The sequence below is a fragment of the Lacerta agilis genome, chromosome 9 (genome assembly GCF_009819535.1).
Source record: "Lacerta agilis isolate rLacAgi1 chromosome 9, rLacAgi1.pri, whole genome shotgun sequence".
Taxonomy (NCBI): domain Eukaryota; kingdom Metazoa; phylum Chordata; class Lepidosauria; order Squamata; family Lacertidae; genus Lacerta; species Lacerta agilis.
Genome location: NC_046320.1, coordinates 54,252,430 through 54,385,991, shown reverse-complemented (window position 1 = coordinate 54,385,991; position 133,562 = coordinate 54,252,430). Strand labels below are relative to the sequence as shown.

Here is a 133,562-nt window from a genome sequence, read left to right as displayed (position 1 = left end):
CTGGGTCATGCGGGTCTGTCTGCTACTGCTCTCAATTCATCCTCACAGCAGCCAGGTACGTGGGGGTGGGGGCTAGATAGCAATGCCTTCCCAGGGACAGATGGTCCAACTGCTGCACCACTTGATGTCTCCATCTGAGCAGAATTTCCAGGCCTCGAGTTGCTGCTTCTCTGGCTACGCCTCTGCGGCATTGCTGTTGTATGCAGGGTAAACAGTCATTTGTACTAGCTGTGTGTTTGTGAAATAAATATAAATGGAATGGACTGTAATAGCATGTGAGAGGTCAAATAGTTGAGATTCAGAAGGAGCTCTGAGTGATGGAAGTTTGGTTTGCAGTGACATCATTCACTACTTGAGACACCCTGAACAGTGGTTGAGATGAATATTGGAGTTTTTAGGCCAGACAAAAGAAAGTACTTCTTCACACAGTTCATAATTAAACTATGGAGTTGGCTCCCACAAGATGGAAGGACAGCTGCCACCTTGGATGGCTTTAAAAGAGGATTAGATCGATTCATGGAGGGTAAGACTATCAATATCCTGGCTCCCACCACTAGACAAACAACTCAGACTCTTGGCGTGGGAAACCCTAAACGTTTTATTAAGGAAATCGGTAACACAATATTTGCATCAGTTCAGAATAAAGGTTGCAAGGTTCAGCAGGTACAATGGCAGAGCCTAGGATACATGGCTATGCATAAGCAAAGACATTCCAACACCTGACATGTAGATGTTAAGCACCATAGAGGATACAATCAAACCCTGAGGAACCCCATACTGAAGACTCCACAGGACCAAAGATCACCCCCCAAGCACTCTTTGGAAACAACCATTCAAGTAGGACTGGAAACACCGCAAAGCAGTGCCACCCATTCCTAACTCGGACAGTCACTCAAGAAGGATTTCATGGTCGATGGTATGAAAAGCTGCTGAGAGGTCAAGGAGAATGAACAAGGACACATTTCCTGTGTCTCTTTTCCAACAGGTCATCATACAGGGTGACCAGAGCAGTTTGTGCTAAAACTAGGCCTAAACTCTAATTGAAATGTATCTAGAAAATCAGTTGCCTGGATCTAGTCACACACACCAGGCACATTGGACAGTTACTCATTTGAGCCAGTTGGTGATATATCATTCCATTGACCCTTGATGTTTATTTACTGCCCAGGTTCAGTCAGTGCACTATTGCAGTAGCATGATGTAGGAGTCCACCTCTTAGATAGCCTGCAGTGTGAACTGGGATCCTCTGCAAAGCATGAGATGATGCTGATGCCAGTTAACATTGCAGGTTCTCTGCATGGTGGGGTGGGATGGCTTGTGCTGCTGCTCTGCCACATGATTTCATAGCCACCCTCTCCTGAAAATACATAGCAAGATTCAAAATACTGTATCCACATTCACTCTGAACCAGGAATCAAGATACACGTATAGAAGGCACAGAGTCCCCTGCTGGTTTGGGAACTGCAAGCACAGATTGGGTGCAGATATGTAACAGCATTAAGATGTGAGGCATCCCAATGCAGGTCCTGTTTATGCTACATGCTATGAATCTGGAAGCAAGTTCCATAATGCTTCAGTGCAGATGGACATTGAACATACCCAGTTGCTAATGTTAGTCTAATGAAAATTTGACTCTGGGATGTGGGTATATTTGGTTTCCCTTCTCTGCTATGCACACACAAATCCGCATTGTACATTTGTGCATACCATGAAAATGCACACTTTTTGCCCAAAGTAGCACACAGGTATTCATCGTTCTGCACCAGTCCTTGGCTACACTCCAGCAATTTTTAATGGGATGAAATGTGCATATTAATCTATATTTATGCTGTTGATCTGCCAGCTTGAGACACTGGATTTAAGCAGCAGCCAGGATTTGCACTGCTTTAATGTTCTTTGCCATATTAGCAACAATCCGTGACACCTGCTTTTGGTGATACTGTATTAACTGAAGCTCATGCACTGCAAATTTCTTCTTTGGCTTGCCTTGTGGGGCAAAGAAGTACTTTCTATCACATGGTGATGGAAAGGCAGATCAAGCAGCTCTCAAAGCAAAGCCTCCATGAAACTGCATTTGCTATATATAGATGAGTGCAATAAACACCATTGTGAATTGTTTTCCAGTCTGCTGTTTGAGATTATTTGCGTGAGTGTGTGTGTTTATACATATATACCTACACACTGAGATACAATTAGATCTCTGTCATACACATGACCAAATTTAATATCATTTAGGCTTCAATCCTAACCTCACTTACCTGGGAGTCTGCCCCACTGAAATTGATAGGACTTAATTTGAGTCAAATGTGGTTAGGAATGTGGTGTTAGTAAATTAGTCAATACAAATTATAGTGAGAGAGGTAGTGCTTGGAGTCTTAACACTACAGCTGCTGTAAAAAAAAATCAGTAAGTCAAAAGGTGCAATCTTGTTTATTTATTTATTTATTGTCTAATAGCAGTAATAATTACCATCCATGATACAAAACTAAATGTAATAATTAATAAACATTTAAAAACATCACAGCAACTCAAAATAGTTTTTGTAAATTAACTGAAGGCTAAAATGTATCAGGAATGAGAGCACGTATACCTTAATGAGCTTCTGAACAGAATTCAGAATTGAATTTCCATCTAGTTGTAAAACACACTGTAAAGGTCAGGATCAAGAGCAGATCGTGCCAAATCTCTAATGACTTGACATTTTTACGAGACTGAAAAACGATATTGTGGCAGAATATAGGTAGATAGCACCAAAGCATGGGCTGGGTACTTCATGTGCTTCATAACTTTCACTTTTTAAATGAGTATTGTACAGGAGAAGTGCATTCAACTCCAATGCACATGAAAACAGCCTGGTACTGTATTTTGAAACATTTGCTTGTATTTGTAACTGAACTCAGGGTACTGCAGCGTGCCGTTGCCTAATCACAGGAAATCCCACTGAACAAAGCTAGTTAACATGGAGCCTGACCCACGAAATTCAGAACATTCTGAATTTCACAAGGCCATTGACTGCAACCTGCCACATTCCCCACCCCCCAAGCACACACAGGGGTGACTCACACATTTGCAAAAAAAAACCCTGCAGAATTATTTCCCCCTTCCTACACATGGAGATCTGTGTGGTTCATTTTCTCCCACAGCTACTCTCCTTTCCTTAAGCTGCTTTAGCTTTGCAGTTGGCAGCCTGATAATCAAGAGGGAGCTTGGGCTTCTGATGCATTTGCCAGCTGCCTGGCCCTGATGCATTTGTGTTACAGACACTATGGTACTTTCCAAACACAACAGGTGTGCCCTCTCTTAATCTCTTTCACATTTTGACAGTGGCACGCAGGACACCAGCTCTTCCGTCCTCCTCCAAGAAAGGCAATTGCTAATGAACCTGGTAGTTATAAGCTCTGCAGTCTGGGCTGAAAGACAGCGACATTATCCTGATTTCCCCCCACTTTTCACACAAATGAAAACTTCACCATCTCTGTCACCTATCTCCTTCAGCCACCCTACCCACTGACTCTCTTTCCACGGCTCCTCTGCAAACTCATATCCGTTTTAGAAGTTAGCTGTCATAACAGCTTCTTCCAAATAATCCTGGGGTGGTATTCAGCTGAGTTTTACTCAAACCCATTGAAATGTAACGTGACTAAGTTAGGGCCATTAGTTTCATTGTGTCTACTCTGAGTGGAACTTAGAACTATAGTTTGCCAAAGTGGTAAGCTTTTTCAGAGATCCCTAGTCTCACCTGACAGAACTACAGTTCCCTAGGTTTCCTGGGAAGAGGGAATGATGTTAAATCAGCTTTATAGAGTGGATAATTCTCTTAATATGGCTCTCTTACTCCATGGACCCTTTCCTCTCTACACACTCGAAATTGATTTATCTGTTACTAGAGGAGCACTTCCCTATGTCTGGATCTCTTGATGCGCAAATAATGTTCATACCACATGAGTCAGGCAAATGATACGACTCCTTTGGCATCCATGATTAATCCTCTAAGGCAGAGAGGCCTTAGCACCAACATTTTATCTGTTTAAGGCTACAGTCCTATGCTCATTTACTTGGACCTAAGTAGAGCTGGCTCCAGATTTTGGGGGGCACCAGGGCATTGGGCAAGATGTTACTCTCATGGCCTATTGCCTATTCTTCAGGGCTCAGTCCACAAAACTGCCCACAGGGAATGCTCCATGGAACCATAGAGTTGAAAGACCTCAAATGACATCCAGTTCACGCCTTGCCAATTCAGGAAATAGACTACTACAGCAACCCTGATAGGTGGCCACCCAACCTCTGCTTAAAAACCTGCAATGAAGAAGAGCCCACCCCAGTGGTACTATCAGGAGCAGACAGAGACCAGGAGCCTGTTTAACAGAAGGAGCAGGTTGGCTTAGCACATATCACCATCTAAAGAGGCAGTCCCCATAAGACCATTAGGTCCAGAGGTTAAAACTGCCTAGCTATCAACACTGAGTCTACCACCTTTTGAGACAATCTGTTCCACAGTTGAATAGCTTGTACTACCAGGATGTTCTTCCTAAAGTTTTCTCTACATCCTTTTTCTTGTAATTTGGGTGCTGTAGTGGGGTTTTGTTGTTTATGATGGTGGCGCTCTGGCTTCCATCATGGTGTCCAGAAGTGGTTTAGTCATGCTGGCCACATGACCTGGAAAGCTGTTGCAAACACCGGCTCCCTCGGCCTGAAGGGAGATGAGCATTGTATCCCATAGTCACCTTTGACTTGACTTAACCATCCAGGGGTCATTTATCTTTACCTTACCTATTGGTACAATAATGTTGGATTAGTAGTGGGTTAGGACTGGACTGTCCACACATCATTACACTGTATTGGCTATGTGATGCTTCCCCAGTGCCACTACATTACTGCAATCTGGAGGGACACTCTTGCATTTCAAAATGAACCAGAGCATTTGTTGAATAAGAAGTTACAGGAGCACAGCAGCAAGATACAAGACATGCACTGATTGGAAACAAGGCATTCTCTGGCCCAAAACATTTGCAGGTGCAAACAGTATTGAAAGCATATAACCATCTGATATGATCACGAATGACATTCCCATTGAAACTAGGGGAACTTACTTCAGAATAAATATATTTTACAGTTTTTCTAAAGTTTTCCCTCGTATTTTTCTACTAAAAATATTTGGCACTTTAAAATGTTTGGGATTGGCTGTACATCTGATTATTTGCCCTATCACAACCCTTTATGGATTAAGGAAATGTACGTGCATTTTAGCAGTGGTAGCGGCAGCCGTAGCAGTATTAGTAATAGCAGCAACAATAGCAGCAACACAGTGCCAAATATAACTGAGGACTTTAATAAAATGACAAAGCAATCAAGGTAAGTGTCCCATCAATTTTCAAATATAATATAAACAGCAGTTTCAGCTCAAGACTTCTGGGACCTCAGTAATGGAAGGAGAGTTCTGGTGCCTGCAAGATGGCAGGCCAGGCAGTCAGCTCCAGAGCTCCACAAATTTTAACTGAGTTTTAATTCATTTTATCTCATTTTAACTCGTTTTAGACCAAGTATTTTATTTTTCTTACTCACCAATTGTTTCTTTTTAACCTGGAGCTCGAGAGCAGAAGAATGTTGAGCTGTGAGATAAGCAGTAGTTTACAAACCTGGAGCTGGAGCTTATCTGCACTGTCAGCACCCAGCTTATTACTGGTAAGTGAAAAGTGTGGAAGTCGGCTGAATTTGATACTCGTAACTACTGAGATTTTAACTCAGCCTGAATCTAAAATGCCACCCAGAGGAAAGAAAAGAATCTGGACCAGCCTCAGTAATGATACCGGGGCTCATAAATCTAGTAAAGCAGGGAAACAGATGAGGATGGACTATCTGGGGCATGAATTCTCTTCCTTAACTTAGAAAAATAGTCATCCAAGGTTACAGTGAAGGGGGTAACTGAAGAAGAAGCAGACAAAAACTCATATGGCAGCTGCTTTTGTCTATTTGCCAGGTCTAAAATCCAGACCAGAGGAATTAGTCTGATGTAAAAAAAAACCAAGGCAACCAGAAAAGGCATCCATTTATGGACAGGTGTTCAGAGGCTGTTGCACTCAGGCCCTGCTTATGGGCTTCCCATGGGTATCTGGTTGGATACTAAGAAAGGAAGTTGCAGTGCTAGATGGGCCTTCGGCCTGACCCTGCAATGTTGTTCTTCTTTTCTGAAATGTTCTGTGCATTTTTAACACCAGAAACTATTAAAAAAATAAATAAGCTCGCGCTATTCAGGGCATGAAGTGCAGCAGCGTTTGCTAAAAGCTGCCTTCAGGTCTGTCACTATCCCTGTGAAAAGTGCTGATCTTTCAGATGAATCTTAAAAAGCAATTGATGTGTTATGCAGAGCCATTTCCTGGCTGGCTATGCTGACACATCAGAACATGAGTTATGGAGACATTCTGTTAAGGAAGGAAGAATGTGATGATTGCCTAGTTAATTTGTTAAATGACTGTAAGGACTGGAAAACAAAAATAATTGTCCTGGTTAATGGCAGATCTGTTGTAATTGTTGCAAGCATTTGTAAAATGAAGAGTGGAGAAATAAGCTGGAGTAGCCTACTGGAATCCTGCAGCCCTGTGCATTTGCATCTGTGTACCTTGAGCGCGGGTGGCGCTGTGGTCTAAACCACTGAGCCTAGGGCTTGCCGATTGGCTGCGACAGGGTGAGTTCCCGTTGCTCGGTTCCAGCTCCTTCCCACCTAGGAGTTTGAAAGCACAGCAAAGTGCAAGTAGATAAATAGGTACTGCTCCGGCGGGAAGGTAAACGGCGTTTCTGTGCGCTGCTCTGGTTCGCCAGAAGCGGCTTAGTCATGCTGGCCACATGACTGCGGACAAATGTCGGCTCCCTCGGCCAGTAAAGCGAGATGAGCGTGCAACCCCAGAGTCTGCTACTGGACCTAACAGTCAGGGGTACCTTTACCTTTACCTTACCTTTACCTTACCAAGTGAAGGATGACCTTGCATTCTGGAGCAGGAGGTTCCAGTGCTTAGATGTTCAGGGACCGGGAATCCCTGCTCTAGAATCTATTTATTGCTGTGGAAAAACACTCATGATGGTTAGACAAATTCATGGAGGATGACCATGGTTACTAGCCTGTGTTCTGCCTCCACTGTTGGAATATATCACAAGTTGAGAGAGCATGGTTGCATTCAAGTCACAGGAACAAAAGAAGAGCCTGCTGGATCATGCCAGTGGTCCATTTGAGTCCAGCATCCTGTTCTCACAGTGACCAACCAGATGCCTGGGGGAAACCTGCAAGCAGGACCCTAGCACAAGAACCCTCTCACCTCCTGCATTTTCCAGCAACTGGTTTTCAGAAGCATGCACCCTCCAACAGCAGAGGTGGAGGTTAGTAGTCATTTGCATCCATATCCTCCATGAATTTGCCTAATCTTCTAAAGTTATCCAAGCTGATGGCTACCATTGCCTCTCAGGGGAGAAAATTCCATACTTTAGCTGTGTGAAAAAGTACTTCCTTTCATCCTCCAACATTTAGATTAATTGGATGTTTCCAAGTTCTAGTGTAATGCAAGAGGGACAAAAAATTTTCTCTATCCACTCTAGCCATGTATAATTTTGCACACTTCTATCACGTTGCCTCTTACGCTCCTTTTCCTCTAAACTAAAAAGCCCCAAATGCTGTAACATTTCCTCATAGGAGAGTTTCTCCATCACCTCAATAATGCTGGTTGCTCTTTTCTGAACCTTTTCAGGTTTGTAGCCATATGTTTCTGGTTGGGCACTGTCAGAGCAGACTGCTGGACTAGAGGGTCTTTTGGTCTGATCAAGCAGGGCTCCTATGTTCTTCTTTAGATATTTTTGCCATCAATGAAAAACTGGTCAGGGCTGAAGAACTGATGCTGAACCCTTCAAAGTGCACCTTGGCTTTTCGCTGACGCTTAACGATAGATGTTGACTGAATTTCATGCGCTGTTGCAAATTCTCCACTTCTCATTAGCTTTATCTGAGATCCGGTTCACATAACCCTTTGCACTTCTTGGCATGGGAGCTGATCCGTACTACTGCTGCATTGCAGTGGACACTCGTTGAAGCGGTTGACTAATTGCTTCACCACATGGCCAGGTGGCCCATCAGCTTCTGATTAGCTGAGGGTAAAAATACATACCTCATCACAAGCTGTCCACCCGCATCTTAGAACTAATGGGGAGGGGATCGTGGGTTACTTTGAAATGTTAAAGGGGAAGGGGGAGAACAGGATGGAAAATATCAGCTTTTTGATTAAAAAGACCTGTTCACACATACACCCAAGCATACCCACACCAGCAAGTCCAGATGAACTGTGTTAAGTGGAGGGGGGGAGGTATACCATGATCCTAATGATATATCCATTTACCAGGCTTACGTTGAAATGTGTGCACACACTCCATGCATTTAAATCACATTTAAAGCACCCCTCACAGCTACAGTTCCCAGCACCTGCAGTTCCCAGGACACTTTAGGGGTTACTTTTAATGTATGGTGTGTATGCAACCACAGTAAGCAGAAATCAGAATTTTCTGTAACAGAAACACTTAGGAGTGTGAAATACCTGAAAGCCACAAAAGAGCTTAGAAAGGTCACAAGGCAGAGTTCTCTGGCAGGATGACTGAATCATATTGTACAGCTCTCTGGGAGCACAGGACCAAATGTTTGAGGTTCCACAGGTATCTCTTTCAAGTATCTGTTTCGAGGATACCTACTTTTCGGAGGTATCGCTCATCACACATGTTACGTTTTTTTTTTGCAAAGTGACACACAGGGATGGCCACTAGCCATCACATCTTCAGAAGCCTCCAAGTGGCTGTAGTAGCAGCAGCAGTAGTAGTCAGAACTGACAGGTACTACAGGATCCATAGCTAAACTTGTTCCAGCCCTTCCAGAGCTGTAGCTCGCACTTGCTTACTGAATCATTTACTCTCTCTCACGGAAGGGAATAGTGCAGTAGACCTGCATTTCCTTGGCAGTAGCCACTAAGGAACTGCACTATTACTGAACTATTACTCTTGTATCTGCTTCCGTTATGTTGCAGTTTGTCTTCTGCCAAAAACGATGTTATTTGTTTCTCTGTCTGTTGTGGTGAAATTACACAAGTTACCTAATTATCTATGTAAATTACGTTGCCGTTAGGTTATCCCACCCTATGCATTTCTGTGCAAAAGAAACAGAATACAAGGGGACAGCGGAAACATAATCAGTTACATTAACATTTGTGGACTGACAACTACAGCGAATACCAATGTCAGGCATTAGTTGAACTGGTTTCTGTTTTGCACCTTGGATGAATTAGTGAACAATTTCCACTGCTTCTTTCTGTTTTCATCTAAATTCTCTAACTTCTCTAGCTAGAGAACAGTAAGGTGCCTTCTCTAGCTAACAGTGAAAGCATATTTACCTGTGTGCTTGGCCTGCTCAGACAAAACAAGTGGGATTGCAGCACCAACCAACAAATACTAAAGCTTTCTTTCCTCAGAGGGCTCTTGTGAGCCTCAGTTCAAGCTCCAGGCATGGGTCCGACAGACCTTTCACATGTAGTTTGTACCTGTCTGCCCTGGCCGTTCGTGAGGTTGAAACTGGCTGTATGAATGGGTGATTCAGCTCTATGAACAACAACTGCTCAGGGGACTGAGAAGCAGGTCTGAGATACAGAATTCACCATATTGGCCATGTTTTCATTCCTGGATTTGTACAGGATGCAGGTCCTTTACTGTCCAGCCTTGAGTGGCTGGCAGCTCTATCCTCTTCTAGTTTAGAAGATTCTTACTTTAATTCAAGGTTGGGGAACCCTTGCCCCCCTCCCTGATGTTGGACTCCCATCAGTCCCAGTCAGGGATGGTGGGAATTGGAGTCCAATTGCATCTGGAGGCCCAAAGGCTCTTTACACCTGTTTTAATTCTTTCTGTAGAAAGGAGGTGGGATAATAGGATAATGAAATCACATCACCAAGGCTTCAGCTACTAATTATGAAAAGGGAATCCTTGGTTTTTCTTTGTTTTATTATTCTTTATAACTTGGACAATTTATATACCACTTTTATTTAAACCAATCTCTGGTTTATAGCAAAGGTTAAGACATAGTAAATAAAATAAACAGATGCAAAAAAGCCCAGAAAACTTCCATATTCTGTATAGCACAATTAACCACTAAATAACGTATCTTCTTTAGCATCAAAATAAAAATGCTCATAATGCTACAAAAATACATAGAAAATTTCGCATTGAAAAATACAATAAGCAACTAGACATAATATTATCTAAACATCATTACACGTGAAAATTTACAAATTCCACATTTTAAAATAACTGGATAAAATAAAACCCAAGCATCATATGCCCAATCATTCATAACAATTAGACAAGTGAATCCAATTAAATTCTCAACCCCCTTTACAGCAATAAAAGCAATTTGATCTAATTATGGTTAAAATGCATTCTATAAAGTTCTGCTCAAGTACACACTCACATCATGTAAACATGTAAACTCTCTAAACCAATATACTCAAACTTACTATTCCACACACCATGAAACCACTCCCATACTTTAATCTTACATACTATACTTTAATCTTACATTCTCAATCAACAGCCCACTCACATAGCTACACCATGAAACCTGGATAAATCTGGACTAATACTGACTCACTTGCCAGCAGGGGTTTCTATCCCTAGTAGCCTGTTGGATTAAAAAATAAAAACCACTTTCTCCAACCTTCTAGATAGGCCAGGCAATAACACTTCACCTATCCTCACTTTTAAAAAAGCTACTATAAAAAATAGTGCCTTGTACAAATACCACTAATTTTGCCTGTCTCTCACCCAAGGGACCAAAAGCTATGAGGCTTTCCTGTGAACATGTGTGCTTAGGACTGCTGAGAGGTGATGGGGCGGCCGGGGGGGGGGGGAGGGTTGAGAGAGAAATATGCCAGCAATTCCAGGTCTCAAGTGAAAGTTCAGTGACCTTAATTGGCTTGCTAATGGTCTTTTGCTCTGCTGCTTCTAAATCAGTCTCTTGCATTCGGTTGCTTTCAAATTTTCTTCACAGTGTAAGAGATGAGCTGTTCTTTCGTGGAAGATTAATTCCCAAGGAAACAGGAGGCACAGTTACCTAACCAAAGACCAAACAGGGCTCTTGCAAAAAGAAAAGAAAAGAAAAAAACAACTGGATAATTTAACAACAAAAAATTGAAAACAAAAAATGATACTGATTGATGGTGACCCAAACCATACCATAACTGCATTTTGTCATTTGTAAATGGTGATCTGGCAGTTCATGGGGCTTGTAGTGAATGCAATAGATCTTGATCCTGACCAGCATCTTGGGCTTGTCCACATGATGCTATTACTAGCTGGACTGGCAGAACACTGCATGGAAGAACTAGAGAGTGTTTTGCTATGTTTGAATAGGTAACTCCTGAGAAGGTAAATGCAACCTGGTTTTTATAAGCAGCAACAGACTAATTTCTAAGACTTCCATGACCTCAGGACAAAACAGGAATTTTCTGCTGTGTATGGAGAAGGGCTGTAGCTCAGTGGCAGAGCATTTGCCTTGCATGCAATCCCAGGGACCTCCAAGTAGCACTGGGAATGTCCCCTACTTTAAAAGCCATTGAGAACTACTGCTGGCCAGTGTAGACAATACTGAGCTAGATGACCCATTTTATATTCTTATGCTCTTATCCTTCCTTTTGCAAGCTTATACTCGGTGTAAGGCAGCTTCCTGTATTCTTATGTTCCTGTGAAAAGACCCAATTGTCTAACTGATCTTTGTGGTTTGCATGCAAACTGGGCCCAGCAGGTTCATACAAGAGCAAATGGTTATGCAAATATGCTCAGCCCAAACTATGTAGGGCAAAAATGATTAAACACCCTGCCTGGGAGGCTAATCTACCCCCCCTATCTTTTTACCCCACCAATTTTGGCAATGGCTTTCCTGTATAATGTGCTCCACCCCCCCTCACCCCGTCATTTACGTCTTGTTTGGGAGGGGTTGCCTGCATGGGAGACAAGATTCACAATAATTTTCTAGAGAAAAACCACATAAAAGTCCCATGGATTTGCATTTGCTATAAATACAAGCTTTATGGGTGGGAGGGAATCTCAACTGCTATACTGAAACTCCTGCTGCTGCTGTTCTCGGTGAAGGTGAGAACAGATGTGCCTCACACCAGAGGTGATGTTATCCTCTCCCTGGCATTGAGATGCAGACTTCCCCATTCAAGAAATGCATGCGCAGAATTGCACACTCCCTCCACTAAAGCAAGTGGTCACTCTTGTGCTTGCAGTGATAGTAAAGATGGAAACAACAGTGCCCCTGAGGGCAACCAAGTGGGTGGTTAATTTTACTTATTCACTTATCTGAGCATTTACAAATGGGTAACTCGTTTTTAAAATGTCACGGTGGTGAACAACAAATAATGATAATGAAAACATCACAACATCATACAGTTCAGAACAAATGACCAATATGACAAAGATCTTCTATAGCAGGGCTTAAACCTCAGCATATGAATCTGGTGTGAGGCAACATCTTAAAAAGCAAAGACATCACCTTGCCGACAAAGGTCCGTATAGTTAAAGCTATGGTTTTCCCAGTAGTAATGTATGGAAGTGAGAGCTGGACCATAAAGAAGGCTGATCGCCGAAGAATTGATGCTTTTGAATTATGGTGCTGGAGGAGACTCTTGAGAGTCCCATGGACTGCAAGAAGATCAAACCTATCCATTCTCAAAGAAATCAGCCCTGAGTGCTCACTAGAAGGACAGATCCTGAAGTTGAGGCTCCAGTACTTTGGCCACCTCATGAGAAGAGAAGACTCCCTAGAAAAGACCCTGATGTTGGGAAAGATGGAGGGCACAAGGAGAAGGGGACGACAGAGGATGAGATGGTTGGACAGTGTTCTCGAAGCTAGTAACATGCGTTTGGCCAAACTGCGGGAGGCAGTGAAGGATAGGCGTGCCTGGCGTGCTCTGGTCCATGGGGTCACGAAGAGTCGGACACGACTGAACGACTGAACAACAAAATGAATCTGTGCTGTGCTTTAGGCTTAAAGCTACATTGGAAAGTCAATTGGCTATTAAGAATCCTCCCTTCTAAAAAGTCACATCTTCCAGAATATAGTCGTGGGATCACTACCATTCAGCTGAGAGATGTAATGGTGCCCTCACTTATCAATAGTGGCTGGTGCTGGGAATGGGTTACTCTTTTTAAATAATATTCATAACACTTTGATCCCATTCTTTCACCCAAGGAGCTAAAGGTGCCTGTATTCCTCACTTACCTCCTCATTTATCCTCTGAAAGAACCTTGAGAGGTAGATTAGGCTGGGAGAAGATAGGTGGTATAAATTCACCCATGAAACTTGGTGGCTCAGCAGTGATTTGAAACTAGGCCTCATTGGTCGTAGTACAATACTCTGATCTGGCCGCACTGGCTCTCAACAGCCCTTGCATGCCTTTGAGCTCTTTCATAGTAATGTGGGATACCTTTAACTACACCTGAATAAAGGACTAAAGGTGAGTGTGGAGTTGTGTATCTGGCTTTAATCTGTTATCCTCGTCTGGGAAGTATAGATTAGATCAGTCAGTGCAGGAGTCACTAAACAAGATTTTCAACAGCCCTTGTCAGTCATGGAAGGACCGGTCATACCATCAGGCAAAATGAGGCAACTGACCCAAGTAGCAGATATGGGGCAGGGAGTGGCAGCTCCCTCCCAAGCCCCTGGCCATATACCCCATCATTGGCTATCTGAGCTGTATGTGCCACACTGCCTGTCATATACCCCCTAAACTACTGGGCTGCTTCGGGTGCAGTGGAAGATGCTATCCCGTTGCCAGTGCTGAAATAAGATTCAACTGCCAATCCAGTCAATTCTCGGCAAGGAATTGGGTGGAGAGGAAACACTATCATGTCCTTTGCTTCAGGCAGCAAAAATGTCTCATGCCAACTCTGGCCTAATCCAGAAAGCTCTTCTTATGTTTTATGTTCTCTCCTCTTTTGATTTGGATCCAAACCATTCCTGGGATTGCGTGGGAGAAAGGATGCTACATCAGCTTGCCCTCCACACAAAGTATGGCCATTCAGTAAGCAACATTTTTTTACCTCTTTGGGAGAGTGTTTTTCTTTTAATTGATGAGGAATGCCAGGTTCAGATTTTCCTTCCTGCCCCTCTCACAAACAAGCTAAGTTTAGGTTGTTGTTTGGAACCATACACTTGTCTGCTAGACACGTACAAGTATAAAGAGATCTGTAACCTTTCCTTAGTGTGGAGGACCCTGAAGTCTAAAGAGGGTTGCTGTTTAATTTAGCATGGCACTGCTTTTCTCAGCCCCCGTCCTGTTCATATATATTGCTTAGTGACATTTGGACATGAGGAAAGATTTGGCCAGTCGTGATTTGGAACCACTTCTTGCTCATTCAGAATCAGTCTTGTGGTTTGTGAATGATCTGTGCAGAAGGGAAGACATTTGGATGCCTTGATTTTCATGAGAAGGAATCATGAGCTGGGGTATTGAAACTTGGTGCTTGTTCATACTTGTTTTCGAGGGATCAGAGCCAATTAAAGTTGATTTGATGTTTTATAAGACTAGCAACATCTGCACTGAAGCCATCTGGGAAACAGGTTAGGCAGGGAGATAACCTATATTGGTATGTTCTGAACTATATTGAGAGCTAGGGTAGGGTAGTCTTTAGAGTCTATTCCACAAACAACTGGGTTAAAATCCCCACTTAACTTTGGAGTTCACTGAGTTGCCATGGGCCAGTCCCCATCTCTCAGCCTAAGCTGCCTCACAGGGTTGTTATGAGGGTAAAAATTAGTAGGTGAGAAAACTAACTGAAGGGAAGGTGGGATAAAGTTATTGTACAGTAAAGAAATACAGAGGATGGGATCAACTTGCTCATTACTGTCAGTATTTTGGGAGAGATTCAAGCACGTACTGGAAATTTAGGTTTGCACAATTAAAGTGGATTAAAGTTCTGTGTCACACACAAACAAAAATCACTTTTTAAAATGACTTTTTGCAGGGAAATGCATTAGAAAGTGTGGTATGATTAGCAGGAAGACATATGAACACCCCACAAACCAATCAGGGAGAATTCTGGTTTCAATACTCTTTGTACCTGCAGAAGTTTTGGGGCGAACATACTGTATTCTCCTGTAACTTCCTACTAAAACCATGTAACTTTTCATACCACAAATGTTCCGTGTCAGGGTTGTTGTTTTTACCTGCTTTGGTTGCAATATAGTGCAATAGCGTTCCTCCAGATGCCAACAATGTGGTAACACTGAGGATGCACTGCAGTACAACTAATAAAGCAGAATGATGTGGAGACCCAAGTCACAAATGCACTCTTACTGTGTCAGTGACATAACCATAAGTCTGGAGGTGCCCATAAGTTTTGTGCAAACAAATCAAGATAAATGCTCAATAAACAGGTTTTTTGGAGAAGCTCCACAAGGAAGCCATTGCTTAGGTGAATGCAGGATTTATGAGTTGAATGATGAACTTAATAAACTTCCAAGAGAAAGGGGGCACTGGAAAGTCCAGATAAAGGAGTTGGGATGCCCTTTCCAACAACATGCAAGGAAATAATTGCAACAGTTGATCTATCAGTAAACACCTTCAAGAAGTTTAAATCAAAATACCAGATATTGCAGGATCTCCAATATCCCCCTTTAACCCCTGGAATCCTATAAATTTCAGCAACTGAAATTAAATTTGTTGACTTCAGTACCAAGATCTGACACTGGATCTCTTTTTCAGGAGGCTGAGCCAGTGCAACATTTTCATTCTTGACACCAAATAAAACCTGCATCCAAATTCACCCACTAGGTTTTCTTCACACATTTACTGTTGACTGCTATCTTTATTTTTGCACTTCTGAGCCATCATCTCCAGACTATTTTGGATTTGTAAGTTGCTCTGGACCAATGTGATGGGGTGGGGGGGAATATATTGACTAATAAAAACAAATTTTATCACCTGCAAAATATGAGATAGATTAAATGCTCACATGAAATCTTCTGAGGAGATCGTCCCCTCTCATACATCCAGATTGAGTTACTGTAAAGTCTTTAGGTGTAGGCTTGCCAGAAACTCTGCTACACCATTTGCAGTCGGTTCACAAAGTATCCTGTGCTTTCATCTGACCAAGAAAAGAAGCATTTCTTTTTTAACTCTTCTAATGGAGTGGCAGCCATCCAAATTTGGGATTATGTCTGGAAATGTGAACCCTAAAGTTGTACCGTTTCATTGTGTGAACCTCTGACTGTCACTATTTTGGAGTGAGATTCAACTATATTGGTTGCCTCTTTGTTACTGGGCTCAATTGAAAGGCCTGAGTGCTCTGAGATGAGCATTTCTTGAGGAATATCTCTTCCTGCATGCACCTTCCTGACTCGATTAGATCTACATCAGAGCTCCTGCTTTATGTTCTCGTACAGTCTGAAGTTCAGCAGGTGGATATAAGAGGCATGAGCCTTTTCCTTCAGCTATGACAATGTGAGCCGTCAAATGCCATCCTTAGTGAGGCCTGTCTGGCTTCTTCATTCTTCTGCTTTTGCCATATAGAGAACAGCTGGAATTTGGGGATCTGGCACATGGACATGTGAGCGTGGTGGCCACTTATACATCTCCTCACCCCCCCCAAAAGAAAATGGATCATGCAGGGAAAATGATTTTTCATCACCAAACATTTGTCTATGCTAAATTTATATCTACAGATACTTGCTACACTTTAAATGGAAATACAATACACCTCACCGGAGTGGGGAAGGCTGTGACCAGGCGACCTGGGAAGCAACATTCTAGTATCACTTGGTGCTCACTCTTGATGGGCAGCTTCAGGGCTTTTCCTGCTCTCCATTCTTATGATTCTTCATCTTTAAACTGGAGTTAACAGCCATTCAAATAGAGGACCGTTCTTTGTAAAGTAGGACTCATGGCTGCCCTGATTGTAAGCCTTGTTGCTATTCTGTTCTTCTGGTTGGTCTTTTGTTTAATTGTTGGGTGATTAATTCATCTATTAAGCTATCGTCCCTAACTGATCAATTAACACATGGGCGCAAATAAAACGCCTGCCTGGTCCCTTTTGAAACTCTGGGCTGTCAGTTTGTTTGCGTACTTCCAAATAATTTCACTGTTCTTTGGGTTTTGTGAATTGCTGTGTGTGTGTGCTGCCTTGGTTTTTCTTTTGAAAGAAAGACAAGCTTTTCTCCTATCTTATTTAGGAGTATTTTATTTGTTTGTTTGTTACATTAATGCATCACCTTTTCCTCCAAGGGACTCATGCTCTCCCCAATTTTATATTCACAACAAACCTGTGAGGTAGGCTAGGCTGAGAGGTAGTCAATAGCCCAGCGTCACCCAGTGAGACTCATGGCTTGGTGAGGATTGGTCCTAGTCCAACACATTACCCCACACTAGTACCCGCTAACCTAAGTTCTTGAGGTGCCTTACAATATATTTAAAATACAATAAACCATGCAACAATACAAAAGTCATGGAAGCAGAGCAGAGGTGTATGTAAGGTCCCATACGCCCACCCCAACCATTCTCTGATGTTTTGACAAGTGTCATTCTGCAGCTGAGTCTCCTGACCTAGAACTGACTTTGGAAGGCGCTAGATGGTTGACCCACACAGGCCAGGAGAATGTCCTCACTGGGTGGTTGCTGCTGCCGCCTCCGCCTCTCTAAGCCCTTGTCCTGGAGGCAGATGCAGGAGGTGCTGGGGGAACAAAGATGTTATGCGCCTCCCAGTTCATCAGCAGCATCATTTCCTGCATTGCTTTTGAAAGAGCACCAAGGCAGGTAACAACAACAACAGCAGCAATAATATTGTTATTTGCTCTCTGAACCCTTAGGCGTGCACATGAATGACTGAGCAGCAGTGACCTGAACAAAAGACCCTACAGCAGTGACCACGAAGTGGCCAGGCAGGCTTTAAATAGCCCCTCCGACAAGGACTTGAAACCTGATCTGTTTTATGTTGCCATAGCTACTTGCTTCATTGCAAATATAATGAAAACAAACACTTCCCTTCGATGAGCAGACCAAATTGGGCTAAACTGTACCTGGGAGGAGGAGGAGGGTAGAGGCTTCAGTTTCCCTATCTCAAACCAGGCAAGCTGGGCTTTGGACTGGAGCCTCTGCAGCCAAGCCACCCTGCCTTATTTGCCCATAAGAATGAGTCTCCGTGGCTCCCTTACTTGTGTGCCATCTGTGTTTTGTTTATCTGAATGGGGTTTAATGCAGTCTAATTATAACTCTTCTGAAGTGGGTCGAGAGATCTGCTATGAATAGATGCCGTAAAAATAAAAAAGGAGGGTTGATGGACTGGCTGACCTGTTGGCAGAAAGCGAGCATGTCGGCCACGTGGGGCCCTTGAGCAGCTGTTATCACCTATGTGATAATAAATAACCAAAGGAAGAGGACTAGATCACACTGGATTGGGGGGGGCAAGGACAAGGGCGAGAAAGTAAAGCATCACTTCATGCTCAGCTCACCTACACCAATGATTAAATTAACAAAACCCTTCAGCAAGATGATATTTTAATTACATTTTCACTGCAACTCTTCTCCCAAAGAGCTCAGGATGGCACCCATGGCTTAACCCCCATTTTATCCTCGCAGCAACCCTGTAAGGCCATATCTACTTAGAAGTCCTATTGAATTTAGTGGGGCTTACTCCCAAGTAAGTGGGGTTAGGATTGCAGCCTAACTCATTGGCCTGGTTTGCACATAATGCCAAACCATGTTTTATTAAGCTGTTGTTTATTAAACTATGGTTTAACATAATGTATAAGCCCTGCCCAGCAGCTTAACTACAGTTTGTTTATGGCCATCGAGGCATGAAATAAAACCATGGTTGATTTATGAACCTTGGTTTGTTTTATGTGTTACGTGTGAACCTAGCACTCTTCCTTAACGATGGTTTATTTGACCAGCCCACCCCAGATGTGTGAGGCAAGAGCAGCTGGAAATCAAGCCAAGTATTGGAGAAACAAGCCATGGTTGGGTTGTTCATCTGTGGGACGACTCACACTTGCCTTAGTATTATGTGCAAACCAGGACAGTATCAAACCAATAAGCTGCATGGTCCATTGGGAATTTTAAGCTTGGTTTCCCAGTTCCTACCTCAGCAGTCTACATGGAGGAAGAGCATAATCATTGTGGCTGTAGCCATTGATGGATTTATCTTTCATGAATTTGTCTAAGCCATGCTGGCTGGAGCTGATGGGAGTTGCTGGAGGACATCATCCTGTACTTGGGAATACCTCTGGGGTAGGACCTAAATCTTCTATCCATCACTGGCAATTCAAGCCATCAAATTGCAGAGAGTGGGAATGGGCTTTTGATTGATATAAAGAACATGACTGCTAGATTTGGCTCCAAAATGGGTGATCCAGTAACAAGTCAGCTCCCTTGGGGGGGAGCAATAAAACACCTTTATCGAGGACAGAGGTGGAGAACCTCAGTTCTGTGGGGTCTGGATGCATCCCTCCAAACATTATCTAGCCCTTGGGACCCTCTATAGACCACATTCCCTTTCCAAACACACCCCATACTGGCCTTCTTTACAGCTCATTGGGTGGTTTTTGTCTGGTTGCAATGCATCCTTGAACTCTGATAATGTCTCCTGCTTGCCTAGATAGAGAAGGGTGCATGAATGTGAGTAGAAACTATCCTACTGTAAACAACAACAACATTAACACTCATTGCTCCACTCACTTTTGTCTCTATCCCCTCCTGCCACTGGCATATGGCCCTTCTAAGCTTGTTCAGAAGGGGATGTGGCCCTTGGGCTGGAAAAAAACTCTCCACTGCTGCTCAGGGACAAAGAGTAATCACAAGCACAAGGAAGGTGGCAGAGGCAGTTTTAGGGTAGCACAACTGGTGCGGTCACCCTGGGTGCCCTTTGCTGGGTGGTGGTGGTGCAAAAACAATGCTGTAGAACCAAGGGAGAGAGGCGGATTTTAGCATTGCATGGGGTGCTGCTGAGATTTGAGAGCCCAAAGGGGCACACATTAACTGGCCTTTTGTCCCTACTTTTGTCCTAAAGTACCGGTAATTTCACTTCTAGACTATGTGGTCACAGAGGATCATTTTAAAATAATGCTAAAGGAATCCAATGAGTGCTCACTGGCAGGTCAGATCCTGAAGCTGAGGCTCCAATACTTTGGCCACCTCATGAGAAGAATCCAATGAGTGCTCACTGGAAGGACAGATTCTGAAGCTGAGGCTCCAATACTTTGGCCACCTCATGAGAAAAGAAGACTCCCTGGAAAAGACCTTGATGTTGGGAAAGATTGAGGGCACAAGGAATAGGGGACGACAGAGGACTAAATGGTTGGACAGTGTTCTCGGAGCTACTAACATGAGTTTGACCAAACTTCAGGAGGCAGTGGAAGACAGGAGTGCCTGGTGTGCTCTGGTCCATAGGGTCACGAAGAGTCGGACACGACTAAAGAACTAAACAACAACAACAAAAGGAATCCAAACAATGAGCGAAGTAAATTTTCTGTGAACAAGAGATACCATGAGCACTGGTAAGGTGTGTCTATTGTCAGTAGTGTAACAGTTTTAATTGAAGAAATATATTTGCAGCCCAAATATGGTAATAATGCATGAATAATTTTCTAGATCAGAGTGATTTATTTTGAATGTATCAAGATTTTTCAGTCTCTGGGTGAAGACTTTTTATATTCCTTAAATATTTTAAGGAATGTAGTAGTGATAATCAGAATGCTCCAGTTTTTTTTTTTTTATATAAATCTAGGACATAACATTGATATATTAGCATATGAGGAGTGGGGTGTCCTGGTCCAATGCAAATTCTAGTGATCACAAGAAGAGCACCAGAAGATCATGTTTGTACTGAACAGATTCACCTGGATCCAAAGAGTGCATTATCTTATGAACGCTCCCTTAAGCTCGCCTACAAAGTGCATTATACAGTACTGAAAGAAATACTTCCTGCCTCCTTCTCCTCCCCCAGAGGGGAAAAGAAAATGGATAAGAAGTGCCAAGTGATAGACAAGCACGAATCATGGCTTTTAATACTCCCAAATGGCCGTTCCAGGTAAGACTATGCCTCTCGAGAGGATCTCTATTTATAACCGGCATGCTGATAGGCTGTTGGCACCAGGTGTTAATGTGACAAAGTATTGGTTTTTACCATGGCTCAGATGCCTCAACCCAAAATGGAAGACAGCAGAGCTGAGATTCATCATTCATATCAAGCACTGGTGAGGGGGAGAACAGAGAGAGGTGGGTGAGTCAGAATATACAGCATGCAGTGCATTGGACACAGCTCAACAGGACTTAAAAGCCTCTTAACTCTTTTGAATGCCTTTCTGGAACGAGGGCCCTTTTCTTCTTAGAAGTCTTTCGTGCAAGTGAGCAGGGGTGGCATTTGAGGACTTTAAATAATCAGCCAAGCTGTCAGTGGCTTGGGAAATGCCACTGGCGTCTCAAATTCCCACTTGTTACCTTTGTGGTTTCTGGTAACAAACATATTAATGGTGGCTAAGCCATGCCCATACAAAACTGAAGAGTAAGCCGGGCTGGTGAACCAACATCTATGTCACCAGAAAGCAAGCATGTGTGGCATGGAGATACCACTAGCACCTGGAAGCATACACACCATACATTTAATGCACATTTAATGCTGTTGCTTACTGGGAAGGGGGGGGGGGTAAAAGGTTGTGGGGAGGTTGGCATGGTGCAAACACATTGATTGGCTCCACAAGTGTACTTGCACCATGTCAACCTCCCCACTGCTTCACCCCTCTCCCTCCTAGTAAGCACAACAATGCCGCTGAAAGGAGGCCAGGGGCATGGTGGTGCCCCTTCCTCCCTGACAGCTACCCCTGATTTTTCCCTTCTAGGGAGGTCTGGGGGGAGTAGTCAAAGAAGTTCTAAAGTAGTATAGTCTACCCTACCATCTCGTGATTGCACCATCTCATCCTGTTGCAGGTATAGGATAGGTCACAGACATCTGTCAGGAGTCAGAGTCAGGCAATAAAGCAATAAATCACCTGATGTCAGTGAAGTTAACTTTTCATTCAAGGAAACAAAAACAGCTCATGCCTCGTGGGTCACAGCAACACTTCCTGCAGTTGCGAGGACTGAAGATCCCTGCCTTCCCACCACTCACCATTTCCTTCCCCAGCAGCCTAAGACTTTGTCGTCTTGCCTCTTGTTGCTTTGCTATCTTCATTTCTCTGTATGTTCTGGGAGACCAGGAGGAAGGGGAGCTGGAGGGGGAAACTCCCTGGCTTATTCAGCCCCATAGCCCCCTTCTCTTCAGCCTCCGCTTCTGCCTCTGATTCTGCACTGCCTCTTCCTGCTCACTAAACCCTCTTGCCTCTTCAGCTTCCGACACTTCCTCCTCCCGGATCCCAGCTCCCTCTTCTCCCTCTGACCACTCATCATCATCCCACCACCAATCCCCTGGCTCTGAGCCTTCTGCTGGAGTTCCCCTGGGGGTTCCCCAGCTGATGCCTCTCACCACTTCTTGGCATCCAGCCAGTCCAGTGCATGTTCTCTAAACTCTGATTGGTTGGTCCCTTGTGTCCTGGCATTTAAAAGGGACTATTGGGAGGGTTGCCTGGGCTTTGCACTGGTGTGTAAGTGCCTGGGACAGGCAGCAGCAGCAACAACAACAGCTACTCATGCAGCATATTGTAAAGGTATTGCAGCAAGCAACACATTCTGTATTATTATGCCACATGCCATCGGTGGCCCCTGATGCAGGAACAGGTGTGCCAGCAGGGCTCTTCTTACATCCTTATGACTCGCCAGTCAGTGGGCCTGCTGACTGTGTGGCAGCAGCTACTATTTAAACACCCTGAGACAGAGATGGCCTGTTTCTCAACGCCTTCCCTCTTGACTGGTCAGACGGAATCAACACACTATTTTTTACTCAACTTCTCATGCAACTTCCATTTCCCCATTAGGGTGGAGCCATAACCACAGCCCTATGCAAGGGAGTTGATTTCTCCGCAGCTGCCTCTGCTAATCTGACAAGGTAGAATGGGAGAGCAGCAGACAAAAGAGGGTGGGATGTCAAAGGGTGGGTGGGAATTCCACTCTGCTAGGAATTTCACGAGTTGGTTCTCTAGCATTGGTTTGAGGGGGCTGTACTTCACTGCTTTGTAAAAGAAATATTCTGCAACCTTCCTGTCCACACATAACGATGACCACAACTAACTTTGAATTTTAGGAACAATTTACTTATGCAGATACTGGACTAGGGAGCATATGCAGAGTTCCTGCCATTATTCCATTTCAGGCTGCTGGTGGGGTAATACATGCTTCTATTTCTGTCCTATGCAAAATTGCAACTGCGATGCTGGCCATTATGCAGCTTCTAAGGGCCAAAAAATGCTTTGCTAAATGCATCTTGAACAATTGGGTCAGTTTAAATTCCTTTAAAAAAAATTTATAGTAAGTGTTTTTCATGGGGACTGTAGCAGGTGGGGAGGAAACGTGCTTTCCTCTCTTGCTGTGGTTCTAATGAAAATCTCCCTTCCCACAGCTGCAATTAGCCCTGACTGCTGCTAGACATCCGTGACACTAATAGCTTTCCTGTTCAAGGCTAACTGTGGCTATGTTGGGATGTGTGTGTTGGATTTTCATCAGGACCATGGCAGGGGAAGGGTGGGGGAAGCACGCACCCACCCACCCACCCACCCTCTATGGTCTTCATAAAAGACACACACACCCAGCCCCACACCTGTTGCTGTTATTTTTAAAAACCCAACTTGATTGCTAAAGATGTGATTACTGCCACACCTTATTGGGCCTTAGGGGAGCTAGTGAGGGGGAGAATCAGGAGCCGCAAGTTCCTGGGACTAAGGCCAGTGGGAGAAGCTGGCAGGAGGCAGGCCTCTGTGAGAACTAGGTCTGGCTAGCAATAACACCCAGTCAAGGCTGACTGTTCCTCACTGGAAGCCTGCCCAGTCTATGCCCACCATTGAAGATGGCATACCTTTGAATACCACTTGCTGAGAATCACAAGTGTGGAGGTCTGTGTTGTACTTATGTCCTGCTTCTGGTTGGCATCTGGTTGGCCACTGTGAGAACAGGATGCTGGACACCATGGGCCTTTGGCCTTATCGGGCAGGGTTCTTCTCATGTTCCTAATGTTTTGGGCTGCAGGTAACAACATTTTAAACCCCAGAAGCAATAATAACAGAACAGGTAGAGTCGATAGACCTTTGGGCTTGTCCAGTAGGGTTGTCCTTGTTGTGATATTATTACAAGCCGAGCTGCAAAAAGCCTCAGCAGTGAGGTCACTTGACTATGAGTCATGTTTTCATCCTGTGGGAAAGCCACTGGTCCTACCAACTTTCCCACACACGTGATGTTTTTGTACTGTACTATTGTACTTTTTACTTTCAGTTCTGGCTCAAGAGATGCTGGACGTATTATGCACAGCTCTGACTATTATGAGCTGGCACGCAGAGACATACTCTGCACTTTATCTACAATAAAGTAGGTTTTAGCCTTTACTGGCTCGTGTGTGTTGTTCTTCCATTCTCATAGCTCTCCCAGAACATGGAAACAATGGGAAAACTGGTTGTGAGGATTCACTCTAGAGAATGGCTGGAAAAACTGTGGCCCTACTGTTGTTGCTGGACTACAGTTCCCACCATCATATTCTGCCTTGCTCAGACCACACCTGGAATACTGTGTCCAGTTCTGGGCACTACAATTTAAAAAGGATACCAACATGAACGCCTCCCTTTTTCTCTTACAATGGCAATGGTTGCCACCTAAGAGGTGCCAGAACTGATTTTCTGTGAGTGCCGGCTGAAAAAAAATAGCCCTGGGTATTGACAACTGGAATGTGTGCAGAGGAGGTCTGGAAACTAAGCCTAATGAGGAATGGTTAAGGGGTTTTGGGTATGTTGAGCTTGAAAGAGAGGAGGCTGAAAGGAGGTATGATAGCCATCTTCAACTATCTAAAGGGCTGTCTCATGGAAGATGGAGCAAGCTTGTTTTCTCCTGCTCCAGATGGTAGGACCAGTATCAGTGGATTCAAGTTACAAGAAATGAGATTCTGATTAAACATCAGGAAGAACTTTCTCACAGTAACAGCTGTTAAACAGTGGAATGGACTCCCACAGAAGGTGGTGAACTCTCCTTCACTGGATGTTTTAAGCAGAGGTTGGATGGCCATCTGTAATGGATGCTTTAGTTGGATTCTTGCATTGCAGGGGGTTGGACTAGATGACCCTGAAGGTTCCTTCCATCTCTAGAATTCTATGATTTTATGGTTCCTGGCTGGGGCTGATGGGAATTGGAATCCAACAACATCTGGAGGGCTATGGGTTACCCATCCCTGTTCTAGACTCTGAGAGGATTTCATGGACCAAGCAGCTTTCTGAGGTGAGCCTGTTTCCTCACTCCACCGATCCTAAAGGTGGAGATTTGGAGGAGCATCTCCTCCCCCATTGATCAGCCCAGACACTGAGGTCCACCTCCCAGGGCCTTCTGAGAGAATCCTGGGAGTTGTAGTTTACTCTTCACAGAACTCTTAGTTAGCATCCTTAGCAAACTATAGTGCTTGGGATTCTTTGGGGGGAAAGCCACGTGCCTTAAATGTATGGTGTGGTCTGGATGTGACCCAAGTCTCTTTACTGATCAACCTCTGCCAGTCATCATGGAGGATCATCAGTAGGAGATGCTTTAGTTGCACCCTCCATTGGTGAGCCTGCATTGAGCAGGAGGTTGGGCTAGATAGAGACCTTCTAACTCCATGATTGTGCCCTGTAAATATGTTTATTGCTTTCTAGTGGCACTGGTTGTTATGATGGATGCACCTGGCACCCTCACTTTTCTCTTTCCAAGGAATAACCTCTCAGATAAACTGTGCCTTTGGGATGGAGGCCAACAAATCTCCTGCTGCTAGAAAGCCGTGTGTCAGTACAGATTGAATTTTGGTTGGTATTTGAAGCACGATGTACTTAAATGATCAGGCCTCAAGCTAGCCCTGTGAAATTTCATCCTCGATCGGAAGTACTTAGCAAATGTACAGACGAGTACCTGTATTAGTCTGCTCCAGCAAAAAGAGTTTTGCAGGGCATTAACGACTAGCAAATTTGTTGTGGCATGAACTTTTTGTGGCTTATCAGAATGCTGTCAGTTCTGATTTCTCTGTCCAGTTCAAAGATTTCACCTCTGTAGTGGGAAATGTCTCCTAAACTGAGTTACTTCATATTATTTGTTGCCATTTCTCTTAGAAATGAAAATTTAAAACTCACAAATTATATAGTTACAGAACTGGGTGAGGGTTAGTCTGGGTTCATTTTTGGGATGCCATCCAAGCTTGTAGTTTTATATATGCAAGGTGGGATTTTGTAGTGGAATAAAGACTGCTTTTGTTAAGTCGGTCCAAGTCTGTTAAGTATCTCTTTGCATGACTAAAGAGTACAGATGACTGGTTGCCGCACAAACTATGAGATGAAGAAGCCTCCAGAAGGTTGGCTAAGGGGCAAGGCAGGCTTTCCCCTTCTCTTCCAACTGGGGATGATGTCAGGAGAACAATAGAACTGGGGCCAGCCTAGTCTTGGACTAGGCTGGCACAGTGGCATAGGAAGGGAGGGTGTGGTGGGTGCGATCTGCCATGGGTGTCATCACTGAGGGGTGTGTGACAAACATGGCCATAGCTAGAGGGTGGTGAGGAAGGCCCAAGTTTGCTCTCCTCTTTGTGGAGCGCTCTCACTTCTCATGGCAGTGGCAGGCTCCTCCATTTCCCCCTTCCTCCGTCTTTCTCTCCAGTGGTGTCTGGATGCCTTGAGCTGACAAGGAATATGAGAAGCCGCGGCAGGAGAGTGTGTGCCTGTGCCATTCATCAGGTGCGCTGGCACTACTTCACACTCCTAAGAATAAAAGTTTCCCTGGTCTTGGTTTGGACGCCATTGGGTCTCCTGGCTTTGCCCAGTGAAAGGGTGTGTGGGTCCCTTTTCCTCTCCCCACCACCTCTCTGCCTTCCCCAGGACCAATAACAAGCTGCTCTGATGTATAGTAGCAGCAGGAGGGGACAGCAAAGGAGGAGGAGGAGGAGGGAAGAGCCACTGTGTTCTCAGTTTGGGTCAGCCTCCCCCATCCTTCTCCCCAACTAGTGGAAGGTCCAGAATCAGATTCCTCGCCTCTTGGGCCCTCAGCAAATCTTTTTTCCCCTTCTCCCCCCCTTCCCCCCTCTCTGTGCCCCTGATAAAGTTTTTTTGGGGTGAGAGACTTTTCCTCATGCACATGTTTTCATGTTGGTGTTGCTGAGAGAGGAAGGGGGGGGGGTTAGTTTTGTGAGGAAGGTGAGGGGGGAGAGAGAAAGAAGGAAGGGCCGGTGCCTCCAGGAGGACTTCCAGAGCAGGGTGTGTGTGGCCTTGACTAGGGGGTGCAATCTGGATGGTTCTTCCTGGGACGCAAGATCACCTAGCTACGGTTCTGGTGACAAAATGGCAAAAACATGTGTTTTTACAATAAAAATGGGGGGGGGGGGGCTCATGACACTTTTTTGGAAAAAATAGTATTATTTAAAACGAGTTTAATAACTTCATCTGACAATTAATTAACCTCAACAAGTCAACATAATATGTATTGAAACTTTTTAGTTCAGTCAACAAACGCAACAAAATGCGGCTGAACTCAACACTGTGTAGTGGAGAGCATATGGATAAGGAAGGGGAGGGGGTGTTTTGTCTGCCGATTCACCAAAGTCTGTCTCTGCAGTTTGTACTCGAGCAAGATGTAAACAACCGGTGACTCATAATCACTCAACCCGCAACCAATCCTATTCCCATGTCAGTCACCCCACGTCATTCTGTTGAGTTAGTTGTGCATTATTACTGAAGCTTATAAGTGCCGTGCTGAGTTTATTTTTGTTACAGTTTTTAGTTCATTGATTCATTGTGATCATCCTCTTCTCTATGATATTGAACTTGGTAAGTAACGTAAATCTTATGATGTATGCTATTTGTTTGTATTTGTACATTAAGACAAAGCTGCAAAATAGCAAAATTAAGTAAAAAGAAATCATTCATAAGAAATTCCCATCATGAAGAAAAGGGTTTAAGTGCTTATGCTCACAATGTTAAGTAAATAAACCAGAAAATAACACTTGCAACTGTAAGTATCTTATTTTCTCTTCTTTTAATAATTTCAATGGGGGGGGGGGGGTGTGACAAGGAATTTTCTGTACTGGGTACCACCTGACCTTGCTACGCCACTGGGCTGGGAAGAGCTACTAATCTGGACTTGCTCTCTGTACTGAATCCAAAACTATGGCTTTGGAGATATCTCTGGAAACCTAATGGGGGACAAGCTCTGTCAGTGTGTTAATGGTGTGCGTAGTTTCCTCTTATGTTCAGCATGCATTTATGTGTAAATAAAATCATAAATCACGATGACACCACCATCTCCGGTGATCTGCATTCCAAGGACCTGCATTCCAAACCAGAGGTATGTGTTGGTGCCCCTGAAATTTCTTACCACTTGGAGATTGGAACATACAATATATAAAATTTGACTGGTGAATCAGACCTGCTTTACCATGCTGCCCAAAAGAGGATAAAGCTGGCAGACTTCAAAATACATCATCTTCTATTAGTTCACTTTGGTGCTCTCTGTTTGTTTGTCTATCACAGGACATTTGCAGGCAGCAATCTGACATCACAAGCAGAATTAAATCACATAAAATAAACAGAAACAAACAAACAAAACCCGTAGAAACACCCTGAAAACTCTAGAAATGCAAGATGGAATTGGGTTGTTTTAAACTGCAGACTGCTTGTGACTTGGTGTGGGTTATGTTTGACTGTTTAAGACAGGTGTTTGTGTGTGTCTACTCCAGACCATCAGTATTTTGCAGGAGAGATCCAAGCACATATTGGAAATTTTTATTCTGAAAGTGTGGCCCAGTTTGAGAACCTCTGCTGTAAGGAAATCAGGTCCAATGCTTAATTAGCAGCTCACCTGAGCAAGCACACTGTGTATGTTGACGGAAACAAAGTGGTACCCACCAGAGCTACAGGTCACAAGAAGATAAAAACTGAGCTCAAAAGCAGAAGTAACCAATAAGCTGAAACTGACATGGGGACAAATAGAAGAAGATGCCTTCACCCCGGTATGGTTCCCCTTCATCACACACACAGCCCAACAAGACAATGACAAAAATCTACCAACAGCATACAAATCAATATGGCTAACCTGATCCAAAACACCTACCCACCCCACATGAAGACAAAGACCACCACAGCCAATCACAAATGAACAACCACACCCTAGGCCAACCCCAACCTCTCTCACCACCAACGGAACACAAGCGAACAAAAGAGAACCTGTACAAGCAACGCTGACATCAAATCCTACATATATTAAATAAAATAGAAACATCGCCACCTTACCCCACCCCACCCACCCTCCCCCGTCCACCTCTTTCCCCCTTTTCTTCCCAATGTCTCAACAAATGAAACTGATTTGTAAAAACGATACATGTCAAAAATATGAGAGAGAGACATTGCAATACTTTTGTAAATCAAGAAATCTTTAATAAAAATACTTCCAAAAAAAGCAGAAGAGAAAGCCAAGGCAGGAGATGAAGTGTGGGCAGCAGTCTAAGAGACAGTGCGTGCTTACCTAACATTGTGGCATCAACTGGTTTAAACAGCGCCAATCCAGGCCAGCCTCTCTAATAGGAGACTATCTGCTAATGAGACCTCATCTTGGCAGACAGAAACTCTATGGCTTGTTCCTCATTCCTTTTAAGAAAGTTAAAGTGCTAAACTAGAAATGAAAGTACCTCAGGGAACACAAATTCCAAGTTGGCAGGGAGGAATGTGCCACTTTCATTTACTAGAGTAATTCTTTCCTGCTGTGCCACATTAGTTTGCTTTTTGAGTTGTTTGATCCTCATGTGGTAAACGTGGTTGCTGAATCAGCATGCCTGGCACACCCCAGAATTTCTCCGTCTAGAAGCATCCATACTGGCTATTTTGGTCTTACACAGAGCCTCACAAAAAAGTCCATTTCCTTGAATTAATGCATTTGCATCCCATTGTTCTTCCATGGTTTCATGCTGCACTCTTAAGCTCATCTCTTTTTATCCTCAAAACAACCCTGCAAGGTAGAATAGGTGGGAAGATTATGGCTTGTCTGAGGCTATCCACATGGTCTTTAAGGCTGTGCATAGATTTAAATATTGGTTTTCCCTAATCCAAGCATAGTGCTCTAGGCCACAGATAGCCAAAGTTGTGTCCTCCAGATGTTATTGGACTATAATTTCCATCAGTCCCAGCAAACAAGGCCAGTGATCAGGGATGATGGAAGCTGCAGCTCAACATCCAGATGTCATGAACTGGCAGGGTGATGAGGAGGAGGAAGAGGATCCCAGCAAGAGGTGTCACTAGAACTGGGACACACTGGGGCAAGCAGGGGCGTGGAGAAGGAGATACATGGTGACAGAGGATGGCGAGGGGATGGGGTTCAATGCACAGGAACCAGAACAGCAGCAGGACCCATCACCAGAGAGGCCCCTGTCTCCATGAACATGGTGGGCACTGAGGTGTAGGGAGAAGTGGGGGAGCACTCTAGGAGGCTGAAGCGGGCAAGGACCCACAGCTCAGCTCCTTAGTTGGCCAGATGGGACTCGCTAGCTCTGGCAGGAGGGGTTTGATTCCTCAACTGGAGTAGGCTTGGAGCAGGTGAGGGTCACATGCCTCATCAAGCCCAGATGCTGCAATCAACATGCAAAGTACAAAAGGGAAGCAGAGCTCAGGTGCTGGGTCTGCTCAACTGGTCATGTTGATGAACATTGGCTTGGGTGTTCCTGGACCTCTATGGGACCTCTATGGGGCTTTGGGCTTGCCTCTGGACTATATCCTGACTGCTAGACTTCAGATTTGGCTATTTGGATTGACCCTGAACTGCATTTCCTGACCTTTGGACTTATGTGGATTGGCCCTCGGACTTTGAACTTTGACATGCTGCTAGGTAGGCCAGAGGTTCAGGACACGGGAGGGCATCTCATTGGTTAACCTGGCTCCAGACAGTTCTCCACAATAGTGCAAAAGAAACCCCTCAGAAACCTTCAAGCTGCTTTGCTCCCAGGGTGAGAACCCTGGAAACATCTGAATATGGTCTGAGTAGAGTGCTGAGTGAGACAGGGTGTATGTTGACACCATCAGGCAATTACTTCACTGTGTGCACATATTATGATGTCAAACAAACAAACAAAATCTAGGCTGACATTTTACCTTCCAGGACTCTTCAGTAGCAAAATAATACATGCAGGGGAGGCACAAATGGTTATGCAAAGCGGCAAGTGTTCTCTTCCACACATGCATGTGCACACGCGCAGTCTTGGAAATAAATACTTGCTCAGGCAATGCTAGTTCCGTATATACACATTCCCAGCATTGTAGTGATGACAGCAGGAGAGGCGGAACAGCCCAGGCGGCATTCTCTGCCTGAACTGGAGAGGCAAGGGAGGGCACTTTGGTGTAAGCAGGGAGGGACTCGTTGTTTTCACTTCCTCATTCACTCCAAGCAGCAGCAGCAGCAGAAGCAGCAACAGAAACAGCTTGCTTGCATGCTTGCGCTGTAGAGATTTCCTGTTGTCCACAGAAGGGAGGCAGAAGCCGAAGCAAAAGGATGCCTGTTTGTTCCCTGTCTCCCACCTCTTTCTTCCTCTGGCCAATGGTACCCTGAAGAGGAGCTGCAACAGGTGCTACGTATGGGCATAGCCGAGATGGAAGAAAGGAGGAGGATGAGCTACCAGCAGGATCAATGCCGCCACTTGGGGCACAGTGATGTAGAAGAGGAGCTTCAGAATCTAGGGTGAGAACAAGTTGTTGTTGTCCGACTCTTCGTGACCCCATGGACCAGAGCACAAGTAGCTGCACGTAATTCCAGCAGACAGAGGAACCCTCCATTCCCAGGGAAGCTCTGAGAAGGCTGAGAAAGCCTGCTTACATTATCAAGCTGACGTTAGCATGACACCAGAGGTACCTTTCCTGCTGACCCTTGTCTGCTTAATTTCTTTAGTGCTAGCTCACATGATAGGCTAGGTAGACAGGAACAGTTGTATTGCAAGCTGACACTCCTGTTTGCTCCCCTCCCCACTTTTGGAAGTAAACAGGGCAGGTGTGTTTCTGTGCTGGAAGTTGGAGCTCTGAGCCTTGAATTTAAAAATGCATGAGTCTCTCAGCCTCACTCACCTCACTGAGTGTTTGTTGTGGGGGAAGAAGGGAAAGGAGATTGTTAGCCACTTTGAGACTCCTTAAGGGGAGTGAAAGGTGGGATATCAAGTCCAAACTCCTCCTCCTCCTCCTTAATTGCAGGGCCTTGGGTTCAAGCCCCATGTTGGGCAAAAGATTCCTGCATTGCAGGGGGTTGGACTAAATAATAATAATAATAATAATAATAATAATAATAATAATAATAATTATTTGTTTATTTATACCCAGCCCATCTGGCTGGGTTTCCCCAGCCACTCTGGGCGGCTTCCAACAGAACATTAAAATGCAATAATCAATTAAACTTTAAAAGCCTCCCTAAACAGGGCTACCTTCAGATGTCTTCTAAAGGTCTGGTAGTTGTTTTTCTCTTTGACATCTGGTGGGAGGGCGTTCCACAGGGCAGGTGCCACTACCGAGAAGGCCCTCTGCCTGGTTCCCTGTAACTTGGCTTCTCGTAGTGAGGGAACCGCCAGAAGGCCCTCGCCACTGGACCTCAGTGTCTGGGCAGAATGATGGGGGTGGAGACGCTCCTTCAGGTATACTGGAGGACCCCAAGGTCCCTTCCAACTCTACAGTTCTATGAAAGGGCAAGGGATGAGAGAAAGTTAGGGATACTTATTTACTTGAAACTCCTTCAAGAACCATCTTTTGCAGTGCAGGTTACCATGCATTCAGCCTCAATAGAAGTCCCTCAATTGTTCTTTAAATGAAATAATGCTGTGTCACTGGTTATTGGCAATATTGCAGCATTATCCAACTGGATAACGCTCCTAGTATCCCATACTGCTTTCCCCCAGTGACAAAATATTCAGTCAGCTGGTTTAATTGTGTATTCAGCCTACAGACCAATTATATAAAGTATTCAGAGCTAAGCACACATGCTTCAGATAATGTGATGAAACATTCTCGTTTGATGCTGCGAGAATGCAGTTTCTCTACAAGAGATGTGCTAGTTGATGAGAAAACTTTTGGATCCCCTTCAACAGCTGTAACAACCACTGTTTCCTATCTCCAGTCCATAGTTTGGGCTTCTGCTCTCCAGTCTCCCATGCGAATACTTGTCTCCCATGAACATAGAGAGCAAAAAATATAGTTCTCACTGGGATGCTAAACTATCTCAGACTTTAAGGTTTCTCTCTCTCTCTGCCATAAATGAGCATGTGATTGTGTGATTTCTTGTGAAAAGAGAAAGGGAATAAAAGTCTGTGGGTCAGAAGTTCCTAAGATTAAGCAGTTATTCACAACACTTTTGGTTTTCTTTGAGCAACTGTGTGGGGGCAGGGGGCAGAGTCTGACGTTGGTTTTCCATGTTGAAAAACACAAGGTGGTTTCTCACTGTACTGTATTTTCAGTTGTATACATAAAGACACAGAGGGAGCTTCTAGGAGACCTCATTCATCCTGATTTGTTTGCAAGGAGATTAGGCGACTTAATGAGATTAGGCTATTTAATAAGCATTCACCCTGATTTATTTGTGAGGTTTGATGTTGTGTCAAAACAAGTGTTATCTCCCACTTTCTAGTGCGTTTCTAGTGCGTTTCTTGCAAAAGGTCTGAGCTTTCAGGGAAGCAGATTTGTTGCACAAGACCTCCAGATCGTCTAAAACTGTGCAACCTGAACTAGTTGGTTTGTGATTGGATCCCACCTGTTAATATCAACAGTCTGGAAGCTCCCAGAGAAGTGACAGACTATGTTTTATCTGAATAGCTCAGTTGGTTAGAGCGTGGTGCTGATAATGCCACGGTTGCAGGTTCAATCCCCATATGGGACAGCTGCATCTTCCTGCATTGTAGAGGGTTGGACCAGATGATCCTCAGGGTCCCTTCCAACTCTACAATTCTATGATCTCACTGCAACCCTGCTTCAACTAATAGCAGACTGGCTTTATTACACAGCAGGCAGAAATTGCTCTCTATTTTTCTGGAGGAACCAAGTTAACAAGGAGATACTATGGGAATGTGGAGTTGTAAAAGCCAGAGAGATATAAAGGCTGTATTTAAGTGATCTTAGGAATGAAGAGGGAGTTACTATATAATTAGGCATTTATGAGTCTGGGCACTTGTGTCATTTGTATGAGCTGAGAGAGCATTTTATTTATGCTTTTATTTCTCATATTTATTCCAGCCTTCAAAGAAGGATTGAACATGTTCGTGTGGGGAAAACTTTTAAGGAGATGTCATGTCATGTACACAAGTAAATAATGGCAATGTAATTAAACATCACAGATATTGCTAGTGTAAAGCCACTGGTTGTAGTTGTCTTGCCGCACTTGTAAGTAATTTGGAAAACAGAAATGTCCAACACCTTCTCATAAAAGGCAATAGAAACAGAAATCTTAGGACACCTTAATGACTAAAAAGACGGGCTCTAATCCACAGACGTTTACACAACGATAAATCCATCTGTCTTGAAGGTGTCACACAGAATTCTTTGTGAGAGTGTTCACCTCCTGTGGTATGCGTACCATCTTCAGAGTGTCAACTTAAATGGTTCATAGAAACGAGTATCTTTAAACGGCTCACAAGCTGTTAAGAGGATTTCATACATTCAATGTAAGGAATCTCAGGATAAAGATTAGGGCTCAATCAAGACCAGGGTTTTTTTCTAGGTGGATTGCGTTATTACCAATTATTGCTCCTGTAAGCAGTTACTGTGCTTAGCTTTGCATAGAAATGTCCTAGGCTGTATTTTTTTGGATTTCTGGCCTCACTGTTTAGACTTCTTTTATATCCATGGGTGCATGTCACAATTGCTTTTGGACACAAATGTTCATTAGTTTGCTAAGCTGAATTGAAAGTGGTTATTCTGTTGTTTCTAAAATGAGGAAATCTTTAAAATCTTCTTAGAAACTGCAGTGACATCATCTTGGCCTCAGTGACTTTTCTGTAGAGCAGCGAGTATCTTCCAATAATTCTTTAACTGAGGGTTGATCTCCTCCACAGCTGCTTTTGGACTGAACTTTCCATTTGTGCCGACTTCTGTTTCTTTTTGGTCAGTGGGTAGAAATGGCAGAACTGACCAAATGAGGAAACACTAAACATACTGAACTCCAAGTTGGGCAAAAGATTCCTGCATTGCTGGAGACTGGACTAGATGACCCTTGTGGTCCCTTCCAACTCTACAATTCTATGAAACCTTGCTGACAATCATCTTCCTGGCCTCAGCAACTTTTCTGTGAAGTAGCAGATAGCCATTTGGGGCTTAATTTTCCATCTATGGTTATATTTTGTTAATTTTGTCAGTTGAATTGAAAGCAGAAGTGGTAGAATGACCATCCATCACAGATTAAGATTCTGGCTTTAAAAAATATTGTCCACTAAATCAACAGCTAGAATCATACCAGACAAGCACTCACATGCTAGCCTTGCCACCCCATCATTCATTAACTGATGTATGTATAGAACACTTTTGACTGCAATTTACATCACAAAATATACTTCAAGGCCCCTGCTGCCCTCTCTTCTTAGGGTCCTATATCTTTAAACCAAACGTTGATTAGGCATCCCTTCAAAGAGAGGACACCTTCAAATGAGGGATTTTCCTCTGTAAAGTAGAATACATGGTCACCTTAACAGTCATGCACAATGTGAGACTAGCATGCAGGAGTGAAAACGGGCACATTTTGACTGGTAATCTCTCTCTCTCTCTCTCTCCCTCTCTCTCTCTCTCTCTCTCTCTCTCTCTCTGTGTGTGTGTGTGTGTGTATGTGTGTGTGTGTTTATATACACAAGCATACATTGCCAGGAAAGGTCATGAGTAAAATATATCTAAAATACTCTGATTTTATGGTTGCCAAAGTGGGATTTCTGAACCAGAAGAGGTATTGCTCTGAAAGGCAGATAATGACCAAAGTAGGCTAGAAAAGGAGATGAAACTGAATTGGCTTAAGGCACCGTGCTGTTTGATGAGACCTGAGAGGAATGTGTGAAGAGATGTTGGCCAATATTCAGAGGCAACTCATGCAACCCAAAGAAGTTCTAGGGAACAACCACAAACACGTTATTTCACAAGTCAGTTTCAACAGCACATGTAAACACTGTGAATGAGTCATAGATGGTCTGAGCAATATGTTCAGAGACGAGCAATAATTTTAAGTGTGCCATGTTACTTCCATGTAATTAGTGGCACTGCTACTTTCTCTTTCCATTGTATTGTCTATAGTTATATGCCAAGTCTTGTACATGAGGCTTTGCTTTCTGGCTGACTCAAATACTGTCAATGTGGAGGGTTCTCTAAGATCAGCATTTGTCTCTGGTATCATATGCAATGAAGATACTTGATAGAGTTTGCCGATATGCCTACCCTCAATCAATTACTTTTCTTGTCATTGCACCATAAAACTAGATCAGGGGTCCCCAAACTGTGCTCCATGGACCATCAGTGAGCTTATTTCAGGTGGTCCATGGCATGTCTGTGGATTTGTGGTTGAAGATGGGAGACTGCACATCAATTGCATTGAATAGTCATGTTGATTTTTTAATTGCATTTTAATTGCTTCTCACTTTTATGTTGTATTGTGTTGCATTACAATCTGAATCTCATGAAATTGCAATTGCTGCAACAAGCAGAAAAAAGCATTAAGTTGTCCACCATTATTTTCCATTAGCCCATGGCAGGGGGAAGTTTGGGAACCACTGAACTAGACCATAAGAAAGGGTTCAACTCTTATATTTTTGTGGACGGTTAAGTCCAGTCAAAGGCGACTATGGGGTTGTGGCACTCATCTCGCTTTCAGGCTGAGGGAGCCAGCTTTCTGGGTCATGTGGCCAGCATGACTAAACTGCTTCTGGCACAACGGAACACTGACTGAAGCCAGAGCGCACAGAAACACCATTTACCTTCCAGCCACAGTGGTACCTATTTATCTACTTACACTGGTATGCTTTCAAACTGCTAGGTTGGCAGGAGCTGGGACAGAGCAACAGGAGCTCACTCTGTCACGGGGATTTGAACTGCCGAACTTCAGATCGGCAGGTCCAAGAGGCTCAGTGGTTTAGACCACAGCGCCACCTAAGCTAACCTTTTTGAATGAACCACAGAAATCTGGCTGCTCAAACTATGATGGTTGCAGAATCTAACAATTAAATCCCACAGAATATCAGGCCAAGGCTATATCCAAATCTAGATCTGGAAGTGTGTTTTCCAGCTTAGGGGCTCTGATTTTGGAGGCTAAACTCTGGTATGCAGAAAGTTCTCTTTGTTGACTAGGCACGAGGAGAAGGCCTCACCAATCTAGAAGCTTCACAATACCTGCCATTTGTAGGGAAGATGTTGAGTGTCTTAATTCTGTCTACACCTTAGAAGGGATCTAAGGCCTGAACCTACTTTGGTCACACCCACACCATCAATTTAAAGCAATGAATCCCCCCAAAGAATTCTAAGAAATGTAGTTTACCCCTCACACAGTCCCAGTTCTTAGCAACCTTAACAAAATATTCCCAATATTCTTTGGGAGAAGTCATGCGCTTTAAATGGATGTGACCACAGCCTCTGGTAGCTCATTAGCACCAGCCTCAAACTACAGATTTTCTGATTTATGACCTGGAGTCCCTGCCACAAGGATCCCAAGATTCTGCAGGATTGCCCCATCTATCCTGGTCAAAAATGATCACACAATTTCAGTGATGTGGGTTTCCTGGGAAACAGGCTAATTTGCATCGGAAAATGTTCTGTTTGCCCTGGGAAAATTTTCTAATGCCCTAAAGGGTGACCTAGCTTGGCGTGCTTTTACTTGCATTCAGCAAGCAAAGCAGAAAACCTGGAAGCTGCCGAGCTTGCCTAATAGCGTAACTGCAGTTGGCATCCATTCGTTGTTACCAATGAACTTATGCAATGGAAAAATTTCCATGGGGAACATAGAATGTTGGGGGTGGGTGGGAGAGAACTCCTTTAAGTTTTCCCCACACAGCATCACAACTTGTGCAGTGGGGTCATAGCTCAGTGGTAGAGTACAAGCTTTACTTCCAGAATGTCCCATGTTAAAGCCCTGGCATCTCCAGTTTAAAAGATCGGGTTTAGGAAATACCTGCCCAAAGATCTGAAGTCATCAGTGACAGGCAATACTTTGCTAGGTGGAGTAAAATTCTGACCTGGTGTATATAGGCATTGTCCATGACAGAATGGCCATAGAACACATATGTTACATGCAGAAGATCTGTTTCAGTCTACGGTAGCTGATTGTGGATGTCCCCAGTTGGAAACTCCAGAGAGCCACTGCCAGTCCGTACAGGCAGTGCAGAGCTGCATGGACCAATGCTCTGACTCTGTATGAGGCAGCTTTCTATGTTCCCATCTTCCATGTTCTATGTTGGTATTTTAGAACAGCTCTGTTGACACACAATTTCTATTTTGAACCTCTTCTTCCAGGCGTTTTCCTTCTAAAGGGGCAAAGTGGCTCACTTTCCTAGCAACCTCAATGCCACACCCACACTTACTGCATTCTCCAGTCAGGTGCCTGATGTAACTTACTGGGATCAGAGTAAGTTGATGTGACCTGATCCCATCAGTTGCATCAGACACCTTATTGGTCTTCCTTTTTAAGCTGCAATAAGGCTTTAGCAAAGTTGCCAAGTGCAATTAAACACTGTATTGCTGAATGCATTTTGTGTCCGATTTGTACTGGGAAGAAGGATGACCTTTGTTTTATCAGAATAGCTGTCCAGAGAGAACTGGCCAATTCTGCTCCGGTTTTCCCTTTGTTGAATTTTATTTTGGGTTATGTATACCTGTTTGTCTAATTTGTACATTACTGTGTGAAAGCAGTTGATAATGTTGGCCTAGGCAGCTCCCCAGTTGCATGCCCTCTCCAAAGGAGCTGGATAGATTTAAATGCATGTGCCAACTTGTATTTATAAGGTTGTGATCCAATGCACATATTTGGGTGTATGTCCCACATGTATAGCCTCAGGTGTTCACTGCCACCACTCTGCTGGCAATGTTCCTGACAATGCACATTTATTCAGTGCAAAGTTCCACTGTGTGTTCACTGATGCTTACTCCCACATAAATATGCTTATGACTGCAACATTATATGTTTTGGGCACTTGTTTTTGCCAGAATGTGTTGCCCCTTTGCATTTCTTACAGAGTGGATGACATATACTCATTCGCGTAGTGATTTCATGCTCTTTATTGCAGCTCAAAAAACAGGGAATAAAGTACCCACCAAACCTCAGGCTTTATATACATTCTTTACACGGTGAGTCCCGTCTGATTGGTTGATTGTTTCCCTCCTGGAGCAGCCCAATCAGTTGTTGCATCCTAGTATCCACTGGCCTAATAGGCTGATTACCAGTAACTTCCTCCTGGGGTCTGATTGGGCTGCTCCTGCAGGCCAATCATCCTACCTGCCTATTGTTCTAAGATCCAAGCTTAGGACATAACAGTGGATTTGATTTAAATCAAATTGATTTAAATCTCGATTTAATCACTAGTCAGTAAGACTTGATTTCAATCATTTTTATTTATTTTTACAGAAAGACTCAATCTTGCTGGTATAATCTTAATATGTACAACCAGAGGAAGGTTTAATTTTTGGAATACCGTAATAAATTTTCAGAATAGTTTTTATAGTTATATCAAAAATTTCTGATTTGGTTATACTATTAGAAATACATAGACAGATATTATGAAATTATTGTGAGGTTTAATAAGTTAACTGTTTATATTTGGACAACTTTTCTGCTGTACTTTATTGGAAGAAGAAAAATAATCATTTCCTTAATAACAATTTAAACAATTTATTTAACTAAAGTAGTAACATTATAGCATATGTATCCATGTTTGTTAACTGATGTGGTTAAACAGTGTTTTTTTTTTTTTTTAAGAACTTAGACTGAGTTTTAGCACACATGAGAAACTTAAAACAAATACTTATTTCCTGATGAATAGCCTTTGGACTATAATGTAACCTAAATAGAAAACTATCTTTAGAAATATTTTTCCTCCAAAAGCATTTTATTTTAAAAATCTGATTTAAAAACACACTGATTCCCAGATCGCCTGCAGGCCGGATTGAGAAGGCGATTGGGCCACGGCTGAAAAAGGTTGCTGACCCCTGCCCTAGTTCGTTACATTAAGGGATATTGAATTGGGTTAATGAGGCAAAAATGGGAGCTGGGTGGGGCTAGTTTCAGGGACACCAGGTTGAAAAAGGCTGGGCTATGGTGTGAATTGAGATAAAGTCATGGGCATTACCATATATAATGGTAAGGAACTCTGCTTGGCCCTTTTCGACTTCTGAGATTTCACAGAACAATGGCCACATATTATATATCTATATAAAATACCAATATTTGTAAAGATCTTCCAATAATAATAATAATAATAATAATAATAATAATAATAATAACAATAATAACAATAATAACAATAACAATAGCAATTAATAATAATAATCTGTGACCCTCAGATTGCTAATGCCCTGTGCAAAAGATTGATATTTATGAACACTACTGCAGCTTCGGTCCCTCCTTCTGTTTCCACAGCTCAATTATACTGGTTTTATATCTAAAACATCTTGCATTTAACTGCCTAGCTTGGGTCACTAGATGTCTACTACATGTAATATGTAGTAGATGATTGAGGTGATATTGAGGTTGGCTGCATGCAGAGGGGTGTGTGAAGTATATATGTAGCTCAGCATAGCAGCATTTATGGCATGCTTCATCTGTCCAAAAGGGGAAGTGTAACAATAAGATGGCTTCCTGGAAAAAAAGACTTCAGGAAATGCAAATTTAGAAACTCGCCAAGACGGTTCGAGAATGTCTTGTGCAGTCGAAACCACTGGTTTACACATGGACGCACAGAAGGCACTTTAACCCGACCTTTGACACGTAAAGCATTTGTGTTTCATTCATCCCACCTCTTTTGCCAAGTTTATACTACAGTATTCAGTTCTGTTTGGAACAAATTTACTTATTACCAGTGCTATTTTTCTAGAAAAAGAGGTGCCGGAATGCCTCCCTTGTTCTCTTATAATGACAATGGCACTCACCTGAGATCCAGTGAGTTCTGGCTGAAAAAAGTCCTGCTTATTATTTATTATTGTAGTTGTATCCCACCATTCCTTCAAGGAGCTCAAGGCCGCATACGTGGTTCTGCTCCTCTCCATTTTATCTTCACAACAACCCTGGGAGGGAGGGAGGGAGGGAGGGAAGGAAGGAAGGAAGGAGGGAAGGCCGAATAGCTGTGACTGATCCAAGGTCACCCAGCAAGCTTCATAGCCAAAGGGGGAGTTGGACTCTGACCTCCCTGGACTTAGGCCGACACTCTAATCACCATACCATACTGGTTTTATCATTGTAACAGTTTTATCTCTTTTTATAATTGTATCTTCCATTGCGGTAACCTGCCTTGGAGTTACTAGGTAGATAAGAAAACATATGAATAAGTAAAATCAGGAGCGGCTCAAGCGTTGCAGAGAGAAAGGTGGCTGCACCAGGCAGCTGATTTAGGGTGTCTTGAAAAGGTAGCAGGTTGTTAGGTATTTGTTGCCATTTTACAGCCAGGAAGAGATGTGGGGTGGGGAGTTGCTTGTAGGGTTTTCTGTCTCGGGTGCCAAAATTACTTGGCCAGTCTTGGGTATCACACAGCTTGCCTTGGGCTGGGGAGGCGAGTAGCAGGATGTGCTTCAGGCAGCAAAATGCCTTGAACAAATTCTTAACACTATCCTTGGCAGATTCCTTTCTTTCAGCCTAACCCATCTGTTAAAATAAACGACATAAGAATGATAGCGAACTTTGCACATAGAAAAGCATACCGATGGGGTGGTGGTGGGGTGAACAGAACAATATTGGATAGGGATATCATAAAGTCTCTCTGTGTATATATCTATATATCTAATCTCTTACTCCTCCACTGCCTGCAAAAAAGGGCATCCCAACATTCAAAATTCTGTGTCAGGAACAGTATATTATTTTGTATAAATTTTCTTGGGGCTCATGGGGAGGTTGAATAATGAATACAAAAATAGAACTATTAGTATCGGTATTCCTAGGTACCAGTCTGGGTTTGTTGATCAGCTTCTCCACTTTATTGGGGTAGGTTTTGTAGTTTAAGAAATCCCTGGTATAAATCATTAAGTTGGAAGTCTCTGTTGGATGGGTCAGGCACACAGATGTCGTCGTACTGTAGGTGTTGTTGGCTGTAGACAATAGATTTTATGGTGGATGGGTGGAAGATGCACCCAGGTAGATATGTGGAGTGGTTGGCAGGTTTCTCTTTTAAAGTGATCCTTAGATGTCCTTTGTGTAGCTGCTCAGTAGTGTCTATATGGTAGACATTTCTACACACCAGCCCAATCTCCAAGCGGTGAGAGATTCCAGGTGTTCCAATGCTTGCCTATAATTTTTTTTTGGGGGGGGAGGGTTGGAATGAAGGGCAGCAAAGACTACTAAGGGGGGGCAGAATCTTCCACTGCAGACACAGCTCATAAGCTGCCCATGCAAAGGAAAGAAAGGAGCAATTAGGAGTGCACTTAGAATGTGCTCCCAATGCTTTCTTTTGAAGTTCTTTAGATGTTATGGTGATGCCAAGTCACCATGGCGTGTGTGTGTGTGTGTGTGTGTGTGTATGTGTATGTGTATGTGTATGTGTATGTGTATGTGTATGTGTATGTGTATGTAGGGGAGTTGGTAAAGTTCAGGATTCAGCGCAGTCAGATCCTGTTCTCCTCCCCCTATCTATCTATTTCAGATCACATTCCATGCCTGATGATGTGGGCACTGGCTCATGAAAACCTATGGCATAATAAATGTTATTAATAATCTTCCTCAAGTCTCTGTTGCTTTTGCTGTAACAGAGTAACACAGATATCCCCCTGAAAATATGATCTTATGAGATTTTCATAACAGAAAAGTCTCCCCCCACCACTATAGCTTACAATACAGTAGCTAATGGATGCTGAACTTTGATGTTTTGTTAGGTGGTACCATGACAGCCTTACTCGTCATGCAGCAGAGGCACTTCTTCTTTCCAATGGCAGTGATGGAAGCTACCTGCTAAGGAAGAGCGATGGCAAGGCTGATCTTTACTCTCTCTCAGTAAGGTACAGTATCTTCACTATCCCTCACGTCACCCCATACTGTTGAGATCAACAGTCGTGACCTTCCTCTCCTCCTCCTCCTCCCTCTCCTCCTGTTTTTCCTGTATTTTTGTTGGAAGCTGCCAAGAGTGGCTGGGGCAACCCAGTCAGATGGGAAGGGTATAAGAAATTTATTTGTTGTTGTTGTTGTTGTTGTTTGTTGTTAATATTATGATGATGTCCCATCTCTGTCGTATATTTGGTGTCTGGGTTACGACAGACAGGGCCTTTACTGTAATGGCATGTGACTATTCAATATACTCCCAAATGAAATCTGCCTGACACCATCATTGAATGCTCAGTGTTGAGCTGGCTAGCTTTGAGAGCCTGGTGTGATATAGATATCATCCATCCATCCATCTACCTGCCTGCCTGCCTACATACCTATTGCTTCTATCTACCCCCATCTAGCCTCCATCTACTTTCCACTGTGGTTGCTCTGTATGCCATGGGAATAGCAATAATGGGACAACAGAAAATGAAACTGGACTTGCTGAGAATGGGCAACTAACAAACTCTTCTAATTGGTGGGATGCAATGGGCAGATGGAGGGAGGCTGTAAAGACAGAATAGGAACAAGCCGCTTATGCATACAAAGGGTTGTCTTCTCTGATGGCTCACCTGGTGTCTGGACATCTCCATAAAATTTACTATCCTTCCTGAGCTAAGAAGAATGCATATTTCGTGTTTCAACAGCCCTATTTTTGTTTCAGAGCAAGGGATTCTGTGAAACATTTTCATGTGGAGTACACTGGGTCTTCATACAAGTTTGGTTTTAACGAGTTTCTAAGCTTGAGAGACCTGATCATGCACTTTGCAAATCAGCCTTTAATTGGCAGCGAGACAGGTAACTTACATTTGCTTATCTATCCATCTATTCTAGCTTTTAAAAATATTTTAGATTATATTTGTTAACCTGGGTTGTATCTGACCTAAGTTAAGAGTAAGTCTATGGAAATGAATGGATTTCAGTTAGTCATGTCCATTAATTTCAAGAGTTCAATTCTGAGTAGGAGCTGAGTATCTTTTTATACACTTGGATATTCCTTTTTTTATTAGTTCTGTTCTTCTTCCCTCTTTGAGGATATGACAGAATCCACCTATTGTGCGTCTTTATGTTGTATATCAAGGTATAGCCAACAGGTATTTTGGACTGCAATGGCCACCATCCCTTTCCATCTCTGCTCTAGCTGAGGCTGATGGGAGTTGCAGTCCAAAATCACATAGGCTATCCCTGCTTAACATTATATTAGATTGCCTTTGGTGTTCAGGCATTGCACTAGTGATATTATTTGGCACAGTAGAGTAAGAAATAATCTATTAGGCATTGAAGCTGGGTGGCTAAGCTCCACCCTGGGGGCCAGGTCAAGCATTCATTTTTTTCTGGCACCCCAAGATCCTACTGATTCGGTGGTGGCATCAAAAATGAAATGAAATGAGATTAAAAAAACAAAATAGTCGACACAGCACTTTAAAATTGCTGGCTGTGGAAAAATACATGCCCTGTAGGGCTTTCAGCAGATGAAGACACTGGCACCTCTTGGCTTCTATGCGTTGGATCCAAAGGTTCCTCCGAGGGAAGGACTCCTTCAGCCAGAGGGCAGCTCCTCCCATTGAACCCAACTCTGTGTTATCTGAAAACTTATGTTTTCTGAAGGCTGCAACCCTATGCACATTTGCCTGGGAACAAATCTCATTGACATCATTGGGGTTTATTTCCATTCCTATCAATGGGGTTTTCTTATGGGGTTCACTTCACAATGTATAGGATTGTGCTGCCAGTAGATTCCTGATGCAACAGTTAGTCTGATTTATTTATTTTTGTATGTATTGGATTTTGGATCAAGAATTTATCCTCCTTACTTAATATTTACATTTCAATAGATCTTATCAGATTAGTGATGAAAGGGGTAATAGAGAACCAAGAGTAGCCCGTGGGTCTGGTGTTGGTGCAGTTTTAAAGAGCCACTGCTTTCCAGGCCAGAAAGGGTTTAATCTCTTTGAAGTGTCATATCTATTTCCTGACATGAGTGTTAAACCCCCATTGACTTGGCCCCGACTGACTCAGTGCTCTGAAACTTGATCTCTGTTGTTAAACAGCTCCTAAATAGGTTTGTTATTGAACACGAGGGGACCGAGGTCCTCCCCCCCCTCCAATGCTTGGTATTGGTCCAGATGGAAAATAAAGCCTCCAATTATCAACTGATTAGCTGGCAAATAAGATTTATGGGGACTGAAATTCAAGAGCACTAAAATATTTGGCTAACCTGAAAGAAGCAGAGCTGGTCATGGACTATGAGTAGTCCTGGGCTCTAATTCATACTTTGACAGAATCCTGCCCCTGTGGCCTTTGTTAAGGGAGTACCCTTTTCTGAATCAGCTCCCTACATGCCCACATTACTTTTGTTCAGATTTTGGGGTTTAAGGAAAGATCCATCTGAGGATTCCTTTGCTCAGTGAGAGGTTGGTGAATGTGGGACATATACAAACCAATGGCCTGCTTTAGCATGCCCTGACTCAACTCCAGTCCTCTACTCAGTCTCTTCCAGTTTTTGCATGGTCTGGACCACCATAACTCCTATGTGTCAGGAGTGATTTCACCTTCCTGTCATTTATCCTTTTCTTTGCTGGAGAGGAAGAACAATCAACAGTACAAATATAAGTCCCTTCCCCAAAGCTTCCCAAGTTTATTGCTTCCAGAAATAAAACCAAAGAGACTGGCCAGAAATCGGTGCAACATTATCTTTGCTGTTTGTAGGTGTGAGTCTGGGCAGTATCTGGGTGAGAGACCAGCTGGGAATCTTGTAGATAATGCATTGAGCTCCGTGGATGGAAGATGGGATATCAATGGTCAAATAAAAGACTTGCATTGTATCCATCAAAGTCATCCTATTAACAGAAGGAGTTCTGCTTGCACAGTGGAACTTCTCTCTCCCTGCTTTCCCCCACCCAACCCCAAATCTGTGCTGGTATTTTCCCCAAGTCTCAAGCAGATTTGGGGGGGGGGAGGGAGGGTAAATTCAATTGCACAAGTGGAAGTCTTTGTGCAGTTGGGACTATTTCGGATACAACCCGTTGTGGGTGGGTGATAGATCCCCAGCTCCTATTATACTTGCCTGGACATTAAGTTATTCATTGAAGGCCCTTCTCCAGTTTTCCCTACCTAAAGGGGTGAAGTGGATGACTATTAAGCAGGGGGCCTTTTTGTTGATTGTGCCCAGATTATAGAATGCCCTCCCCAATGAAACTTGTCTCGTGCTTGCATTAAGATGCTTTTAGCAACAGGTGAAGATGCATTTAATCTCCCAGACCTTTTAGAACTATGTTATTTTATCTTGGAGCTGTTGATTTCAGCTTGATTTTTAAAAGCTGGATTACACAAAGAACTGAACTGAATGCTTAAAAAATGTTTTAGAGCATATTTCAGTGCTTTAATTTTACAGTATTCAGCAAACAAATACATATACAAAAAGGAACAGAAAATGATACTTCCCTGCCCAGTGTAAATCCTTCATCCCCCCTCCATTGTAAGCTGTGAAAAATACAACAGAATGAATGCCTATCCCACTTATACACCCTAATTCTTTTCTGATTAACCTTGCACACGATTGTTGTTCCATCCTTTCCCCACCACAAACTCCCCGGCCATCTGCTAGATCCATTAACATTTAAGGAGTTAATGCTACCTGAGATCAGTGAATCTGATCTCCAGTGTTGAATGATAGACTTGCCTAGTGGCTTACCAGCTCCCTAATCTCTGTGAAGCTCCTTTCATGTGCCTAAAATGGACAGTGCCACCAGCTGGAAAACAGGCGTTGAACTTCACAGTACCACTTCCACTTTGCTTGCCCTTGTGAAACAATACTCAGGAACAGAAGGTTGACACTTGAGCTAAATAATTCCCAAGATCATAACACAAGCGATCCAAATTCCACAAAGCCTGGGAGATTTAAAAAATGGCTCAATAGATTAAAAATCTCAAACCTTCCTTTGCCCAATTAAAATTCTGCGAAGCTCTTGTGTTGCCTCGTGGAACGTGAAGCAGGTCACACTCAGGGTAATGTGGCTGCTGCCTATCATTATAACAGCCACTAAGAGGAGAGACTGCCTCGGGGGCGTAGGAAGCGGGGTGCGGTCTGCCCTGGGTGTCACCCTGAGGGGGGTGACAAAATGGCAGGTGGCACTCACCGTGGGGCCTGCAGTGCACCTGAGCCATGTGTCTTAGGCGCCCGCAGGCTCTGCACTGTCTGCCCACTTCCTTCCCCCCAGCTGTAGGGTGGCTGAGGCCCGGCGGCACCATCTGTATTGGGTGGTTCGCCCTGCCCCTCGGCACGCCACACCAGGTGCCCGAGAGACTTCCTCCGCCACTGAACTGCTTGACAGAAGATTGCACAACATTGGCAGGTCAGTGGCTGGTCCAGCTGAAGGTCTGCTTGAGGGGGACAATGTTTTAAGAGGTGCCAAAGAAGTGGAACGTAATCTCAGGGCGTGGCACTCCAAGATGTGCTGAGACACATAGTCCTCACCTGCCCATGAGCTAAGGTCTTTGGTTGTGCCACAGCTTGCTGAGGCCCATCTTGTGACAACCTGGAGGTGGTCCTTTTCCATTGTGATACCCAGCTTATGAAACCACCTCTTTCCGAGGCAAACATCAAGGTTTCTGGAAGGCTTTGCAGAGGCCTCACACTCCCTTCCCAGATCTTATGAGGTAGGGCTAGCCACACAGGACTGGTTCCGGGCGTCTTCCTGACTTTGCTCAATTTTGCCTTTGCACACAACCCCCCCCCCCGATCCCCACGTACGTTGTGTGCCTACTGTACTCTAATAAATATCCTGTGTCAAGGGTAAGGGACTAGACTATATGATCCATTTAGGTCTCTCAATTGATTTGATCCTGTGGCTTTTTTGAACTATTGTTTGATCTGCTGCCAGCTCATCTGCCATTTGGTTTTTTTTTTTTTAGTGCTTCCTGCAGGATAGTGGCTGCATTTTCCTTTTCTGTACAGGTCACTTAGCTTTCACTTTCTTTTAGGTACCCTGATTATATTGAAGAACCCATATCCGAAGATAGTGGAAGAGCCTTCCATTTACGAATCTGTGCGGGTTCACACGGCAATGCAGACCGGAAAGACGGAAACTGACCTCGTCCCCAACGCACCGTCAGTGAGTCACTGCTTTTTAAGTTTTACTCACTGTTCAGTAGTAGCTTTGGGGAATTTATAGTTTTCCTCCAGGTCTACAAACTGGGTCCTGATTGTATCTAGTCACCTCTCCTCCCTTTCCTCTGACTGCAATATGCAAAAAGCATCTTTATCATTGCATCTAGATTGGCCCTTAGGGTGTGTGAACTGAGTCAGGGGTTCCTGGTTCGAATCTTACCTCGGCCATGAGTTCAGTAAGTGATCCCAGTCTCAGGCTGCTGATACGTTCGTTCTAGGATCCTTGAGATATTATAAATGATGCATAGTAGGGTTGCCATATGCCCTCTTTTTCCAGGACACACCCTCCTTTTCATGGGTAGAGTTGTCATAGCGATCCAAAGTTAAAGGTAAAGGGTAAAGGGACCCCTGACCATTAGGTCCGGTCGTGGACGACTCTGGGGTTGTGGCGCTCATCTCGCTTTACTGGCCGAGGGAGCCGGCGTACAATTTCCGGGTCATGTGGCCAGCATGACAAAGCCGCTTCTGGCGAACCAGAGCAGCACACGGAAACACTGTTTACCTTCCTGCCGGAGCGGTATCTATTTATCTACTTGCACTTTGACGTGCTTTCGAACTGCTAGGTGGGCAGGAGCAGGGACCGAGCAACAGGAGCTCACCCCGTCGCGGGGATTTGAACCGCCGACCTTCTGATCGGCAAGCCCTAGGCTCTGTAGTTTAACCCACAGTGCCACCTGCGTCCCTAAAAGTTAAAAGTAGAAGTTGGCAAATGTGTCCCCTTTTTTTGCTCTTCAAAATATGGCAACCCTACTAAAAGCACAGTATTCTTTCTTTATTTGAGCTTGGCTATGTGTGGTGTCATTGTTAGAGTGTCGGACTAGGACTCGTGGGACCAGCGTTCAAATCCCCAATCAGTCATGAAGCTCATGGGGTGACCTTGGTTCAGTCAGAGTCTATCACTGTAACCTACCTCACAGGGTTGTTGTGAGGGGAAAAATGGAGGACGACCATGTATGCTGCCTTAAGCTTCATAGAGGCAACAAATGAAAGTGAAACAACAACAAATAGTCTTTGTAGAGAACAAGGGCTGTCATTGCCTGGAAGGGTTGTTTTTTCTGGGGGGGGGGGTTAATAATAAAATACCCACTTCTGCTTTCTTGCCTGTGTCATTAATGGTCTTTGACTATCTGGGACACATCATGCTGTTAGCCATCAAGGCCTAGTTCAGCATTTAGTGCCATGTTACTGCACATATACAATGAACATATTGTTTGAAGTCAAACAATGCTCAATTTCCCTAGGATTTATTTAAAATTTGACCCTCTGTGCCCTTTGACAGCATATACCTCAGAGAATATGACAAGTGCCTGGTTTAATCTGTGATACAAGAGGGTGTCATTTCATCAGAACCAATAGAATTTTGTGTGTTTACCTCAGGTGTAGACAGGGGCCCATACTTTTGGCGGAGAACACAGTGACCCAGTTTTAAGGATAAAATAAACAGACAGTTACGAGGTCATAAAAGCTACTGCTGTGTTTTGCGTCGCCAGCTTGTGTAATGACCATGATCAAGGCTAATGTGTACTTGTTCCTGCCTTCATCCCCACCCTTTTGGTTTATCTTCACATCTTTCCTTGCAGTTAGGCACAAAAGAAGGATATTTGACGAAACAAGGCAGAATAGTTAAGGTAAGAAATGTCAGTGACTTGTGTGCCTCTCCTTTCATTCTGTGTATAAAGCTAATGCACATTTAATAAATAACAGTAATAAATCCATGCTATTTTTCTAGAAAAAGGTGCTGGAATTCACTAGGAACACCTCTCCTGTTTTCTTAAAATGGCAATGGAGCCCACTTGAGAGGTGCCAGAACTGAGTTCCAGTGAGTTCTGGCTGAAAAAAAAGCCCTGGTAATAATAATAAAATAATACATATGATCTGCACAGCAACAAATATAGGGTTGTTAGTGCTATATAAATGTTCTGAAGCAGAAGAGAAGAAAGGGAGCTCATTTTCAATGCCTGAGTTGCCATTTTCATTCTTATATTTTTTTCAAATGCCTAAGTTCCTCCAATATCACCCTCTTTATTCTTTCAGAATTGGAAAACCAGGTGGTTTACACTGCATAGGAATGAGCTGAAATATTACAAAGACCAGACGGTGAGTTGGCAAGTTGCACTTGGGTGGCCATGTTTTGATCCCTTGAGTTTGTTGCATATGGACAGGAGTGTTGAGATCCTTCCAAATCATGTGGGCCAAAGGGATTTTCGCCAAGCAAACGCCCTCCCGCTAATGTCTCCCAGTGGTTCCCACGTGCTGCACATTACTCCGTGGAAGTCTTAGTCATTTCTACCGGTGGCTTGTCAGTTCAGTCAACATGGGGAGTGGGGTGGGTGACGCAAGCATCGCTTCTTTATTATATAGGTGGGTGCCAGTATATATGTGGGCAACAGTGCTTGTGCAGACAGCGCCTCACTTATTCCTGGGCATCTTTATTTGGGGAGTTGGGGGTTCTGCTCATTACAGGGGGAGGGGGAAGAATGATTGTTTCAAAGATAACTTACTTTTAAGTCCACAGAGCCAATCAGAGCGCTCGACCTAACAGAATGCTCAGCTGTGCAGTTCGACTATTCACAGGACAAAGTCAATTGTTTTTGGTAAGTTGAGATAAAAATTACTGTGTTTGTAAAATTCCTTCAAATGGCTCTGAATACTTGTGAACTATCATGAATGAAGACAATACATTTATTAGTCTGTCTTCTCAGGAGCCCAGTGAATGCCCACTTTTCCAATTTACAAGCCCCATCAACAAGCCCCTCCTCTGAACTCCACGGGATGATTTTCCTGCTTTCCTTGGTGTCTCATCTCAACAGCTTTACATTACAGCTGCCCCTTCCTTGACTTTATTCTTTCCTTCTTGCTTACTGTCTTACTGTGGCTTAGCATGGGGGAATGGCCATCCCTCAGTGGCAGAGTATCTGTTTTGCTAGCAGAGGGTATCTCCAGGTAGGGCTGGAAGAGACGCTTGCTTGAAGCCCTGGAAAGCTGCCCTGGTCAGTCAGTGCAGATAATGCTGAGCAAGATGGACCAGTGGTCTGACTCAGTATAAGGCAACTTCCTTTGTGTCTATGAATGAGCTTATTCTTAACCAAGGCAGCCTTTGAGTTCCATATTTGTTGTGTTTTCTGCATGCAGAAACTTGGCTATTCAAGAATGCCCTGAAGCACGTATCCTTACGAAATTATGTTGATAAATATGCTAATAATATATATGCTTTAAAATGTTCTATTTTTTTTAACCCAATCATACCCTCCTCCAGCATTTTACACATGAGAAAGGGACATATTTCTAAATCTCCAGTTCTCCTTCAAGGCTGTGTGTACACCAGGCATGGCCAAACTTGGCCCTCCAGCTGTTTTGGAACTTTAACTCCTCCCATCATCCCTAGCTAACAGGACCAGTGGTCAGGGATGATGGGAACTGTAGTCCCAAAACAGCTGGAAGGCCAAGTTTGGCCATGCCTGGTGTACACCCTGTTTACTCTGCATCCAGTATGTTCCCATTGTGGGCCTGGGAATCTACATTATCCAGAATCTGTATCTATCCTGTATTTATCCTGTAGTTTCTTAGGAAATATACTGCATTTTTACGTGTTTTCCCGCAATCCAACTTTGATCCAAATTAAGAGAAGCATTTTAAGCTGGTTGTGTGTATGTAGCCAAAGCCAGCAGTGCTGCTGAAGACCCTAAGTTAATTCTGTATGCTGATGAAGTGACAGAGGAAAAATGTCTTTTTCAGCTGGTTTTATTTATTTTGCTACTGGTTCTGTGTTTTACTTTGGTGTTTTGATCCTTCTTTTCAGTTTTTTAATGTTAGCTGCTTTGAATTCTTACTTGGAATAGAAGTGGGACTGTGTTTTGTTTTTAATAAAACAAACCAAAACTAAAACCTCCCTTTAGCTTCAATTCTTCTTTGGTAAAATGGGATATGGGTGTTGGCTGCAGTTAGTATTGCTTATGCTTGTGATACCAAGTCCTTACAATTTTTCTTTTTACAGTTTAGTATTCCCACTGAGAACATACTACCTTTATGCAAAGACTGGAGTAGAAGCAGACGAATGGATTAAAATACTGCAATGGAAACTGGTAAGGAAGTGCCTATCCCTCAAGATTAGATGAGTGTTTGAGCTTTTACTTGGTGTATTTAAGATAAAAGGAAACATTTCATGTTGAAAATGTGTAACGCCAAACCCTTTATTTCCTCACTGGCCTTACTACGCATGTAAAAAGAGAAAGTGATATCCCTAGCCTTTAAACAAGTATATAAACTAAGTAGGTCTGTAGCTCAGAGATACAGAGCACATGCTTTTACCTAAACAATATCATTTCGTACCCAGCCTCTCCATACAGAGGAGTGAGTCTGCGACCCTGGAGAGCCACTGTCAGAGAGTATAAAGTTTAGACAACACTGAGTTAGCTAGATGGGTCAATGTTCTGATTCAGGGTAAGGCAACTTCATATTTTCCTATCCAAAAGCCAGTGCAGAAGTCATGATGCTTCTGTACATCACAAACCCAGTTTTCCATTCCATTTGCTGTTCTTTTGCACTGTATCTGAGAGGACTTCCATAGCCCCCCCACGAGCTTCATTGGTGGAGGGGGACAAAACCATAAGGGAGGAAATAACTCTGAATCCCTGCTCCACAGGCTGAATTGAGGTGACGGGGCATAGCTGTACTGAGGAAGGAGGGCAACAGAAGTGAAGGGGCTACCTTGGATGAGGCATGGGGGGCATAGCTGTTCAGCTCTGGAGGCGATGGGTGGCGACAGCAGTGGACTCGGGAGGAAAGGATCACAAGCCTAGCAGTTGGACATGTTTATGCTCAGTTAGTTATCTCTTGTGCAGCACATAGCGGAAACAGTAGCCTGGTTTGCATGTCACTCTAAGCCAGGCTTCCTCAACCTCGGCCCTCCAGATGTTTTTGGCCTACAACTCCCATGATCCCTAACTAGCAGGACCAGTGGTCAGAGATGATGGGAATTGTAGTCTCAAAACATCTGGAGGGCTGAGGCTGAGGAAGCCTGCTCTAAGCCAAAACTTGACAGCTCAGCACAGAAGCAGAATGTCCAGGAACAGAGAGGCCATGGACCTTCCTTCCAGGAACCCACATGCTTGCACTAAGCTATGGTTTGGTTTGATGTGATAAACAAACCAGGCCAACTATCAGCACTGCTGCCACCAGTTAACTTCCAATACCTGCCAGTGCAAGCCTACCAAGCTGGATGATTAGGGAACAATAAAAAAGAGCAGCACCTTAATGGAGATTATAAAGAGAAAATATCCCATTTGATAAACTCATCTCTCTGTTATATACCAGGTTTTTCTTTTTCTTTTTGTAGTCGCAGATAAGGAGACAAGCACGTCAGCGTGACTCAGGCACATTCAGGCCGTAGCTATTTCTTCAGCAAATCTTAACTGCCACAAAGGCCCAGGTTGGTTCAAATTAATGGTCCATCAAACCTGTCATTGTGAACATAAGAACTTCTGCACTGGTTAAAAGCAAAAACCCATCAAGCCCATCCAGATGTCCAAAGAAAACCTACAAAGGTGGCATGTTGGAGATGCCAATATTTGTTCCCAGCATCTGATAACTAGAAGAATGTGTCCTTTAAAGATGGATATTCTGCTTTTAGCTATTGTGGCTAATGAAGGCCTATGCTCCATGAATTTGTTTAACACTTTTTAAAAGCCATCATACGTATTCACTAACAGCTGATCCTCATGTGCTGATGTCTAAGGTTCCACTTCCTATGGTGTGATTTCCACACACACCTCCTGCACCAAATGAATGAACTTTTAGCTTAAATGTCTTGGATCTTCTCATAGCATGGGTCATTGTGTTACCTCGGAAGATGTTCATCCTTACACATCTGGCATGGACTGTTTTCTCAGCCATTTACACCATGTACTCTAGCATAAGTGGACTTCTTGTCCCACACAGACTTCTGTAATTTTTTAGTGACCCATGACTGTGTCTGAGAATGTTTGTTTCTATATGCATTGCAGCACAGATGGAAAGATTCATCTCCATCGGCATTGGCTAATTCAAATGGAACTTGTGTGTTGGAATGTGTACTCAGCAATGAAATCTGCATACATTCAACACGTATGCAGTGTTTGGTCTAGCAGGAAAAACCACATTAGGAAGTTATTTCTCTCACTTGCTGGATCATGAAAAATGCATCAGACAAAACACCCATCTAGTCCAGCTTTTTGTCTTCCATGGTGGCCAGCCAAATCTTACGGAAGCACACCAGCAGCAGCGCATGGGAGGGCATGTGTTTAGCATACAATGTCAGTAATTCTAAGCCTCTCCCACATGCCCTTTAGAAACCAAGCTCAAGACATAATGTCACAGCACTTGGTTTGGACAAAATTACCATGGAGGCATGCAAAAGCAGATGCAACTGCCAATATATTTTAGTGAAATGTCCTTTTTATATGTGCATGTTAATGAGCAGAAGTACCAACAGCATTCAAAGTGCTCTTCTAATTACTGTAAGGCAAGGTAACTGGGGACCAGCCTACTGTACTAGTTGTTGCTGCTGTTTTTTAACCCTGTAAAGCAACCATGTTTATTCTCTCTGTGTGTGTTCTATTATTTAATATTCTTCTGTGTTAGCAGCAGGAACATTTCAAAATATACTGTGAGTGCTGGGAATCAGGGTAGGTGTAGAGAACAGGACCACACGAAGGAAGGCTTTTCAATGCTGTATCTGGAATAATTTCATGCATTTTGTATCTCTTGTAAAATTTCTAATAAACAGAAAAGAGAACATCCTGTCTGTATGCTAGCGTAACAGGGTCCAGCTTCGCAAATAGGGACCTGTTTGTTTGGTTTTTTTTTAAGCATCTTTTAGCGGGAAATGTCAGATGTCTCAAATGTTTGTGCAATGCTCGGATACTTGCAGCATTTCCTTCCTTTCCTGGAATTTGAGACACACTTCTCTCCCTGGGACATAGGTAGTACAGTGCAAAGAGATAATAGGAGTGTAATTCTACCATTGCCTACTCAGAAGCCCGATTGAATTCTACAGGACTTACAGCTAAGTGGGGTTACAATTGCATACTTGGGCTAAGAATAAGCACCACTGAATTAAACAGGGATTGTGCTGTTATTCTCTCTGCACAGTGTCTAAGTAAGTTCACCCTTGCCTGGGTTTTCATTTTACCTCATCAAAGTAGGAGTGGTTTCTCCAGATGCTGTTTAACAATAAGTCCCATCAGCCCCAGCAAGCATGGACAGTGGCAAGTTGTAATTCTACATCATACAGAAGGCCAAAGTTCTCTCCACATCTGCACCAAAGAAACAACACTATCCAAATCTAAGTAAGTTAGCCAGAATGCTGTTTTGCAAGATTCTTCTCTCTGGTAATAATCAGGCTACATCTCTTATTCACACTCTTTTATTTCAATCTGTTTAGGGACATGCAGAAAGGTAAGATGAAACAGCAAAGCAACATTATTACATGAACTCAAATAGAAATGTGATAAAACAAGAAATTTCATCCTATTTTACAAATACATATGCAAAAAGAACACTGATTGATGCAATTGCTGTAAGAGCTCAGCTGTAGCAGTACTGAAGAGAACTAGCATGTACCTGTTTGTTTTTTTAAAAAGCTTCCAGGCTATTAGTATTTCTCTATCCAAACAAATCATGAGTCACTGATTGTGAGGGGAAGCTTTTCTAGCATTGATGCACAATGTGAGCAAGTATTAGGAAGTCTTCATTGTAAGACTGGGAAAGGAAAACATATTTTTGCATGGTTCATATAGTGGTAGTTCAAAGACAGGCACACCCGTTACTTGTACAGCAAGTGAGCTGGAGGTGGCCAATTCTGAACAAACAGGATTTTTCCCCCTATGAAATATATTCTGCATGCCTGAAGTTAACTCCATGGGAGTCATCAGCTGGTCTCCACAATACCCTGTAGTTTTAACAAATGCACCTGCAGCCAGAACTCCATTCTCCCCATTATTCTACATTTTGCTTTATATGCAACTTGTTTAAATTATTTAAAACAAGAGAAAGTAGCATTTGCTCCAAGACACTTGTTACATGGCAGTGGGTTGGAAAAAAGAAATCAATCTCTCCTGTCCAGCATTCAAGAGATGCTTCACTCTGGAGATAAAGTGCTAGGTTAAGAGACTTCCACTACTTGCCATAGCTCTTCAAATAAAGGAGCAAGCTCTTTTTCCAAGCTTACGATCAGCCCTACACAAAGTGGGAAGGGAAGAGATAGAAAAACAATGTTTATATATCATTCTAGAGGGATCCATTTGTAAATATGAACTGATCACCTGTCTATACATTATTTGGGGAAACTGAACTTCATGCCAACATTTTGGCACAGGAGCAAGCACCAAAGGAGAGGACATTCCCACTGCCGCTGACTATAAACTAGATACTTGCAGAAGGAACACAGGATCTGGCCCTGGCCCATAAGAGCTTTCATTCCCTTTGCTCCAGTGCTGAGACCACACTCTGCTCCTTGCACCAAAGCAGCAGTATACACAGTTACCTCTGCTGAGCCATCCCTTAACAGGAGTGGAGAACCTCTGTTCCTGCATAAATTTATGCAGATGGGGGAAACCTAGACCTCTGGCAAGAGCAAACTCCCCACTCCCACACAGCCCACAGGGCAAGGAGGAAGAGAAAAAGAGGGATGCCTTGCTCTCAGTTGGCCCATCCCCTGCCCTAGGAAAATCTCACATAGCTTTTTCAAGGTGAGGGGACTAGTGGAGCTGAGCTGTCTTGTCACTGTGACTTTTGATGTAAGGCTCTGCTTCTATCATATTATCCACAACTTGGGAGTTGGAGAGGAACTGCCTGCCAATTTCATGCAACTGGCCTTTTCTTTTAAGCAAGTACATAGCTTTTTGAAAAACCACAAGCGTACCCACATATTACAACTTAAATCTAGCAGTATGGGTGCTGAAGGCAGCAAAGCCTCGCAGTCCTGAAGACGTACCTGTGTTGGCATTGCTGCTAGCAATGAAACTCACAACCAAAGGCAACCTGTTGAACTGAACCACCTGCAAGAAGCAAGACATTTCATTTCAAAATCCAGCACACAGTAAATGTTTTCTGGCAGGCAGTTCACTAGCCTCTTATGGTTCTAACCATGTTCCATTTGTTGCTGAACTCCTTTCAGCCATTGGCCATGTTGCCTGGGGCTGATGGCAGTTGGAGCCCAACATTACAGAACCTTACTGGCAGCCATTGGTGGGGTAAGGATGAGAACAGATTTTTACAAGACACTGGCACACAATGCATCAGCAATGTAGTGCTGTTTACCTTTTTAATCAGTCTAGAAAATTATTGTTAAGTAAACTATACATCATCATGATGTATAGATGGTACTTAACACCTGTAAAATTAGCTAAAATGTATCACACATATGATAATAAATGCTGGAAATGTAAAGAGAAAGAAGGTTTTACCATATGTGGTGGACGTGTCCAAAGGTAAAAGACTTCTGGGAAAAGATATATAATGAATTGGAGAAAAAAAAATTAAAAATACATTTATTAAAAAACCAGAAGCCTTTTTACTTGGAATAATTGGTGAAGAAATGCCCAAAAAAGATAGAAGATTCTTTCTGTATGCAACAACAGCTGCGAGAATATTGCTTGCCAAAAATTGGAAAACAGGACATTTGGACGATAGAAGAGTGGCAAATGAAGATGTTGGACTATAGAACTGGCCGAGATGACTGGACGAGTCCGAGAACAGTAGGAGGAAACGGTGGAGGAAGACTGGACTAAATTTAAAGTATTTTTTAAAAAAATATTGTAATATTTGAAAAATAGGAAAGATTTTGGAAGTAAGTTGCGGCTTAGGTTTATAATGAAATTAGTAAAAATGAAAAATTATGGAAGTAAAGATAGAAGATGATAGAAAGGAGGTTAATTTAGAGGAAATTTAAAGTTTAACAATGAATTTGGAAGATTGCTAAAGATGTATTACAATGAAATTCAACAAAGAGGAATTGAGGAAGTCATGTTAACAAGTGAGGAAAGAGGAGTGTATTTTTTTTATTTGTGTTATTGGATGTGATTATGCATTTCAATTTTGGTAATGTAAGTATGTTGTAATTTTTTTGATTTGTGGAAAATGAATAAAAAATATTTCTTTTTTTAAAAAAAGGTAAAGTAAACATCCTGCCAGATTCTGAATTTTGGCCAAAGCAGCCAGGCACAAGCAGATTGCTTGCTGAAACAGAATACCACTCCTCCCATTCCAATACAATGCTTCATTACATTACTCACAAAATCCATTCATTTGCCAATTCTTGAAGGAAAGCAATACATCTTACCTGATACGTGTTGTAGTAACAAATGATGCTTTTGTTTTTTGAAAGCCCAAGTTTGCTGCCCTGGTCTGTTGCGAGTGCAAAGGTTGACAAGAAACCTGGTCGAAGAGCATGCTCTGGAGCATTATCGTTGGCAACTAGAACAAGAGGACACTCTGTAGCCGGTCTCCAAATATTTTAACAGACACATTTTGCACAGATAACAGGCATTTTGTTAGTTGAACCAGCAGCACAAACTCGGACTAGTCCTCACAAGTGTAGTGAGATTGAAGCACAGTGCAATTCCAAAAGATCTTGCAATAAAGAAAAATAGTGAATAGTCATGACTGTGAAAGAAAGAACTTGTTGACAAAGCCAAGGTGTGTTCAAGTGGGTTCCTAATGCTAAGCAAGTGAAGTTAAAGTGCCCTCCAAGGTCAACTATCCATCATCTGCTTCGGGCAGAATTTCCTGAACTCCATCTCTTCTAACTACCCAAGAGCAAATCCAATATCCATCCTTTCCTTACCTAAACCGTACTTCCCCCACTCCCCACCCCAAAAATAGAATTGAAGGCAGTATACAAATTAAATCATCAAGCAATATACCAGGCTTTTTGAAGCTTGGGGCCCAATAAGATGTTGGACTACAACTCCCATTATCCCACACCACTGGCTAATGGTCAGGGATGATGGAAGTTATAGTCCAACTATATTTGAAAAGGCACAAATATACAAAGCATGTAAACATCAAGCAACCATTTGCCATTTTACACTGGTTAATGCAGTATAGTATGGCAATAAAGACTGCAGTTTTGAGGACTGAGTGCACATATCCCTGAATGCAGCTTTTACTTCTAATGTAACTTGGGAGGAAACCAGCTCACACCGTTACCAAAGACCAAAGCACCAAGAAAGTGGTTTACAAACACAGCTTCCTCAAACAGTATTCTTTTCTTCCACTTATTCTATCCAGGAAAGTGCATCACAGCTGACGAATAGGCATTGTGATCTCTGCTTACTCATGTCTACACTGGAAGCCAACAGAAGACTAGGGTGACAGAAAGTGGATATGTGTGCTTAGTTATATTTAAAATTTCCCCTTAGGAATCAGGATGTACAAGAGGAGTTTAAAAGGTGAAAATGATTTCATGTTTTTGTCTATTTCAAGGTAGGAGGAAATGTCTTGCTTTTGAGCAAACAAGGATTTTATATTTCCATTAAATTGATGCAAATAAGGTTATCTCTTACCTTTGATAACAGGTACACCATCTCTGTCTGACACTACAATAGCATGGAGTCCCTCAACACTGGAAAAGGAAGAGAGGCAGAATTTTTAGCAACCTAACCAGAAATACTGCCAACTATTTCACATTGATGGTGCCAGCTGCATCTTTTTTTAGCCTTACTTTGCTAATCAATTGATCAGTTTACCGTATTTTTCGCTCCATAAGATGCACTGGACCATAAGATACACTTAGTTTTTAGAGGAGGAAAAGAAGAAGAAAAACATTCTGAATCAAATATGTCCATTGCTCCTCCCTGCTCTCTGTACAGCAAGAAAAGCAGCAGCCGCTTTGATTGCCGCCACCTCCCCTATCTCCGCCCCGGGAAGAGTGAGTGGTGGGCGGCGGCTCCTCTTCAGGGCTGAGCCAGGCTCATGCCGGCTTTCCCCCCTCAGCGCTCCAGGCTGAGGCTGGGAAGGAGAGGGCCGGGCGCTGTGCCTCTTCCAACCGTGGCCCCGATCCCTGCTCTTGTAAGTGTCGGAGGGGGGCGGGCGGGCGAAAGCCCTTTTGACTGCTCGTCCATCTGCCGCTGCCCCCCTCCGACGCTTGCAAGAGATCAGAGCCTGCGGCTAGAAGAGGCACAGCGCAGTGCCTCTCCCAACCGCGGCTCCGATCCCTGCTCTCGCAAGTTCCAGAGGGGGGCAGCGGCAGAAGCAGGGGCAGACGGACGAGCAGCCGAAACGGCTTTCGGCTGCCCGGCAGCCCCCCTCCGACACCCGCAAGGGCAGGGACAGGAGCCTGCAGCCAGGAGAGTGCCTTCGCTCCATAAGATGCAGAGATTTTCCCTTACTTTTTAGGAGGGAAAAGTGCATCTTATGGAGAGAAAAATAGGGTAACAATTACAACCTGCAATTTAACAATTACAGCAGTAATGTATTATTTGAAGAACTGTATCAATGCCTCCATGAAAACCTGCAACATTCTCAAATCCCTTTGAAGAATTTAAAGGTTCAGAAAATTATTCCCATTCTTGGCCCAAAAAAGAATTTGATGGGAAATAAAGACCTAACTTTGAAGCTAAGCAGATGCATATATTCTACTTGAAACTACTTGGAGAAAGGATGATAAAAGTCTAATTAAGTATTATGTCTTGGCTTGTAGTGTCAAAACTTTGAAACCATTTAATATTAATATTAGGTTACCTAATTATTAGGTTATTAAATCAAGGCTGGGAGGCGGGTGGCACTGTGGTCTAAACCACTGAGCCTAGGGGTTGCTGATCGGAAGGTTGGCGGTTCAAATCCCCATGACGGGGTGAGGTCCCGTTGCTTGGTCCCAGCTCCTGCCAACCTAGCAGTTCGAAAGCATGTCAAAGTGCAAGTAGATAAATAGGTACCACTCCAGCGGGAAGGTAAATGGCGTTTCCGTGCGCTGCTCTGGTTTCGCCAGAAGTGGCTTAGTCATGCTGGCCACATGACCCAGAAAAACTGTCTGCGGACAAACATTGGCTCCCTCGGCCAGTAAAGCGAGATGAGAGCTGCAACCCCAGATTCCTTCGCGACTGGACTTAACTGTCAGGGGTCGTTTACCTTTTAAATCAAGGCTGGGAGCCACAGACACGTGTGGGGGGGGGACAGAAGTTTCCTACTGAAATGGTTGGTATGTGTTAAAAGTTTCCCTGTCTTAAGCTGTGTACCTCCATGCAGTATCCTACAGCCCCCAGTAAGAAGTTAACCAATAAGTGGAGAGACACAGCCCCCATCCCCCAACGCTTTCCAATTTAGGTACCTGAAAGCAACAAATTTTCATGGTACAGTATTCAAAGAACACATTAAATCATACTAAGGCTGACTCCATAAGCATTACTGACTTAGAAGGACATTGCACTGAGATAAATGAGAATTATTCCCAAGTCCCATTTAGAGAACAGGTTTAGCACTGGGTTTGAAATTTCCACACAGGTTTCCTGATATGTGAATCTCAAAAGTTCAGAACGTAAATCTACATAGGTACCTTACCTTGGGAGCTTTTTGTACAGGAATCTTTTCAATTCCTAGAAGAGGGGAAAACAGAAACTGTTTACCGTAGTCACTTACAGCACACATTAAGAGGTCACGTACTGGAGAATTAACTACCTCTTCCATTCACGCTCATAATCACTCACTGGAATCCTCCATTACACCCTAAGCTTTCCCTGAAAGCAGGGGAAATGACCACTCTTTTAGTCATAATACTTTGGTACACAGCTCTCTGTCACATTCAACAAGCCACTTCAAAATGTGCATTATAGTGCTAATTATACTTACATCCGCCATGTTGTCAGAAGTATTCAAATGAACAGTCCAAACCCTTTGGGGGAAAAGAGTTGCATGTTTTGTGACAAAACAATTTGCCCTTCTATGTGAATATAGCAGAGAACTAGTTTCTACTACACCACCTACACCAACCCGCTACACTTGGTACTCACGGTGGTTCGTCTTGCATAGCAAAGCTTGTTCTCAAAGTCACTCAATGCAGAGTTGCTATTGGGAAATGTCAACCCATAGCAATTCCAAGCCGTGAAGCCAAATCTGTGAAGCCCAACACCCAGGCATGGGACCGTGGCTTTCTAGACAACAGAACAACTCTCCCAAAAAGAGTATGTGAAAAGCTGAAGGCAATGATTTTAAATGACCTAGTTTCTCCTGTAGCCACAAAAATTCTGAGTAGCAAGGTATACCCACTTATTTGTCTGGAGTGCTAATGTACTACACTACAGGGATCCTATAGCCACAGGAGGAAAATCTATATTGTAATTAGAATCCCCTCTGAATGGTAAACAAAAGCCAGACAATAATACAAAACGTACAGAGTTACAGGACTTCAACAGCCCCCTCCCACACAAAAAGAAAAGAAAAACCCAGGGTTACTGTGCTGATCCATTAGGGGAACTAATTCACATAGCAAGAAAGTCTTTACAGAGGGTGGTGAACACAGCACATGATATCATGGGCTGCCCCATGAGCCCGCTAGATGACATTGCAAGGGATTGATGCCTTAGGAGAGTGAGAAAAATTCTCAGGGATGATTCACACCCCGGCCAGCACCTCTTTAATCTTCTACCGTTGGGCAGGAGATATAGAAGTATAATCAGTTGTACCAACAGGCTAAAAAACAGTTTCTATCATTGGGCTGTTAGGCTGCTGAATGGAAAATAATACTGCAACTGACTTTCGGGGTTGGTGTGTTGTGCGACAAGCACACAGAGTGCTAAGAGATTGAGTGTTTGTTTGGGAGGAGGAGGGAGGCTCGGTTAATTTCACTGTACACAGGTTGTACATTGGCAATAAAGGTATTATTATGAGTAGTCGTAGTATGTGTGGCATTAAACTAAGTTTTACTCAGACCCACTGAAAGTAATTTACATTATGAAGTCCATTGATTTCAATGGGCCTATTCTAAGTAAAACTTAGTTGACTACTACCAAAAGCCTTTATTTGGAGCAACTAAAAAGTGAACAATCTTTTGAGTTCACTAGAACCCTTCTTCAGGCAAATGCTAAACCCCACCCCAAAGGGGTTGGTGGGAAATAATTTTGGGCTGGATGAAAAGTCCAGTGGTGTGGAAGAGTTTATACATGGGCTTAATTGGATTGACCCCATCTGGTACAAAAAAAGGGCTATCAGGTTGCAGCAATATCTGGGCTAAAGGAGCAATGGGTACTCTTCCTTTGAAACAACTCAGTGCTTTACATTACATTGCAGAATACATATACTATATTTCCTAATTTTGCAACCTTAAGATAGATCCGCCCTTCAGTTGCTGGAGATAAGCTCAGCCATTTCCTTTAGACCTCCTCTGCTTCGCCACCCACCCTTTGCGATTGTAATCTGCTTTAGTTGTTTTTAATTCTAAATTGTCATAACCCGCCCTGGAACCTGCTGGTGAAAGTCTTATAATCATAATCAAGAATGTGTGCTCCTGAGGCTTATGGGGGAGTCATGTGCACCACCAGCAATAAGAAACCAAAATCTCTCTCTCTCTCTCTCGTCAGTGGTGATACAACACCAGCATTATCTTATCGCGGTCTACCAAGGTGGGGCTGTGACTCTCCCAAGTTCTTTCCTGGACGCCCACGCGAAGAGAAAAAGGCGAAAGCAAAAATGTACCAAATACACACCATTTCACACACACACACGGGAGGGGGAAGGGAGAGAGAGAGAGAGAGAGAAGCAGAGGATGACCAAATCGCCGCGCCATCATTATCTCCCTCTTCTAGGGCAGAGGTCCCTTCGGCGCCCTCAATCAATTACCTGAAGGGCTGGGGCCCCCTCGAAGTTGACGGGCATTGCCACTCAAATGGTGTGGACGATAACGCGGGGTCGGGGTCGGGGTGGGCGCTTACCTGCCCAGCTCCAGCCCCCCCCCCCCACGTATTGTATTCAAGTTGACACAGAAGCCCGACGGAGCCAGAAGCTTCCCCCCGCCGCCGCCCAGACCCAGTTGCAGAAACAAGCGCCGATGGCTCTCGGCTTCAGCTCCGAAATTATTAGGAAAGGGAGAAGACAGCGCAGCCGGCTTGTCGCCACCCCCTCTTTTGAGTTCGGAATGAACTAAGCGTGCCCTAATAATTAACAACAACAACAGTAACCCACTTGTTGGTCCCACAAGCAAGGGTCAACACTCGGCGCCTTCCTTCCTTCCCTCCCTCCCTCCCTCCCTCCCTCTCTTCCCCTTGGAGGTCTCCCGAAGGCCTCTTAACCGTCGGGTCCCTCTTCCCCCATACGCACCTCCGCTTTCTTCCGGGTTCAACGCCTTTAACGGCCGCCCTCCCTTTAAACGAGCAGATGCGTCGTTCCCTTTAAGCGAGCTCCTCCCCCTCCCTGTCTACCCGGTCGCGTGACTGCCAAGCGTGAGGCAGAGCAACTTCTCCGGGTCGCTTCCGCTTCGGCGCCAGCGACGCGTCGGCGCGGGAAGGCAGACGCACGCGCCACTTCCGGTCTGGAGAGGGAACGGGGGTTGAGCGGGAGAGTGTCGATTCGAAGCCTGAGAGGCGTCCGCTGCTGCGCACGCGTGGTTGCTGCTGCGTCAGGTGCGTCCTGCGTGGGTGCGCGCGCAAAGCGTCAAGGCTCCAGCTGTGTGTGGGCTCCCACTCCGAAGTGCATTTCAATCAGTCTGCTGAGGAGTGTTGCTGGCATTGTCGTCCCCGGCATTTGCCTTTATTTTTATTTTTGCTGCTGCCAGCCTCCTCTAGAGTAAGAAGATGGGAGCCAGCGGTATGTCGTTTAGCCTGGTGATAGGACGCCTCCGCCCTGAACTGTGTTTCAAGGCAGGCTCTTTTGGGTGCAGGAAGACTGGTACCAGACAACTGCAATGTCGGCTAACTTTCGTTTTTAATTTCGTCTTTATGTACTCAAACCTAGATCAGTGTTTTTCAACCTTTTTTGGGCAAAGGCACACTTGTTTCATGAAAAAAATCACGAGGCACACCACCATTAGAAAATGTTAAAAAAATTAACTCTGTGCCTATATTGACTATATATAAAGTAATTCTCTTGAATAGGAATCAAATTAACAAATTTTTCCCACGGCACACCAGGCAACATCTCGCGGCACACTAGTGTGCCGCGGAACAGTGGTTGAAAAACACTGACCTAGATTACTATTATTTTGGTAATAATTGAATTTATTGTTAAAATTGCTTGAGTTTTGTCATTTTTGATTTTTTTTTTTACTTTTTATTTATGATTTTCAATTTTACACATTTCAATGTTACAATCATTTTAACATTAAACTCGACTTACTTCCCCCTCTTTCTGAGGTTCCTTAAATTTATTTTTTGTATTTTCTGCATATTCCAAATTAACTTAATCATTTATTCATCTACTTTAAATGTACTCTTAAAAAACTGCAGGTTATTACAATAATCCTGCCAATGTTCTTATCTGTTTACAGTTTATTTGTAAATATTCAATAAACTTTTTATTTTCTAAAAAGTTTATATTGACTTCTTATTTTTCTGGTAAGTTTTGCCATTTCTGCATAAGTTTTTGCGTCCATTCTTCTTTCGTCGTGACTTATTAACATTTTTGGGCGTAATTTTTTAATTTACTGGCATATTTTGTATATTTGTATTTTGATGTTTTGAACATTCGCTGTAAGCCATTTTGGGCACGGCTATTTGTGGGAAAGCAAAGTCAACTCAATCAACCAGAAGAGGCACTGACACAAACTGACCGGCTCTAGAAATAACTTCCGCTGCAGTGCTTTAAGGAGCTGCTTCGGTTGCAGTACTGTAAATACTTACCTGGAAGTCAGCCCCATTGAACTCAATGGAGATTACTTCCTAATAGATACAAATTAACTTACTTTGACTCTTGTGCAAAAAGATGGTGCCTAAGGGGCACTTGATTTTCATTATGTGGGAAGCTGAACCTTCCATCCTTCAACATGCCCAGACTTCACCACTATGCCTTTCATGAAGCCAAAAGTATTTCACGAAAGTGCAAAAAAATCATACTTCAGGTACTTGGACAGAAGTGCTCAAGTGCATGCAACTAATTTGTTGGCCGCCAGAAGCAAACCTGAATAACCATGTGTGTCAAACTGACAAGTGCTGTGAAGCATCTAGTAGAGAAAAATGAACACTAAGGGATTCTGTTCTATTGAATTTCTTCTGTGTATTTGTAATTGTTCGCTGGTGTCTGTTGATGCAGCTGGTACTGAAAATATTATGTGGGAAGAATTCATTAGCTTTGAAATACTAAATGAGTTTGATGCTATACAATTATTGGTGACTATACAATTATTGGCTTATGGTAAGTATAGGAAAATCACATGGCTAAGGATACAATGGCTGCTGTTACAATGGCAGGAAGGTAAGATGGCATGAAAGCCAAAATAAAAGACTAGATCAGGGGTGGCCAACTCCCAAGAGACTATGATCTACTTACAGAGTTAAAAACTGGCAGTGATCTACCCCCTTTTTGTGGTTCAGGTCAAAGTTGTTGAGCTTTTTTGGGGGGGAGGAAAGCCCCCTTTTTAAGGCATTCAGTTCAAAGTTGTTGTTGCTGCGCTTTTTTTAGGGAGAAGGAAATCCCTGTTTTTGGGGGGTGCAGGGCAAAAAAAAAATGAGCTTTTTTAAGGGGAGCCAGTTGTTGAGCTTCTTTGGGGGATCCAGTGATCTACCACAATGTCCAGTGATCTACCGGTAGATCATGCTCTACCTGTTGGACATGCCTGGACTAGATATTGCAAAGCTGACTTTGTCTCTTGTGCGGTACTCAGTCTGTTTGTGAAGGACTTGAATGTACCCAAATATATTACATTGGTACTGTCAAACCGATAAGTTTTTTCCTATGAGAGTGCAATGAAAATATGTCTTATTCCAACTGTGACATTTGGAAAGTTGCCGGGATAACTGGGTATGAGATGATAGGAAGAGTGTCCTGAGCAAGGGCTGCTAGGATCTGTCTGATCCTCAAAACTCTCCCCAGTCGTACTCTGCACCCTTTGAGTGTTTTTGCTTGTGTCCTAAAACTCTTGCTTGCCTGGATGGAGAATAGAGAGGGATGTATGTAGAAACTAATCTGTAGTACAATGGGAAAAGCTATGTTTGTTCTGCTCACTTTTGCCTCTAGGACTGCCCACTGCTGGTATGTGGCCCCCAGAGGTTTGCCTGGAAGGGAATGTGGCCCTCTAGTTAAAAAAGATTTCCCATGCCTGCTGTAGATGCTTCCTTTTAACATGCCAGTTCCTGAATGCAACAGGGCTATATAATCAGGTAAAAAGTCTTTTATTCACATTGAAAATAATTTTATTTTGATTTAAGTTTGATATTACATTAGGTACATTACAAATCAGATCTTTTTAAAAACCTAACCATTAAATCTACAGTTAAATAAAATAGGATCTTCTTTAAGATGCCACCGCAAATTTAGTTGAATTTTCTTTGCATTCATTTTTTTAAAAAGCATGATTCACAAACATCAAAGCTCTCATCTTAGCCCATCAAGAGCCAACACTGAAGTTCCTTCAGATTTTTAAAGCTAGCAAAAGACATGTCTGGCAGTTCTGCCCTAAGCGCATTTATTTAAAAATAACTTATTGATGCCAATAGAGCTTACTTCCAAGTTAAGCTTGTAGGCTTTTGACATCAACTTATGAAACGTCAGAAAAAAACCAGTGGTTATTATCAGAAGAACATCCAAGGTCAGCAATTGGTTTGGAAACATTGTTTGGTCCTTAGGACATTTCCAATGTTATTTCACAGTTTAGTGGAGGAATGCTTCTGTTTATCTTCGCACTCCAGGGAAAGACAATACATGGGATTTTCCTTGAAATGTTGACCCTGTGAAAACTTGATTGTCCTCTCACACAGACCCCGTGCAGACATAGTATTTAAACAAAGTTGTATCTGGAATACCTAAACCATTATTTGAAAATCCCTTCTCCAAGCTCTTATCAGGTGGCTTGCTTGTCTTTTCTTGTATACATTATCTAGTAGCAGAGCTTAGTTTGGCAAGCTGAAACCAGGGTTTCATTTTATGTGGGATTGTAACTAAAGTTCAGGCAACAAACAAAGGCTGCTGCTAATCACAATTAACTGTTATGACTGCACTGGGCCATAATGGGAGGTGGAGGGGGGTGGAGGGAAAGAGAAATGCAGGCAAAAATGCTTTTTGTCATTATGACACCCAAATCCCAACTGCCTGTGGTACTCTGTGCAAACATACAGTGGTAAAATATTATACCCAAGTTTGAGGTATGAAGCTGGACAATACACACATCTACGCACACAAATGGTCCCACACAGTAATTTGCAAACACAGTAGTCACCAAACCAATAGACTCTAGTGCAGAGTGAAAATAAAGTGAGGGACAAAATACACATCCCAAGATGCTTTCCCAATTTTTTTTCAAGACCACCTGAAACTTTGAAATAATCCTTAACATAAGGTATACATTTTTCCAATATTTTTTTAAATAAAAAACCTAAACTGGCAATTGACCTTTGAATATACTGCTGCCTTTCAATTTTTTTAAAAAAGTTTGTTTTTATTTATTAAATTTGTAGTTGCAGTATAACTAGACGATTCACATGCTCTTTAAATCTATGGGGCCCAATATGGTAGGCACTTCAATAGGACAACTTTCATTTGTTCAATAGTGCTTGCCTAAAAACCCTCACAAGCCTTACTGAGGTGAATGAGGTTGACCTGTCAGTGGATTGCATCAGCGCTAACTGAACTTACACAAAAGATTGCTGTTAATGGAACTTTATTGCCCCACCTAACATTCGCCACCTCTGCAAAAACTCCCTCAAATATGGTTGAGACATCGTTATGTATGAATAATTAGCTGCACCTCAACTACATTGTTCCCCCCAGTCTTTCCAAATTAGAAGAAATATTCTAATGTGCTCTAAATGAATCTTATTCCAAGAAGAGGCAGCCAGGTAGTCCTAAATACCTGCTAAAACCATGCAACATTTGCTGCTGTTGCTATCCCATAATTTTTTGCAGCACAGAAGGGGGAAAGAAGGCATTTTTTTTTGAAGCAGAGGAAGAAACATTGAGGGCACAGAACACTTAGGAGATATCCTCAAGGTCGTTTTATAATGTCTGCTTTATAAAGTGGGCTGTCTTTGCAAAACTGACATAGCTTGGGATCTACAGTGCCAGCATTATAATAGACGACAACTGTTTCACCTATGGTAAGATGGCTGTGATTGAGCAGAGTGCAAACATGTATTGCTGACTTGCTCGTTTTCTCCCGCTCTGCCTGGAGGTAGCAGTAACAAATCATGAGCCTTGACTTAGTGACATGCAAACCAGCAATCAAGGCTTGTTTTCCCCCAAGAACAAGCAGTGGTTCACACATTGCTAAGCCAAGGCTATTGGTTTATTACTCCAAGCAGGGCAGAATGAAATAGGAGCACGCATTAGCCTGCTTCTCATTACCTTGATATGCCAGCCAGTCCACTGACTCTCAATTTTCTGAGGAGTGTGTACTTTTTCTTTCCTTCTAGCCGCTGTATCATAGCTGCCTCCAAGTCCCTCAAAATAACTTGCTTTAAATAATAGGAGAGCTAAAGAACAGGCAGGTACAAAGGTGTCCATTAGCATGGACACAATTTTGTCTCAGTAGTTGAGAAACGGTCTGAATCTGAGTTCTGCTGTATCTTGTAAATGCGATCACTGGTCAACTACACAGACAGTTTAAAAAAATGAAATGTCTATGCAGAGCACAAAAAGGATTTTTGAACAGAGCGGAAGCAAAGCATTCCAGCTCAGGGACAAGATTTATTCTTTACAGCTACAGTACTGACATTTAGTCTCCTGCTCAAAACTCAGCTGCTCACTCAGGCTTTGAGGAGGGTTTCAGATATGTCGATGTATGAACCTGATCTACTGATTTTTGATGTATTTTGTATTTGTTTTATGGATGCAATTTTATTGTCGATTTTATGATGTTCACTGCCATGTTTTTATTTAATGGTGGTATAGAAACTTTTGCAAATAATAAATAAATAAATAAATATATACCTGGTTTACTTACAGAAAAAGCACAGAACCTACAATGTATAATATGAAGGAGCTGTACACCATTCATAAAAACGAAACATCTTGCATGGAAGTCCTCATGGGAGCCTATGAGGAGAATTGCGATGGCTCAGAAATAAGTAAATGACAGTTCAATCCATGAACTACCATACTTAAATCAAAGCAAGTACAGTACTCTTAACTCTGTGCAGCTTCACTCAGCATTAAAGGATCAAATCTGGCTTCAGACATAACTAGTTTGTAGATTAGGTAGCGGGTACTAAGGGCTAAATTATACAAGAGATTAGTAATTATTTCTCTGCTGTTTCCAGTATAAACAACTCCTGATACCAAAATCTAAAGCGGAATTTGCTAACAGATTCAGGGCAAGAAATTGACATTATTTTCAGCTCTCCTACCCCCTATCCAAAATACCAATGTATTTCATATCTGACAATAAATGTGCCCCTTTGGTTTCAGATAAAAAGCCTGGGACACAAATCTTCATTGGCCAGAAGAAATGTATTTAGCATTAACTCTGAAAGTGTATTCTCCATTTGGACCAAACAAAGCATCCTAGAGCACAATCTATAATCAGGAGGCTTAGTTTGATCAGAATCGAGTATACCCTTCTAGAGTTAACACTAAATAAGCTGCCATAGCTGTTAGACGGCCATGAAAGATTGTTTCCTGGGCTTTTTAGATTTGTCTACCTGAATTGATGCTTTTGAATTATGGTGCTGGAGGAGACTCTTGAGAGTCCCATGGACTACAAGAAGATCAAACCTATCCATTCTTTAAGGAAATCAGCCCTGACTGCTCACTGGAAGGACAGATCCTGAAGCTGAGGCGCCAGTACTTTGGCCACCTCATGAGAAGAGAAGACTCCCTGGAAAAGACCCTGATGTTGGGAAAGATTGAGGGCACAAGGAGAAGGGGACGACAGAGGACGAGATGGTTGGACAGTGTTCTCAAAGCTACTAACATGAGTTTGACCAAACTGCGGGAGGCAGTGGAAGACAGGAGTGCCTGGCGTGCTCTGGTCCATGGGGTCACAAAGAGTTGGACACGACTAAACAACAACAAGAAGAAGCCCATGTACTATCTGAAACCAAAGAGCCACATTGGTCGCCAAATCCCACCCCCACCCCCAGCTCTCCTACCCCACTATGGAGGAGTTTAATGCCAGCTGCTTCAAGCATAGCTGCTGTAATTATATTCAGAGCCTGATGGCGACTTTCAACAAAAACAAACACATCAGGGGACTGGGTCATGGCCATGAGAATCTGAGGCATGAAAGTTACAGAGTTAAACTATTCTAATTGCAAAGAGACTATTTCCCATGCCATCACAAACCCATAATTAAAACTATGGGAAAAGCATATGTTAAGAAGAAAAGACTGCTTGTGTTTTCAGTTAAACGTATTACTTGACAATATATTTTTCAATTACATGTCATAGAGCATCCCCCCCACCTCCCCAAAAGTTTCCTGAAAGTCTAAGGAGAACAACAATGTACAACAACAGCAACAATAAAATCAAAGAATGACATCTTAACACTAAAAGCAGATTTCTCAGGCCACTTTTAAAAATGGAGGACTTTATACTGTGAGTTACACACACTCGTTTGCATTGCAAGAATAAAGTATCTAGTATACCAGGTCTTGGTTGTTACAGAAGGTTGACCCAGTTCAGCAAATATTGCAGATTTAGAAGTTTAACTGTAATCAATATGAGCATTCTCCAAGTACATTACACACAAGAGGACTTTCCCACCAATCTTATTCTCTGCAACCTCCCCCCCCCCCCACGCTGCTCCTGAGGGTTTGGAGAGACTTGGATGGCATGGGATGTGACAAAAAGGAGAGTAGAATCAATGGCAATCAGGCAGGTCCAATTATTGCTGGGGTGAGTACTAGTGTGGCCTTTTGTTTATTTGAGTGAAAGTTGTTGTATCTGGTTGTAGCCTGTCACAAATACTGTGTGTGCCTATAGCATACCCTACACCAGGCATAGGCAAACTTGGCCCTCCAGATGTTTTGGGACTACAACTCCCATCATCCCTAGCTTACAGGACCAGTGGTCAGGGTCAGTGGTCAGTGGGAACTACATTCTTGCTGCACCTGGAGTATGGCAGTGGAAGAAGCATGTCAATGGAAAGCGCTTTTTCCTTCACCAATATTCTCATGGCAGAATCCTGGGTAAGCTTCTACAAAACCAAACTGAAGACCGTTAATGTATTTTAAGTTACAGGCGGGTAGCCGTGCTGGTCTGCCATAGTCGAAACAAAATAGAAAATTCTTTCCAGTAGCACCTTAGAGACCAGCTGAGTTTGTTCTTGGTATGAGCTGGTGACTTCTGTTTCAGTGTATCTGAAGAAGTGTGCATGCACACGAAAGCTCATACCAAGAACAAACTCAGCTGGTCTCTAAGGTGCTACTGGAAAGAATTTTCTAATGTATTTTAACCTTTGGTTACCTTTAATCCCCCCCCCCCAGCTTAATAACTGCTTAGTAATTCTTGCAACATTTAGTTTTGCCAATTCAGGAAAAGTCATCTGGGGAACCTCATGACTCAGAAAATAATGGGCAGCATACTGTGCAGCGCCACTAAAAAACAAGTTGTCAAAAACTCCAAGAAACATCCAAGTCCAGTCAAGAACCCCAGCCCTGCAAGACAAACCAACCATGCACAGATGTGACTTATGTGTCTAAGAACGTAATCCTAATTAAATTACTAGGAAGAATGGAGAACTCAGTTCCAAGTAGAAGAGGTTTGCAGAATCATCTAATACATTAACCAAATTAGCAGTGGCGTAGGGAGCCGCTTTGCCGTCCGGGGCGGTAAATGCGGGGGCACCCTCTGGGGGTGGGGCACAGCTTCCTAGCGTGCCCCCTGACGTCACAAAGCATGTGTCATGACGTCACGACACGCATGCATCCCGGGTGGACTGCACATGTGCGGACATGCGCAGTCCACCCAAGATGGCGGCAGCGAGCAGCCGGCACCCCTTCTGTGCGGCGGCGTGGCAAGTTTTAAGGCTGCAGTGCACGAACAGCAGCACAGCGTCTGTGCTGCTGTTCGTGTGCTGCAGCCTTAAAACTTGCCATGCCGCATGCGCGCCGGCTTTGGAGGCGCCGATTGCGGGAGCAGAATCCTGCCCCGAGGGTGTCACCCTCCCCCAGGGCGGTGCCTGGGGCGGCCCGCCCCCTATGCCCCGCCCTTCCTACACCACTGCAAATTAGGCATATTTTAGTTTCAGGCACGTCCCAAGATTTTGAAAAAAATGCAACCTATAATATCTACTTTGCTAGAAATCCAAAAGGCACCTTGGCTCCACCCATACTGAAAATGCCTGTCTCTACCATTTTGTTCATGCAAGGAAGACTGGCAAATTAAAGTGGGTGGGGCAGAGGGGGCGTTATTCAAGTTATGATACTGCATGTACATTCTAAGTATGAGAAAGTATGCAACATTAGTTTTGCAATTCAATACAAATTGTGTGATCTTCAAAACAAAATAATCTCACAGGGTTCACATTTATTTATCAGATAATGCAGGCATTGGGAACCTCTACTGATTATTACTTATGGAACCTTGCATATAAAGATGCTTAGGTACTGTTGCATGGCTTCTTTTTGTTTACCCCATAGCTTAACTGGGAGAAGAACGAGGGGAAACTGATTAAAGTGCTCAACTGCCACATATTCTTTGATGCTCACTTTGGAAACACTCTCCCTGTGCCTAATACTACTTGTCCTACTCAAGTCAGTGTGTTCCAACCAAAATTCTTTCTCTACCTGCAACAGTCATAAATATCTAGGAAAGGTTATGCAAAGCAGTTATAATCCAGAACAACACCTCTGTATTCTGCCGTCAAACTCTGTATTCATGTGGTCTCCTAAATCAAGGCCAACGGATTTCCAAACCACTCAGGTAACATTTAATCTATTTTAAAATTTGAATTTTGTATACATCAGACTACAATGACTAGCTTCACTGGGGGGGGGGGGAATCAGCTGAGGTGCTATATTTCCATTAACACGTAGAAATTGTTTTTTCTCTTGCAGATTCATTTTAAAGTAAATAATTTCTAAGATAAACAACACTGCCCTTAGAACAAAACAAATGGAACATAAGTATTTTTTATATGCAAAATAGCTTAAAAGGGTATGTAAGCTATTTATTTAGACGCAAAATAGCTTACAAAGGTTTGCTAAAGTTGGAACTCAGGCACCAATATTCCTGTTTAAAGTTTCTCCAAAACTGCGTATTAAATTTACACCAGCAAAAGTGATTATATCCTTTTTTAAAGCATATGATCACTGAGAACTATAGCGCTTTTCTTTTGTCGGTGATCTCAATGCTCCTCTGTACAAAAATCTACCCTGTAACATCTGGACAGAAACTGTTGCACTGTGGCTTCTTAGCTTTTGTCGCCAAGCAAAACCACAGCTTAAAGCAGCAATTCATAGACAAGCTAATTGTAAAAGAATCAGCAAAGGGTTCAAAGGCACAAGGCTGAACTTTAGAGGTGACATACAACGGTGTTACCCTTGTACAGTGGACTTCTGCTTGTGCAAGGGGACTTAATCCTTTTCTCTCCCCTTCACATCCTCAAAATCTGCTCCAGAGGTGGGAATATTCTGAGTCAATTATGGGGGCACTTGGGGGAGGAGAAGAAAGGAAAATGCCATTATATCCACTGGTGTGACATTGGATAATGCCCTAGAAGTGGCTTGATCAACTGTTGATACCTACACAGAAAAGAGTTGTAAATTAACACAACTGCCAAATTCCCCAACTTTTTTAAAAGAATTGCTACTCCATTATTTTCTCTGCTTTTTAGTGAAAGAGAAGCAGCCTATGAATGTATATTTAGCAAGCTTGTGTATTTAGCAAGTGTATTTAACACCTTCCATTTCTAAAAGATTTGCACGTGACCCTAAGTCATGCTAAACTAAAAATATGGAGAGGTGAGTTGTACAGCAGCACTTGTTTAAATACACCTTGTTCTTTTCTGGAACACCAAAACAGAATGTGATTAAGTACGAAAAGCAGTATCTGTGCACTTCTCTTTTTTGGTGCCAGTGTGCCACTTAGCAAGAAACAGTCTGGTACAGATGTCTGGTTTGTCACTGCTTAGATATACAGCATTAAAACTACAGCATGAATGCTGAAACTCTGGTATCAGCCAGTCTTATCCAATCATCTCATAAGAAATCCACATGGCCAATTACTTTTTAAAAAATACTCCTTCAAGCTAGTAGATTTTATGCAGAGAGAGAAAATTGTTCCTGTTTTCTTTCAATTCCACACACTTGACATCTGAATAAGGAATGATGTAGTCATACTATTTGTTCCATCCATGTGATTAAAGGGTTTAATGCATCTAAATGCCTTTGAGATTTCTTTAAACATTTTTATATACATGAGTCTTCTTTTTCCACACATATTTACATGGCAAGTATTTCAGAAGAAGAACCGCTATGTCTACATCTCCACAAGCGTAGCAGCACATTGGAGCTGCTTCTTGTAGGAAAAAAAATCACAGAAGCTCTGGGAGTAAAACATAAATGACAATTCAATGATGTAAATATATGACCTTGTCATACATTTCAGACTAAGAGGCTATTAAAATTATATTGGTACTTCGGGATAAGGTTTTTGGAAACAGCTAGACAGCAGTTTTACATCCCTCTTCCTTTTCATGATGGAATAGTATTTTCTCAGTTTACAGATTTTTCCTTTTATACATAGAGAGAGAGAGAGCGCGCGCGCATGTACATGCAGTACATTTCAGGATCTAGCTCATTCTCCCCGATAGATACTGGTCAATCGTTCTAACTCTCTGCAGTTGTCCATGGAGATAGCTTCTGCTTTCCTTCGAAGACGTTCGTCTCTGTACACTTTTGCTGCATACAGTAAATCTGTTTCTTTAAAAACAAAAACAAAGTAAATAAAACATCTTGGCAATAGCTAACAAATGTTATTTATTTATTTCATAAAATGTATACACCACCTGATTGTAAAAAAACCCCTCAAAGTGGTTTACAAAAAGAGAAAACAAAAAAAGTCATCTACTTCTTTCATATGATGCCAATACTAAAGTGATTCAGATCCACAAATTTTCAACCTGCCAGAGAGTTGAAATTGTGTGGCTTTCAATTCCCCCCTTTTTTATTTAACATATAAACTGCCCTATAACAATGGATCATAGAAGCTGTGTACCAACCCAAGCTGGAAGAAGGTGCTCCAAGCCACTCAGGCAACTTACAAACCCAGTCCTTTAGAGTGAGTGCCTCTATATCGTTTGCACTGAACCTAAGCTTATTGGCTCTCATCCTCCTCATTACCACAGCCCAGCATTGATCTAGATAGACTCCCTCATCTGGATTCAATAGAAAGGAGGGGGGGAACCCTTAGATGTAACTGACAAACTGCTGACACAACATTCCAAATCCCCAGATGACCTCACCCAGCTGTTTCATGTAGATGTTAAAAAGCATGGATAAAGCAGAACCCTTCAGGACCCAAAAGCCAGTGATGGAGTTGAGCACTCCCTTCTGTCAAAATACAAGAGGAACTACTGAACAGCAATGCTGTCCACACCCAATCAAGCAACATCTTTAGGAGGTTACTATAACAGATACTATTAAAAACAGTGTCCAAGTCTAAAAGAAAAAAACAGGGCTACACCGTCTGTGTCTACCTACTAACAAACATAATCCCACAAGGCAACCAAGACAGTTTTGGTGTTAAAACAAAGGCTAAACCCTGAATGAAATGGATCTATAAAAGGAGTTGGTCAGCAACCTGCTAGAACATCTTCTCCAGGAAGAGGATGCTAGCCACCAGAATTTAATTGTTGAAGTATTCGGAGTCCAAATAAAGTGTCCCCCCCCCCCCAGGAATTTTATGACCACTTCTGAGGAGGTTGGGGTCATTCCCCCTCTTGCTGACAACAAATATAACACTTCCACTGCAACTGTTTAAAGCACTCTACAAAGATCACCTTAATGATTCTTATATAAGAGCCTTTATAAGTCAAACCAATGGCTTGTCTAATCCAGCATCCTGTTCTCACAGTGGCAAACCAAATGCCAATGGGAAGTCTGCAAGCAGGACCTAAGCACAGGAGCACTCACCCTTCCTGCAGTTTCCAAACCATCCAAGTTGGTAATTGGCAGTTAGGTGCCAGGAGGTGTGGGTGGAAGATACTGATTCAGCAGGACTGAACTTGCACATGATCCAATGGGCAGGGGTTTCAGTTCTGCTTTATGCAGGGGTCAGGTGTGCAAGTGAATTCCCTGCATATCTGCTGGTGTGCAGAAAATTCAATACGGCATCAGTTGCAGGGCAGGTGGGTGTGGTTTAGGGAAAATGAACCTGGATCTTACAAACCTCCGAAAAGTGGGGAAACTCCCTTAGGATCCATGACAGTATCATTCTATTCGGAACTATATTTCGGTATAGTGCCTATATTTTTTAAAAAATCATAAGGTCCACTTACTTTGTTGCCTCTCTTTCCAACAGTTATTTCGAATGTTGGACACATAGTCCTCTTCCACACTCTTTTCCACCTTCTGCAAATTTGCACCTTTATATTCATTTTTAAAGTCCTTGTTGACATAATAAGCAACACCCAAGTTTTGTGTCTGCATCTGAATGGTCTGTCCTGAACCCCTGTAAAGAGATCCCATACTAATTGTCAGCCTGTGTCACTGTCCCCAATGTTGTTGTCAGCAAAGAAAAATCAAAGAGGGTTTCAGATTCATTGCACCATAAATAAGAGTTTTCATGAAAGTCTTTACGTATATACAACACCCATTTGCCATGTCTGTAAAGCAAGAAACAGCAATGTTGTAAATAATGTCTTGTATCTGGTGTCTGATTTTCTGTAAACTCTATACCTTCCATGTCGTTGGTTTGCTAAAACATGTCTAGAGCTTATCACAATGAAGTGGGCATTCTATTGAGTTAAGATTGCTCCGAATTAGGCGGCTCCACATTAAATATCCTAGCATGCAATTTGCCTTTTTCACAGCTACTGCACACTGGATCAACATCTCCATCAAGCTATCCACGACTGCAGAGTCTCACTCCTGAGTCAGTCACTGCCAGTTCAGACCCCATGAGCGTATGTGTGAAAGTAAGACCCCCCCCCCATGTAACACTTTACACTTGTTTACCCTGAATTGCATTTAACAGTTCATTTTGGAGAGGTCCTCTATCTTTACCTTTGCTCCATTTTGTTTTATTAATATACAAGAAAATATATTTTCATACCAAAGGTTTAAATTAAGAAGTTCCCTCTGTTCTTAATTGCCTATATTTACAGAGCCAGACGGGTTAAGATGGTGGCTTCAATTACCATAGGAAATTGGAAGCTAGTAATGCTGTGAACTTCTCACCTTCTAGGGAGAGGCTGTCACTCAGGTAGGAGGTCCTGGCCTCTGACACATGCAACTGCAGTCTAGCTACTAACAATGAATCTACTATTAGCATGAAAACATAATGCACATTGCATTAGTTGATAAACTACCAGCAGAAGTAAGTACCAGAAGGAAAGCCACTTGTTTTAAGCATTCCAAATAAGCACTAGGATTCCACTCACAAAAAGCCTGAAAATAGCTGTGGTCGCCATCTCCAGATCTCTTAATTCTAAAAATCAAAACTCAGAACCACTTGTAAATACATCTTAGTTACGGCATTGTGCTGCTAGTTTAAAGTGCAACCAAATGGGTAAATTTCACTGTAAGATCTACTTTAACCCCTGTTGAATCTACTTTCCTAAAGATATTCTAAGTCAAACTGTCCAAACCTTGTCAAGGACAACCAAACGAGAAAGCATTAAGGCCTCTTTTCCTAGTGAAGCTGTGAAGGTCAAAAATAAGGCACAGAAACCCTTAGCAACACTGACTTAAGTGATGTAAACATAGCACAGACCCACAATAAGCCATTGTTCAGCAGAACTGAGCTTCTATATTGAGCTAGTTTTTCAATGGGGTAATTGGAGCATTTCTTGCTTTTCGATTCTTTCCTGATTATTTCTGAATTGGTGCACACAAAGGAGAAAAGCCATGCAATACATAAAGCTTGAAAAAGTACAGGAACAGCAGAGGTATTTTAAAATATCCATGTAAACCATACAAATATTAATAGTGCTACTTACGATCTTGGATATAAGGAGTATGGAGGATTGGACACCATTAACTGGCTCAGCAAAGAGACAAGGATCAGCACAATAATTGGCATCAGCTGGATGAACATAGAGAAGCCGCCCTGGAGAAGGAAACAGCAATCAGATAGACAAAGCACAGGGTGTTTTGTTTTTGTTGGAAGGAATCTAGTCCACCATCACCACCACTTTCCTAGACAGGAAATATGTGTACACCCCAAAAGACCTATAGTGGATTCCTGTCCAGTCTTTCTTGAAAGCTTTGGAAGGAGATAGGTTGCACTAATAAATAGAGGCCTTATGTGTAGTTTTTCTTTAACTTCATATTGTTAAAACCTATCACTTCATGTACTATCCTCATGTGAAGCCATGGCTTAGAGTAGCAGTTCTCAAACTTTTTCCTCTCTGCCACACTTGCCATCCTCTCCTGCCACACTAGTGTGACTCGCTACACCCTTTGAGAACCACTGGCTTAGAGGAATTGCAGCAATTCCCATAGAGGAGCAAAAGCAAGCTGCTGCTAGCTCCTCCTAATAAACTTTATGCTGCATATATAATTAAGTGCAAGGGTGCCACCACTGTATCTCAAAATCTAATGTAGGCTACAATATTATGAAGAGGTACCCAGGGGTGAGCCACAATGGGTCTTACTTCTGAGTAAACATCATGCATAGGATTCCTCCATTAAAATAAGATACACTAGTTCAGAAAATTCGGAATTAGGTTTTTAACTGTTACTGTTTCCTTGCATCTGTTTACTAAACAGGCACTAATTTAGACAACAGAACTGCAAGGCATGCTGCTCATTAATATTACTTCTAGGGATGATGTTTCAATAAGTTCATGCAAAAGACAAACATACATCACCCCTCTCCTCTTCTCTTTCATGCCCACTATGACGATGTTGATTATGGTGACTGTAGCCAGACCTTCCATTAGAAAATGAATGCACACTGCCTACAGGGGAGAAAATATTTAAAAGATTGTATTGGGAGCAGAAAAAACACAACAAGGTGGGGGGGGGGAAGTACTCAGCTGTACTCGTTTTGAGGCAACACTATAGGCAATGCAGAATGCCATACTAATTAGTACAAATAATATATTGCACCTTCAAGAAAAAAGGCATAACAGTTTATTGGAGCACTGGCTGCTAGTGGGCAAGGGAAGCATTTAAGTTTCACAAACTTGTTCAGGTTTGGGAAAAGCAAATTTGGTTTTAAGCAAAGCACTAGGAAGCATTAAATAGTTCGTGGGAGCTCTGATATCATTGTACAAGAACCTTGCTGGTACCATCCTACATGAGGCAATGGTTGCTGAGCATGCTAGAACAGATTTAATCAGTTACAAAAGCACTTACACCCCATTCATTTAATACATATGTACAACTCAAGGTGGCTGATCTACCTTAGGAAAGGGAAGTGGGAGGTAATTGGGACTGACAAGTGAATGGGAAGGATGATACAGAGGGAGTGAGATGGAAGTGGTGAACTAAGGTGAGGTGATCAGTGAATATACCTGTTGGAAATGCCCCACCGAAGAACATGTTAAAAAGGTCCTCTGGAGTAATATCTGCTTCACATCCCCTGTGGAAGTTAAATCTACCGTTGCCAGGATGGCTGCATGGCTCTTCATTGCCTGTGAGGTCATATTGCTTTCGTTTTTCTGGATTGCTTAACACAGCATATGCATTTCCAATCTCTGAAATGCAGAGTGCAGGGGAAAGAAGCATGTGAGAAAAGAAACATTTTAGATACACAGAGAAGAAGAAGAAACATTTTAGATACACATTGTACTTGCATTAATTCACAGGTCAGATGGGGACACAGACTGCCTGACTTGCAGTGATCCACTCTTCCACACTGCACACGGACAACATCGGACATAGTCTCATACATGTTTGGGGGTTGATGCATGGCACACAGTCTAAAAGGAGTAAGTTGTTGTTGTCCATTCCCCCTCCCCTTTGAAGCATGGAAACAAATGTATAGTACAGATATCAGTAAGGCTATAGTACTGTGAAATGCTTTGGGATGCCTCATAGGAAGCAATTTATTTATAAATAAAATAAATAACAATGCAAATAGGTATCACAACAGAAAATGTGTTTGGTAACATATAAACTCATGTTCTTTTGGTGCAAGCAGTGCTTCGCCACAGCTGTGCCCAATTGATGTTTTTATTTAAATACAGTGGAACCTCGGTTTTCGAACACTTTGGAAGTCAAACGTTTCAGCTTTTGAATGCCAACAACTCAGAAGTGAATGCTTCCATTTTTGAATGCACGTTGGAAGTCGAATGGCTTCCGAGGCGCATTTCTCCATTTTTCCAAAGGATTTTGCTGACCAGCAATTGCGCCTCAGTTGTTGAGCGTTTTGGAAATCGAACGGTCTTCCAGAACAGATTACATTTGACAACCAAGATTCCACTGTAGTAAGTGTTCATGTCGTATTGCAAACTGTTTAAAAATGCCTTTGAAACAACATACAGGGACCCTGCTCAAGACTGACAAACCCAGCACCCCTTGGGCCCATGAAACAAGGTTCTCAGTAGCCTGGATTCCAGCCCATGTTTCCAACAAGTTACTGGTAAGGTTCCTTTCATACCTATATTAAGCTGATGGATTGCTTTTACAACCCAATGTCTACCACCTTGTGTATGAGGATCGGAATATACTGAGCTACAACCAAAGGACCATAAATGGGAGGAAAATAACAACCATTGCTATTTTTCAAAGGTTTGCATAGGTGCTCCTGGAAGAGTTGCCTGCAATAAGTTACTTCTACAGCTGTTTTTATCCTCCACTTGTAGAAGTGGAAGATCACAGATTTAGTTTCATTGTCGCATAAAATGTTCTGGCCACAAGGTGTACAGCTTAGTGCAAGCTGTAAAAAGCCATCCTTTTGCAGCTACAAAAGGGGCACCTTTGGATCCAACCTATTTGTTAAAAGGATGTGCATTAACACAACTAGTTGGGCAGAAGAGATGCACCAGCCCCTGAAATGTTTTCTTTTCTACAAGTGAATTAGAAAATATTACTTTTAAAAGCTTCTGTTGCTCCTGGTGCATGATTTTTGTCCGGATGAAACTTCAGAGCAAGCTTTCGATAAGCTTTCTTCAAGTCTTCTTCACCTGCATCTTTGGATACTCCAAGGACTTCATAGTAATTTTTACATTTTTTTATACTGCAAGAGGTCATTAAACAAAATAACTTCAATTTTAAAACACAACTATCAACTCTTAAAGCGCAATTGAAAAGTTCATTTTCAAACAGCTTCATCTTATGCACAGAAACCACAGTACCAGTATTTCAATTTTTTAAAAAACTTATTTTAGCAGTAATATTACACATACATTGGAAAATCCATACGTAGTACTATGCCTAATGTTGGTAATATATTTTATTGTAAAGCAATGTTAACAAAGGAATCCCAGATATAATACACACACATCCAATATTACAGTTACAGGTAGGTAGCCGTGTTGGTCTGCCATAGTTGAAACAAAATATATTCCTTCCAGTAGCACCTTAGAGACCAACTAAGTTTGTTATTGGTTGGTCTCTAAGGTGCTACTGGAAGGATTTTTTTTTATTTTGATCCAATATTACAGTTACCTGAAACCCATTTAAGTGGGCAGCAGTTTTTATTCTCTGCCCTGTTATAACTTAGCAGTTCATGATGGCAAAAGCATTATGAGGTCAATGATGTAACCATCAAGAAAGAGGTGGCTTCAAACACCAGAGATTATAAAGGATAAACTCCAGGGAGAAACAACACAACTATTCTTACGGGGATGGGTTAGAAAAAATGATGGCAGTTTGCAAGCAAAGCTCTTGTGTCTTCTCCTCAAACCAAAGCACACTTTCATCTTATTACCATAGAATCCAGCAGCTGGCTTGTGAAATTATTACCACTATCTAGGTACAATTATTAAATGTGAGTCAAAGCTATACCCACAATATTTGAATTGTATGTACATTTTTAACTGAAAGTTTGGACAAAAGTGTTTAGAAGCACAGGAGGGAATATTATAGAAACCCCTAGCAGTAGATAGGCTAGCAATTTCTAAAGAAATTAAATCACAAAAATTCTTCTGTTAAAACAGATGAGTACTTTGATACATGTATTAACAAGAGGCAAATCATTTTCATGAACTCTTGCTTGTATGAATGAATATCAATCATGCATGACTGATACAGTTCATTATACTGAAGAAAGAATGGGTAAACTTCCATAATTTGTAACATCTCAAAGCAGATCTGAATATTTCTTTAACAAAAGAAGGAATCTGCATGGAACCTGAAAGGGTAATAGATTTGCAGTGGCTGTAGTTCTTCAACAAGGAAAGTGCACTCCTTGGAGTCTCATCTTGGTTCCAACTCCTCTTTGAAGAGGAATTAAAAGTGCACCAAGGACAACTGGTAAATATTTTGGAGGAACACTGATATTTCGTCTACATGGTTTATAAAACCCCACTTTGATTCAGAGCAACACTAATCCAATAAGATAACACAGAAGTTCCTACTATTAATAGTTATGAAAATGTTCAACCCACCAGTTTTTTTCCCTACTTAATGAGATTAAATGCTGTGATAGATATTCCAGAGACACCAGCATTACAATAAGAAATATCTCCATTTCACTTTTATGCTGCCCTTGGTAGTTGTGCAGGTTTTGAAGATGATAGCTCTTTACTAGAAAGCTAAGCCCATAATTTTTGTTTTAGAAACTTGGAAATGAAATTTTGCCCATATGAGAAGACATTATCACCAGACCTCTTTGGTGCAATAAAGTGAGCCGCCTTCTGTTCAGCTTGCTTAACCCTTATGCAATCAGTAAAGAGTTATTGCATCTTGCACTGCTCCCAGTTGAACCATACTGTCACCGAGCAACACTCTATTACTACAAGCACTCTCTCTTGTGTATAGGATGGGGAAGAAACTAAAATGCTTGTTTATATTTCTGCCTATCAACACACATTATTAGATTCTAACCTGGCAAAAATATGCTAAAACTAATCACTTGGAGATTGTTTTGCTCTATAAATGGTGCTCCTGTGCTTCTTAACATTATTGTCCAAACATTCAGGTGATGTACATGCAAGCCAAATGTTGTTGGTATAACTTCTGTCATATTCAGTGAGGTGCAGAGGCTAAGCATGTTGGAAAAGAAGCAGGAAAATCTATGTCGGCCATGAAGCTCACTGGCTATGTGCCAGTCACTATCTTGCAGCTGAACCTACTCCGCAGAGTTGTTGTTAAGTTAGATGGGGGTTGGGGATAATAAAAATCTTGTCCATCTCTGTCAGCTTCTTGGAGGAAGGGCGGAACAGAAATTCAATAAATAAAAATAAGAATAAAAACCTCATTATGCAGCAAATGCGTGACTAGACCATTTGCATCATATTTTAGAACGTGGATGGAGAATGTCTGGCCTGCCAGCTATATCTGGCTCCCAGAAGATTCCCATCAGCCACTAGGAACTCTTTTCTTCAGTTTTGCCCCTCTCTCCTTGACTTGCATGCTGATAGCATACGGGACCCCAGCTAGTCCAGAAGTACAACAGATTGCAAGCATGGGGGCCAATCCAGATCAGGACCCTGGCATGAGCTAGGGGTCCTTTTACACTTTCCTCCTATATTGGAAAAGCTATCTCACTTGCTTCTATGAGATATTCAATCAGGAGTTGGGAACCTTTTCTTTCTGTCGAGGGCCACATTCCCTTGGGGCAATCTATTAGGCATGCATGCTAAAAGTGAATAAGACTGAAGCCTGTGGTGGTGGAGCCAAAGTCCAAAGTGGGTGGCGCACCCTCTTGCTTTTGGGCTTGCTCTCCATGCTCCTGCTTTTCTTTCTCCTCATCGCTTGCAAATTGGGTCAAGGACCACATGTTCCTCATAATCTAATTTCTGATTGGATTCAGGTTAGAGGTGAAAGAGTCACTAATACATGCACTAAAGGAAAAGAAGTAGGAAAGGACCTATTCACCTACCATGTTAATAGTAGAATTAAATTTAAACGCTTCAGTATAAGGAACAATTCAACATATTGACACAGCTGCTGTTTATACAGGCAAAACTTTCTTAGCTGTTTGAAATGATAACAAGCTACATCAGGCTCCAGCTGATATTGACAAAGCATTCTGTCAACATAGCGGCAGTGCGCTCAAACTATGAGACCTTTCAAAAATGGAATCCATGAGTTTAGCTCTCACATAAGAACATTTAAGTGACAGCTGTACTGCTCTAAAAGGTTGACTTAAAACCTTTGTAAAGAGCAGTGTGATGTTCTCAGCTTAGTTAATATTTTCAAGCTGAAATCACACTGGCAACATCTGAAGAGGTACTTTTTTTTTTTACCTAGACCAGCCTTCCACAACATGGTGCCATCCAGGTCGTTTGGACTACAACTTTGATCAGTTCCAGTCAGCATGGCAAATGTTGTTGTTGTTGGCATCCATCTGGAGTGTGCCTCTGGGGGTGAAGTCAAATGACTGTGTTAGCCTGGGCAGTGTGTATGAAAGTCCTGGGCTGTCCAGATGACAAGACTCCCCTTTTGGCCTCGCTGATGTGATCCAAAGGAAAGCACAGCAATATGTTTTGCACCAGGAGTTGCCAGTAGGAGGCTTACAAGATGCCTTAGAGACTCCACTTCGGATTTTTATAGGGTCCAGCCTTTTCTTCTCCTGAATATATCCCGCAAGGCAGCATGGCAATTGGTCAGGTATTATTAGAACTGCTGTCTAACTGCTTAGATGGAGGGCACCAGGTTGGGGAATGCTATGCTGACAGATACTCTTGTAATTTATTACCAGTACTATCAACAGACAATCTGTTTATTTAGAAAAATACCTTTGCACTCCTTCCACTTGATCTTTGGTGTAGGTCTTCCCACTTTCACCGGCAGCAGATGTACTGCTGTCCTTCATGCTATTGGGTTTGTTCTTATCACTTCCACTTGCTGGTTTCCGACAGTAAGCACCACTCCCGGCAGCACTCCCATTCTTTGAAATTGCTTCCAGTAACACTACAGAAGAAAAGGAGTGTAAGCTACATAAGCATAGAAGATACTGCTGATAGGATTACATTTTGAGGACAAATGGGGGAAAGAATCAGATAAATTAAGTTCCTAGGCTAATATTTGCAATGCATTCCTATGCAGGTCTACTCAGAATAAGCACCACTGAGTTCAGCAGAACTTACTTTCAAGTAAGTGTGTATAGGATAGCATTTTAGAACACAATTTGAACCGTCCCACCAACATCCCAAGGAGTTAAGACAGTGCATATGTGTCTTTCTGCCACCAGAGATGAGTGCTAATGGAAAGCTATTGTCAGACGTTCTCCTGCCAGCAGGAGCAAGTGCCCCCAAACAAGGCACTGAAGGGCTGTGGCACCAGCAATCCCCGAGCTTCCTTTATGCCAATCTGGAGGTCGCACAATGAAAAGGAAGGAAGAACTGTCTTCCCAAAGTTAGGGAAGCAGTGCTAGATCCACTGCTTCATACACACAGGCCCCACCTCAGATCCCACAGCAAGAAATATCCTTATCCCCCATATAACAGAAAGATTATGCCAAACTAGCTGATGAATTGTACAGAAGATTGATCAGTTAATTGGTTTATTAGTGTGGTTTATTATTTTTGTGCTGACACACTGCTACAGACACCTCAATCACACATCCTCAGAAGATTATTATTTTTTAGCACATAAAATGGAGAGTAGTTAAAAGTGAAACAAGACATCTGGACTGATGTCATGAGTGCCATACAAAAGGTGCCTATGCGCTACTATAAGTATCTGCACAATCATTCCTGCATTCCAGGGGGTTGGACTAGATGACCCTGGGGATCCCTTCCAACTCTATAATTCTGTGCTGCTACTATTACCACAGAAAGTAAGTCCAGTGGTCTCTTTTGCTAGGAAAATAATTGTTTCCCTGCATCTCCATACACAGCTTTTAAGGCAAAGAGAAAAAAGCAATCATTACACAGCATTGGTAATTGCTGAGGCAGCACTGTCTGGTTGATTCAGTCCTGCCTGCAAAGTCTTCTATGGAGAATCACTCAGCAAAATGTAGCACCCAAAAAGGTTTGATTCTGGCCCATTTCAGACTATGTTCCAACATCTAAATCCACAGAAAGGAAAACCAAGTTCTCTTGTCAAGATGGGGTTAAACTTGAGTTATTTCTTTCTGAAAACTGAAACCTATAGTTTCAGTTTAATCAAGATCTTTTTGCTGTAAGAAGCAAAATAGAATAGGTTAGATGATACCATCAAGTGATATTATGATGCAACTAAATTACTAAAATAAGAAATATAAGCTGCCACCTTCACAAGGGCCTCCTTCCCAGCTTGATGAAATTTTTGACAGTATTTGAGCAATCAACTGACTCACATCCCAAACTTCCCAAGTAATGTAATTTTAAATGTATATGATATTAATATTATATTAAAAAGACTTTCTTGAATTAGTAAAAATAAGTTTTAAGATTGGAAAATCCTGAGCACACATCAGGGAGCATTTACCACTGAATTCAGTGTAGGTCACTTCTGAGTAATTATGCTTGGGATATGTAAGATACAGCCATTGTCTTGAAATGGGTTAAATCAGAAGTGCAAGGAAAAAATGGGCCTTCAACAGCCTTAGAAGAAAACTATTGTCTACCATGTTGTTGTTGATCATTACTATTACAGCATCGTAGTTACTGCTATGTACATCTCCAAAAATGCAGAAGGGAAACCTGTAATCAAAGTTGTTAAGAAAATGCAAATTTTTGAAACTAACAGGACTTCAAACAGAATGAAAAGTCTGTTAGTGTGAAGACAAATATTGTAAGTAGGAGATTACCAACTTTTATTTTTTCTAGTCCATTCCTATTTCTATTAAAAATGTCTATGAACGTTATAATCCTTCTCACTAAGATATGAAGAACTGCTTCTGCCAATTTCTACAAAGAAAGCTGCTGTTAAAAGCACAAAAGCAGGCCAGGTTGGTGTTTCCCCCAGTCAGTTTGTAATCCCAACAGGAAGACTGTCCATCAAGTACCAGGAATGAAATGCAAATATGGCAACTCTTATTATTGCAAGTATGTCTACTCACAACTCAGAAATAAGCATACAAATTCACTAGAAGATTAAAATAATAATTTTTAAATAAGACAAAACATATCCAATTGATTTTCTTAATTATCCACATTAGTATACATACTATTTACATGCAAATAAAACATATAAATTAGTTGCTTCAATATGCTTCAGTGATGTGGACTAAGGACTAAGTGCTCTAAGGAATAATTGAAATCGCCAGTTACAATGGCACAGTAAAGTACAATGCTATTTACAGTGGTACCTCTACTTACGGACGCGATCCGTTCTGGGGTGCTGTTCGCACCCCAAAAGTCCGTAAGTAGAGTGCCGCTTCTGCACGTGACGCAATAGAGCACTCCTGCGCATGCAAGAAGCACGCAGAACGCTTTTGCGTGTGCGGCGAAACCCGGAAGTATACACTTCTGGGTTTGCCACGTTCGCGACCCGAAAATCCGCAACACAAACCTAATGCAACTAGAGGTATCACTGTATATTCAAATCCAGACTTCACTCTTGTAAAGCCCTTGAAATACTTCCACAATTATAAGCTTCTTTCAATGCCCTTTCCTGGGTCTGCTGTCGATTATGAAAGATACAATCTAGTCTCCTGCTTGTGTGTGGTTGCTATCATGTTATACAGAACCATGTCAAAGGACATGTCTATACAGTCCCATATTCCTGGCTTGATGCTTTCATTTGTAAATACCGGTAGATTGAATTTATCCCTCAGAACTCTACGCCTCCAAAAACTCTTCAGTACATATGGACATATCATGCCTAAAGGAAACACAAAAAAAACAGTCTGGGCTTCTCCAAGCACAATACAAAAATACCAGCTGTTTAGATGGAAGAACAGACCCTTCTGCTCCCAAAGAAGGCACAAATAAATCAGGAACAAATAGGCCTACAGGTGCTATACAGTCCCTTAACAGGTCCCTCCAGGGAATCAAAGATTGCAAGCAAAATATTTGCTGAAGTCTCATATGTCTTAAGCATGCATACTACCTCTGTAAGAAAGTAGTCAAACTAACTGAAACATCACTGGCTTAAAGTAACATTGAAAGTCATTCTTCCTCCCAAGAACAGAGTTAAATGAATTAAAATAAATATAAATAAAGTGATACAAGTTTACCTGACATTTTGCGGGCCAGCGGCCTGTAAGAAGAGGGAGGCTAACATTTTTCAGCCCAAAAACCACATTGAAGGTTGGTTTAAACTGTTTCTCATATTGTGTTTTAATAGCAGTAACCTGCTCTGGGAACTTAAGAGTGAAGGGTGTGTGATAAATTTTTACACTGTAGTATCATCATTGTCCCCCTCAAGGACTGCATGCCACTGCACACTCACATGCACACACTCACCACAAACATACATTCAGGGAGGTAGGCAGAAACATTCAAGCAGCACACACACCCTTTCTGCTGATCAGCTTAGCACTGCAACAGGGAATAAAAACACTGTCTATGTTCTTCAGAGATATCAATCTCTGAAGAGCATCATAGTGCTGGACTGCAAAAGGAACCTCTCCTCCACAGCCTAGTGTTGTGATTGCAAGGAAACCCCGACTTACTTACAATGATGCCTCTTCTCCCTCTGGCATGAAGCCACTGCTAGAAGGTCTAAGCCAGGGGTAGGCAACCTAAGGCCCGGGGGCCGGATGCGGCCCAATCGCCTTCTCAATCCGGCCCGTGGATGGTCCAGAAATCAGTGTGTTTTTACATGAGTAGAATGTGTGTTCACCCCGCAAAAAAAAAATATAGTCCCGCCCACCACATAGTCTGAGGGACAGTGGACCGGCTCATGGCTGAAAAAAGTTGCTGACCCCTGGTCTAACCACTCCCCTGTTTCCCAGACACTAAGGCCTTCTAAGAACTGCATTACGCCAGAGGCAGAAAAGATACCTTCATCTGAGAGAGAGCTGGTGGACTGGTGCAAGTGCCTTTGCAACACTGGCTCACCATCTCTGCCCTATGACATCCCTCATTCAGATATTCAGGCAGATTTCCTTAAGACAAATTCCTTAATTAAAGTGAATTCCTTAGGAGGAATTCTTTAGTACTTACTTTAAATCGAATATGCAAAAACTAGGTGTGTCTAGGCTTGATTTGATTATTTGCCATGGTTGCAGCTCTTATGGCTGGTGAAGACTAAAAATTTGGATTTGAAGCAGGGCTATGATAATGTTACATGTGTTGCAAAGATCCAGTTCTACGGCCTACTGCAATTTGCACTACTGCTTTTGTATCTACTGAAGTAAACAGCAGTATAAACAAGAGCAACTCCCACTGTTGGCCTAGAATACTGTAGATGCTTTCAGAAGGTGATTGTAAACACACACCATTCACTTAAATTATTCAGGTAAATCTGCTCTTTTGAGAAATTTAAACTGAACTGCCTGCTTCTCAGGTTTTTAATTATAGGGTCCAATTTAAACATGACACTAAGAGTGCAAGAACTTAGACATGGAACATTTCACAGCCCTGCAGGCCTCTGCTGCTTGGTATGTGACATGCTAACACTGCACACCCAGGTGAGCTGATCTGGCTATCTGAGATGCTGGAGACATGGAATGCTGCAAGGGTTTTACAAAATGTCTGGCAATATGTTTCAGCTGGATCATAGTTGTTGGAGAATCTCTGAATAAAACAGAGCTTAGCTAGGTGTACATTCTATGATGGCATTTACTGAAGAAATTATCTGCTAAGTTAGGGGTCAGCAAACTTTTTTAGCCATGGGCCGGTTCACTGTCCCTCAGACCTTGTGGGGGCCGGACTATATTTTGAAGGGGGAAAAAATGTACGAATTCCTATGCCCCACAAATAACCCAGAGATGCATTTTAAATAAAAGCACACATTCTACTCATGTAAAAACATGCTGATTCCCAGACCGTCCATGGGCTAGATTTAGAAGGCGGTTGGGCCCGATCCAGCCCCCAGGCCATAGTTTGCCTACCCATGCGCTAAGTCTTATTTGTGCTTTTAATATATATATACAGTTCATTACCTTCATCTTTAATATTAGGTCCATGCCAGCTACAAACCTGGACAACATTTGATCTATAAAGCCCTATGCAGCTCAGGACCACCTCACCCTGTATGAAATTGCACAGACCCTGTGGTCTTCATCAGAGATCCTTCTCCATGCACCTTGAGTGAGATACAGAGGGAGCCACATGAAAACAAGACATTTTCAGAAGTGGTCTCCCACATGTGTAATGCTCCCCAGGGAAAAGTGCCTGGCACCATCATTATCAGTTTTTAAGTGCCAGCCCAAGACCTTTTCATTCGCTCAGGCTTTTGATAACAAAGCTGTTCACTACAGTGGTGCTTATCTTTTAATGGGGTGCATAGTGTGTTATTGGATGAGCACTTTGGGTACTTTGTATTATATACTGTTTTAAATTTTCTAAGTTAATTTGTTTTTAACTGTTATATTTTATCTTGTTAAGATGTTTTGAAACTTTTTCCTTTTCAAAATGTAACTAACAAATGTAAATAAGAATAATAATGTTACAGTACTTTTATTATTTTCAGAACAATCTTTTAAGTAATATATGTACTGGTCCAGAGCAACGATGATACAAATTGCCCTGAAAGCCACATATATTTTTGAACATGTTACCTTCAGACCAGATTACCAGGGTACATGTATTGTGACCTGAAATATAACCAGGTATTTGAAATGAGGTTTACCAGAGGCAACATATATTAGCAAAGCTGTTTGTACTTTCATAGCTCTAGGAAGCAAGTGGCCCCAGCAGGCTACTATTATGTTATACTGGGTTTCGTCACAGATGAGCCTAGATTAGGCTAAGTGAGTCATGTGTAGCAGGTGTCTCAGGAACAACATATTTGCATGATCCCAAAAAAGCTCTAAATAACTGTGGTGGGAATGATAATTTCAAAACATTACCGTCTCTTCACTTTTGTATTTCAAATATCCAGCCTTGATTCCACAGTTTAACCAGATTTCAAGTCCTCCTATGTTTTTAGCAGCTTGAAACTGGCTTGAATAAAAGGGAATTTGGGACAATTGTGCAGTGTGGAGGAAATAATTTAGGCATGGGGAATAGCTAAGTAGTGAAACAAGGAAATGGAAAATTGGAGGCAGGCTTAGCATAAAAGATTAAGGGCTGAGCACATTTCCACAATCATATGTAGGAATCTGACATCCAATAAATTCAGCATCCTGGGAATCTAAGCTTTTACTTTAAAAGGAAACAGTGGTGTTCAGGTGGGAAATCTTCCATAAGAATAAAATCCAGCACTTCATTTTTCTATGAAAAAAATGTCATTTTATAAATTTACTAGTAACAATGAATGGATACCAATTGCAAATACAGTATTAGGCAAGTCTGGAAGCTTCACATTTTTGCTGTATTCACTAAATACAAGTACAATAAACATGCTAAATTAGATCACTCTCTAGGGTATCAGAAAATTTTTCCATTACAAGTTACCCTTGCTTAGAAAAAAACTATCTAGAAAACTCACATAGTACAAAGGTGCTTAAAGCATGTGGGCAAGAAGATGGAGGCTGGGTAGAATTTCAAATGACCCGGGTTTCAGTGATATGCATGGTTGATGAAACTAAAATCATGTAAAATAAGCAAATATTTATTGGGGAAAATCTAGGTCACCCTGTTGCATTTTTTTAAAAAAAGTTTCTACAAAAGCCCAGTATATACATGGAAGTTCATGGAAACCTGAGCTTGCTTACTGCCACACTTAAAACTGATCCCCTGCCAGCAAGCTAGAGTTAAGAAACTAGAAATTTATTAACATTTCTCAGTGCCCTAATGGAAACAGATTCCCTGCGATCCCCTTACAGAAGTCAAAACCAGCTAAACCAGACCACCCAGCTACAATGCTATGCACACTTACCTAAGGCTCAATGCCAATGAACTCAGTGGCACTTGAATAGTCCTGCATAGGATTGCACTACACAACTGGTTTGTTTGTTGTGTAGATATACCCCAAAGATCAAGTTTCTAAAATTTCAACAGGTACAACTCACGTATTACCAAGTGTTTTTCCAACAAGACTACATACTTTTTTGCTTTTTTACAATAACAAAAAGAAAGAAAGAACTGAAACAATGGTGCTGGCTCCAGTTAGCTCAGGCCCTAGGTATAACAAGAAAGGTGGTGGGGGGGGGGGAGTTGTAAATATACTAAGGCACTTTTAATACAGTCCAGCGCTAACTAAGTCGATACTGCAGTAAGACCTGTGAAATTTAATGACAGCTACTCCCTACTAATTGTGGCTAGAATAATCTCTGCTAATCATCCTATAGAAGTTACGAAACATGACAATGGGATTTCTATAGCAAGGGAGTACCCAGTTCAAAGGTTGCCTCACTAGGTAACTTTAGGTGAACTCACTAGGTAACTAGGGAACTGACTCTCTGAGCTACCTTACAGAGTTGCTGTTGTAATCCATCAATGAAATACTGTAATGGGCATGAAACATGTTGAAATTTATTTATAAATACTACATAGTATTGTCATCAGGATTGGTTTCAGGATATGGGGACACCAGTGGCGACTGCTAGCCACTGGGTGACGTGGAAAGTGGAGAGCCAAGCAGCAGGTGGAACCAAAGCCAATAAAGGGCAGAGCCAACTAAATCTAATTTTATCCCCATCCTCCTTCCTGCTGAGTTCTACAATGGCAGCACTGAGACTAAGCAAGTAGAAGCTGACAGCCAGGGCCACCCCCCAGAATGACTAAGTAGGAAGACAGGTAAGTTGGTGCTGGCCATGGCTGACTGAGTTGGGAGGGGCAGTTGTCCCATTTGCCCTAATGGACCAGTCACCACTGGGAGGCCCCTTGGAAACATGTCGTTCACACACCCCATCCTCCTCACACATCCAGTTAGCACAATCCTCCACTGTGTAAAAGGTAAAGGACCCCTGGATGGTTAAGTCCAGTCAAAGGAGACTATGGGGTGTGGCGCTCATCTCGCTTTTCAGGCCAAGGGAGTTGGTGTTTGTCCACAAACAGCTTTCCGGGTCATGTGGCCAGCATGACTAAACTGCTTCTGGCACAACGGGACACCATGTCAGAAGCCAGAGCACACGAAAATGCCATTTACCTTCCCACTGCAGCGGTATCTATTTATCTACTTGCACTGGTGTGCTTCCAAACTGCTAGGTTCGCAGAAGCTGGGACAGAGCAACAGAAGCTCACCCTGTCATGTGGATTTGAACTGCTGACCTTCTGATTAGGAAGCCGAAAAGGCTCAGTAGTTTAGACCACAGTGCCACCAATTCCCAATTCCACTGTGTACCATGAAGGGAGGGCGCATAAGTGTATAGAGGCAGCAGCTCACACAACATACACTTGCTTGGGGGGGGGGCACTGCGGGGATGACTGAGCCCCACAGCTATCCAGAAGTTGTTGGACTCCAGCTGCCACCATACTCAACCACTGGATATGCTACCTGCAGCTAATGGGAGTTGGGGTCTACAACATCCGGAGACCATCAGGTTGGGAAGTATAGTCTAAAGCAGCTTTACTCAACCTTGGGTCCCCAGGTGTTGTTGCACTGCTAATCCTTTACCTTTACTCCCATCAACTTCCCCAATAATGGTTGGGACTCAAACTCTGCCAAGAGTGTAAGGTCTGACAAATTCCTCCATTGCATCTCTGACAACTTCATTTCCCAAAAGGTGGAAGAACCAACAAGAGGATCATCTATCTTGGAGGTGGTTCTCACCAATAGGGAGGAACTGATTGATTAAGTGGAAGTGCTCGGAAACTTGGGAGGAAGTGATCATGTTCTCCTGGGTTTCAGTATACAGAGGCATGGGAAAACTGAGTGTAGCTGGACACACACTCTGGACTTTAAGAAGGCCAATTTTGAAAAGCTAAAACAGCTACTGGGTGTGATCCCATGGTCAGAAATACACAATGAGAAGGGAGTCCAAGAAGGATGGGAGTTTCTAAAAGGAGAAATATTGAAGGCCCAAATGCAGACAATACCAACAAGAAAGAAAAGTGGGAGGCATCTAAGGAAACTAGTATGGCTGCATAAGGAGCTTACAGATGAGCCGAGAGTTAAGAAGGGCATGTATAAGAAATGGAAGAAAGGGGAAATCACAAAGGAGGAGTATACATGAGTAGCCAACAGTACAGGGGGAAAGTCAGGCTGGCTAAAGCTCAGAATGAGCTCAGGCTTACAAGAGAGGTTAAAAACAATAATAAAGGTTTCTTTGGCTATGTCTGAAGTAAGAGGAAGAACAAGCAAATGGTAGGTCCTCTGCATGGGGAATATGGAGAAATGCAATTGGGTGACAGAGAAAAGGCAGAACTATTCAACACCTACTTTGCCTCTGTCTTCACCCAAAAGGAAAGTGATGCCCAACCTGGTGATAACAGAATAAATGATGTAAGGAGGGAGCTGCAGCCCAAGATAGGAAAGGAGGTAGTAAGGGAACACCTAGCTACTTCAAATGAATTCAAATCTCCAGGGCCTGATGAGCTGCATCCAAAGCTACTAAAGGAGCTTGTGGATGTAATTTCAGAGCCTTTGTCTATTATCTTTGAGAATTCATGGAGAACAGGTGAGGTCCCTACAGATTGGAGGCTGGCAAATGTTGTCCCCATCTTCAAAAAAGGGGGGGGGGAGGAAGACCCAGGTAACTACCAACCGGTGAGCTTGACATCGATACTAGGAAAGGTCCTAGAACAGATAATTCAACAGTAGGTCTGTGAGTATTTAGAAAAGGATGCTGTGATTATTAAGACCCAGCATGGGTTTCTCAAAAATAAGTCATGGCAGCCCAATCTGATTTCTTTTTCTTTTTTTTATGTAACTACTAACTTGGTGGATCAGGGAAATGCTGTGGACATACTGTGTCTTATTTCAGTAAGGCTTTTGACAAAGTCCTCCATGATATTCTCGCGAGGAAGCTGATAAAATGTGAATTGAATGAGAAAACTGTTAGGTGGATTTGTAGCTGATTGACTAACCAAACCCAAAGAGTACCCATGCAGATGACACCAAAATGGGAGGGGTAGCTAATGCCGCAGATGACAGAATCGGAATTCAAAATGACCGACTGAAGAACTGGGCGCAAGCTAACAAAATGAATTTCAATAGAGACAAATGTAAGGTTCTGCACTTAGGCAGGAAGAACCAGATGCACAAATATAGGATGGGGGACACCTGGCTTACTAAGTAGTACATGTGAAAAGGATCTAGGGGTCTTGGTGGACCACAAGCTTAACATGAGTCAAGTTTGATGCAGCAGCAAAAAAATCTAATGCTATTCTAGGCTGCACCAACAGAGGTATAGTCAAGGGAAGTACGGTAATAGTACCACTCTATTCTGCCTTAGTCGGACCACACTTGGGATACTGTGTCCAATTCTGGGCAACACTAAACATCCAACTGAACATTCATAAAAAGTTTCTGACAGTTTGAGCTGTTCAGCAGTGGACAGACTCCCACAAGAGGTGGTGAACTCTCCTTCCTTTGAGGTTTTTAAACAGAGGTCGGATGGCCACCTGTCATGTTTAGCTGAGGTTACTACATTGCAGGAGTTTGGACTCGATGACCCTTGGAGTCCCTTCCAACTCTAAGATTCTATGATCTCTAGCTAGCAGGACCACTGGTCAGGGTGATGGGTATGAGACTCTTAATCAAGGGGTCATGAGTTTCAGCCCGACAATGGGCAAAAGATTCCTGTATGGCAGGGGACTGGACTAGATGACCCTTGTAGCCCCTCCCAACTCTACAATTCCAGCATGGAACTCTCAGAAGGTCCCCCATCCCCCACAAAAAAGTTAACCAATAAACCTCAAAATTACCAAGTTGACTTCAAATCTAACCCATCACTGATGTTTCCCAAAAATGTTTATATATTCTAAATGGAAAGTGCAAAAAAAGAAAAGGGTTGTGCCATGCCCTAATATTGTCCAAGCGTCTTTCATTAGGATCAGATGAGACTCCTGGCCCGTTGTGTTTTCAGCAGCAGCTTCAGGAATAGGATCATTAATGGGCTGGGGGCCCAAAGCTGAGAAAGGCTGGTCCCCCTGCCTGCTATAAAGAGCAAGAGCAGCAAACGCCACCCTCTCTCTTGCCGGCGCCCTCGACATAGCGCCCCGAGGCCAGACCCTAGAGATGAGGCGACGGAGTTTGTCAGACACCTTCTTATAGCCCCCCCCCCTCCAATTTCTTCTCCTTCTAGACTCCCGACACCTGACCGTGAAGGGAGGCCAAGGGCGCTCTCGAAATACAAGGGCCGCCTTTCAGAGGGAGGCGCGCAGCCTCGGCCAAGAGGGCGGGAGGGGGGGGGGTCCTCTGGGTCGGGCGCCCCGCTCTCACCTTTGGCGGTCTCGGTCGGGTAGAGCTTCTGGGCCTTGTTGAGGAAGCGCAGCGCCCGCTCCCGGTTGCCGGCCTCCAGGGCCTCGCGGGCGATCTCGATGCATTTCTCCGCCTCGTCGCGGTTCCCTTCCATGGGCCTGTCCTTCTTCCGCCTCCGCCCGCCGCAGCGCAGGGAAAAGGCGCCTGACGGGGCCAGCCGGGCGGGCGGGCGAGCGCCGCCGGGGCGCTGAGGAGGCCGGGGGTGGCGGGGTTTGCGAGGGGGGCTCGCCGGGGCCTTTCCGTGGGCCGCCTCACTCCGCGCCTCTGGGGCCGCTGCCGGCGGCGGCGGACGCCCTCCGCTGCATCGCCCTCCGCTTCTCCCGTCAGCGACGTCGGCTTAAGGCCGCTTGCTCGACGCACCGGAGCCGGCCGGGCCCAGCACCGCCGCCGCTCTCGCTTCCGGGGAAAGGCTCCGTGACCGGCCGCGAGAATAGCTTTGCGCAGGCGCGGCCGAAAGGAGCACTCGCCTCCCAAATGCCACGACGCGAGCGCGGCTTCCCCCAGCGGCCAGTAGGGGGCGCAGCCCCAAACCCGTTGGGCAGGTGGGCTCCGGGGGCAATTTACCTGCCTGCTCACCTTTCAGTACACTTCAGGATGCTTTTTCTGGGTGAAGAGCACTCCCTTTTGTACCTTACAGTATTATATACTTGTGGTGTATCAGACCAGAGCTGTGGTTTTAGGACAAGTTGAATTGTATCTCCCCTTCCTGTTTTTTAGGATGTGCAAGAGGGATTGGGAAACCATAGCCCTCCAGATGTTGGACTCCCAACTCACACCATGCTGGCTACATGGATTTTAAATTGTCGTAACCCGCCCTAGTGCCTCATGGTGGAGTGTAAGAAATCGGTAATATTCATCAACCCATCCTGCACCTGCTTTTCAGCTCCATGCAGGCTTAAGGCAACTGTCACTCAAGTGCACTCTGAAATGTTTTATTTTCTGTGCTTTAGTACGCACAAAAACTCATGTAGCTAAACTTGCACAATCCACTCCAGGAGGCCAAGCTTCACAGAAGTACAAAACAAACCTTAGAAAGACCCTAAGAAGTCCAATGAGTCCAAATCAGTCCAGTGGGGATGTTGGGGGACAGAATGCAATGGTGATGCTGGGATAGGAAGCTCCCTTCCAACATTTACTGTACATCAGGAAGAGGTATCAACTTAGCGTTTCCCAAAATTGGCTCTCCAGCAGTTTTTGGACTACAACTTCCATAATTCATAGCTAGCAGAAGCAGTGGTCAGGGATTATGGGAACTGTAGTCTAAAAACTACTGGAGACCTAACTTTGGGAAACCCTGAAGAGTAAGGAGGAAACACTGCATGGAACCTACTGGTTTCTAATTAGGCATGTAATTACAAAAGGTCAGTTTTTTAAATCACTTTACATTTTTTTAATTCCAGAGTTGGGGCTGTTTAAATGTACATGTAAAATACTTCTAGAACAGTAGTTGGCTCTTTGGAGATAGATCAAGCACAAGAATCTGCTTGAAGTGTGGCAGGCTGTTCTGCCTACATCTTCACCCCTTTTATAGAGACCAATTATTCATTCCCACTTTATGAGACCAAATGGAATCACCCATCGTTCCCCCTTACAGCATATGCTGTACATGAAACACTTCCCTGTGTTAATTGGCCAACTGCCAATAAATACAAATTACCAAGTACCTACATGATTTGCAATTACAGTGGTACCCCGCTAGACGAAAATAATTCGTCCCGCGAAAATTTTCGTCTAGCGGGGTTTTCGTCTTGCGGAGCGGCAATGGGAGCCGCGCTCCGCAAAACGAAAAAAAAAAAAGACGAAATTTTTTCGTCTTGCGAGGCAGCCCCATAGACTTTTTCGTCTAGCGGGGCTGCCTCCCGCTAGACGAATGCTTTCGTCTAGCGAGTTTTTCGTCTAGCGAGGCATTCGTCTAGCGGGGTACCACTGTACTATTGCTGCACCAATGCTGTCCGATTCTTGCACCCATTTACCTTAGCTTTCCTTTGGTTACACGCAGACATTGGTCTGTGTTAGGAACTAGTTATGCACATTAAGCGCAATTCCACTTCTTAAAGACATGAGTAAAATGATAAAAATGTAATAATGTAACATTTATTGAACTCACTGACCAGAATGGAATAAAGTCTGTTGTTTCTGCTTGTCAGAATGGTTATTCTTATTTAACTACAAGAGATTGACAGCAACAGCGTTTTAATACCTCAAGTTGTTTTAATTATTTCATAAAATGCTTGTGCCAATCCTTTGTAGTTAAATTTTAACTGAGTAAAGCAACTTCAAGCATAAAAAATGAGCAACAATGTCAAGAATTTCATTAAAATCCAACATATCTAAAACAGTCAAGAACCACAACAGCTTCTCTGAAGCCATGTAACACTTAAATAAGGTTAAGACTTCAAATATAGAATTTTGGTTTGTTAGAAAGCTTGATGGCATCCTGCTTCAAGGTTACAGAAAGGCAAAAAGTGTTTCACAGATGCAGTCCACTGGAAATCCACCAACACTGGACAACTGAGCATTTAAGAGTCCCAAGTTAATAAGGAATCCCATGTTTCTCCTTTACACTGTTTTCTGCTGTCCTTTTTTTCCAATGAGAGACTTATGGATATGTGGAATTACACCTGTGGGAAGGAAATAAAAAGATTCATTCAAATGATGAGATCACCAACACGATTAGATTAAGTGCTAAAACAAAGCCACATTACTAACTGTGGTGATGGCAGACTAAGTTACGTAAGTTGTCACTTACCTCCACCAGCAATTGTTGCTTTGATTAGGGAATCCAGTTCTTCATCACCTCTTATTGCAAGCTGTAAGTGACGGGGAGTGATTCGTTTCACCTTCAAGTCTTTGGATGCATTTCCTGCTAATTCAAGAACCTGAAACAGTTGTTACTCTGTTAAGTACAGCTTAAAAGTGGGACCTGAGAAAATAGTGTATTATATTCTCAGTCTAACAGCAGTTCAGGGTGCAGGTCAGCCATGGCTTCCTCCAATGTAGCCCATCTCTGTACAAAAACCTCCCACTTTACAAATAACATTTAACATTTCATGATTCCTAGAGAACATGTCCAGTATAGTACTAATATCTCTCAGGGATTACAGTATGGGTTAAGAGTATTGGGGAGTGTTGAAGTGTCCTTATGGTAACTGTTGGGCTTCAGTTACCGTATTTCTTTTACCATGGGCCACACTAGCTGGGGCTGATAGGAATTAGAATTCAAACACTTTTGGAGGGCACCATGGTGGCTTCCCCCTGGTCTAAACAAGTGGTTTTACGTTTTAGTAAAAAATGTCATGTTCTTTCAAATTTAGATGCTTAAACACTTGCATACTATGTGGAAGCAATTTTTGTTGACCTCGTCACTTTCAAACTATAAGGAACTCAACCACTCATGTTCCTTAACAGAGGGAATTATGAAGAAAAACAGGAAGCCTCCTTATATGAAGGAAACTACTGGTCTACCTAGCTTAGTGTTGCCTACACCACTCTGCCAACCTGGTGTCCTCCAGATGTTTTGGAGTACAACTCCCATCAGTCATCTGTGCTGGATGGGGTTGATATTTGAAGTCCAAAGTATCTGGAGAACACTAGGCTGGTGTACACTGAACAGCAATCAATGGCTCTGTGATTAAGAAGCTTTCCTAATCCTAGCTGGTGACTGAACCCTTCTGCATGCAATGCATGGGCTGGTACCACTACACAACAATCCCTGACAAACAAATTTCAGACAAACAAATAATGTTTCCTTAAGCTTAATAGTTTGGGATTTTTAATATTGTGAACTGCCCCAATCTTTGTTGAAAAAGCAGATTTCAAATACAGGTACATTACTTAATAGCAGCATGTTTTCCAAAAGCATACAGCCTTAGTGGGCTCTTAGTGCTCAGGATTACTGGCTTACATGGATTTTATTACCTTGTACTTTACGATATGGGGCATTTTATTGGGATAGCAAGACAAAAAGTCAAGCTATATTCTATTGTGTATGTGCAATGCAGAATGCTTTCTCTCCTTTCCAGATTCTTACCTCAGCTGTGAGGTACTCCAAGATAGCAGCACTATACACAGCAGCTGTAGCTCCCACACGTCCGTGACTCGTAGTCCTTGATTTTAGATGCCGGTGAATACGACCCACCGGAAACTGCGCACACAGAAAAGTAGTCAAGGCCCAAATAAATATCAGTAGTTTCATTAAAATCCTCAAAATCAGTCTTTAACTGATGACACTAATACAGATCTCTATATTTTCATGGGTATATCTAGAAGCCAGCCTATCCGTAAGTGTGCAGTAGGGAAGTGAAGCACGGACACTCCCTCCATTGCAAAATGTGTCAAAACATAACAATAACCCCCACACAGGAGGTCATACACTTTAAGCCTTCTGCACATGCATACCTGTAAGCCAGCCCTTTGCGAACGGGACACTGTTTTGGTCTTAGTCTTGCCGGAGTCTTTCCCAGCTTTGCCGCCAGCCTAGTGCACAAAAGTAAGTGTGGAAGGATCAATATTGGTCGTATCTACCATCCCTAGAACCACGTGCTTCGCTTTCCCGGCTTTTTAAAGAGAAATGGGGAGGCGGGGAAATCTCACAGCCAACTACTCGGTAGTAGCAGCCCACGCATGCGCACATTTGGTCGAGTTTCACGCGCAGCCCGCTCCCCCCCCCCACGTCGCGCCTACTTCAGCCGCCGATTCGACGCGCATGCGCCAGTCGCCGCCACGAGCCGGCTGCGCGGCGCATGCGCCACAGCAGAGACCTCATACCCGTCCGCTAGGTCTGTGACCGCGCCCCTTTTCCTCCTTATCTATTTGCCCTCACAACTCTCCCTCAACAGGCGGTTATACTAAAGAGAAGCGTTGTTAGCGCGGGAGACGTGCGATCACCTAAGCGGGTGACGGGTTCCCAACGTTCGCCTCCCGCCGTCAACAGCTCCCCCCCCCCAAGGCTCAGGCGCGCGCTCGTGCCTGCCGCGAACAAGCCCGCCTCCCTCTCCTCAGCCACCCTTCGTCCGCGGCTCCACTCACCATCTCGAGCGAGGCCTGCTTCTCCTCCTGGAAGGCGCTTCACAGATGTTGAAGGGCGCTCGGTGGATGCCTTTCCCCTCGCAATTCTTTGGCGGCGGCTTCCAGTTCAAAACTGCGTCCACTCCCGCCTTCCACGATCCCTTTATACCCGACTCCAACGTCCTCGCATCCGGGAACCCGGATCGCGACGTCGGCCAATCGCGGCGAAGGGGCGGGCACCTCTGCGCTCCGGGAGGGCCAATGGGAAAGCGGGGCGGGAACCAGGCCGCTTGTTCGGAGAACCTCGTGTCGAGACGCCCATTCGAACTCCGCCTGCATTGAAAGCGGCTCGGCTGTTGGTTGTCTGAGGCGGCAGGAGGTGGCCGAGGCCCGCGGGGCAAGCGGTCTCGCCTTCGTCCAGTGTTTGGGCTCCTTCCTTTAGCCCCACCCCACTGGAACAGGGTGGAAAACAGTCGAAGGAGGTTTCCTGTTGGCGATTTTAAAGCCACCCTTCATCCTAACGACACCCTTTGTGTTTTTAAAAGCGCCCAGGGATCCTCGGCCAAAGGGCGGTATAGAAATTTAATAAACAAATTTACAGTTATAGGTAGGTAGCCGTGTTGGTCTGCCATAGTAAAAACAAAATGGAAAAAAAAATTCCTTAGGTGCTACTGGGGGGAAATGCAATTTGAGCTTTTCAGGCAAGTGGCACAAAAGCTGAATTTCATGGACAGATTGGTTAGAAACCATAATTAGCATTTTAAAAAAATGTTAAGAGCTTTTAATGAAGGTTGGTACATTTTTGATTCTTTAAATTTATAATAATAGCAACAATAACAACAAAATAGGCCCAACAGAACCAACAACAAGAAAGTAGGCCCAGCAGAAACGCACACACACTGAGATTCTCTTAACCTTGGGAAATTTTCTGTGCAATGCCACAGTTTTTAGATGGAGAAAATTAAGGGAGTAGGTGTTCCATAATGGGATCAACAAACAGTTTGTTCAAATCTGCATTTTAGGTTGCTACCAGAACTGCAAACCTGACCTTTCTTTATAGGATCATCATGAAACGTTTCAAGCTTTCTTATACTGAGTCTGCTCGTTGCTTCCCTCTTCCTCAGTGCTGTCCACACCTAAGAGTACCATGCTGGAGCCTTCCAGATGATGCTGGATTGCAGCTCCCATCAGCTCCAGCCAGCATGACTAATGGTCAAGAATGATGATCCACGATATCTGGAGGATACTGCGTTAGCTATCTCCGGTAGGCATTGGCTAGTGGTGGTATTCCTGGCCCACCTGTGGATGCCAGAGATTGAATCTGGGATCTTCAGCATGCAAATCAGATGCTCTGTCACTGAGCCATGGACAGTCAGCCAGGAAGACATGGAGGGCCTTGAGTTCCCACCTGTGTACACCACTGTGTGGGTTCTCCAGTAAAGGCTGAATTGAATTTTTTTTCCAGTGCACTGAAATGAATTTGCATCTAATTTGTCATGACATTTAGGTCAAATCAGGTGGGATTTATAAAATTATGCATTGCATGGATGAAGTGGATAGAAAAACTTGAGTGCATTTGTGAAGTGAGTACAGTAATCGGTGAGCCATTCATGGTTTTCTTCCAGTGTCTTTCCAATACTGTGGGTCAAACCTGCAGCACTTAAAACAAGGAGTCACAAAATTGGGGATGGTGTTGGTCCTTGTGCAATCCAGTTGTGTGACACAGTCCAGTAGTTAGAAACTGTTGGCATATTTCTGTTGGCATCTGCATGAACAGCCCATGCCAAATATCCACCCCAAGAGTACTTACTTAGAGCAACTTTCAGTTTATACAGAAAAGGAGAGCTTCTCATGACTCTACCTTGTCTTCTCTCTTCCTCCTACAAAGGTGTTAGCTTACGGCTGTAAGCTTTCTTAATACCCAATGTGGCGTTTGCCCTTCCTAGGGAATACATATGAGCAGGAGTGAGTAAGGGGTTAAGTGGCTGACCCTAGGCCAGGCATAGGCAACCTTCGGCTCTCCAGATGTTTTGGCCTACAACTCCCATGATCCCTAGCTAACAGGACCAGTGGTCAGGGATGATGGGAATTGTAGTCCGAAACATCTGGAGAGCCGAAGGTTGCCTATGCCTGCCCTAGGCAGACCAATAAACAGAGGGAGGAGGAGCTAGGGGCAGCAAAAACAGAGTCAGTTAGAGTGGAGCGGGAGATAAGAGCGGTTGTTCGAAGGAGGTGGGTGGTGGGTGGTCGTTGATTGTGAGGGTTGGTGGTGAGATAGAGTGGTGAGCGTAGGATTAGGACAGGGTTGTAACCAATATCTTAAGTTGTTGAAGTTTTTAAATAAACACTTATTTTGTTTAAAATCGCACCCTGACTGTGACAGTGTTTACCAGGGAGGGGATCCTGGTTGGTGGCAGCGAAGCGCCGTGGTGGCACAGGGATCAATAGTCCGTTAAACGACCGGGGACCCTGTGTGATCGCCACACCCAACTTTCAAGGTCACAATTACAAATGAAGATTGTGACATGCCTCCAGCTCTGATGCTTTCCTATGTTCATTTATGTGCAACCCCCTTGAATACAGTGGCATCTACTTTTGAGTAAACACACATAGAGTTGGACAACAAACATTTTCTATACCCTTTGTAAATCACACACCAGTTTCTCTGTAGAAGGAGGAAAAATGAGTGGATGCTAGCTATATATATTACCTTCAGTGTTGACGGCAGTATTCTCTAAATACCTATTGCTGAGAAACACAAGTAGGGAGAGAGAACTATAATGCTCAGCTCCTGCTTGCAGGCTTATTTTTATTTATTTATTTAGAGCATTTGTATCCCACTCTTCAACCAAAAAGGTTCCCAGAATGGCTTACATAGAATCAAAACAGTCACATAGGTGTTTGGTTCACCACTGTGTGAACAGGATGCCGGACTTAGATGACTGTTTCGTCTGGTCCAGCTTTGCTTTTCCTAGCTTCTTAAGTAGGACACGGCACATGGGTAGCTTTCTATATCTTGAATTTACACATTTCACTTAATCCAAGGCCATTCACTTACTCCAAGTCAAATTCTACCATACTGAATGCGTCTTAGTATTGCAGCTTTCTAGTAACTGCATACTAGCCCTACAATTTTTCCACGTAGTCCACTTTAACACACACAACCTTCACCTTGTCTCAGCTACTGTATGTACTTTTTGGGTTTTTTTTTTACTAGAACACAAAGGTAATTTATGAACACTGAGGTTAGAATGAATTCCAGCAATGTCCTGCCTTTTCCTGCACAACCTTCGGGACCCCTGTCTTCCTTTACATCTAGTTATCTTACAGTGCCAAACTGCATATTTCTGAAAGGAGAGCCAAGTTGTTTAGAGAAAGCTTAAGTCAAAAGAGGATGACCAAATTAATTTCAAATCTAGATAAATTAAATTGGCTTTTCTTACACCTAGCCAGAAACAGCTCTTTAAATTGGGTCTGCACTCTAGACCCAACCTAATTAGCTGCTCATAGTCAACCACTATTTTCCTCTACTAGGCATGTGATTTCCCCCAAGGAAAATAACTTGATGCACAGGGAATTTTATCAATTTACGTGAGAACAATGGAAGTAGTAGGTATAAGGTGTGGGCCCACCCTACTGGTAACAGCAGTTAAGAGACAAAGGAGATTGGTTTCAGATTTCTGTTTGAGGCATGGTGGGCATATGGAAAGCCACAGAGAAGCATTTGGAATAAAATAGAAGTCTGCACAGAAATCCTATCTTTTTCCAGGCTTGCAGCACACCAAGCTTTCCATTCAACTGGAATTGTGAACATAAGTTAAATAATGCTGGCAATCCATATAGAGTCGTATCACAGCATGGGGAACATTTACAGCCTAGCAGGCTGGCTCCTCAACCACCACGCCCACCCATAGGCCACTTTGACTGATGGGCAGGGTTGCCTGATCTCATTACTGTTGGTTCAAGGAAAAATAAATTCCTGAACACCAAGATCAAAGTTTGAGGCAAGTACTCTTTAGTGACAGAATCTCAGCAGAGGCTTAAAATGACAAAATATGCAGCAATGTGAAGTGTGGAAATATAGACTGTTAGACCTTTAAAATATGCCCTTTAAAATTCCTTGCAGAATCCCCCTTTTCCCCTAGCATAGAAAAAGACTACACATTTGGTGAGTTAAAAATGGTTTCCTTACAAACTCTCCAAAGATCAGGTTCATGTGTTTACCCATTTAGCATTTAGAAAAAGTTGCACAGACAGAAAAATTTGATTTGGTTACAGCAGTGAAAGTTCCTGAGTTGTTGGTCTAGGACTCTAGGAACTCAACAGTGGCTTGTAAGCGCCATTACAGTCTGAGCTGCAGCAACCAATAGATTTGGTAGCTTTACCAAAATAATAGCACATACCAATAACTACCGGTACATTTAGAAAGGGGCAAGATTAGATGCAGATGCACAAAGCATTTTTTTTAAAAACAAGACAGATTGCACTCTGCTCCGCTCCTCTTTTCTTTCTGCTCAGGGTGGCCCTGTCCTCTTGCCTGCACATCAGAGCTGGAGTGTCACACAGGGCTGGGCCACAGCGGTGGCAGCCTTTCCTCCTCTTTACCTGCTCTCCAGCAGTTCCTATGAGCTGCCCAAGGGAGGAGACCAGCAGCAGTAGCCATTGAGAGGCCATGGAGAAGCAACAAGATGCTCCCTTGCATTCACCACTGTCCCCACCACAGTCACTCAGGACAAATGCCAGCAGCAGCACTGGTGACATTCCAGGATCAAATCTGAAACCAGGATGGCTTTTGTAATTCTGGGACTGTCCCTGGGAAAAAGGGACATTTGGAGGTTATATGATGGGCAATTGAAAAGCCTCTGTTCTTATTTCTTATGGCTCTATCTTTGCACTAGGCAGGATCCCTTCAAAACAGATAACTGTCCTTTAGGACGTGAGATGCATGTCCACTCTGCCACACATGGAGCTCCTTATCTGGACCAGGGTGTATAATTTCCCAAGTGTGCTGTTTCTGGAAATGCTAGCTAAAATGGATTCCATTTTCTTAAAAAACACAAAACCTCTGGAAACTAGCATTAAAAAGCTAATATGGCCACATGATGGCAGCATGGTATAAGGATAGCTCTTTATCACTGCTTCTAACATGGCCACTCAATCAGCAGAGGGAGAAATATAGGCTACAATCCACCCATCAATTTCCAGTGGGCCAGCACAGTGCAGAGTGATGCGTTAAAGTGGGCGTAATTTGCTGACTGATATTACTTCTGTCAGCAATTGAGCTGCAGCATATTGAATGATGATGATTATGATGAACAGTAGAATGAGTGCACAAATAGGTACCGGTAGATAAGAACTGCAAACAAGTACATTTGTATATTATTATTACTATTATTAATTAAATTTGTATACCACCCTTCATCCGTAGATCTCAGAGAGGTTCACAACATAAAAACACAAGATTAAAAAACACACTATAGCCGATGGCAGATGGAACCAACTGATTCTGTTTGGTTTATTGACATTCGATGGGCAATTGGTCCAACTCTACTTAAAGCAGCTTTCTATGTTCCTCTCTTTTCCTCTGAAGGATCATAGAACTATAGAATTGTAGATTTGGAAGGGACCACGAGGGTCATCTAGTCCAACCCCTGCAATGCAGGGATCTTTTGACCAATGTGGAGCTCAAGCCCACAACCCTAACATTAGGAGTCTCATGCTCTACTGACTGAGCTATCTCAGCAAAAACAGTTTCTTTTTACATGTACAGTAATAAAATTATTAGGAACATGGTTTTTTGCTCCATTTTCTTAGCAGCAAGATCCTTATTGCTAACAAGAAACTCAGAATTAGATAGGAAACCTATATGCTGAGAAATGACCTGAAAACATAGGGGTCAAAAATGCTTTTTTAAAAATGTTCATAGCTGATGGGGTCACATATTGGCCACTCAAATAAGAGAGAAGCTGAGAAGCTTAACATGAACTTTTTTGTTTTTAAAATATGAGTTGTTGAGAAGCTCCCTAAAGGAAAAGTCACCATTCCCCTCTTTCTGTTCAGATGGGATTGCTGGCTTACCCCCCACATCACTATATTTTGTTGAAAGCTGCATCTGTTGAATTTCTGTCCACCATGCAACCAAAACATGGAAGCCTTGCTGGGGAGGAAAAAGCAATGAACCCATACAAAAGGAAAACGGTTCCCTCCTTTTTTTTTTTTTTTTTTGCTTCCACAAGCAGTGCATATTTTTCTTTTTCTTGCTGCCCATAAATCAGAGGTAGAAGCCACACCGAGCACCTGCCCGCTGACGGGAAGATCTGGGCTTGAGCGCAAACTCTGAATGGGATCTGGAGGAGGGGAATGAAGCAGGCTGTTCTTCGCTGGAGTAAAAAACTGGCTAGCAAGAAGCATGCGAGAGGAAGCAGGGGCATGAAAGCGGCTATAATGCAGAGGAAAGCGACAAGAAGGAGCCAGGCAGGTCCTGAGGAGATCTGGGAGGCTCCTCTTCCCCAGAGGATTAAGAAAGCCTCTCTTTCCGAGTGGAGCAAATGGGAGGTGAGTTACCAGGGATGGGGAATTGGGGCTGTGGTTCACTTTCCGGGTCATCTTTCTGCTCAAAGGCAGAAAGGATAGCGATGATTATTATTTGTCGCAGGTGGCAGGGGCAGTATCGAGGTATGCATAAGTGGGACCTGCAACAAATTTTTGCAGCATGGACTGCTCCTGTTCAGGATTCCTTCCCCCCCCCCCCCGGCCAGCCAGCTATGCCCTGTTCCAGGACACTCCATTCCATTTCACCCCCCCAACCCTGTTTTCTCTCCCCCTTCCCACCCCAGCAGTCTATATTCCATGCCAAATGAATATAGTCTTCTTTGGACTGCTTTTGGTTTTTCTTCCCTCTCCCTTTTAAGGGTTTATATTTGTAAATATTTTTTCGAACATCTGCAAATCTCGGGGTTCCCCTGATCCTGTTTCCTCCTCTCCCTTATGAAGGAATGTTGCCATTTTGGCTGCATAAGGACTCACATGGTGAATGAGTTTACTGTCAGTACACTGGATGAGAACAACAGACACGCTGTATTCCTGCCAGTACGCTGCTATTACGCTATGAATTTTAGATAGTAAAGCAACACGGGGCAGGGATCTGTCTTGTTCTGCTGTAAGTTTCCAGCGCAATGACCGCAGCAGTAGTAATAATGCAACCAACAACAGCAGTAAAGATGGTGGTGATGACACCAGCCACCGTGTAGCTGAAAAACTCTGGAGCCCAAGCCTTTCTTGTTCATAGAAATATAGCAAGCTGCCTTATGCTGACTGTTGGTCCATCTAAACTGCCTAGGCAATTTGATGCCACCCAGATGTTTTGGTCTACAACTGCCATCAACCCGAGTCAGTATGGCCAATGGGCAGGGATAATGGGAGTTGTAGTCCATATTTGGAGGGGGACCATGTTGGCTACACTAAATGGCAGAGGCTCTCCAGAATCTTGGACAGGAGGTTTCCCCAGCCCGTACCTGCATATGCCAGGAACTGAACCTTGCAAAGCCTGTGCTCTGCAACTGAGCTATTGTCCTTCCTCTTCAACGGAATGGTTTTTTTTTTTTGCCATCTTGCTCCAGACCACAGGAAATGCTATGCCCGTGAGACCAATGCAAGGCTAATTCCACAGAATATTTCCCCACTAACCCATAACAGGAGACAAATGCTGGATTACATGATCCAATACTCTTAAATTGGTTTAAGGCAGATTCCCATCTCCTCAACTTTCTCATTGCTGATAAATATCTCTGTTTTCCTGTTTCCTGCTTCTTATTATTTTTCAAATGCTGTAAATAGAATCTGCCTCCTGACAACAAAGATAACAAAAAGAAAAATAGCTCTCATTAAGCTACATCCAGAATGAACACATTTTAAGGCATCAAGCACTTTGAGGCAGGAAATCAACAGGTAGAGGAGAAACAATCATTGCATATCAAGGCTGCAAGGGTCCTATTTTCTAAAGCCTCATTCAAAGTGGTACCCACCTTTTGCTTTGGACAGGGTGATCCATTACCCTTTGTAACAGCTTGTCATTGAAAACATCTGTGTGCCCTATGATAAAAGCACATTTGTCATGCTTAAAGGACTTAGATGGGCTTTATCTAAGAAGGAGCTGTCTAACAGCAATTTGAGTCCATTGTGAAAGGCAGAGATTTCTTAGGTTTGATACTATTTGCTTTGCATAAATTGTCAGCCACGGCCTGCAAATATGCTGATAAGCTGGCCAATCAGTGACCTAGACAAAAGAAGTCTGTGCTGCTCATTCATTAATCACATAGAAGTGGGGAATTGCAATAACCCAACTAAAGAGATGTCCGTCCATCCAGGCGTATTAGAAAACCGTTTATTAAGAACGAAAACCATTTATTAAGAACTAAAAAGTCCACAATAACTAGTGTTCTAGCCGTAGCTAGACTTAAGATTTAGCAGTATGTCCTAAATTGCTTTCTTAAAATGAACTCCATTGTCCTAAATGATCGCATATGGGATGCAACAAGTAGTGGTTCTGGATAAAGATCACAATCCCATTGGCACCCAAAGAAGCAGCCAGCCATTGCAGAATCATAGAACTGTACGGTTGGAAGGGACCATGAAGGGTCATCTAGTCCAACCCACTGCAATACAAGAATCGTTTTGCACAACCCTGAGATTAAGAGTCTCATGCTCTCCTGACTGAGCTCTCCCGCAGAAGGTCTTTAGAATACCACGGAGATTCACATTCATATACAATACAGTGAATCATACCATTTTGTTTCCAGGCTCAATTCAAAGTGCCACTCTTAACCTTCAAAGCCCGAAATGGCTGGGGACTAAGGGAGTTATTAAAGGACTGCCTTCTGCATGGAGCTGTCCAAAATTTAACCATCTGTTTCAAAGGCCCTTTTCTGAGTGCCCTTCTAGGTGGAATTAGGTGGGTAGTAACTGCTCATTGAGAGTGCCTGTTATCCCGTGTGTGGACTGTTTTGTTAGTAGTTTCAGGTGTCAGAGTTTGTGAGTGTCAGGCACTCATAATTTCTAGATTTAGTAAGTGTTAGAATGTAATCAATGCCTGAAGAGTTAAATTGGAAAGCACACTCTTAATAGCCATACTCAGCTTCCCATGTCCAGCCTGATAATGGCCAAGTCATTAAACAAACAAAGACAGGGTGATGACCCATCAGGAAAGCCATCAAGAACACTCTCTGCTGGATGTGGAGGGGTAGGGGTTGAGCTCAGGGTTAACTAGAAAAACAAAGGCCAGCAGTGGAGCTTCAGGTTAGCAGCTTTTGCTTGATGTGAGCTGGAGGAAAATTGTTTCAGTTTGTTAAAGTCGGTAAGCTGGTGAGAGGGCCAGAGCCACATTTTGGAGCATGTTTGATTTCTGTTTGTTTCTGAGGCTGCAGCAACAGAAGAGGCAGAACCCTCTTAGAGTGTAATGCTGGGAGCCCGTCCATCATAGGCTCAGGTTGTATATAAGTGTAAATAAATCATATATCATAAAGACATCACCATCTCCGCTGTGCCTCATTCCCAAAGGGAACACAAACCCTGGACCCCTGGAATCTCGCAACACTCAGAGATTGGGGTGGCATGTAACAGTATGCTTTTAAAGAAGAAAAAAGGGGAGGAAACGGGCTCCACACACCCCATACTTTTAAAGCACGTTGCTTCCCCCAAGGAATGCTGGGAACTGTAGCTTGCACCTCACAAACTTATAATTTCTAGCACCTGTTACAAGTTACAGTTTCCAGGATTTTAGGCGGGGGTTGGGGGGGTTAAAATGTATGATGTGTGTACACAACCAGGATAGAAGAAAGAGTGAAAGGAGAATGACTGTGAGACAGAGGGAGGAGGAGAAACATTTCTACGGTAACAAGCCTGGGGATTAGTGGGCTTTGGTCTAAAAAGACTACTAGCAAACCTCTCAGTCCTTTCTTCTTTCTTTACAGCTGGCGGCTATCATTGGTTCCATCTTTCTTCTGCTTTACATCATGCTGTGCTACGAGAACTTCCATTTCCATGTGGCTCATATGTACGCTCATCTAGGGTACCCCAGTGCCCAGCACATTGTGGGACAGAGATACCTAAAAGGTAATACTTAACTTTGGCTGCTGCCATCAGATGACTTCTGTGCCCAATTAGCAACCTTTGAATTTGTGAAAAGGACATTTGTGCAGGATCCTGCCCTGTTCACACAGATCTAGGCTACCCATGAGTGAACGTGAACTTATTTTTTGCACCAAATAGAGAACAAGAATGTTGGAAAACATTAGATAAAATAATCTGGGCTTCTTGATTAGATGGAAGATCTCTTCATGTACATGGACCCTTCCACATATTAGGCTGAATGTGTGGGCTTGCGGCAGCTGTTGCACAGCAGGATCACAAGTGCATCCTGGTTCCCCCTCTGTATTTTCAGCTACTGTGATAGCTGCCTTCAATATTTTGGATAATAGGAGTAGGCTTTTCACCTAACAAGCCTGTATTTTGGGGTTGTCAACTGATCAGCAGAAGGTGGTCTGGCTTGTTGCTTTAACAGTAACTTGCGAAAATAAGCCATGCCAAGCCAAGTTTTTCAAAGCATGGAGATGTTCAGTATCACCACCGTCTGCTAAGGTCTGTAAACCAAGCTGCCCTTAACAACGTGGGAGTAAGGACCAGTAAAAAAAAAGTTGGCAACCATACTGATTGTGACTTTGCCTCATTGCTAGGAGCTGGTGTGGAAAAGAATGAAGAGAAAGCTATGCAGTGGTTCAGGTGAGAAGCGGGTAATGATTTGTTCTATTGTTGGCATTGGTCTGTTTCAGGAGACAATGGAGGAGTGAACCTTTGGGGGGTGAAGTCAAACTGTTGGAAGTTTGCAGTGCCTGCTGTGGTTATTTATTAAAAATAAATACCTGTAAATCCATAGCTGTCCAGAGCTCCATGGCCAATGGGAGGAACAGCAAAGTAACAATTTCCGGGTATTTTGATTTCTAAAACTCCCCTGTTTATGAAAAGGCATAGTGAGGGATCTGAGGGCTCAGTTCCAACAACGAACAGCCATCTCCATTGGGATGGCCAAAAGCAAAGGGCTCCTGAGCATTTAACAGTTCTTTGTAGATACTGTAATGTGGGCAAGTGCATCTTGTGAAGAAGAAGTAAGAATTAAACGGCTGTACCTGCCGATATTGCAATTAGGTCATTTTAGCCTCTGGGTCTGGGATAGCTATCCATGGGATAGCTCAGCTGGTAGAGAATGAGATCCTTAATCTCAGGGTCATGGGTTCAAGCCTCACCTTGAGCAAAGGATTCCTGCATTGTAGTGGGTTGAACTAGATTACCCTTGTGGTCATTCTAACTCTACAATCCTATGATTCTATGAAATAGTCGTAAGAGGGTTCCCCTCACATACATTTTGATGTGTCAAGCCAGTCCTGCTGCATTTGGAGGTCCTCCTGCTCAATCCGCTACATGGGGCCCTGGACATCTGCCCCAAAGCCCTGCCTTGATGGTACCACTAACACCTGCTGAATTTAAGAACATAAGAAGAGCTCAGCTGGATCAGGCCAAAGGCCCATTTTGCTTCACACTCTGGTCTAACAGTAGCCAACCAGATGCCCTTGGAAAACCTGCAAGCTGAAGCTGAGTGCAATAGCACTTTCCGCACCTGCGACTCCCAGAATCTGGCATTCAAAGGCATATGGGAGGTAGAACATAGCCAACATGTCTAGTTGCCACGGATAGTAGCTAAATTCCTTTGTCCTTGATTGCCCTTCCTCTGCTAAATCCCGCAGCCAGGCATGCTCAACCTATCTCTTCAACATGCTTCCTAAATGCTTCCATTAAGCACCTTGATATGAAGAAGTAATCGATGAGAATAATTTATTCTAGCTGTAGTAATTGAGCTTATAGCCATCTGGAGAGCGGTTTGAAGGTCCCACGCCAGCAGGAAGTCCAGATGGGACTGGTTTTTTTTGTTTTTTTTTAGGGTGGCCAGTTATGCATTGCCAAAACAGATTTGTATAGCCAAAAAGAAGAGGACAAAGGAGGGTGTCAGTTTGCCCATGGTAATTTATAAGTGTAGATGCAAATTTAGAAATAATTTGCCATTATTTAAATAAAAATACAATACATCTCATTATAGTGCAGAAGACACTAGGTGACCTGTGTGCCTGCTCAGTCTGTTGACCATGCACTCCTGACTGTGGATGGGCAACTTCAAGGCTTCTGCTCTCCTCTTTTATGGTTCCTTAACTGTAAACCAGACTTGGACTGGACAGTCCTCAAATTGAGGATGCCTTCAAATAAAGGGCTGTTCTCTATCAGGCCTTCAAAATGGAGGTCTAGTCTCTGTAAAATAGGACACATGGTCATCGTAAGATTTCTTTGGACTTATACTGCCTGCACTTAATTCACCTCATATTCTGGTGTGGGATCTTTGGGCCTATGGATGCGTAACACATCATATTTCCAGTTACAGAAATTTCAGAAATAGACTGGAAAGAGAAGTGGCTGAATTACAACTAATCACCAAACTTAAAACCACGGAGAAACCTGGTCTGAACAAAGACATTGGATTCTTATCTCATTATACATAACTAAGCTATCTTTAGCCATCTCACCACTTGCCTTTCCCTGCAAGACTAATTACAGCCATTAAGAGTCGTCAACAGGTTTTCCACACCTATCAGCTGATCAACCATTCCCACCACCCTTCTGAGCAATACCCCTCCCCACTCCCTCACTATATTTAAGGATCTGGTGACTTCTGTTTCAGTGTATCTGAAGAAGTGTGCATGCACACGAAAGCTCATACCAGGAACAAACTCAGTTGGTCTCTAAGGTGCTACTGGAAAGAATTTTCGATTTTGTTTTAACACATCATATGTTTAAGGCCCCCACCCCACCCCAAGAATTCTGGGACCTATAGTTGGTTAAGGGTGTGTCGATTGTAGAGGGGTAAACTACAGTTCCCAGAATTCTCCCCCAATCTCCCTCACAAGTTGGTGTCTCTGGTGTGGCAGTAAAGGTGTTTCAAGCATGCCCCCATTTCATCAGCGAAATGTTGGAAGTTGCCACATTCTGCAAGTTTGTCTGACCTGGTCACCATGTTGACTCTAATTTGGAGCCTCTTTCCTTCATCTTCTCTCTTTCAGACAAGCAGCAGAGCAAGGCCACCCACACTCCTCTTTCAACCTGGCCGTGGGGAAACTGAAGAACATGACAACTATCCTTGAAGAAGGGTATGTTTCATTTCTTTCTGCTCCGAGGGCAATAGTCAATCAGAGTTCTCCCTTCTCCATGAACGTGCTCTTGACTAACCCTCCTTGTCTTTCCCTGACTAGAAAGTTTCCTTAAATTCTGATAGCGCTTCTTCTCTGTCTGGATACAGGACAGAATGGGGGCGTGAGTATGCATAGCCTATAGCACAATGATTACAATTCATCCACTTTTGCCTCAGGCCCTGTCCACTGCCAGCATATGTTCCCCAGAAAACTAGCCAGATGAGAATGCCGCCCTTGAGCTGAACAAGGTTCCTCGTCTCTCTTTGAAGTGCTGTTCAGTCCAAGTGTGACTTAAAGATAAAGAACCCTAGGAAGGGAGAGCAGGGCTGGATCTAGACACATCACAGAAGCGTTTCAATTAAACACGTTGTAAATTTAAAGTAGGGTTGCCCTATGTCCTCTTTTTTCCAGTACGCGTCCTCTTTTTCATGATGAGTTGTCACAGAGATCCATAAGTAAAAGCAGAAGTCGGCAAGGGTGTCCTCTTTTTTGCTCTTCAAAATATGGCAACCTTAATGGGGAAACCCGGTAGGGAAAGCCGGGATTCCATAGCGCCATCTGGTGTCACAGTGTTATATTGCATATACAACGCTTTTTCTTTACCAATCTAGCCGAGTCCCAGGAGGGGGCTTCAAGTTGCCCATCAACAAGTAGCTCCCCACAGCAGACTAAGCAGGCATGCACCTGCTGTTACTTGGTCACAGTCTTGCTCCTCACTGGTGAGGTGTATTATTATTTTTGCTTACATTCTGTTAGTTATGTCTTAATTTGCATTGTATACAATAGCATGTGCAAATGTTATGCAAATCTGCACCAGTCTTTACCTTATTTTTTTGGCAATGCATTGGACACACCAATGGGCATCACTGCAAACGTATAGATAATGAAGAAGCGACGCAAGCACAAAACTGCCCATTCCCACACTGTTCCTATTTCTCCCCTCTGATTGCCTGTTTATCTGATAATGATTGCATATCTTCCAGGGATGTAGAAAAGCTTCTGAATGTAGCTGCTGGTCATGGACTCCAAGAGGCCCAAAATCTCCTGGATAACATCCGAAACAGGCATTTACCCTGAGAGACCAGGGCTATTGAACAACATGGTTTCTGAGTATATTTGTGTGTTTTGGTTCTGCTTGTATTTCTGGTGCTTGGTTTTGGAAACACTGCTGCTTCCTTATATGTGGAGTTAATTGGCATGATTTACCGTATGGTGCAGGAAGAAATACCCTATTCATGACAACACGATGTACCAGACAGCATGGTTTAGGATTTAAGGCCATCACTGGAGCAGTAGAATTTATTTATGCATTGTAATAGTTGGCTGTGACAGAAATGAACATGGTGCATCTTTACCATGCAATCTATAATGGAAATTACCTTCATTTAGCATTCACTGTGGCTTAACAGCTGCACTTTTCACAATGCAAGTAGCTGGGGGAACTAATTACATTGAACAGAAGCTGCCTCCACATCCATGATACCCTCATTTTCAGGCTACCAGGGGAATAATTATATTGAGCAGAAGGCACAGTTCCTAGGCCTAGATATATATGATTTTTGTGGGTAATAAAGTCTTGTTTCATGAGAAATTTCAGTCTGTGCTCTCATATATTTGTCATGACTGCTCGGTAAAAAATATTTACCACGCAACATGCGGCATTTTACAACCATGATCTGGAAGGTTGTTGCTGCAGTCAAATTTGGGGTTTACAAGAGCACCTGGGAATAGGAACATGATCACAAGGCACATGACAGAGACCAGTTATGAAGAGTTGCCATTTTACAGCAGCTTTTAATCAAAACTATAAGAATTTAAGTGATGTAAGTCTGGCTCTTGGAGCCTTTTGTCATTTCCTTTCACTTGTCATATCCTTTCACGTCCTTTCTAGTGTTATTCTAGAACAGTGATTCCCTATTAGCTAATTACTGTGCACCCCATGTTTTTTCAAAAGCCAAGCCATGGACCCCCTACTTTTGAAAATGTTGATATCTTGGTGGTAGTTTTTGTTATGTGAATGGTGCCACCATACTCTCCAACATGTCCCAGAGCAAAACCAGCTGTGCGTCTTCCAGGCTGCGCTCCTGTGCAATTTTGGGCACCGTGCTCTCATGTGAGATGTGTGTCTGTCCACCATATCACACATTTGGGGGAGCTGTGGTCTTGTGCAACAGCATGGACCCCCAAAAGAGGATGTCTTGGACAGTTGACGGGTATGTGCCATGGACACCCTGTTTGGGGCTGCGAGGTATTGGAGGATATGATAAAGAGATAGTTGAAAAATAGACACTCTGCTGCTGTACTGTGGCCCTTACCCTTAAGGCAGGGGTCAGCAACCTTTTTCAGTCGTGGGCCGGTCCACCGTCCCTCAGACCATGTGGTGGGCCGGACTATATTTTGAGAGGGGGAAATGAACGAATTCCTATGCCTCACAAATAACCCAGAGATGCATTTTAAATAAAAGGACACATTCTACTCATGTAAAAACATGCTGAATCCTGGACTGTCCACGGGCCGGATTGAGAAGGCAATTGGGCCACATCTGGCCCACTGGCCTTAGGTTGCCTACCCCTGCCTTAAGCTTGTTGCTGATCTTATCATCATCAATTGAATGTGTATACCGCCCTATACCCGCAGGTCTCAGGGTGGTTCACAACATAAAACCACAATATAAAAACATCCAGCCATGTTAGTCCATTCAGGGTGGAACTCCACCCCCCCAAGCAACAGTCACCTTACTTCCTTACACAAAAGCTTGACAACTATTTTTCAACCCTTTCCTTGGTCCTCCTAATAAAAGGATTCCTCTTTTGCTGCTTTTGATTTTAAGGCGGTGACTTTTAGTTTAAGGATGCAACATTGCATGTAGTGAACACTAGGAGTCCCCAGAGCACCGTCTGAAGTTTTCGCACGGACACAGTTCTTAGTGTAGGTCACAGCAGTATAGACTATATAATGCAGTGCTTCTCAAATGGTGGGCCTTGGGCCCCTTTTTAGGTGGTTGCTGGAGCCCCAAGCTGCCCAGTGCCTCCTCACTTGCCTGCCCCACCTTTATTTTCATTTAATACTTGATATAACATTTTTATTCTGCTTTTCCAATAACAAACGTTGAGCTCAAATTGGCTCACAATAATCATAAAAGCACCAAAGGACAACAAACATTACAACGACTATACTATCAAACACAAGAACATGCAAATAAAGCAAACAACAATGAATTCATCAGTTTAATAAGATCATAGTCATTCGAAATATCAGACAATATCAAAAATCGTTCATCAAAATGATCACTACAATTCATGATGATTAATACCCTGGAGCCAAGGGACTCCTTGCTGAGTAAAGGTGGTTGGGAGACAGAGAAATACGGCGAGGGTTGGGTTGTGGAGAGGACGAACTCCCTCCTCTGAGCAGAACGGCTGGAGGAGGTGGTGAAGGAAATCAGAAAGTGAGATAAAAGCTAATAGGTATTGGGTAATAATGTTTTTTACAACAAACAAGCAAACGGGGGATAGAAAGGAAGGGCATAAGAGCAGAAAAGCATTGCAGTAGGAAGAAGTGAATGTAAAAGGACCAAAGAGAAGTTGCGAAAGAAACTGGAGTGCTGGAGGGATAAGGGTTGAGTGTGAAGGGAGACTGGAAGAAGAAATTATAGGAGATGGGATAAAAAACAACAACAACAAACAGCAACTTTGAGAGGCATATGGAAATGGGAAGGGAAAAATATAAGAGTTCTAGAGCCTCTGGGTCAACTCATTCTGCATAAAATGAAAGCGCTGGGTCACTACAATTCCAGAGCCTTTGCCTGCACTTAGCTGACGGAAAGGGAGAACTATGAAACTCCTTGCCACAGGGAAAATGTGGGAAAGAATTTGGTCATTTCCTTAGATGGTTTAGATACAGTACCAGTAGAAAATGCTGCTAATGACTGACATGCTACACTCTGCCTCCATCTGCCACCATCTGTCCCTGCACAACCATGTTGTGACTGATGGATCTCAGCACTTTTCAGTCATCTCAAGCAGGTAAGTAAGTCTGAGAACCCCTGCACTAGTCTGAACTAAAGCTGGACAGAAAATTGTCCCTCTTTCTACCAGTGTCATTTGTTTCCTGTGAAAGCAAGGGGAGATTTTGGAGACCCGGTCGAATCCAGCTAACGGTAGTAGTTCTTAACTTAATAGCCTATGTGAAAGAAAAGAGAAGAAGTTCAAACATTGTATGTGAGCCCTTTGGGGAGATCAAGCCAACTCAGAAGCAATTCCCATTGAGTTCAATGGGGCTTACTCTAAGGTATGTGTAGGATTGTGGCCCCACGTCTCCTCATGACAGTATCTTGGCTTGGAAAAATACAACTATATCAAGTCCAAGGTTGGAGAAATCCTGCTTTAATGAGATTAGTCTCCTGGGTATTTTCTGCCTAGGGCAGATAAAATGAGCTCGATAACTCTGGAAGGAGCAGACAGTTGATTCTTCCAGCCCTCTGTGATTGCTTTTCCTGTCCTCTCAGGGTTACTGAGTGGAACAATTAAAAGTGTATTGTACTGGATTGGCCCAGGAGAACGAAGCAGTACAGAGGCCAATTCTTTGGCTGAATTCCTAATACCAATCAGCAACCGATGCCATTAATTTAAGTGAAAACCATGGCCAAATGTGAATATCAAATAGGCCTGAGGTTGGTAGACAAGGTTAGAATGTGAAGATTTGAAGTTAACCCCCACTGCCCCACCCCATTGCCTTCCTGCACATTTTGCAACTCACGAATTTTCTCTAACCTCCAAATCCCTCCCCACCGTCCCTCCAGAAATAAGAGATGTCCCAGAATAAGGACCTTTCCGCATCATGGCTCCCACCCCACCCTCTTTCCACACAGTGTGCAGTTGCCTTTACGGCATTCCAGAGGGTCCAGATGCATCAGGATCATAGACTGATAGAATTGTAAGTTGGAAGGAGTCCCCCGGGTCATCTAGCCCAACCCCCTGCAATGCAGGAATCCAAGTAGTCTCTCTACTTCAGTTATCACATTTCCTCCAGACTCAAAGGACAATACCTTGTGCCTGGTGAAATATAGTAAGCCTCCCAGATAGCACAATCCTCTTTATTTATTGCCATTTATATATTACATTTATATCCCACCCTCTTTCCTTCAAAGTGGTGTGCAGATACACACACACACACAATTTTCACAGGAGTAGCAAAGTTGTAATTGCTACTCACCTGCTGGTGGCAAAGAGGACTTCTGCAGAGGTGAGGCAGTAATTTTCCTGAGGAAAGCAGGTAATATGTTTTAATTAGCTCCTATTTCGTTTTTGCAAAATAGCTTTTAGGCTGGAGGTGCTGCAATTAAGTGAACATGATCATGGGAATGAAATTCATTAAGGGGTGTACCCTATAATTGCCTTTTCCATTTGTCACCATCTGCAGCCCAGAGAGGTGTTCTGTTTCAGCCCCTTGGTATCTAGCCCAACTTGAATAGGCTGGAGACAACTTAACTGATCCAATGAACATTAACCACACCAAGCCGCTTCACATTCAGACCTGTGTCCTTTTCCTCTGCCCAGACTAATGCATGGCCTGCTTTGCTAAACAACTCACCAACCATGGGTTGAAGCCTACCAAAAACGCTTGAAAAGCCTCCTATTTTACAGTCTCGATATGAGGGCAAGGCTTCGTTGGGCTACATGTACAAGTCAAATGGGCTGAATTTAGCAAAGTGGGCCCACAGATCTTGCACGGCAGGTCTGTTCTAGCCAATGCACAAACACTGACAAAAGTTGAGCTAAGATATAATTCAGCCTACTGGTTCATGTCGCTTTTTTACCAGTTTATATTTTTCAGTTATATACATTTTAATAGTTTTACAGTCATTTCAACATTTTGAAAACTCGACTTCCTTCCTCCTCATTCTGCAGTTCCTTAAATTTATTTTTTTATATATCCTGCATATTCCAAATTAACTTAACTTATTCATTTATTCATCTACTTTAAATATATACTCTTATAAAACTGCAGGTTATTACAATAATCCTGCCAATGTTATTATCTGTTTACAGTTAATATTCAACAAACCATTTCCATTCTTTTATAAAATGTTTGTTATCTTGATTTCCTATTTTTCCAGTAAGTTTTGCCATTTCTGCATATTCCACAAGTTTTTGTATCCATTCTTCTTTCGTCGGGACTTCATCTTCTTTCCATTTTTGGGCAAATGACATTCTTGCCGCTGTAGTTGCATACATGAATAAATTTCTATACAGTTTGGGTAGTTCTGCCTCTATGATTGCCAAAAGGGAATTATTGGTTCATGTCTCTTATGAAACTGGAATTCTGAAATAGCTGAGGAGGAGAGAATGCTAACTTAATGGCCCATTCAACATCGGGAACTATCCTTTTAAGAAATATGCATTTCACATACTTCATTATTTAAAAAACCTACTTGGAGGTGGGAGGGGTGGAGTTTACTCAGGACAGATATAATTGTTTGTGGGGGGGGGGTGTTTTTGTGTTTTTTAAACTATCCCCGCCCGCCCCCCGCCCCCCACCGCAGTCCCAGCCAAATTCGGTCCTGAAGTTATTTCGCTGGAGAGGAACACTGCTGCAAGTGAGAATGGCGCATTCCCTCCAAAACACAACAACCAGTTTTAGGACCCTTCCAAACTGTGGTCACATCTACACTATACAGTTATAGCACTATTATACCACTTTAACAGTTGCAGAGAATAATGAGAATTGTAGTTTGTTAAGCTTATAGCTTAAGTCCGACTTCACAGAGCTACAATCGCCATGATTCTCGATAATGATGATGATGATAATAATAATAATAATAATAATAATAATAAATTTTTATTTGTATCCCACACTCCCCGGTATAATAGAGCTTTAAAACCAGGGCCAGCCCAAGACATTTTGGTGATCTATTTATGCACCGGGCTAGTTAACACAGGGCCTTAGCTGAGTGGTAAAGCACCTGTTTTTCATGCAGAAAGTCATAGAATCATAGAGTTTGAAAGGACCACAGGGATAATCTAGTCCAACTCCCTGCAATGCAGGAAACTTTAGCCCAACATGGGGCTCAAACCCCTAACCCTGAGACTAAGAGTCTTACGCTTTACTGACTGAGCTATCCCTCAGCTCCCCCAGATTCTTTTCCTGGCATCTCCTGTTGGGGGCCGGGAGAGCTAGCAGCCTGAAAGCCTGGAAAGCCTTACGTGAATGACAATGTATTTGCTGCAGGCAAGCTCCTGTAGCCTTGAAACATCCGTGACATGCAGTTTATGCAACAGGTGAAGCTGTTCCTAGCATGGAGCCAGTGCCACAAGGGACATGGCAACTACGGCTACCCTACTGCATGTGTCAAGTCACTGGCTGGCGCTCGGGTGAGTAGTTGGAAGCATAACAAAATATGGTTTTCCCTTTCGGGACCTCCTCCAGCCCAGTGTGGTGTAGTGGTTAAGAGCGGTAGACTCGTAATCTGGTGAACTGGGTTCGCGTCTCCGCTCCTCCACATGCAGCTGCTGGGTGCATAGCTGTCAAGTTTCGGATTTGAAAATAAGGGATCAGCACCCTCACCTGTCCCGGGGAAAGTCTACGGTTCTCAGGGACATTCCACACCACGGTAATCCCCCCAGGCTACAAATTAATTTACACCAGGCTACACACCATCATCTTTCCCCACATTCATATGTGGAATTTGACTGGAGTAACACATGACTGGAAAGGTTTGCAGTTCCACTAACATAGGTGTGCACTGCCTCGAAATAAAAAGAAGTGAACAAAAGAAGGCTCACTAGGGGGCATTGCTAAAAAAATGTCAACTTTGTAACGAGAGCTTCAACTGAATAGAATCTGAATCACATGCACCACAAGGCCTATGCAGCCTCAACTTAAGGTGGCTCCCGGCCTGGCTTTTTACAGGCCCCAGCTGACTGCACAACCTAGCCTTTGGAAAGGCCATATAGACAGATACCTTTAGCTTCTGCACCCCTCCTTTGCACATCTGTCAATACAACCACATAGGCATTTCCCACAACAGCTCCGCAGCACAAATCCCTTCTGCAGGCAGGCACCTGTGCGCAAGAAATGCGCTCTGCTCCCCACAGCGGACCCATGCTCCCTTGCCCTCTCAAATTTCCCCTCTGCAAGCTGCATCCATGGATAGAACATTGCACCTAAATATTTCCATTCTGCACAACGTGTAGCATTTGCACGACCCCCACCTGACAGCACTACACACAGAGGGATAATTCCCACATACAGCTTGATGGGCACATGTGGCCTCTTTCCCTAGCATGGTCCTCCAGCTGCATGGGCGGGGAGGTGGGTGGGTGGTGGACTCTCCTCCTCCAGCTCCTCCTCCTCCCTCAGTGTGCTCTAGGATTGCGGAGGGGGAGAAGCTCTGCTCTCCCTGGACTCCAACTCTCCTTCCCGGACACTCAGCTTGCCGCCCGGCCCTGGTTCCCCACACCACTGGTGCCACCGGGTAGAGACGTGCCTGGGGAGAGGAATATTCCCTTTGAAATAAGGGAAATTTAAGGGATATAAAAAATCAGGGATAGCAGCGGGAAATGGCTTGGAATAAGGGAGACTTGACAGCTATGGCTGGGTGACGTTGGGTTAGTCACACTTCTTTGAAGTCCCTCAGCCTCACTCACCTCACAGAGTGTTTGTTGTTGGGGAGGAAGGGAAAAGAGATTATTAGCTGCTTTGAGACTCCTTCAGGTAGTGATAAAGCGGGATATCAAATCCAAACTCTTCTTCAGATGCTGTTCTGTGAAGACTTTGGCACTGTCCCACGTGTTGCTTCTTTGTTGCTAGGGGCCGGTAGGTAAGAGATCCGTTTCCAACCCCCTAATACGAGCCAGCTTTAGCTGAGTTCAGAAAGAGACTCAGAAGGAGGCAGGAAGTGTGATGGGCTCAGGGCCAGTGGGCTTCTTAACCCACTCGCTCAGATGAGAAGACCGAACTCCAAGGACGCACTAGTGGGGTGGCAAATCGGCAGAAGTGGAAGGAGAGTGAGGGATAAATGTTGGACGATGGTGAGGGAGGGGCAGTGGGATAGTGACGCCTGTTGGCTGGGATGCTGGCAGGGGTGGTTTTTTTGGTAAGGTGGCATCTTAAGCATCACCAAAAAAGGAGGGCTGGTGTCAGGGGGCACATTTTCAGGTGCTAACTTATTTGTAGCAATGCAAACTTCAAAATAAGAGCTATAATTTAAACAGAAATCTCATCGTGGTGCAGAGGACTGCGACCAGGTTATCTACGCGTCTGCTCCATCTGCTACCCAGATTGCTGACTTATTGTTGCTGGGCAACTTCAAGGTCCCTGCTCTCCCTCCTTATGGTTCTTTATTTTGTTAAAGCGGAATTGGATCAGAGGAAGGTTGCACTTAAGCAGCCCTTTGGGGGTAGGGCTGTAGCTCACCAGTAGAGCACCTGCCTTGAATACAGAAGGTCATGGGTTTGATCCCCAGTGTCTCCAGGTAGAGCTGGAAGAGAAATGTGCTTGAAACTCTGGAGAGCTGCAGCCAGTCAGTGTCAATAATACTGAGCATGGGGTCCAACTCCTAAGGACTGAGGTCCATTTGGACCTCTTCTGGGTCCCTCCCTGGTCCCCTGCCACACACTCTTTAGAGCCTTGCCAGTTCCTGACAATGAGTTTGATTCCTGGGAACTCCCTTTCTTTTGTACCTGACATGACCATTTTGGGGCCAGGTGTGCAAAAAGTTGAGTCTCAGAGCAGGTGGTGTGAGTTTTGAGCCCCTGCTGGGACCAAACACACACCTTCTACTTTTCCACTCCATGCAGTGAACCACTAGATGCGGCTACCAGTACTTTCTGCGACTTCTCTAGTTGTGTGTCCTGGGCTGGATTGCAAAAGGACCCTTCCCTTTCTAAGTGGGTCTTCTGGACCCTTGTCTCTGAAGGACTGGGCATGTCTCCTGCCCAGGGAGGGACTGTTTAGGCGCTGTGTTGTGTTTTGCACAGGCTTTGCTACTTTCCCTCCAAAATTGTGCTTATGAGCAGCCACAGGGGAACCAGACCTTTACCTAGAGTGATGCCCAGAGACTGGCAGAAGCAGGGCCATTGCTGGCTGTGCCACAGGGACCAATAGACTGGGGTGCTGCAGGGTGCTGTGTGTTCCATGTTGGTTTTGTGTTGCAATGCAGAGTTGTGCTCTGGAAACGTATCCTCATTGCTGCGAGTTTATTGGCTGCATGGGCTGCAATGTGGCCGCTTTGCCAGTTGTACACTGCTGACCCCTGCTGAATGCAACCAGCTCAGCAATTCTATGGGACAGCCTTCACCAACCTGCTGCACTCCCGCTGTTTTGGACTACAATTCCCATCAGCTCCTAGATGTAGTTCAAAACCCCTGTAGGGCACCAGCTTTGCGAAGCCTGGCGTAAAGGATTGCTGAGGCAGTTGCATTCAGCAATGATAGGTGTCGGATACGCCAAGGGCCGTGAGCTTATTTTGTATTTCCTGGATGACTTCGGCTGCTCCTCAGGCTAAGGAATAAGTAAAGATATGGGAAGACAAATTAAAGCATTCGGAAACAGTGCCCTCCGAATCATTGAAAGTGAATTGAGTTTGGCCTTAAGGTTGCAAACAAAGCTGCCGAGATGCATTAAAACATTTGTCAGATGAAAACAGGTGATCTTGTTCAGTGAGGGCCAGCTCAAGTGGAACACTTGGTATTCATAGGATGTTGCCTGGAATGACTGCCACAAGCGCGCGCGCGCGCACACACACACACACACACACACACACACACAAATCCATGTCACACACACACATACGGGCTTTGGTGGAGTCTTGAGATGCCGTTCCAGAGCTGCTGATACTTCTAAGCTGCATGACAGCTGTGCAGTTGTAGTGGTGCTACTGGCTGGCCGGCACAGCTGCCAGGGCTTGAGTCAAGGAAAGGTCAGCAACGAAAAACAAGAAATCACCTGAGGCCAGTGAAGTTAAATCTCTATTCAGTGAAACAAACCATAGAGCTCCGGCCTAGTGGCCTCAGCAAGTCTTCCAAGGAGGTCTTGCCCCAATAAAGCAGTTGCGAGGACTGAAGGTCCTTCCTACCCCTCTCTAAGGCTCCTTCTCTCCAGGGTTTTTTCCCATGCAGTCTCAAACTGCGTCTGTGCACAACTAGTTTCTGTTCTGCTCTTTTCATTCCTCGGGGGGCTGCCCGGGGGGGGGGTAGGGAGCTGGTCACAGCAGGAGGGGGAGGACTCCCTGGTTTCTTCACTTCACTTCTCTCCAGCCTCTGCTTCAGCCTCCGAATCTGAGCTGCACTCTGTCATGTACTCTTCCTGCTCACTAAACCCGGTTGCCTCTCTTGCTGCCGACACCACCTCCTCCCAGTCTGCTCCTTCTGTCTCTGAACACTCGTCACTGTCCCAGCACCAATCCCCTGGCTCTGAGCCTTCCCCCCCCCCAGGGGTTCCCAAGGGGGGGTTCCCTGACTAGTACCTCCCACCACTCCTCTGCATCCAGCCAGTCCAAGACAACAATTCAGCAAAAAGAATTGTTGGTGGGTGCACACCTTCCATGGCCCTCAGAGATTAACCACATGCTGATTCCTATTTTATTTTATTTTAAAACCATGGAGAGACCTGGTCTGAATAGAGACATTGGATTCTTATCTCATTTTTTTTGGCCATCTCATCCCTTGCTTTTTCCTGTAAGACCAATTGCAGTCGTTAACAGTCATCAACAGGTTTACCACACCTATCAGCCAGTCACCCATTCCCACCACCCTTCTGAGTAATAACCCTCCCCACCCTCTCACTATATATAAGGGTCTGGTGACTTCTGTTTCAGTGTATCTAAAGAAGTGTGCATGCACACAAAAGCTCATACCAAGAACAAACTTAGTTGGTCTTCAGATCAACACGGCTACCTACCTGAATCCTCTTTTATTGAGATCGATATATTTGCATTTAAATGGTTTTGGGGGGGTTTTAATTAAAAAAAATGTTTTTTAGTGTAAGTCGCCCAGAGAACATTAGTACTGTATATAAAGGTTGCAAAACTGCTTACCCTTGGCTGGATTATGCCCAAAATAAATAATATACCAGCATGATTTTTTCTTTTCTTTTTTGCTGACTACAGTGAGAGCAAGATTGGCACACCAAGCCTGCAAGCAAACAAAATAAATACTCCCCCTCACCTTCTCTGCAAAGGTAACGCAGAACAATGACTGCCTGTGTCAGAGGTATTCTGAAGTTGCCAGTGGAGCTAATGAACAAAAACATTGACTAAGTGTCCAAAACCTGTCAGTGCCCTGCACTCTGATGACTCTGGGAATTCTTTTAATGATCTACCGAGAAATGCCACATGAATAATACAACAGAATTATTCTTAAGCGCAACACTGGGCACTTAACAAACTTCTAGTCCAGCATGCCCAAAGGCAAATACTCTTTCCCTGGGCATGGGTATCGTGGGGCATGAATACTTCTGGAGAACCAAATCCTTTGCCATTCTGATAACACTGAAGATAAAGTCGGGCCTTCATGTACTGTTTAGGAACTGTCCTGTCAGGTCAGGAAACTTTGCATATTTGCATAATAGCTTCATTTAAATTATAGACTGCAGAAACTCTTCTTATGCAGCATTTAGCATTTTCTCTGGGAAACACAGTGTGCTGTATGTGTGTAGCTCCAGGATGCTGAACTGTTTCTGAATTTGGTATATTACACCAGCCAAATTGGCAAAAATGCATAAAGGTAATAATAAGTGTTGGAAATGCAAAGAAAATATTGGTTCTTTCCACCATATGTGGTGGGAGTGTAAAAAGGTAAAATTGTTTTGGGATGAAATATATAATGAATTGAGAAAAATGTTAAAGTATAATTTTGCCAAAAAACCAGAGGCGTTTTTATTAGGCATTACAGGTACAGAAATTAAAAAAGAAGATTTAAAAAAATTTCAGTATCCAGTGACGGCAGCCAGAATCCTAGTGGCACAAAAATGGAAGCAAGACCTACTACCGACAAAAGAGGAATGGATAATGAAATTAACGGAGTACGCTGAGTTAGATAAAATGACAGGAAGACTTCGCGAACAGCGAGACCAAAAATTCATAAGAGACTGGACTAAATTTACAAATTATGTGAAAGAAAAAACTCAATTAAATACGTTAATAGGACTACAAGAGGCTTTGTAGTTATAGAAGAAATATTGTTGTAGAATGAAATAAGCAATAATGATGTTAAATATGAATAGTAAAGCAATGATAGACTTAAGAGGTATAAAAACAAAAAGAGAAATAATTTTTGAAACCAGAAGGAAGGATTTAGGGAAGTCATGGCTATAAAAGCCAAAGTATTAGATTGGATATGAAGTAATAATATGTATAATATGTATAATATACTGTATGTTTGTAAAACCAATAAAAATGATAAAGCAAAAAAAAAAAAAACTTTTTCTGAATTTATTTTTAAACATATGATGCCGCTGTTAAGGCTGCTATTTTAAATTGAAAGATTGTATTTACTGCTACTGGGGAAAATATATGGATATGTATATCTTTTCACCATCGGGGTGAAAGTAGCTGGGGGAACATTTTGCAGAACAGTGACACAAGGAGAAAAGGTTACGGTCGCTGAAAACTGCAAGATGGCTTGGGTCCTGTTCAACTTAGGTCCTTTGTATCTGGCTGGCTACTGTGAGAAGAGGATGCTGGACTGGCAAGATGCAGACAGCGCTCCTTACACTCTTAAGGTGAAGACGCCATCAGCCATCAGTCCATCTAAAACTGGGGTGTTGGTGTGGGTGGGGAGAGACCAAACTAACTAAAAGAATCACAAAGCTACATGTGAAATGTAAGGTAAGGTAAAGGTAAAGGACCCCTGGATGGTTAAGTCCAGTCAAAGGCGGCTATGGGGTTGCGGCGCTCATCTCCCTTCAGGCTGAGGGAGCCGGCATTTGTCCACAGACAGCTTTCCAGGTCATGTGGCCAGCATGACTAAACAGCTTCTGGCGCAACGGAACACCGTGATGGAAACCAGAGTGCACAAAAACGCCGTTTACCTTCCCACCGCAGCGGCACCCATTTATCTACTTGCACTGGCGTGCTTTCGAACTGCTAGGTTGGCAGGAGCTGGGGCAGAGCAATGGGAGCTCACCCCGTCGCGGGGATTTGAACCGTCGACTTTCTGATCGGCAAGCCCAAGAGGTTCAGTGGTTTGAACCGCAGTGCCACCCGTCCCGCATATCTTTGTAGTCCTGCCCTTTGCTGCTAATCTGCCATGCTGAGGGACTAAATGAGACTATCAGCTTGCAAATTTTAAAAATATATTTTTGCAGTGGAGAAGCATGAGGGGCTTGGGACAATTTATCATGTCCCTGTTGCTGAATCTCACACCTCTCAGCACTTCACAGCACCCAATGATGAATGGGTTGTTTACTACTTTCTGCCTTGGTCTCAAGGGAGGGGTGGGGTGGGGATCCTGCCAGCATTTCTGGAAGTTTTTTGTTTTTTTTTAAAGGCAGCATTTTCTTTAGTTTACAAGAAGAGGTTATAAGAAGATTAAAGGGTAGGCTTAATGCCTGTCGCTGTCAATTCTTGTTAATTTACAATGCAGACATTTTGCTTGCTTTCCGGATGATATCATTCCACATTCTTCTCCTTGCATCTAGTATTTATAGTAAGATTCAGCAGCACATTCATAAAGTATCTGAAGTTAGGTGTGAATAGTGAAGTGGCTGAATTTTGCAGGTAAATGCAACACTTCCTTTGCTGCTGCTAATGAATGCCTGCTGTTGTTGTTGTTGTTGTTGCTGCAACAATTTGCAATTTTAATATTGTATGTTGTATTTCTGCTTCTTTTGTCAGCTACTTTGACTTTTCATCTGAACTGAACAATGGGATAAAAGTTTTAAAATGGGACGTTTAATATGACATTTGTTCAATATCAAATGGTTTAGAAAAGCTTACAAACAAACAAACAAACAAACAAATAAACAAACGTCAAATCATTCCTGTAAGAGCTCTGAAGGATTCTTTCCAAACTGGAAAGGTGCAGCTTAATCCCAGTATGCACAGGCAGAGAGAAAAAGCTACGCCCAGTGTTCAATATATTTTTTGATTTAATCATTCAAAGAGAGATATGTTTTGTTAAGTGAAAACAAAACTAATGTTGAATCAGGACTAAGCATCATTTTCGTTGCTACAAGCTATGCAAATAGGACATTTAAAGTTATAAATGGTTCCAACAAACTGAAATGTTACCCCCCCTGCAGATACTTGATTATGCAACTTTATTACTTTTGCATTCTTTTTTTTAAAAATGATGTTAATCTCATCACATTGATTCAAATTAGCGAGGGGGGTGGGGGAATCTGTAGTTAGCCGACATCAAATATTCTGTTTGCTTAGGGTGAAAAAGAACCTAATAGATGTCATGTGGAGCTTGTAATAGTTTGATATATAAAGGCAAAAAATGCTGCGATTATCCTACACTGCTGCAATTCCCATCAAATAATAAGATTAGGAAAAGCATATATAACAGTGGTACTGGTTACCAGTAGGTACTTCTGCTTTCCAACATTCGTTTTTAACTCATTGCTTCGCAGCTTGGAGGTTTTGCTTTTTTTGTTTTGTTTACCCTCTTCCTTGTATGATGCATATGTAGTATCTATTATTACAGGGTGGGGGTGGGGGGTGTCAGTCTGGATGATACCCATGGGTCCCTTCCAAATCTAAGATTCTGTGTATGTGACATGAGGTTAGAAACTATGAGAGGAAACCAGCCCAACCAGTTCCTTTGTTAAGATAATGGCCTTGACTGGTCAGTTAAGTAGTGCCATGTAGATGCCCAAAGAGAGTGTCATGGAGACAAATAAGTGGGGCATTCTCCTGGGTGCCAAGACATCCTAAGATGGAGAACAATAGGCCAAGGGAGAGGGAGAGAGAATGTGTGTGTTTTGACTGATGCTGGAAGCTGGGGAGACAGAGGAATGTCTTGCTCTGTGCTGAACCCAAGATGTGTAGCTTGGGGCTCCCAGGAAACCAAATGAGGAGGGCAAGAACTGTTGGAGTGCTAATTCTGTGAGCCCCTCCATCTTATACTCAGGTTGTATGCAGTGCTTTTTTCTGGGGGGATAGAGGGGTACGCATACCCCTAAAATTTTGTGAATCTAAGTTTGGCCTCGTTGAGGGGCAGTTTTTCAATATGAGTAGGAAAATGAGAGTACCCCTAAACATTTTTTTTTAATGAAAAAAAGCACTGGTTGTATGCATGTGTAAATAAAACCTTATATCCTAAAGACACCATAGTCTCCACTGACCTTCACTGTAAGGAAGCCAAACCATGGGAAAGTGCAGGCACCTCTGGAGTCTCTTGCACTCCAGAGTTTATAGTCTAGTCCGGGGGTCAGCAACCTGCGGCTCCGGAGCCGCATGCGGCTCTCTGACAGGTCTCCCGCGGCTCCGGCATGCCCCCTTTCAATGCCCTTTCAATAATAATTAAATGGTTATCGGCAAAAAAAGGGCCAAAAAAACCATGAATAATCCGTATCAACGTTGAACAGCTGGGCAGTCTTTCTCAGCCCTCTCGGGGTTCCCGAGGACAGACCCAAGATTGATGTCCACCTTGACCACTCCCAGAGAGAGGAAGCGACTTCTTCACACCAATAAGCGTGTGGGGAGGGCTGAGCTTTTACCACCTCGGCGTGCCGATTGGCAGGACAGATCGCCCGCCGTGGCGCATAGGCTCGGAGCCGGGGCCTTACCGGTGAGGTAGCCACTGAGGATGAAGGCGGGAGGCGGGCACGGGAGAGCGATGCTTCGTCCGGCCAATGAGCCGCCGGGATGCCTGTTCCTGTTTGAGGGGAACATGCCAATGAGGGTGGCGTTAGGGCGGGGAGAAGAAGGAGCTGGGCTTTGCGAGTTATCAAGAGAGAGAGAGAGAAAAGAGTCGGGATAATAAAGGCGGCGGGAGGTGGTGGCGGCGATTGTAGCGGCCCCTGTTCTGAGCGGCCCCTGTCGGGCGGAATCCTTTTCAAAGCGGCCGCGCGGAGGGCGGAGC

At 43.3% G+C, this 133,562-nt stretch overlaps 5 protein-coding genes across 5 annotated transcripts; 2 read left to right on the top strand and 3 right to left on the bottom strand.

The window, feature by feature from the left end:
- The first annotated feature begins 31,593 nt into the window (after window positions 1–31,593).
- On the top strand, window positions 31,594–55,344 carry DAPP1 (dual adaptor of phosphotyrosine and 3-phosphoinositides 1). Its single transcript, XM_033160443.1, has 9 exons — window positions 31,594–31,858; window positions 43,183–43,305; window positions 44,055–44,188; window positions 48,374–48,504; window positions 50,141–50,188; window positions 50,595–50,657; window positions 51,069–51,154; window positions 52,555–52,642; window positions 53,896–55,344. Exons 1-9 carry the CDS (start codon window positions 31,755–31,757, stop codon window positions 53,947–53,949), a joined length of 831 nt encoding a protein of 276 aa, XP_033016334.1. The 5' UTR covers window positions 31,594–31,754; the 3' UTR covers window positions 53,950–55,344.
- A 1,075-nt stretch (window positions 55,345–56,419) lies between these two features.
- Window positions 56,420–64,992, bottom strand: LAMTOR3 (late endosomal/lysosomal adaptor, MAPK and MTOR activator 3). The gene is made up of 7 exons (XM_033160441.1): window positions 64,848–64,992; window positions 62,385–62,427; window positions 62,097–62,131; window positions 60,104–60,162; window positions 58,879–59,012; window positions 57,532–57,595; window positions 56,420–56,774 (listed from the first exon to the last, which is right to left on the bottom strand). Exons 2-7 carry the CDS (start codon window positions 62,391–62,393, stop codon window positions 56,701–56,703), a joined length of 375 nt encoding a protein of 124 aa, XP_033016332.1. The 5' UTR covers window positions 62,394–62,427; window positions 64,848–64,992; the 3' UTR covers window positions 56,420–56,700.
- Window positions 64,993–75,955: 10,963 nt separating this feature from the next.
- Window positions 75,956–98,526, bottom strand: DNAJB14 (DnaJ heat shock protein family (Hsp40) member B14). Its single transcript, XM_033160440.1, has 8 exons — window positions 98,201–98,526; window positions 86,632–86,806; window positions 82,819–82,964; window positions 81,298–81,480; window positions 80,645–80,739; window positions 79,777–79,886; window positions 78,115–78,287; window positions 75,956–76,537 (listed from the first exon to the last, which is right to left on the bottom strand). The coding sequence occupies exons 1-8, from the start codon at window positions 98,331–98,333 to the stop codon at window positions 76,413–76,415; spliced, it is 1,140 nt and encodes a 379-aa protein (XP_033016331.1). The 5' UTR covers window positions 98,334–98,526; the 3' UTR covers window positions 75,956–76,412.
- A 1,785-nt stretch (window positions 98,527–100,311) lies between these two features.
- Window positions 100,312–103,386, bottom strand: LOC117053118 (histone H2A.Z). The gene is made up of 5 exons (XM_033160641.1): window positions 103,268–103,386; window positions 102,638–102,715; window positions 102,270–102,383; window positions 100,989–101,118; window positions 100,312–100,860 (listed from the first exon to the last, which is right to left on the bottom strand). Exons 1-5 carry the CDS (start codon window positions 103,268–103,270, stop codon window positions 100,799–100,801), a joined length of 387 nt encoding a protein of 128 aa, XP_033016532.1. The 5' UTR covers window positions 103,271–103,386; the 3' UTR covers window positions 100,312–100,798.
- Window positions 103,387–113,077: 9,691 nt separating this feature from the next.
- Window positions 113,078–118,123, top strand: LOC117053466 (sel1-repeat-containing protein YbeT-like). Its single transcript, XM_033161197.1, has 4 exons — window positions 113,078–113,356; window positions 113,977–114,022; window positions 116,404–116,490; window positions 117,516–118,123. Exons 1-4 carry the CDS (start codon window positions 113,257–113,259, stop codon window positions 117,607–117,609), a joined length of 327 nt encoding a protein of 108 aa, XP_033017088.1. The 5' UTR covers window positions 113,078–113,256; the 3' UTR covers window positions 117,610–118,123.
- The last annotated feature ends 15,439 nt before the right edge of the window (window positions 118,124–133,562 follow it).

Coding starts and splice junctions, on each gene's coding strand:
- DAPP1 (XM_033160443.1), top strand. CDS start 31,755: ATGGGCATAGCCGAGATGGAAGAAAGGAGGAGGATGAGCTACCAGCAG. Junction 31,859..43,182: donor GAGGAGCTTCAGAATCTAGG/GTGAGAACAAGT, acceptor ATGTTTTGTTAG/GTGGTACCATGACAGCCTTA. Junction 44,189..48,373: donor TTTAATTGGCAGCGAGACAG/GTAACTTACATT, acceptor ACTTTCTTTTAG/GTACCCTGATTATATTGAAG.
- LAMTOR3 (XM_033160441.1), bottom strand. Junction 60,163..62,096: donor CTGTACAAAAAGCTCCCAAG/GTAAGGTACCTA, acceptor TTCCTTTTCCAG/TGTTGAGGGACTCCATGCTA. Junction 56,775..57,531: donor TAGCAGCAATGCCAACACAG/GTACGTCTTCAG, acceptor CACTTTGTGTAG/GGCTGATCGTAAGCTTGGAA.
- DNAJB14 (XM_033160440.1), bottom strand. CDS start 98,333: ATGGAAGGGAACCGCGACGAGGCGGAGAAATGCATCGAGATCGCCCGC. Junction 82,965..86,631: donor CAAGTGGAAGGAGTGCAAAG/GTATTTTTCTAA, acceptor GACCTCTTGCAG/TATAAAAAAATGTAAAAATT. Junction 81,481..82,818: donor AGCAACAGAAGCTTTTAAAA/GTAATATTTTCT, acceptor TCTGCATTTCAG/AGATTGGAAATGCATATGCT.
- LOC117053118 (XM_033160641.1), bottom strand. Junction 101,119..102,269: donor TGGAGTACCTCACAGCTGAG/GTAAGAATCTGG, acceptor CAACTGTTTCAG/GTTCTTGAATTAGCAGGAAA. Junction 100,861..100,988: donor AGCAACAATTGCTGGTGGAG/GTAAGTGACAAC, acceptor TCCTTCCCACAG/GTGTAATTCCACATATCCAT.
- LOC117053466 (XM_033161197.1), top strand. CDS start 113,257: ATGCTGTGCTACGAGAACTTCCATTTCCATGTGGCTCATATGTACGCT. Junction 113,357..113,976: donor GGGACAGAGATACCTAAAAG/GTAATACTTAAC, acceptor CCTCATTGCTAG/GAGCTGGTGTGGAAAAGAAT. Junction 114,023..116,403: donor AAAGCTATGCAGTGGTTCAG/GTGAGAAGCGGG, acceptor TCTCTCTTTCAG/ACAAGCAGCAGAGCAAGGCC.